Source organism: Chiloscyllium plagiosum, unplaced genomic scaffold (genome assembly GCF_037043375.1).
Source record: "Chiloscyllium plagiosum isolate Xiang-an unplaced genomic scaffold, Cpla_swu_hap1 HiC_scaffold_44, whole genome shotgun sequence".
NCBI lineage: Eukaryota > Metazoa > Chordata > Chondrichthyes > Orectolobiformes > Hemiscylliidae > Chiloscyllium > Chiloscyllium plagiosum.
Genome location: NW_028270182.1, coordinates 20331931 through 20476109, shown reverse-complemented (window position 1 = coordinate 20476109; position 144179 = coordinate 20331931). Strand labels below are relative to the sequence as shown.

Sequence of the window (144179 nt, the reverse complement as noted above, 5' to 3'; positions counted from 1 at the left end):
CCATGGCCCTCCCGCCGCCGGCTGCTGCTGGGGGAGGAACCCGGCTGGATGCTGCTGGGGGGGGGGGGGACCCGGCTGGATGCTGCTGGGGGGGGGGGGGGACCCGGCTGGATGCTGCTGGGGGGGGGGGGGGGGGACCCGGCTGGATGCTGCTGGGGGGGACCCGGCTGGATGCTGCTGGGGGGGGGGGGACCCGGCTGGATGCTGCTGGGGGGGACCCGGCTGGATGCTGCTGGGGGGGGTGGGGGGACCCGGCTGGATGCTGCTGGGGGGGGGGGACCCGGCTGGATGCTGCTGGGGGGGGGGTGGGGGGACCCGGCTGGATGCTGCTGGGGGGGGACCCGGCTGGATGCTGCTGGGGGGGGGGGGACCCGGCTGGATGCTGCTGGGGGGGGTGGGGGGACCCGGCTGGATGCTGCTGGGGGGGGGGACCCGGCTGGATGCTGCTGGGGGGGGGGGGGACCCGGCTGGATGCTGCTGGGGGGGGGGGGGGACCCGGCTGGATGCTGCTGGGGGGGGGGACCCGGCTGGATGCTGCTGGGGGGGGGGGGGGACCCGGCTGGATGCTGCTGGGGGGGGTGGGGGGACCCGGCTGGATGCTGCTGGGGGGGGGGACCCGGCTGGATGCTGCTGGGGGGGGGAATGCGGAGCCCGGGGGCTGGCTGCAGCTCTCCCCCCCACCCACACACTCACAGGGACAGGGGGAGGGGGAGGGCCGGCGGTAGGACCCGGCCGCTGTCACTCAGCCCCGGGCCCGTTGCCATGGAGACCGTGTATCAATGTGTCAGCTGAGCTCCGCTCACTCACTCACTCAGGCTCAGCGCTGCATTGATATAGCCGCCTGCTTCCGGCTCCGCCTCACACCAGCGGCTGGGCTACTCTCAGCAGGCCGTTCTGCCCCTCTTAAAGGCCCCTCAGCCCCTCTACAGGAACAGCAAAGGACCCTCAGCCTCTCTACAGGAACAGCAAAGGACCCTCAGCCCCTCTACAGGAACAGCAAAAGACCCTCAGTCCCTCTACAGGAACAGCAAAAGACCCTCAGTCCCTCTACAGGAACAGCAAAGGCCATTCAGCCTCTCTACAGGAACAGCAAAGGACCCTCAGCCCCTCTACAGGAACAGCAAAGGCCATTCAGCCTCTCTACAGGAACAGCAAAGGACCCTCAGCCCCTCTACAGGAACAGCAAAAGACCCTCAGTCCCTCTACAGGAACAGCAAAGGCCATTCAGCCTCTCTACAGGAACAGCAAAGGACCCTCAGCCCCTCTACAGGAACAGCAAAGGCCATTCAGCCTCTCTACAGGAACAGCAAAGGACCCTCAGCCCCTCTACAGGAACAGCAAAGGCCATTCAGCCTCTCTACAGGAACAGCAAAGGCCATTCAGCCTCTCTACAGGAACAGCAAAAGACCCTCAGCCCCTCTACAGGAACAGCAAAGGCCCCTCAGCCCCTCTACAGGAACAGCAAAGGCCATTCAGCCCCTCTACAGGAACAGCAAAGGCCCCTCAGCCCCTCTACAGGAACAGCAAAGGCCCCTCAGCCCCTCTACAGGAACAGCAAAGGCTACTCAGCCCCTCTTATAAGAACAGCAAAGACCACTCAGCTCCTCTATGTGAACAACAACAGGCCATTCAGTCCCCTTTATTCAGAGCAGCTTGGCCATTTCAAAGTCACATATGGGCCCAGACTGTGTAAGGGCGGCAGATTTACTTCCCTAAAGGTCATGATGGGTTTTGACAACAATTGATGATGGTTGTCATGGTTTCGGTCACTGAAACTGACTTTTATATATCAGCTGCCAATGATGGGATTTGAATCCATGTCCTTAGAACATCACCTTCCAACCCACCAAACCTCTGTTTACATCACATTATCCTCCTCCATTTCCTCCACCTATTTACAGACCCCACCACCAGAGAAATATTTCCCTCTCACCCCTATCTGCATTTCGGAGAGACCATTCCCTCCGTGATTCTCTTGTCAGGTTCACGCCCCCCACTAACCCATCTCCCCTCCCCTCTTGGCACCTTCCCCTGCCACCGCAGGAACTATAAAACCTGCGCCCACACCTCCTCCCTCACCTCTATCCAAGGCCCTAAAGGAGCCTTCCACATCCATCAAAGTTTTGCCTGCACATCCACTAATATCATTTATTGTATCCGTTGCTCCCGATGCGGTCTCCTCTACATTGGGGAGACTGGACGCCTCCTAGCAGAGCGCTTTAGGGAACATCTCCGAGACACCCGCACCAATCAACCACACCGCCCCGTGGCCCAACATTTCAACTCCCCCCTCCCACTCTGCCGAGGATATGGAGGTGCTGGGCCTCCTCCACCGGTGCTCCCTCACCACCAGACGCCTGGAGGAAGAACGCCTCATCTTCCGCCTCGGAACACTTCAACCCCAGGGCATCAATGTGGACTTCAACAGCTTCCTCATTTCCCCTTCCCCCACCTCACCCTAACTCCAACCTTCCAACTTGGCACTGCCCTCATGACCAGTCCTACCTGCCAATCTTCCTTCCCACCTATCCGCTCACCCTCCTCTCTGACCTATCACCTTTCCCCCCACCTCCATCCATCCATTGCACTCTCAGCTGCCTTCTCCCCAGCCCACTCCCCCTCCCATTTATCTCTCCACCCCCTCGGCTCAGAGCCTCATTCCTGATGAAGGGCTCTTGCCTGAAATGTCAACTCTCCTGCTTCTCAGATGCTGCCTGACCTGCTGTGCTTTTCCAGCACCACCCTCTCGACTCCTTAGAACACTAGCCTGGGCCACTGGGTTACTAGTCTGATGCATTCACACAGTGAGTCCCCGGAGCTGCACTATAGGACGGATGTGGAGGTGTCAGAGAGGGCGTTTGCAAAGGTTCAGGAGAACGGCTCCAGGGATAAGGAGTTGCAGTGAGAACGATAGATTGGAGAAGCTATAGCTGTGAGTTTCTTGGAGGTGAGGAGTTCGAGAGGAGACTTGATCGAGGGGTTCAACATCAGGATGGGTCTGGACAGAATAGAGAGGAAGGCACTGCTCCCGTTCTGGGGAGGATCGAAAGTTGTGTGAAACTTGAAAGGGTTCAGAAAAGATTTACAAGGATTTTATGGGCGGCACAGTGGTTAGCACTGCTGCCTCACAGCGCCAGAGACCCGGGTTCAATTCCTGCCTCAGGTGACTGACCGTGTGGAGTTTGCACGTTCTCCCTGTGTCTGTGTGGGTTTCCTCCGGTTTCCTCCCACAGTCCAAAGGTGTGTAGGTCAGGGTGAATTGGCCACGCTAAATTACCCCATAGTGTTATGTGAAGGGGTAAATGTAGGGGAATGGGTCTGGGTGGGTTGTTTTTGGAGGGTCAGTGCGGACTTGTTGGGCCGAAGGGCCTGTTTCCATACTGTAAGTAATCTAATCTAATCATGTTGCCGGGTTTGGAGGGTTTGTTCTACAGGGAGAGGTTGAACAGGCTGGGGCTGTTTTCCCTGGAGTGTCGGAGGCTGAAAGGTGACCTTATAGAGGTTTACAAAATTATGAGGGGCATGGATAGGGTAAATAGACAAAGTCTTTTCCCTGAGGTGGGGAGTCCAGAACTAGAGGGTATGGGTTTAGGGTGAGAGGGGAAAGATATAAAAGAGACCTAAGGGGCAACGTTTTCACGCAGAGGGTGGTACGTGTATGGAATGAGCTGCCAGAGGAAGTGGTGGAGGCTGGTACAATTACAACATTTAAAAGGCATCTGGATGGGTATATGAATAGGAAGGGTTTGGAGGGATATGGGCCGGGTGCTGGCAGGTGGGACTAGATTGGGTTGGGATGTCTGGTCGGCATGGAAGGGTCTGTTTCCGTGCTGTACATCTCTATGACTCTATGTGGAGGGGCCAGTGTTGGACTGGGGTGGACAAAGTTAAAATTCACACAACACCAGGTTATAGTCCAACAGATTTAATTGTACAAGCTTTTGGAGTGCTGCTCCTTTGTCAGGTAACTTGTGGAGCAGAATCATAAGACACATAATTTATAGTAAATCATCATACTGTCATACAACCGATGCGATATATTAAACAAATCTAGATTGCTGTTAAGTCTTTCATCTTTTAGAATGAGTTGCAGGTTTTGATTCATTAACATGTAAATCTCAGAACTTCTTTCAAGTCACAGTCTCAAGGTAACTTAAGGTTTTTTTAAGTGTGCTTGATCTGAATCATAGAATCATGGTTACAGCACAAGGGCAGGCCACTGGAACTATTGCGTCCAGGCTGGCTTAGAGGCCGTCTCTCTCATAGTCTAGAAAATCATTAATCTTTCCATAATGGTCCAATTCTCTTGAGAAGGTCTCGATTGAACCTGCCTCCACCACACTCTCCAGAGCACTCCAGATCCTGAGCACTCGCTGTCTGGAATTATGTCATCGCTGCCTCTCTTACCCAGCCCCTTCAATCTGAGTTCCTCTTGTTATACAGTCATAGAGTTATAGAGATGTACAGCATGGAAACGGACCCTTCGGTCCAACCCGTCCATGCCGATCAGATATCCCAACCCAATCTAGTCCCACCTGCCAGCACCCGGCCCATATCCCTCCAAACCCTTCCTATTCATATACCCGTCCAAATGCCTTTTAAATGTTGTAATTGTACCAGCCTCCACCACATCCTCTGGCAGCTCATTCCATACACGTACCACCCTCTGCGTGAAAAAGTTGCCCCTTAAATCTCTTTTAGGGTGAGCCCCTCTCACCCTAAACCTATGCCATCTAGTTCTGGACTCCCCCACCCCAGGGAAAAGACCCTGCCTGTTTATCCTATCCATGTCCCTCATGATTTTATAAACCTCTGTGAGGTCACCCCTCAGCCTCCGACGCTCCAGGGAAAACAGCCCCAGTCTGTTCAGCCTCTCCCTGTAGCTCAAATCCTCCAACCCTGGCAACATCCTTGTAAATCTTTTCTGAACCCTTTCAAGTTTCACAACATCTTTCCGATAGGAAGGAGACCAGAATTGCACGCAATTTCTCCACATCCGCCAACTTCTGAGGGAGAGAATTCCAAAGTCACACAACCGTCTGAAACAGACCTCCCGGAGTGTTCCTGGAAGTTTCTCCTAGTCTCTGTCCTGAAAGAGTGACCCCTAATTTGAAAACAGTGCCCCCTAGTACTGGATTCTCATACAAGAGGAAACCGTATTCTCATGTCCTCTGTTTGTGTTCAGCATCTTATACACTTCAGTCAAGTCACCTCTCACTCTCCTGAAGCTGAGTAGAAACACGCCCAATCTCATGAAATAGCCAGAAAGATTGTGGGTCAAAAATGTAGGAAAAAGGCACAAAGTCCACAGATCAAAGCTCCGACCAAAAGGGGTAAAAGGAGGGAACCGCTTCCCTGTTCCTCTTAGTTTTTTGGCGCTGGTATCATGCTGTTGTTGATTTACTGAGTCAGTAGCCGGTCAGTTGAACCTCAGTCGTGAAGGAATTACCGGTTATTTGTTTTTTCAAAGTCTTTGAGTATTATTTTATTCATGCAGCAAGAAAGAGGGAGAGAGAGAGAGAGAGAGAAAGCGGCTTTGCTTGCTGGCAGAGCTGGAAGTCGAATGCTCTCTCTCTCTGTTCAATGCTGTGATAAACTGTCACTTATAATCAGTCCAAACTCTCTGGTTGGGCGGTCACTCTTATTTTATAGGACACCTGCATGACTCACAAAATCTACTTCCAGTGAAAGAAACTGCCCAGTTCCATTTTTTCCTTGCGTGGTAAATAAACATATCCAATGATTCAAACTTACATTTTCTGGTTTATACTTCCGAGTAAATTATGTCTAGCATTTACATTTTCTGAAGTAAGGAGACAAATGTTGCTCGCAGTATTCAAAATGCCCTAAGTAACAAAAACATAACATCCTCACCTTTATGTTCAATTCATCTCATAATAAAAAGAAAACATCCCATTTGCCTTCTGAACTGTATGTCCTAAATCCTTCTGCACCCCACAATTGTACAGCTGTTCTTCACTGGGTAATACTCTGTTTTGTTTCACTCTATCTGCCAAAGTGAACAGCCTCGCATTTTCCCACATTATAGTCTGTCTGCCAGATTCTGCTGGCTCAGTCAACCCAATATAAATTTAGATTAAATTCCCTACGGTATGTAGGGACAGGCCCTTCAGCCCAATACCGACCCCCCGAAGAGTAACCCACCCAGACCCATTCCCCTATTCTATATTTATCCCCGACTAATGCATCTAAAACTCTGGGCAATTTAGCGTGGCCAATTCACCCCGACCTGCACATCTTTGGATTGTGGGAGGAAACCGGAGCACCCGGAGGAAACCCACGCAGACAACGTGCAAACTCCACACAGTCAGCTGCTGGGATCGAACCCAGGTTCCTGGCGCTGTGAGGTAGCAGTGCTAACCACTGAGCCAATGTGCCACCCACAGTCTGCACCCTTGTTATGTCATCTTCCCAACATACTTTCCTACCAACCTCTGCGTTACGTTGAAAGGTATATAATTTGTAGATCTTAATTTTTTTAAGGAGCTTTGATTTTATATTTGTGGCATATGGGAATTGGTCTATTTTTGTGAAGTGATTTCAAAACGATCAGTCTTCCTGGAAGCATTACTTTGAAACAGTTTGTGTTGAGGAGCAGGTGAGTGCTGGCCTCTCAGAGTGTGAATGGAAGTTTGTTTGTATTATAGGTGTTTGTGACTGAAGAGAGAAAGTGTTGAAAGACTTGCTTCTGACTTTAGAATAATCAAGGACTGGCTTCGATCATAGATAAAAGAGATTGATCATTCAGGGAAGTTAAGGGAAATAATTTACTCAATAAAAAAGTTTAGTTTGTAAAACTCCCCAGAGTGTTTGATTAGAAACCTACAAAGAGTACATTCCAGCGCAGTACAGGCCCTTCAGCCCTCGATGTTGCATCGACCTGTGGAACACAATCTGAAGCCCATCTAACCTACACTATTGCATTCTCATCCATATGTCTATCCCATGCCCATTTAAATGCCCTTAACGTTGGAGAGTCTACTACTGTTGCAGACAGGGCGTTCCACACCCCTACTACTCTCTGAGTAAAGAACCTACCTCTGACATCTGTCCTATGTCTATCATCCCTCAGTTTAAAGCTATGTCCCCTCGTGCTAACCATCGCCATCTGAGGAAAAAGGCTCTCACTGTCCACGCTCCATGGATTATTCAAAGCTGAGAAAATATAATCTTTCAGTTGTGTGAGAAGTTAAAGAGAAAAGGGCAGCCATGGTGGCTCAGTGGTTAGCACTGCTGCCTCACGGTGCAAGGGACCCCGGTTCGATTCCTGCCTCGAGCGACTGCGTGGAGTTTGCACATTCTCCTCGTGTCTGCGTGGGTTTCCTCCAGCAATCCAAAGATGTGTATGTCAGGTGAATTGCCCATAGCATTTGGTGCATCAGTCAGGGGTAAATATAGGGTAGGGGAATGGGTCTGTGTAGGTCAGCCTTCGGAGGGTCAGTGTGGACTTGTGCCGAAGGGCCTATAGGGAATCTTTTTTAAAAAAAAAAGTATCACGGCTCGGACTGAGAAGAACTGTTCAGTCAATCCTAGAGGTTTGCTGTGAAAGAGAAATCTTTGGAATGTTGAGGAATTATAGAGTGATGATTCTGAGGAGTCGATGGGGTTTTGTATCACCATTTGTTTCAAAATATTTTAAATAGTCTTGCATGTAGATTTTTTTTTGTTTCATCTTTCTTTTGTGTCTTATTGTTAAAGCCAAATTCATAAACTTGCCTGCTTATGTTTCACTGAAAGCAAAACAAAAAAATTCTATCAAATCAGATTTCATTCTGGTACCTGACCTGTCCAGTAATAACATAAGCTGGAACTGTAACAGTATCATCTGCAAATTTAGACACACTGCCTTTTCTCACCTCATTGATGTAAAATTGAGACCTCAACACAGACTTGATGTACAGTCCACCAGTCCCTTAAAGGTAAAAGGATAGAATGGATGAGATGGTTAAGAAGGTAGATGGGATACTTACCTTTATTAGCCAAGGGATAGGGTTTAAGAGCTGGGATGGTATTCTGAATCTGTGCAAGATGTTGGTTTGACCACAGCTAGAGTCTAGTGTGCAGTTCTGGGTTCCACATTATGGAGGGATGTGATAGTGCTGGAGAGGGTGCAAACAAGAATTGCCTGGGTAAAGGGTTTCAGTTCATAGAATCATACTGTAGGGAAGAGGCCCTACACCCCGTACTGCCAAAGTAATACTAAATCTACACCAGTCGCACTTTCCAGCACTTGGCCCCTCCCCTTGAATGATATTTGAAGTGCCCATCCTTTAAAGGTCACCAACGCCCTGTGTAACAGAAACATAACATCCTTTGTGGGTGGCACGGTGGCTCAGTGGTTAGCACCGCTGCCTCACGGTCCCAGGTTCGATTCCAGCCTCGGGCGACTGACTGTGTGGAGTTTGCACATTCTCCCCCGTGTCTGCGTGGGTTTCCTCCCACAGTCCAAAACTTGTGCAGGTCAGGTGGATTGGCCGTGCTAAATTGCCCCATAGTGTTAGGTACGTTAGTCAGAGGGAAATGGGTCTGGGTGGGGTTACTCTTCAGAGGGTCGGTGTGGACTTGTTGGGCCGAAGGGCCTGTTTCCACACTGTAAGTAATCTAATCACCTTTGTGTTCAATTCCTCTCATAATAAAAGTTTGAAAGATTATGAGGTATGAACTAATTTCCAAGGCAGTGCACTCCAGGCACCCCTACCCACCACACTCTGGCTGAAAAAGATTTTCCACAAATCCCCTCTCAACTTTCACTTTATAATTATATCCCCTTGTTCCTGAGCCTTTGACGAAGAGGGGCAGTTGCTTTTTATCCACCCTGTCCATGTCCCTGAAAATGTTGTCACAAAGCTAGTCCCTTTTTTTTCCTGGAAGCTGTACCTTGGCTCAAGGCCTTGATTTTTTTTTTCAGAGGGGCAATAAACCCAGGCCGGGCTCCGATCAGTCTGGTTTGGTACAGAGATGAAAAGGATTTTGAGAGGCCCTTTGTTGATATGTGAACAGATGAGAGTTCAGGCCACAGTGGTCATGTTTTAGAAGTGACCTGTGTAAAGAGAGGGGGAGTGGTCAGCTCTCTCGCTGAGTTTAGATCAGAGTGGTGCTGGAAAAACACAGCAGGTCAGGCAGCATCCGAGGGGCAGGAAAATCGCCTGAGTCTGAATACGGGGCCATCCATCTCAGTCAGGTCGGAATAAATCCTGTCAGGAATTCAGGCGAGACATCTTCACCCAGAGAGCGGGAAGAATGCGGAAAGTCACTCCCACACGGATCGCTCGAGGGGATTGGTCATAAGACTTTGAAGAGAGAACATTTTCTGCAAAAGTGTCAGAAATCTGAAATTAAAGCAGTAAATAATGTAAACATTCCACAGGTCAGGCAGTATCCGGGACAAAAGAAACAGGAAATAACATTTAAGAGCTGTCAATGCAGACATTGAGATAAATGAGAATGGTTTTACATGTGAAGGGAGTGGGGAAGGAAACAAAGACAGTGTTTGTAATAGGGTGGAGGAGAGGAGAGATTAAATGACAGGAGAGTTGGTGGGGCAGAGGGAGCGGCTACATTCTGGGTAATGTAACAGATGTATTACATGGAGGGAGAGTGAATGACAGGTTGATGAAGCAACTCTGCGTCTGACACGTTATTGCTCCTCCATTTTGAGAGATGAACTGAGAAGCTTATCACTCACGGTAGCCAGAGGAATCGACTGAGGCTGACAGTCAGGATAGGCGTCAGAGATCTTGGCTGGGGATTGATACCAGATCATCCCAGATCTTTCTCACGTGGAGTGAGACAGAACAAACAGGAGAATCTGCTCCCACCACCATTCCAACCCCTAAAACCTCTCTGTCTCCTTTCTCTGTCTCTCTCTGTTTCTGTTTCTCTCTCTCTTTCTCACACACCTCTCTCACCCACAGTCATACAGTAGAGAAGAAGCCCTTCTGCTCAGAGTCTACACTCTCACACCTCTTTGTCTGTCTCTCTCTCCCAGTGTCTCTCACAACTCTCTGTCTGTCTGTCTCTCTCTCTCCTAGTGTCTCTCACAACTCTCTATCTGTCTGTCTGTCTCTCTCCCCTTCTCTCACACCTCTCTATCTGTCTGACTCTCTCTCTCCCCCTCCCATGTCTCTCACACCTCTCTGTCTCTCTGTCTGTCTCTCTCCCAGTGTCACTCACACCTCTCTGTCTGTCTCTCTCTCCCCCACTGTCTCCAACAACTCTCTGTCTGTCTCTCTCTCTCCCACTGTCTCTAACAATTCTCTGTCTGTCTGTCTCTCTCTCTCCCACTGTCTCTCTGTCTGTCTGTCTCTCTCCCCCATCTCTCACACCTCTCTGTCTGTCTGTCTCTCTCCCTATGTCTCACACCTCGCTGTCTCTCTGTCCATCTGTCTGTCTATTTGTCTGTCTCTCTTCCAGTGTCTCGCACATCTCTGTCTCTGTCTCTCTCTCACACCTCTCTGTCTGTCTGTCTCTCTCTCCCAGTAACTCTCACACATCTCTGTCTGTCTATCTGTCTCTCTCCCTCCCAGTGTCTCTCACACCTCTCTGTCTGTCTGTCTGTCTGGCCCTCTCCCAGTGTCTCTCACACCTCTCTGTCTGTCTATCTCTCTCTCTCCCAGTGTCTCTCACACCTCTCTCTCTGTCTGTCTCTCTCTCTCCCAGTGTCTCTCACACCTTTCTGTCTGTCTGTCTGTCTCTCTCTCCCCCAGTGTCTCTCACACCTCTCTGTCTGCCTGTCTGTCTCACTCCCAGTGTCTCTCACACCTCTGTCTGTCTGTCTCTCTCTCTCTCTCCCCCCCCCAGTGTCTCTCACACCTCTCTGTCTGCCTGTCTGTCTCTCTCCCAGTGTCTCTCACACCTCTCTGTCTGTCTGTCTGTCTCTCTCTCCCCCAGTGTCTCTCACACCTCTCTGTCTGTCTGTCTGTCTCTCTCCTAGTGTCTCTCACACCTCTCTGTCTGTCTGTCTCTCCCCCAGTGTCTCTCACACCTCTCTGTCTGCCTGTCTGTCTCTTTCCCAGTGTCTCTCACACCTCTGTCTGTCTGTCTGTCTCTCTCTCTCGCCCCCCAGTGTCTCTCACACCTCTCTGTCTGCCTGTCTGTCTCTCTCCCAGTGTCTCACACCTCTCTGTCTGTCTGTCTCTCTCTCTCTCCCAGTGTCTCTCACACCTCTCTGTCTGTCTGTCTGTCTCTCTCCTAGTGTCTCTCACACCTCTCTGTCTGTCTGTCTGTCTCTCCCAGTGTCTCTCACACCTCTCTGTCTGTCTGTCTGTCTCTCTTCCAGTGTCTCTCACACCTCTCTGTCTGTCTGTCTCTCTCTCCCAGTGTCTCTCACACCTCTCTGTCTGTCTGTCTGTCTGTCTGTCTGTCTCTCTCTCCCAGTGTCTCTCTCACACCTCTCTGTCTGTCTGTCTGTCTCTCCCAGTGTCTCTCTCACACCTCTCTGTCTGTCTGACTGTCTCACACCTCTCTGTCTGTCTGTCTCTCTCTCTCCCAGTGTCTCTCACACCTCTCTGTCTGTCTGTCTCCCTCCCTCCAGTGTCTCTCACACCTCTCTGTCTGTCTGTCTGTCTCTCTCTCTCAGTGTCTCTCACACCTCTCTGTCTGTCTGTCTATCTCTCTCTCTCCCAGTGTCTCTCACACCTCTCTGTCTGTCTGTCTCTCTCTCTCCCAGTGTCTCTGACACCTCTCTGTCTGTCTGTCTGTCTCTCTCTCCCAGTGTCTCTCACACCTCTCTGTCTGTCTGTCTGTCTCTCTCTCCCCCAGTGTCTCTCACACCTCTATGTCTGTCTCTCTCTCTCTCTCCCAGTGTCTCTCACACCTCTCTGTCTGTCTGTCTCTCTCTCCCAGTGTCTCTCACACCTCTCTGTCTGTCTGTCTCTCTCTCCCAGTGTCTCTCACACCTCTCTGTCTGTCTGTCTGTCTGTCTGTCTCTCTCTCCAGGTGTCTCTCACACCTCTCTGTCTGTCTGTCTGTCTGTCTCTCTCTCCCAGTGTCTCTCACACCTCTCTGTCTGTCTGTCTCTCTCTCCCAGTGTTTCTCACACCTCTCTGTCTGTCTGTCTGTCTGTCTCTCTCTCCCAGTGTCTCTCACACCTCTCTGTCTGTCTGTCTGTCTGTCTGTCTGTCTCTCTCCCAGTGTCTCACACCTCTCTGTCTGTCTGTTTCTCTCTCCCAGTGTCTCTCACACCTCTCTGTCTGTCTGTCTGTCTGTCTCTCTCTCCCAGTGTCTCTCACACCTCTCTGTCTGTCTGTCTCTCTCTCTCTCCCAGTGTCTCTCACACCTCTCTGTCTGTCTGTCTCTCTCTCCCAGTGTCTCTCACACCTCTCTGTGTCTGTCTGTCTGTCTGTCTCTCTCTCTCTCCCAGTGTCTCTCACACCTCTCTGTCTGTCTGTCTGTCTGTCTGTCTCTCTCTCCCAGTGTCTCTCACACCTCTCTGTCTGTCTGTCTGTCTCTCTTCCAGTGTCTCTCACACCTCTCTGTCTGTCTGTCTCTCTCTCCCTGTGTCTCTCACACCTCTCTGTCTGTCTCTCTGTCTGTCTGTCTCTCTCTCTCCCAGTGTCTCTCTCCTCTGTCTGTCTGTCTGTCTGTCTCTCTCCCCCAGTGTCTCTCGCACCTCTCTGTCTTCCTCCCTATCTCTGCCTCTAACACACACACACATGTCTCTGGGTTCTCTCTCTCGTACTTCTCTTTCTCTCTCTGTCTCTCTGTCGTTTTCTCTCTCCGTCTCTCTCTCTCTCACACACATCTCTCTCTCTCTCACTGGCTTTTTTTTCTCTGTGACTATCTTTCTGTTTCTGTCTTTCTCCTCTCTGTCTGTGGAGGGGAAGTGGCTCTGTTAATTAAGGATTATATGTGCACAGTTCAGAGGGAAACCAGGATATTGAAACAGTCTGGGGAGAGATGAGGAATGATAAAAGTGAGAGGTCACTTGTGAGAACTGTGCATAGCAGTGACACTATGATAGGACAGGATATCGAGAAGAAATAAAGGGGGCTTTTCAAAATGGTACCATGATGAGAATAGGGGATTTTAACTCTGCTTTCTCTCCACAAATGCTACCCAACCTGCTGAGTTTCTGAGCAATTTCTGTTTTTGTACTTGATCAATGAGATAGGATAAATTACTGACCAAGTCAGGAAAGCTACCCCTGGGTAGCAGCAACAACAATCGCTTTACTGGGCTCATGGTAAGATTCTTGGTAGTGTGGATGAGCAGAGAGATCCCGTTGTCCAGGTACATAGATCCCTGAAAGTTGCCCCCCAGGTTGATAGGACTGTTAAAAAGGCATACAGTGTGTTAGCTTTTATTGGGAGAGGGATTGAGTTTCGGAGCCACGAGGTCACGCTGCAACTGTACAAAATTCTGGTGCGGCCGCACTTGGAGTGTTGTGTACAGTTCTGGTCACCGCATTATAGGAAGGATGTGGAAGCTTTGGAAAGGGTTCAGAGGAGATTTACCAGGATGTTACCAGGTATGGAGGGAAGGTATTGTGAGGAAAGACTGAGGGACTTGAGGCTGTTTCTGTTAGAGAGAAGAGGGTTGAGAGGCGACTTAATAGAGACATACAAGATAATCAGAGGGTTAGATAGGGTGGACAGTGAGAGCATTTTTCCTCTGATAGTGATGGCTAGCACGAGGGGACATAGCTTTAAATTGAGGTGTGATAGATATAGGACAGGTGTCAGAGGTAGGTTCTTTACTCAGAGTGTTGTAGGGGCGTGGAGTGCACTGTCTGCAGCAGTAGTCGACTCGCCAATTTTGAGGGCATTTAAATGGTTGTTTGATAAACATATGGATGATAACGGAATAGTGTCGGTTAGATGGGCTTCACAGGTCGGCACAACATCGAGGGCCGAAGGGCCTGTTCTGCGCTGGAATGTTCTGTGTTCTACACACAGTTTTAAAGAAGAGAAATGTGGGTCTAAGACTGCTGTTTTGAATTATAAGGACATGCAAAAAGAACTAGTCAAAGTGGACTGGGAATTTAGGTTCAAGGGTCGGCCAGCGTTTATGTGATTATTCCAGAAAGTCAAAGATAGCATCAAACTGAAAGACAAGTCGTTTAATTGTGGCAGGTCAGAAGAATATTTAAAAAAAGGAAAGAATTACCAAAAGATTCATAAGGAGGTGGACAACGAGAGAGCAAGGGAAAATTAGCCAAAAATGTGAAAATACAAAAACATTCTTCAGATATTTAAAAAGAAAAATAAGTTAACAAAGTAAGTCTTGGTCCTGTAGAAGATAGTTTGGGGAATTAGTAAGGAGAATACCGACGAATTGAAGATATTTGCTGTTGTTCTGCACCAGAGAGGATACCAGTAACATCCCAGAAATTGCTGTGAATTGAAAGGGAGGGAGAAGCTGAAATAATTACAGTTACCAGGCAGGTAAGACAGCGTAAATAGTTGGAATTGCAAGTTATAGAGGCATAGGGTATCACAGCTTGTAAACAGACCCTTCAGTTCAACCAGTCTATCATTGAATCCATACAATGTGGAAACAGGACATTCAGCAGAACAAGTCCACACTGACCCTCTGAAGAGTATCTCACACAGACCCATTCCCCCCAACCTATTACTTTACATTTTCCCTGACTAATGCAGTGAACCGACACATCCCTGAACACTATGGGGTAATTTAGCACGGCCAATCCACCCTAACCCACACATCCCTGAACACTATGGGGCAAGTTAGTATGGCCAATCCACCCTAATCTACACATCGCTGAACACTATGGGGTAATTTAGCATGGCCAATCCACCCTAACCGACACATCCCTGAATACTATGGGGTAATTTAGCATGGCCAATCCACCCTAACCTACACATCCCTGAACACTATGGGGTAATTTAGCATGGCCAATCCACCCTAACCTACACATCCCTGAACACTATGGGGTAATTTAGCATGGCCAATCCACCCTAACCTGCACATCCCTGAACACTATGGGGCAATTTAGCATGGCCAATCCACCCGAATCCACACATCCCTGAAAACTATGGGGTAATTTAGCATGGCCAATACACCCTAACCTACACATCCCTGAACACTATGGGGTAATTTAGCATGGCCAATCCACCCTATCCTGCACATCCCTGAACACTATGGGGTAATTTAGCATGGCCAATCCACCCTAACCTACACATCCCTGAACACTATGGGGTAATTTAGCACGGCCAATCCACCCTAACCCACACATCCCTGAACACTATGGGTAATTTAGCACGGCCAATCCACCCTAATCTGCACATCCCTGAACACTATGGGGTAATTTAGCATGGCCAATCCACCCTAACCTACACATCCCTGAACACTATGGGGTAATTTAGCATCGCCAATGCACCTTAACCTATACATGCCTGGACATTACAGGCAATTTAGCATGGCCAATCCACCTTAACCCACACATACCTGAATTCTATGGGTAATTTAGCACGGCCAATCCACCCTAACCTACACATCCCTGAACACTATGGGGTAATTTAGCATGGCCAATCCACCCTAACCTACACATCCCTGAACACTATGTGGTAATTTAGCTTGGCCAATCCACCCTAACCCGCACATCCGTGAACACTATGGGGTAATTTTGCATGGCCAATCCACCCTAACCTGCACATCCCTGAACACCATGGGGTAATTTAGCAGGGCCAATCCACCCTAACCTACACATCCCTGAATACTATGGGGAAATTTAGCATGGACAATCCACCCTAACCTGCACGTCCCTGAACACTATGGGGTAATTTAGCATGGCCAAACCACCCTAACCTACACATCCATGTACACTAGTGGGTTATTTAGCATGGTCAATCCACCCTAACCTACACATCGCTGAACACTATGGGGTAATTTAGCATGGCCAATCCACCCTAACCGACACATCCCTGAATACTATGGGGACATTTAGCATGGACAATACACCCTAACCTGCACATTCCTGAACACTATGGGGTAATTTAGCATGGCCAATCCACCCTAACCCACACATCCCTGAACACTATGGGTAATTTAGCACGGCCAATCCACCCTAATCTGCACATCCCCTGAACACTATGGGGTAATTTAGCATGGCCAATCCACCCTATCCTGCACATCCCTGAACACTATGGGGTAATTTAGCATGGCCAATCCACCCTAACCTACACATCCCTGAACACTATGGGGTAATTTAGCATGGTCAATCCACCCTAATCTACACATCGCTGAACACTATGGGGTAATTTAGCACGGCCAATCCACCCTAACCTACACATCCCTGAACACTATGGGGTAATTTAGCACGGCCAATCCACCCAAATCTGCACATCCCTGAACACTATGGGGTAATTTAGCATGGCCAATCCACCCTAACCTACACATCCCTGAACACTATGGGGTAATTTAGCATCGCCAATGCACCTTAACCTATACATGCCTGGACATTACAGGCAATTTAGCATGGCCAGTCCACCTTAACCCACACATACCTGAATTCTATGGGTAACTTAGCACGGCCAATCCACCCTAACCTACACATCCCTGAACACTATGGGGTAATTTAGCACAGCCAATCCACCCTAACCTACACATCCCTGAACACTATGTGGTAATTTAGCACGGCCAACCACCCTAACCTGCACATTCCTGAACACTCTGGGGTAATTTAGCATGGCCAATCCACCCTAATCCACACATCCCTGAACACTATGGGGTAATTTAGCATGGACAATCCACCCTAACCCGCACATCCCTGAACACTATGGGGTAATTTTGCGTGGCCAATCCACCCTAACCTGCACATCCCTGAACACTATGGGGTAATTTAGCATGGCCAATCCACCCTAACCTACACATCCCTGAACACTATGTGGTAATTTAGCACGGCCAATCCACCCTAATCTGCACATCCCTGAACACTATGGGGTAATTTAGCATGGCAAATCCACCCTAATCTGCACATCCCTGAACACTATGGGGTAATTTAGCATGGCAAATCCACCCTAATCTGCACATCCCTGAACACTATGGGGTAATTTAGCATGGCCAATCCACCCTAACCCACACATCTTTGGACTGTGGGAGGAATCTGAAGCACCCGGAGGAAACCCACTCAGACCCGGGGAGAAAGTCCAAACTCCTCGCAGACTGAGGCTGGAATTGAACCCAAGTCCGTGGCGCTGTGCGGCAACTATCTAACAATGCCTCTTGCATTGAGTTCAGAGAAGGTTTACTGGACTAATACCAGGCTGGACCTGTCTCCTCTGCAGTTTGGAAGAGTCAGGGGTGAGTTAATTGAAACATAGAAGGTTCTTGACCGGGTGGATGTTGATAGGATGTTTCCTCTTGCGGGAGAATCTAGAACGAGGGTCATAGTTTCAAAATAAGGGAACACCCATTTAAAATGGAGATGAGAAACAGAGGATTGTCACAGAGGCATAGAAATCTACAGCATGGAAACAGGCCCTTCGGCCCAACCTGGCCATGCCGTCCAGTTTTCACAAATAATCTGGTCCTGTTTGCCTGCATTTTGTCCATATCCCTCCATACCCCTCCCATCCACATACCTGTCGAAATGTTTTTTAAATGACAAAATTGTACTCAGCTCCACCACTACACCAGCACTATTCCAGACACTCACCACTCTCTGTGTGTAATTGTACCCGGGCTCTACCACTTTCTCTGACAGCTCATTCCATTCATACATCACCCTCGATGTGAAAAGGTCACTCATCATATACCTTTGGTATCTCTCCCCTCTTACCTTAAACCTATGCCCTCTTGTTTTAGACCCCCCTACCATAGGGAAAGCTGGTGGCTATCTATATTATCTATTGGTATCTATCTTATCTTATCACTCCTCAGTTTCCTGCATTCCAGGGGAAAACGTCCCAACCTATCCAGCCTCTCCTTATAACTCACATCTTCCAGTCTTGGTAGCATTCTAGTAAATCTTTTCTGCACTCTTCCTGGTTTAATTATATCCTGTCTATAGAAGGGGGCACAGGGTACTACAAACGTGGCCTAACCAATGCACAGCTGCAACAAGATGCCCCAACCCCGATACCCAATGCACTAACCGATGAAAGCCAGAATGCCGAAATCCTTCTTCACCGCCCTGTCTCCCTCTGACTCTGCTTTCAAGGAGCTACGAACCCGCATCTCTAGAACTCTTTGTTCTGTAACACTCCCCAGGCATTGTGAACCTTTGGAATTCCCTTCCTCAAAAGGCAGTGGATGCAGAATCCTTTCACTATTTTCAAGGCAGAGGTAGGTAGAGTCTTGTTGACCGAGACAGGGAGGACTAGCCATTTGGATACAGAACTGGCTCAAAGGTGGAAGACAGAGGGTGGTGGTGGAGGGTTGTTTTTCAGACTGGAGACCTGTGACCAGTGGAGTGCCACAAGGATCGGTGCTGGGCCCTCTACTTTTCATCATTTATATAAATGATTTGGATGTGAGCATAAGAGGTACAGTTAGTAAGTTTGCAGATGACACCAAAATTGGAGGTGTAGTGGACAGCGAAGAGGGTTACCTCATATTACAACAGGATCTGGACCAGATGGGCCAATGGGCTGAGAAGTGGCAGATGGAGTTTAACTCAGAGAAATGCTAGGTGCTGCATTTTGGGAAAGCAAATCTTAGCAGGACTTATACACTTAATGGTAAGGATTCTGGATCAGTGGTGCTGGAAGAGCACAGCAGTTCAGGCAGCATCCGAGGAGCTTCGAAATCGACGTTTCGGGCAAAAGCCCTTCAGCAGGAATAAAGGCAGAGAGCCTGAAGCGTGGAGAGATAAGCTAGAGGAGGGTGGGGGTGGGGAGAGAGTAGCATAGAGTACAATAGGTCAGTGGGGGAGGGGATGAAGGTGATAGGTCAGGGAGGAGAGGGTGGAGTGGATAGGTGGAAAAGGAGATAGGCAGGTAAGACAAGTCCGGACATGTCATGGGGACAGTGCTGAGCTGGAAGTTTGGAACTGGGGTGAGGTGGGGGAAGGGGAAATGAGGAAACTGTTGAAGTCCACATTGATGCCCTGGGGTTGAAGTGTTCCGAGGCGGAAGATGAGGCGTTCTTCCTCCAGGCGTCTGGTGGTGAGGGAACGGCGGTGAAGGAGGCCCAGGACCTACATGTCCTCGGCAGAGTGGGAGGGGGAGTTGAAATGTTGGGCCACGGGGCGGTGTGGTTGATGGGTGCGGGTGTCCCGGAGATGTTCCCTAAAGCGCTCTGCTAGGAGGTGCCCAGTCTCCCCAATGTAGAGGAGACCGCATCGGGAGCAACGGATACAATAAATGATATTACTGGATGTGCAGGTAAAACTTTGATGGATGTGGAAGGCTCCTTTAGGGCCTTGGATACAGGTGAGGGAGGAGGTGTGGGTGCAGGTTTTACAGTTCCTGCGGTGGCAGGGGAAAGTGCCAGGATGGGAGGGTGGGTTGTGGGGGGTGTGTGGACCTGACCAGGTAGTCACGGAGGGAACGGTATTTGCGGAAGGCGGAAAGGGGTGGGGAGGGAAATATATCCCTGGTGGTGGGGTCTTTTTGGAGGTGGCGGAAATGTCGGTGGATGATTTGGTTTATGCAGTCCTAGGGAGTGTTGCTGAACAAAGAGACCTTGGAGTGCAGGTTCATAGCTCCTTGAAAGTGGAGTCGCAGGTAGATAGGATAGTGAAGAAGGCGTTTGGTATGCTTTCCTTTATTGGTCAGAGTATTGAGTACAGGAGTTGGGAAGTTAGATCACTGTTGGAATATTGCATGCAATTCTGGTTTCCTTCCTATCGGAAAGATGTTGTGAAACTTGAAAGGGTTCAGAAAAGATTAACAAGGATGTTGCCAGGGTTGGAGGGTTTGAGCTATAGCAAGAGGCTGAACAGGCTGGGGCTGTTTTCCCTGGAGCGTCGGAGGCTGAGGGATGACCTTATACAGGTTTATAAAATCGTGAGGGGTATGGATAAGATAAATAGACAAAGTCTTTTCCCTGGGGTCGGTGAGTCCAGAACTAGAGGGGCATAGGTTTAGGATGAGAGGGGAAAGATATAAAAGAGATCTAAGGGGCAACTTTTTCACACAGAGGGTGTTACATGTATGGGATGAGCTGCCAGAGGATGTGGTGGAGGCTGGTACAATTGCAACATTTAAGAGGCATTTGGATGGGTATAGGAATAGGAAGGGTTTGGAGGGATATGGGCCGGGTGCTGGCAGGTGTGACTAGATTGGGTTGGGATATCTGGTTGGCATGGATGGGTTGGACTGAGGGGTCTGTATCCGTGCTGTACATCTCTATGACTGTCTGTGTGGAGTTTGCATATTCTCCCTGTGTCTGCGTGGGTTTCCTCCGGGTGCTCCAGTTTCCTCCCACAATCCAAAGATGTGCAGGACATTCAAAATTGCCCACAGTGTTAGGTGCATTAGTCAGAGGGAAATGGTTCTGGGTGGGTTACTCTTCAGTGGGTAGGTGTGGACTGTTGGGCCGAAGGGCCTGTTTCCACACTGTAAGGAATCTAATCTACTCTAATATCGCCTTGACACTAGCTTGAGCTCCTGGAGCTGGGGGTCAAAAGCAGAAGAGAAATTCCAGGCCAGTATTTGGAGAACAAGATTCTGTGGAGGTATGCTCCAGGATTGAGGGCATAGGTTTAGGGTGAGAGGGGAAAGATATAAAAGAGACCTAAGGGGCAAAATTCTGTGGAGGTATGCTCCTTTGCCTCTAACCCTGGCGAGGCTCACTATGTCATGAGAGCTTCCAAACTGTCAGGGCCCTTGCCATCTTTCACTGTCACCTTTGGCCACTTCTTGCTCACCAAAGGTTGACGGTAATCTTCATGGTGTTACACAGAGGAACGCTGGGGAAGGCTCGCATTAGTTGGCCTTCTCAGCTGTAATAAACGTACCTGGTGCCTAGGAAACTACTTCAGAGAAATGTTGGTTGCCTTGAATACTGTAAATCGTGAACACTGACGTCTAGACTTCTCTGGGCATCAAAGCTTTCCAATGTCTGATCATTTCACAATGCACTTCTATCTTTCACGCCAAATCCTCTCAGATCGGCCTGGCTTTTATGCTGCTTGCAAAATGCTGTTTGTTGGTGGTCTCAGTGGGCTGTGTCAGACTCAGCGCCCTTATCTTGAAGGGGCTTAGCGCAAACGAGAAGCTAGCTAAGAGAGTTTAAATGTTTCCTGGAAGACACTTTGAGGGAGGATTGAGACAATCCATGCAGGCTGCAGCGTTTAAAGGGCTCTAGCTGTCTCTTGATGAACAACAGGGTGGCAATGCAAGTGTGGAAAGTCCCCGGGTGGTGGGGGGGGGGGGGGGGGGGGGGGGGGGAGGTTGGCTGTCAGGGAAGGAAAAAGAAGGACTGGCATTGATATAGTGCCTCTCCCACAACTCCAGGACATCGCAAAGCCCACCGTAGGCACTGGAACATTTTGCAGCAAGTCATTGCTGTAATATTCCGCAGACAATCTGTGCAGAGGAAGATCCCAGAATCTGCAAGGTGATAATGAATGGGATGTAAAGTTTCCTTTGAGGAATTTGTTTCGGGGTTAGTACTGACTGGGACACCAGTAAGAGCTTTACTGATTTTTTTTTTTAAATGTCCAGAAGTGGTCTTTCCCACAAACACCAAATTTTCACAGGTTTGGCAGGTGCTGTCAGAGAAGCCTCAGTCACTTGTTACAGTCCATGTAGTAAGTGGTGCTGTGATGGTGGTGAAGTGAGTGAATGTCAATAAGGTTCCAATCAAGCAGGCTGCTGTGTCCTGGATGGTGAGGAGCTGCACTCACCCAGGAGAGTGGGGAGTATTCCATCGCACTCCGACTTGCCCCTTGTAGACAGTGGGCAGCTTTGGGGAATCAGCAGATGGGTTCCCCTGTCAAATTATACTAACACCAAGGGCACAAGGAAGATCATAACTTGGTCGCCATGGCCAAGTGGGACCGAAGGGTCTGTTTCCATGACTCTAAAATACCCCCATGCTACATTTTTCAGCTATTAACCACCAGCAGTAAATTAGCGATGTTTTACGGTTGATTAATTTACATGCAAAGCCTGAGCACCACAGACAAACCATGGGAATGTGAGGGTTCTGAGGGAGGATGCTGTTTTCCAATCTGCCGGAACTGCCCCAGAGTACAGCAAATTTTGGAAAATTGGCCCAAGAGAAAATGAGGAGGTATAGCTCATGCAAGGCAGCTGGGAGCAAGGAGAGATATAAAGGGGATACAGGGGTTTACTGGAGAGGGAAGTCAGGAGGGTGAAAATGGGACATTAAATAGCCTTGGTTTAGAAGATTAGGGTAAATTCAAAAAGATTCTTTAAGTATATTAAAGAATATACATTGTGTACAGTTCTGGTCACCTCATTATAAGAAGGATGTGGAAGCTTTGGAAAGGGTTCAGAGGAGATTTACCAGGATGTTGCCTGGTATGGAGGGAATGCCTTTCGAGGAAAGGCTGAGGGCCTTGAGGCTGTTCTCGTTAGAGAGAAGAAGGTTGAGAGGTGACTTAATAGAGACATACCAGATAATCAGAGGGTTAGATAGGGTGGGCAGGGAGAGCCTTTTGCCAAGTATGGGGACGGGCAAACACGAGGGGACACAACTTTAAAGTGAGGGCAGATAAGTATAAGACAGATGTCAGAGGTAGTTTCTTTACTCAGAAAGTAGTAAGGGTATGGAATGCTTTGCCTGCAACGGTAGTAGATTTGCCAAGTTTAAGTGCATTTAAGTCGTCATTGGACAGGCATATGGACGTACATGGAATAGTGTAGGTGGGATGGGCTTCAGATTAGTATGACAGGGCGGCGCAACATCGAGGGCTGAAGGGCCTGTACTGCGCTGTAATGCTCTATGCTCGAAATAACCTGGGGTGGCACGGTGACTCAGTGGTTAGCACTGCTGCCTCTCAGCGCCAGGGACCTGGGTTCGATTCCAGCCTCAGGTGACTGTCTGTGTGGAGTTTGCACATTCTCCCTGTGTCTGCGTGGGTTTCCTCCGGGTGCTCCGGTTTCCTCCCACAATCCAAAGATGTGCAGATTTAGCTAAATTGCCCATAGTGGATGTGTAGGGTCAGGTGTAAATATAGGTGATAGGGGAGGGGAATGGGCCTGGGTGAGTTACTTTTTAGAGGGTCGGTGTGGACTTGTTGGGCCGAAGGGCCTGTTCCCATACTGTGGGGATTCTATGAAAGCCGATAATTCATGCCATCAAAGGTGAAGGATGGGGATTAAGAATGAGGTGGGTTGCTTCAGTACTGGCCACAGGAACCCTCGTGAAAACAATCAAAATTTGAAATTCATTCCCGATAAATGTGAGGGGATGCAGTTGGGAAGACCAAACAAGTTAACGGAATACATGATGAGCAGTAGGACCCTGGGAAGCACCGAGGATTAGAGGAATCTGGGCGCGCATGTCCACCAGTCCCTTATGGTATCACGACAGGTGCATAATGTAGGTTAAGACGGCATTAGCCGTAGAGGTTAAGAGCAGGGAGGTGATGCTGGAACTGTATAAAACGCTGGTTAGGTGGCAGCTAGGTATTGTGCGCAGTTCTGGAATCCAATTATAGGAGAGATTTGAGAGGGTGCAGAGGAGATTTACCAGGACGTTGCCTGGGCTGGAGAGTCTCAGATATGAAGAGACATTCGAAAAACTGGGGTTGTTTTCCCTAGAGCAGAGGGGATTGAGGGTGTTCATCATTGAGATGGAGAAAACTATGAGGGGCACAGACAGGAAGAAATTCTCCCCTCGATGTAGCAGATTAAGGCAAGGTGATAGAGGTTTAGAGATGTGAGGAAAGGCTTTTCTCACCCAGAGGCTGGTGGGTATCTGGAATTCGCTGCCTGCAAAGGTTGGTAGAGACAGAAACCCTCATTACATGGAAGAACTAGTTAGATGTACATCTGTGCTTCAGAGGCAAACATAAACATAAGTAAACAATTAAAGATTAGATTCCCTACAGTGTGGAAACAGGCCCTTCGGCCCAACCAGTCCACACCAACCCACCGCAGAGTAGCCCACCTAGACCCATTTCCCTCTGACTAATGCACCTAACACTACGGGCAATTTAGCACGGCCAATCCACGCCTGCACATCTTTGGACTGTGGGAGGAAACTGGAGCAAACCCACGCAGACACGGGGAGAATGTGCAAGCTCCACACAGACAGTCACCCGAGGCTGGGATCGAACCTGGGACCTTGGTGCTCTGAGGTAGCAGTGCTAACCACTGAGCCACCGTGCCGCCCTAGTTATCCCATTTGGTTCACCCCTGTCCTTTAGGGAAGGAAATGTGCCATCCTCACCTGGTCTGAACCTACACGTGACTCCAGATCCACAACGATATGATTGTCAGCTGAAGCCTGGATACTGTCCAGGTCTTGCTCCATTTGAACATGGACTGCTTTGGTATCTGCGGGGTGGCGAATGGTGCTGAACATTGTGCAATCTCAGCAAACATCCCCACTTTTGACTTTATGATGGAGGCAAAGTCGTTGATGAAGTGGCTGAAAATGTTTGAGCCTAGGGACTGACCCTGAGGAACTCCTGCAGAGATATTCTGCAGCTGAGATGACTGACCTCCGACAACCACAGCCAATGTACTAGATATGACTCCAACCAGTGGAAGAGATTGCCATCTGCTACCCATTGATTGCAGTTTTGCTAGGGTTCCTTGATGCCACACTTGGCCACACGTCAAAGGCTGTCCCTCTCCCCGTCCCTCTGGAGTTCAGCTCTTTAGTCCATATTCGACCCAAGGCTGTAATGAGGTCAGGAGCTGAGTGGCCCTGGCAGAGCCCAGACTGGGCGTCACTGAGCAGGTTGTTGCTGAGTCGGGGCTGTTTGATAGTGCTGTTGATGACACCTCAGCCTGTACCTCCCAGCTGGCGGGAAGATTTGCAGACACCTTTAATCTCTCCTTAACACAATGAGAGGTTCCCACCTGCATCACGAAGACCACTATCATCCCAACACCAAAATAAAATCAGGCAGCGTGCCTTAATGACTACCGCATGGTGGCTCTGACATCCATCATTATAAAGTGCCTGGAGAGGTTAGTAATGGCACACACCAACTCCAGCCTTCCAGACTGCTTTGAGCCACTGTAATACGCCCACTGTCACAACAGATACACATCTCCCTGGCCCGACAGAACATCCTTGGAGCATCAGGACAGCAAGGACACCTACATTAGACTACTATTTATTGACTTTACCTCCACCTTCAACATCGTAATTCCAACAAAACCCAACTCCAAACTCAGAGACTTCGGACTTTTGCTCCCCGCTCTGCAACTGGATCCTCGACTTCCTGATCCATAAACCGCACTCAGTGAGACTAGGCAACAACACCTCCTCCACATTAATCCTCAACACTGTGTACCCAGCACCTTACACACTCACCACTGTGTGGCCAAATTCAGCTCTAACTCCATTTACAAACCTGCTCACTACCCCACATAGTGGGTCAGATCTCAAACAACGAGACAGAAATAGACAACTTAAGATTAGATTCCCTACAGCGTGGAAACAGACCCTTTGGCCCAACCAGTCCACACCGACCCTTCGAACAGTAACCCACCCAGTTTCCCTCTGACTAATACACCTAACACTATGGGTAATTTAACATGGCCAATTCACCTAACCTGCACATTTTTGGATTATGGGAGGAAACCGGAGCACCCGGAGGAAACCCACGCAGACACGGGGAGAATGTGCCAATTCCACACAGACAGCCGCCCGAGGTTGGAATCGAACCCGGGACCCTGATGCTGTGAGGCAGCAGTGCTAACCACTGAGCCACCGTGCCGCCCCCTGGTGGAAAGAAAGCTCTCCCTCGATGTCAGCAAAATGAAAAGCTGATCATTAACTTCAAGAAGTGGAGAGGAGGGGATGCCTTAGTCTGTATCAAAGGGGCTGAGGTGGAGGTGGTCAAGAGCTTCATGTTGTTAGGAGTAAACATCACCAACAATCTCTCCTGGTCCATCCACGTCGATGCCACGGTCAAGAAAGCACACCAATACCTCTACTTCCTCAGAAGGGTAAGGAAATTCAGCACGTCCTCAATGATTCTTACCAGTTTTTATCGATGCACCATAGAAAGCATCCTATCCAGATGCATCACAGCTTGGTATGGCAACTGCTCTGCTCAAGTCGGTGAGAAATTACAGAGACAGAAGTTGCTTGAAAAGCCCAGCAGGTCGGAAATGAGGAAGGGTCATCGGACCTGAAACATTAGCTCTGGTGTCTCTTCGCAGATACTGCCAGCCCTGCTGAACTTGCCCAGCAATTTCTGTTTTTGTTTCTGATTTACAGCATCCGCAGTTCTTTCAGTTTTTATTTAGAGATTACAGAGAGTTGTGTACACAGTCCAGACCACCCTAAAAACCAAGGCTTCCTTCCAATGACTCCATCTATACTTCCCCGCTGTCTTGGGAAAGCAATCAAAGACCCCTCCCGCCCTGGTTATACTCTCTTCCACCAGGAGAAAGTGAGGTCTGCAGATGCTGGAGATCAGAGATGGAAATGTGTTGCTGGAAAAGCGCAGCAGGTCAGGCAGCATCTAGGGAACAGGAGAATCGACGTTTCGGGCATTAGCCCTTCTTCAGGAATGAGGAAAGTTTGTCCAGCAGGCTAAGATAAAAGATAGGGAGGAGGGACTTGGGGGAGGGGCGTCGGAAATGTGATAGGTGGAAAGAGGTCAAGGTGAGGGTGATAGGTCAGACTGGGGTGGGGGCGGAGAGGTCGGGAAGAAGATTGCAGGTTAGGAAGGCGGTGCTGAATTTGATGGATTTGACTGAGACAGGCTGGGGGGAGGGGAAATGAGGAAACTGGTGAAATCCGAGTTCATCCCTTGTGGTTGGAGGGTTCCTAGCCGGAAGATGAGGCGTTCTTCCTCCAACCGTCGTTTCGCTGTGGTCTGACGATGGAGGAGCCTACTTGCGGAGCGTTTCAGGGAACACCTCTGGGACACCCGGACCAACCAACCCAACCACCCTGTAGCTCAACATTTCAATTCCCCCTCCCACTCCACCAAGGATATGCGGGTCTTTGGACTCCTCCATCGTCAGACCACAGCGAAACGACGGTTGGAGGAAGAACGCCTCATCTTCCGGCTCGGAACCCTCCAACCACAAGGGATGAACTCGGATTTCACCAGTTTCCTCATTTCCCCTCCCCCCAGCCTGTCTCAGTCAAATCCATCAAATTCAGCACCGCCTTCCTAACCTGCAATCTTCTTCCCGACCTCTCCGCCCCCACCCCAGTCTGACCTATCACCCTCACCTTGACCTCTTTCCACCTATCACATTTCCGACGCCCCTCCCCCAAGTCCCTCCTCCCTATCTTTTATCTTAGCCTGCTGGACCAACTTTCCTCATTCCTGAAGAAGGGCTAATGCCCGAAACGTCGATTCTCCTGTTCCCTGGATGCTGCCTGACCTGCTGCGCTTTTCCAGCAACACATTTCCATCTCTTCCACCAGGCAAAAGATACAAAAATTTGAAAACACGTACCCACAGATTTGAGAACAGCCTCTTCCCCGCTATTATCAGACTTATGAATGGATCTCTCATTTATGAGAGTTGATCTTTCTCTGCACCCTCTCTGCAGCTGTAACACTATATTCTGCGTTCTGTTCTATTACCCTGATATACCGATGTCGGGTATGATTTGTCTGGTACATGCAAAACAATACTTTTCACTGTATCTCAGTACATGTGACAATAAGAAATCAAATCGAATCGTCTTCCACCATTTTACAGATGATCGAGAGTTCCTGATGGAGCGTACTTTGCAGTTTGGAATTGTTTTGTTTTTTATGTACAGGACATACCTGGACAATGTTCCACATTGTCGGGTAGATGCCAGTGTTGTAACTGTACTGGGACAGCTTGGCTCGGGGAGCACCAAGTTCTGGAGCACAGGTCTTCAGTACTATTGCCAGAAGGTTGTCAGGGCCCATAGTTTTTGCAATATCCAGTACCGCCAACCATTTCTTGATATCACATGGAGTGGATCGAATATGGCTGGAGACTGGTATCTGTGGTGCTGGGGACCACTGGAGGAGGCCGAGATGGATCATCCACTGAAGATTGTTGCGAGAGCTTCATCCTTATCTTTTGCACTGACATGTTGGGCTCTAGCAGCCTTGAAGGTGGGGATATTTGTGGAGCTTTCTCCTCCAGTGAGTTGTTTAATCGTCCACCACCATTCACAGCTGGGGGTGGCAGGACTGAAGAGTTCGGATCTGATCCGTTGAAGTGAAAAGGCAAGAACCCGGAAAAAGGAATACAATGTTTAGAAAGCAGAACATTTCTGACATGGCGAGGGATTGGGAAGTCTTGATGTCCACAGGTATTAAAAAGACCAATATTCAGATATCGAAATTGGCAGCAAGGTTTTGAGATTCTGTTGTAAATGTATGGTTTACACAAGCATTTTCTTGTGTCCTGAAGGCAGTCTCCACTGGGGAAGACCCCAGCTCTTGAACACAACGATCAATGACTATCACCAATTCTCAAACAAATGTTCTGGGTTACCCTGGAAGGGGATGTGTCCTTCAAAGGCAGAGAACATGAACTTTGTTTTTAGATTTGATTCCCTCGTGTAGGAACAGGCCATTTGGTCAATAAGTCTACACTGACCCTCCGAAGAGTAACCAACCCAGACCCCTACATTTACCCTTGACTAATGAATCTAACACTATGGGGCAATTTAGCGTGGCCAATTCACCCTGATCTGCACATCTTTGGATTCTGGGAGGAAACCGGAGCATTTGGAGGAAACCCACGCAGACACGGGGAGAACGTGCAAACTCCACACAGATAGTCACCCGCGGTTGGGATCAAACCCAGGTCCCCAGAGCTGTGAGGCAGCGGTGCTAACCACTGTGTTACAGAAGTCACAGAAAGCTAGCAGGAAGGTGCAACAAAAAATTTGGAAGGCGCAAGGTACGTTAGCCATTAATGCATGAGGATCTGTATACAAGTGTAATGATGTCTTGATGCGATTCTAAAAAAGTAGAGTGAGGCTGCAGCTGGAGTACTGTGCTACCTGAGGTGAGATATATTGAAAGTTCACCATATTGATTCCAGGTACGGTGGGATTGTCCTATGCAGAAAGCTTTGAGATTACTGAGTCTCCTCAGTTCTGAAGAATGAGAGATAATCTTTTGGATGCTTTCTGCGCATACAGTCTCGGAATAAAGAAGTTCCAGTTTGAACTGAGCTGAGGAAGAGTTTCTTCACTCGCAGGGAGGGTGAATCTTTGAAATCAGGGGGTTGTGGCAGTTCAGTCATTGAGCATGTACAAGACACAGATACATTTCCAGACAGTAATTTGTCTAATCCTTTCATCTTTAACTCATCAGGACAGATGCTCAAGAATACCAAATCAAAGGGAAGCAGACTTTTAAGGTAGATACGTCCCCAGGGCTTGATGATATCTATCCCAGTATGCTGAGGGAGACAAAGGAGGAAATTGCTGGGACAAACAGCCAGGTTTCTGGCACTGAGACTGGCTCCAACGTAACAAGGGATACATTAGGTCTCCCTCCTATTGGAAGGATGTTGTGAAACTTGAAATGGCTCAGAAAAGATTTAAAAGACTGTTACCAGGGTTGGAGAATTTGAGCTATAGGGAGAGGCTGAATAGATGGGGGCTGTTTTCCCTGGAATATCAGAGGCTGATGGGTGACCTTATAGAGGTTTATAAAATCTTGAGGGGCATGAATAAAGCAGAGAAGGTCTTTTCCCTGGGTTGGGGGGGATACAGATGTGGAAGGCATAGGTTTAGGGTGAGAGGAGAAAGATATAAAAGAGACCTAAGAGGCAACTTTTTTACTCAGAGGGTGGTGTGTGTATGGAATGAGCTGCCCGAGGAAGTGGTGGAAGCTGGTACAATTACAGTTAAAAAGCACCTGGATGGGTATATGAATAGGAAGGGTTCGGAGGGATATGGGCCAAGTGCTGGCAAATGGGACTAGATTAGGTTGGGATATCTGCTTGGCATGGACGGGTTGGATCGAAGGGCCTGTTTCTGTGCTGTACATCTCTATGACCCTCAATGCTGCTTTGAAAACATGATTTGGAGATGCTGGTGTTGGACTGGGGTGTACAAAGTTCAAAATCACCCAACACCAGGTTATAGTCCGACAGGTTTAATTGGAAGCGTCGCTCCGAAAGCTAGTGCTTCCAATTAAACCTGTTGGACTATAACCTGGTGTTGTGTGATTTTTAGCTTTGAAAACTTTCAAGTTTTATATATTGATACTTTCAAGCACAATAAATTTCAACATGTTTAACATTTTGAAATTCAGTAAAGAAACTTAAAAAAAACGTGTATTTGTGAGTTTAAAATGTAGTGAAAATTAATATGTTTTAATTAGCACTTTGGCAATATGTGCGATGAAAATTTTTAAATAGATTGAGGATTTTAAAATTTTGCAAATGCAATTCATATCCTTTTAATAATCAGGTTAATTGTCTTAATTGCGCTATGGATGCGTTAGCCCAGATTCCTGACATTTCAACCCTGCAGCTCCACCCTGTGGTCCTCCAACCCCGCCCCTAATCCTCCAACCCCGCCCCTAACCCTCCAGCCCCGCCCCATAATTAAACAGACCCGCCCCATAATTAAACAGACCCGCCTCCAGCCCCGCAATTAAACAGACCCGCCCCTAGCCCCGCCCCATAATTAAACAGACCCGCCCCTAGCCCCGCCCCCCAAATTAAACAGCCCCGCCCCATAATTAAACAGACCCGCCTCCAGCCCCGCCCCATAATTAAACAGACTCGCCCCATAATTAAACAGACCCGCCCCTAGCCCCGCCCCATAATTAAACAGACCCGCCCCTAGTCCTCCAGCCCCGCCCCCAAATTAAACAGACTCGCCCCTAGCCCCGCCCATAATTAAACAGACCCGCCCCTAGCCCCGCCCCATAATTAAACAGACCCGCCCCAGCCCCGCCCTATTAATCAACCACCCCGCCCCCTAACACCAACCCCGCCACTAACCCTCGAAGCCCCGCCTCCTAACGGTCGAACCCTGCCCCTGACCTTCCCGCGCTGTCCCCAGTTCACCTGCCCCTCCCGCCCCACCCCCTGAGCCTTCGATGCCCAGCCCCGCCCTCTTGCGTCCATCTCCTCAACCAGCGGCCCACGGGTCCTCCAGCCCCGCCCCCTGCCCTCCAGTCCTATCCCATGCTCCTCCAGTTCTGAGTCGTCATATCCCCCGCCGCCGACGTCGATAATCAAAGGCTGTCCGGAGATCCTCCTCCAAGCCCGCCCCGAGGTATCCCGCCCTGCACCTCCAGGCTTCCCATTGGTCCTCCAAACCCCGCCCCCCACCCTCTCCTGTTCTTGCAGTCCTCTCGCCGACCCCTATTCCTCCTCCCAGTGACCCACCCAGCTCCCCTGCTCCCCGCCAATCCTTGCCTTGCCCGTGCACCCACATGACCTCCAGCCCCGCCCCTGCGCCACCACCGCCCGTTCTGGTCCCCTGGTCCTCTACTCCCTTAACCCATCCTCTTCCCCCTCATCCTCAAGTCCCTCTCCGCGGCACCCCGACCTCGCGCCTGCTCTTCCTTCCCCCGTTCCTGCCCATCCACCCCCACTCCCACCCCCACCCCTGATCCATCAGCTCCGCCCCATCGACCACAAGCCCAGGCGCTGGTCCGTCCCTCCTCCTTCTCCCCCTCCCGCCATGACCTTCGCTCTCCAGCACCTCTCCTGATCCACTAGTCCCGCCCCTAGTCTTCCAGTGGTGCCTCTGGTGATCGAGAGCCACGCACTTGTCCTCCAGCCCCGCCCCTAGTCCTCCAGCCCCGCCCCTAGTCCTCCAGTCCCGCCCCTTGTCCTCTGGCCCCGCCCCTAGTCCTCCGGCCTCTCCCCCGGTCCTCCAGCACCGCCCCCAGACCTCCTGCACCGCCCCTAGTCGCCTAGCCCCGCCCCCGGTATTCTCCCCCCCACCCCGCACGCCGCGCTCGAGCATTGCCCGTGGCCCTCCAGGCCCGCCCCCGGTCGTACAGCCCCGCCCCCGGTCCTCCGGTCCCCCGCCCCCGGTCCTCCGGTCCCCCGCCCCCTGGTCCTCCGGCCCCGCCCCCCGGTCCGGCCCCGCCCCCCCGGTCCTCCGGCCCCGCCCCCCGGTCCTCCGGCCCCCGCCCGCAGTCCTCCGGCCCCGCCCCCCGGTCCTCCGGCCCCCCGCCCCCCGGTGCTCCGGCCCCCCGCCCCTCCGGCCCCCCGGTCCTCCGGCCCCGCCCCCCGGTCCTCCGGCCCCGCCCCCGGTCCTCCGGCCCCGCCCCCCGGTCCTCCGGCCCGGTCCTCCGGCCCCCGCCCCCCGGTCCTCCGGCCCCCGCCCCGCTGTCCTCCGGCTCCGGCCCCGCCCCCGGTCCTCCGCCCCGCCCCCGGTCCTCCGGCCCCGCCCCCCGGTTGATTGACGCGGTAATGGCGGCGCGGCGGTGCTTGTGAGAAGCGGGAGAGACTGGGAGATCCGAGCCGCCGCCGACGCCCGCCCAGCCCCAGCCCCAGCCCCAGGATGTCGGCCACGGCCCGCCGCAAGCAGGAGGAGAAGCACTTGAAGCTGGTGCGGGAGTTGGGATCGCGGCCCCACAACCGGCAGTGCTTCGAGTGTGAGCAGCGGGGTCCGACCTACATCGACATCACGGTGGGCAGCTTCGTGTGTACGTCCTGCTCAGGCATCCTGTGAGTACCGGGGCAGGGGGGAGGGGGCCTGGGGCCTGGGGCCTGGGGGGAGGGGGCCCGGGGCCTGGGGGAGGGGGCCCGGGGCCCGGGGCCTGCGGGGAGGGGGCCCGGGGCCGGGGGGAGGGGGCCCGGGGCCGGGGGGAGGGGGCCTGGGGCCTGGGGCCTGGGGGGGGAGCTCGGGGCCTGGGGGAGGGGGCCCGGGGCCGGGGGGGGGGGAGCTCGGGGCCTGGGGGAGGGGGCCCGGGGCCGTGGGGGGGGAGCTTGGGGGCCTGGGGGAGGGGGCCCGGGGCCGTGGGGGGGGAGCTTGGGGGGGGAGCTCGGGGCCTGGGGGAGGGGGCCGGGGGGAGGGGGCCCGGGGCCGGGGGCCTGGGGGGGGAGCTCGGGGCCGGGGGCCCGGGGGAGGGGGCTCGGGGCCGGGGGGAGGGGGCCCGGGGCCTGGGGGAGGGGGCTCGGGGCCTGGAGCTCGGGGCCGGGGGGAGGGGGCCCGGGGCCTGGGGGAGGGGGCCCGGGGCCTGGGGGAGAGGGCTCGGGGCCTGGGAATACCTGAGATCGGGGCCTGGGCCCTGGACTGTGCTTGAGATCTGCTGGCTGAGGCCGAGGGTAATACCTGAGGCGGGAGACTGCGGCCTACAGAGCCCTTGGGGCCTGGAGAGTACATGAGGCCCCAGCCTGGTGCTGGGGTGAGGGAGAGTGTGTGAGGATTGAGGGCCTGGAGTGGGCTAGACAGGGAAGACAGGCTGCTGTGGGGCCCTGACAGCTCTGTGGTCCCTTGGCCTCAGGATGTACATTATAAGCTAATGTGCTGAGAGACAGCAGGGCAGTAAAACCTGGGAAGGCCTCATACTGTGCGCACCTAGTACGTGACTTCCTACAGAATGCACCGCCTGGACTGTATGGCTACAGCACTCTGTTCTGTACTGATCCTGTTCATTATACACTCATGATATCTGCACGGCAATAATCTGCTCCGTTTGGGTTCCGCCAGGACCACTCGGCTCAGGATGTCATTACAGCCTTGGTTCAAACGTGGACAAAAGAGCTGAATGCTCGAGGTGAGATGAGATTGACAGCCAGGAGTCCAGGACTGGAAGGCACGGGTTTAAGGTGGGAGAGGAAAGATTTTGAGGGGCAACCTTTTCACGCAGAAGGTGGTATGTGAATAGCTGTCAGAGGAAGAGGTGGAGGCTGGTACAACTATGACATTTAAAAGGCATCTGGATGGGTGTATGAATAGGAAGGGTTTAGAGGGATATGGGCCAAGTGCTGGCAAATGGGACTAGATTAATTTATGCTATTTGGTTGGCATGGACAAGTTGGACCGAAAGTTCTGTTTCAGTGTTGTTTGTCTTTGTGACTCTGTGGCCAAGTGTGGCATCAAGGGGCCCGTAGCAAAACTGGAATAATTGAGTATCAGGGGGCAAATTTAACAGTGGTTAGAGTCATTACTGACACGTAGGAAGATGGTCATCCAAAGTTTGTGAGAAGATTTGTAGCTCGGGTGCTCGTTGCTGTGGTTCTGTTCGCTTGGGAGCCTCCTGTGAAGTGCTTCTGTGGTGTTTCCTCTGGCATTTATAGTGGCCTGTCCCTGCCGCTTCTTGTTGTCACTGAGGATGTCACCTAGACAGGGGACGAAACATTTGCAACAAAAACTTCCAGCTCGGCGAACAGAACCACAGCGATGGTCATCGTTGTTGGAGGTCAGTCATCTTAGCTCCAGGGCATCTCTGTAGGAGTTCCTCAAGGTAGTGCCCATGGTGTAACCATCTTCAGCTGCTTCATCAGCGACCTTCCTTCCATCATAGAGTCAGTTGTAGGGATATTTGCTGATGATTGCACAATGTTCAGCATCATTCGTGATGACTCAGGTGCTGAAGTAGTCCATATTCAAACGCAACAAGATCTGGACAACACCCAGGCTTGGGCTGAGAAGTGGCAAGTAACATTTATGCCACACAAATGCCAGGCTATGGCCATCACTAAAAGACATTCTGCATTCAGACATTTGGCACACAGTGGCGTTACCATCTCTGAATTTTCCACTATCAACATCCTGGGAGTTATCATTGATCAGGAACTCAACTGAACTCATCACATCACATAAACCCAGTGGCTACAAGAGTAGGTCAGCAGCTAGGAACACAGCAGCAAGTAACTCTTGATATCCCAAAATGTGCCCACCATTAGGGCGGCATGGTGTCTCGGTGGTTAGCACTGCAGCCTCACAGAGCCAGGGACCCAGATTCGATTCCAGCCTCGGCCAACTGTCTGTGTGGAGTTTGCACGGTCACTCCGTGTCTGTGTGGGTTTCTGTCGGGTGCTCCGGTTTCCTCCCACGATGCAAAGATGTGCAGGTTGGGTGGATTGGTCATGGGGGGTGGCACAGTGGCTCAGTGGTTAGCACTGCTGCCTCACAGCGCCAGGGACCCAGGTTCGATTCCAGCCTTGGGCGACTGTCTGTGTCGTGTTTGCACATTCTCCCAGTGTCTGTGTGGGTTTCCTCCCACAGTCCAAAAAAAATGTGCAGGTTAGGGTGAGTTGGCCATGCTAAACTGCCCATAGTGTTAGGTGCATTAGTCAGAGGGGAAATGGGTCTGGGTGGGTTACTCTTCGGAGGGTCGGTGTGGACTTATTGGGCCGAAGGGCCTGCTTCCACACTGTAGGAAATCTAATCTAATCTGCAAGGCACAAGTTAGGAATGTGAAGTAATACTCCCTACTTGTCTGAATAAATGCAGCCCCAACAACACTCGAGGAGGTTGACCCTATCCAGGACAAAGCAGCCAGTTTGATTGGCACTGCATCCACAAGCGTCCACCCCATCTGCCACTAATTCGCTCTTCTATTACTGTCACTGGGGCTAATCCTGGAATTCCCTCCCTAATAGCATTATGGGTCAACATAGAGCAGGTGGACTGCAGCAGCTCACTACCACCATCGCAAGGGCAACTAGGAATGGGTAATAAATGCTGGCCAGCCAGCAATGCCCACATCCCACAAAAATGAATAAATAAATAAAAACAGCCCGCTTGAACCGCTTGACATGTACTCTGGTTCTACTCTGCAGGGTGTGTATGCAGTGTGGAATGTGTACAAGGCCAAGTCCAGTCAATTGGGAATAAAACACTACTTGTTTAGAATTCCTACAGTGTGGAAGCAGACCATTTAGCCCATCAAGTCCGCACTGACCCTCTGGTGGACATCCCACCCAGACCCATTCCTATAACCCTGCATTTCCTATGGCTAATCCACTCAGCCTGCACTTCCCTGGACACAATGGATTATTTAGCATGGCCAATTCACATAGCCTTTGGACTGTGGGAGGAAATCATCGGGAGGATGCTGACGCAGACACGTGGCGAATATGCAAACTCCACGCAGACAGTCATCCAAGGGTGGAATCGAACCTGGGGCCCTGGCGCCGTGAGGCAGCAGTGCTAACCACTGAGCCACCGTGCTGCCCTTTTTCTGGAGCAAATAGTGTGTTTTCTGTGACTGACTCATCAAAATAAATGTAACATACTTTTGAGGCATCTTATTCTTGTGTTCATCTCATAGTACATATGGCACAAATATAGAGATCATAAGTAGTTTACTGAGTCATTAGATACTGCATGAGATATTCTGACTATACCACATGCTGTGATTATAGTGCATTTATAGATATAAAATACTATATTGAGGTTGTGTTCTGTCTATCCACGATACTGAATGATACTAAGTACCGTAGTAAGTATTGGACATGTACAACTATCCTTTGTATTGTCCCTATAATACTCTCAATTGTAATCAGAAACACTTGAAGCTAAGTCATATTTGGCAATATTAGGACAGGTGCCTAAAAACCTGGTCACTGAGGAGGGTTTTAACTCTGAGAGAAAAAGATGGTCTGTAAGGCTGGAGAAAGCTACAGTGTTAGGAAAAGGACGATGCCTTAATATTTAGGAACACAACAGGCAGTTGAATTTCCTTGGCATCATCTGCCAAATCCACTACCTCTACCATCTAGAAGGGCATGGGCAACCGATACATGGGAACTGTACCTCCTGCAAGTTCCCTCCAAACCACACACCATTCTGACTTAGGAATATATCACTGTTCCTTCAGTGTCGGTCAATCAAAATGCTAGACTTCCTCCCCACGTACATTGTGAGCCTACCACAGCAATGGGTTATGGTGTTTGGAGAAGGAAGCTCAAACCTGAGGTGGGAATCAAATGCTAACCCAGCCATTGACACCCATATCTGTTGAATGAAATTTTAAAAAGACTTGAGCAGTGGGTGATTGGTATGGGTATCAAGAAAAGCAGTACTCTTGGGCAAGAGGTATTCTAAACCCTGAAACCACTGTAGATACGATGCTGCCCTTTTTTTGGTTGGGGAAATTGAGTACAGGAGTCAGGATATTGTGTTGCAGCTTTATAATAGTTTGGTTATGCCCCACTTAGAGGACTGCATTCAATTCTGGTTGCCACATTACCAGAAGGATGTGGAGGCTTTGGAGAGGGTGCAGAAGAGGTTTACCAGGGTGCGGCCTGGATTAGAGGGTATGAGCTCTAAGGAGAGGCTGGACAAACTAGGGTTGTTTTCTCTGGAGTGGCAGAGACTGAGGGGAGACTTAATAGTCCATAAACTTATGAGCTGCATAGACAGGGTTGTCAGTCGCAATCTTTTTCCCAGAGTTGAAATGTCTAAAACTACACGGCATGCATTTAAGGTGAGAGGGGGCAAGTTCAAATGAGACGTGAGGGGCACTTTTTTTTTATATACACAGTGGAAGGAGTCTGCTTTGGTGGTGGTCGAGGCAGATATGATAGGGGTGTTTAAGAGACTTTTAGTTAAGCACATGAATATGCCAGGAATGGAGGGATATAGAACAAGCAGAGGCAGAAGGAAATAGTTTAATTTGGCATCATGTTTGGCACAGCATCGTGGGCCGAAGGGCCTTTTGCTGTGCTGTGCAGGTCTACGTTCGATGACTGAGGTTTCACTCGAATTCGAGTCAGGTTGAAATTCAGTGCAAAAAATAAACAGTTGTAGAAATCTGAAAGAAAAGCAGAAATTGGTAGAGAAACTCAACAGGCCTGGCAGGATGTGTGGGGTGAAAGCAAGAGTTAATGTTTCTGATCCAGTGACCTCCCTTCAGAACTGATGATCAGAGAGTGATGATTATGCAGGTTTTCACTGAACCACAAAATATATTAGCGCAGGTGACCTTCGGTTTAGACATTAGGTGTAGATTTGGAGGAACTTCGAGGGATGAAGGAGAGGTACACAGACAATAGACAATAGGTGCAGGAATAGGCCATTCAGCTCTTCGAGCCTGCACCGCCATTCAATATGATCATGGCTGATCATTCCTAATCAGTATCCTCTTCCTGCCTTATCTCCATAACCCTTGATTCCACTATCCTTGAGAGCTCTATCCAACTCTTTCTTAAATGAATCCAGAGACTGGGCCTCCACTGCCCTCTGGGGCAGAGCATCCCACATAGCCACCACTCTCTGGGTGAAGAAGTTTCTCCTGAGCTCTGTCCTAAATGGTCTACCCCGTATTTTTAAGCTGTGTCCTCTGGTTCGGCACTCACCCATCAGCGGAAACATGTTTCCTGCTGCCAGAGTGTCCAATCCTTTCATAATCTTATCTGTCTCAATCAGATCCCCTCTCAGTCTTCTTAACTCAAGGGTATACAAGCCCAGTCGCTTCAGTCTTTCAGTGTAAGGTAATCCCGCCATTCCAGGAATTGACCTCGTGAACCTACGCTGCACTCCCTCAATAGCCAGAATGTCTTTCCTCAAATCTGGAGACCAGAACTGCACGCAATACTCCAGGTGTGGTCTCACCAGGGTCCTGTACAGCTGCAGAAGCACCTCTTTGTTTCTATACTCAATCCCTCTTGTTATGAAGGCCAGCATGCTATTAGCCTTCTTCACTACCTGCTGTACCTGCATGCTTGCCTTCATTGACTGGTGTACAAGAACACCCAGATCTCTCTGTACTGCCCCTTTACCTAAGTTGATTCCATTGAGGTAGTAATCTGCCTTCCTGTTCTTGCCACCAAAGTGGATAACCATACATTTATCCACATTAAACTGCATCTGCCATGCATCTGCCCACTCACCTAACTTGTCCAGGTCACCCTGTAATCTCCTAACATCCTCATCACATTTCACCCTGCCACACAGCTTTGTTTCATCAGCAAATTTGCTAATGTTATTGCTGATACCATCTTCTATATCATTAACATATATTGTAAAAAGCTGCGGTCCCAGCACGGATCCCTGCGGTACCCCACTGGTCACTGCCTGCCATTCCGAAATGGAGCCGTTTATCACTACCCTTTGTTTCCTATCAGCCAACCAATTTTTAATCCAATCTAGTACTTTGCCCCCAATACCATGCGCCCTAATTTTACTCACTAACCTCCTGTGTGGGACTTTATCAAAAGCTTTCTGAAAGTCCAGGTACACTACATCTACTGGATCTCCCTCGTCCATCTTCAGTTACATCCTCAAAAAATTCAAGAAGATTAGTCAAGCATGATTTCCACTTCATAAATCCATGCTGACTCTGTCCTATCCTGTTACTACTATCCAGATGTGCCGTAATTTCATCCTTTATAATAGACTCCAGCATCTTTCCCACCACTTAGGTCAGACTAACTGGTCTATAATTTCCTGCTTTCTCTCGCCCACCTTTCTTAAAAAGTGGTATAACATTAGCCACCCTCCAATCCTCAGGAACCGACCCCGAATCTATCGAACTCTGGAAAATAATCACCGACGCATCCACGATTTCCCGAGCCACCTCCTTCAGTACCCTGGGATGCAGACCATCAGGCCCCGGAGACTTATCAACCTTCAGACCTAACAGTCTCTCCAACACCAAATCCTGGCAAATATAAATTCCCTTAAGTTCAGGTCCTTCAGCCACTGTTACCTCAGGGAGATTGCTTGTGTCTTCCCCAGTGAACACAGATCTGAAGTACCCATTTAATTCCTCTGCCATTTCTTTGTTCCCAGTAATATATTCCCCTGTTTCTGTCTTCAAGGGCCCAATTTTAGTCCTAACCATTTTTTTGCCTTGCACATACCTAAAAAAGCTTTTACTATCCTCCTTTATATTATTGGCCAGTTTACCTTCGTACCTCATTTTTCCTCTGCTTATTTCCTTCTTAGTAATCCTCTGTTGCTCTTTAAAGCTTCCCAGTCCTCAGTTTTCCTACTTATCTTTGCTATGTTATACTTTTTCTCTTTTAACTTTATATGTTTCTTAACTTCCCTCGTCAGCCACGGCCGCCCATGCCTCCTCCTGGGATCTTTCTTCCTTTTAGGAATGAACTGGTCCTGCAACTTCTGCATTATACACAGAAATATTGCCATTGTTCCTCCACGGTCATCCCTGCTAAGGTATTGCACCATTGAACTTTGGCCAGCTCCTCCCTCATAGCTCCATAGTTCCCTTTATTCAACAGAAGTACTGTCACTTCCGATTGTACCCTCTCCCTCTCGAATTGCAGATTGAAGCTTAATGTATTATGGTCACTACTTCCCAATGGCTCCTTCACTTCGAGGTCTCTGACTAATTCTGGTTCGTTACACAATACCAGATCCAGAATTGCCTTCTCCCTGGTCGGCTCCAGCACCAGCTGCTCTAAGAATCCATCTCTGAGGCACTCCACAAAGTCTCTTTCTTGAGGTCCAATACCATCCTGATTCTCCCAGTCTACCTGCATGTTAAAATCCCCCATAACAACTGTAGTAACATCTTTGTGACAGGCCAATTTCAGCTCCTGATTCAACTTACATCCGACATCCAGACTACTGTTTGGGGGCCTGTAGATGACTCCAAGAGGGTCTTTTTACCCTTAGTATTTCGCAGCTGACTCTACATCCCCTGACTCAAGGTCCCCCCGCGCAAGGGACTGAATATCCTCCCTTACCAACAAGGCCACTCCACCCCCTCTGCCCGTCAGTCTGTCCTTACGATAACACGTGTATCCTTGAATATTCATTTCCCAGGCCCTGTCCACTTGAAGCCACGTCTCAGTTATCCCCACAATATCGTATCTGCCAATTTCCAAAAGAGCCTCAAGCTCATCCATCTTATGTCTAATGCTTCATGCATTCATGTATAGTATTTTTAATTTGTTACTGCTCTCACCCTTCCCATCAACCCCTAGTTCACTCAACCTTACAGCATGATCCCTTTCCGAGTTTTCTGCCTCATTGATACAGTTGTCTTTCTTGACTTCTCTTGTTCTAACTTTCCCTTCAATTTCCTTTTTAAACATCCAGTTTGTCCCCTCCTCCCCGCTACTTAGTTTAAATGTAGCGGTGTTGCAGTAGAAAACCTGTCTGCCAGAATGCTGGTCCCTAACCTATTAAGGTGCAAACCGTCTCTCTTGTAGAATTTATGCTTACCACAAAATATACCCCAGTGATCCAAGAACTTAAATCCTCGCTTCCTGCACCAGTTCCCCAACCACACGTTCAAGTCCATTATCTCCCTGTTTCTGGCCACACTAGCCCGAGGAACTGGAAGCAAACCGGAGATAACCACCCTGGACGTCCTGCTTTTCAGCCTTCTTCCTAGTTCTCCGAAGTCCCACTGTAGTATGTTCCTCCTCTTCTTCCCGACATCATTTGTGCCGATATGTACCACCACCTCTGGCTCTTCACCCTCGTCCTTGAGGATTTCCTGCACTCTGTCCGCGATGTCTTTCAGCCTGGCACCAGGAAGGCAACACACCATCCTTAAGTCTCACCTGCTGCCACAAAAACCCCGGTCAGTTCCTCTCACGATGGAGTCCCCTATTACCATGGCTATGTGCGATGTCCGACTCTTCCGCTCTGCCTCTGCGCCAACTTTTGATTGACAGACCTGGCTGCCTTGCGAACTGGCAGTGTCATCAGTCTCTACTGTTTCCAAAAGCTTCAACTTGTTCCTGACAGGTACTTCCCCCGGGGTCTCTTGCACCTGTCTCCTCTCTGCCTTCCTCATCGTCTGCTCTCTTCTGGCATGATTGGTGAAATAACCTCGCTGAAGGTCTTGTCCAGAAAGATCTCGTTCTCTCTACAGGTTGAGGGTGGGAATCTCGTATCTAAATGCTGAGGATACCAATTCTGGACTCCTGAGCAACCCCAGCTTTAGGCTGATGCATAGAAGGAGGGCAGGTGGATGAGAAGTAGTGTCAGGAAATGGGAAGGATAAGAATACAAATAAGATTTTTGAAAAATATTTTCCAGCCAGGCATAGCTGGGCAAGATGATGGAGGTGAAAGGAGTCAGGCTCGCCGATGTTGAGAATGCAGGGACATGAGCTCAGTTCAGGATCAAATGGTAATACACTGGTTCAGTGGAGAGAGAGAGAGAGAGAGAGAGATGTGAAATTGGTTGTAAAACTATTTTACTGGTAAGGAATGCTTTTAAAGTGGCCTGTTTTTAAAGTCTCAAGGGTCTGGCTACTGAGGCTGTTAAGTGAAGGATTTTGGGATTGCAGATTTCATGAGGCCTACACGAGGGTTGATCAGATCTGCAGGAAACATCTATCTTCAGAGAACAGACCAATGTGCCTGGCCTCCCACATGGAATAATTGTCTGGCTTTTGTGTTCTCCATATAATCTACCCTAGCCCTGCATTCCCCATGGCTAACCTACCTAACCTACGCATCCCTGAACACTATGGGCAATTTAACATGGCCAGTCCACCCTAACCTACACATCCCTGAACACTATGGGCAATTTAACATGGCCAGTCCACCCTAATATATACATCCCTGAACACTATGGGCAATTTAACACGGCCAGTCCACCCTAATATACACATCCCTGAACACTATGGGCAATTTAACATGGCCAGTCCACCCTAATATATACATCCCTGAACACTATGGGCAATTTAACACGGCCAGTCCACCCTAATATACACATCCCTGAACACTATGGGCAATTTAACATGGCCAGTCCACCCTAATATACACATCCCTGAACACTATGGGCAATTTAAAATGGCCAATCCACCCTAACCTACACATCCCTGAACACTATGGGGCAATTTAGCATGGCCAATCCACCCTAACCTACACATCCCTGAACACTATGGGGTAATTTAGCATGGCCAGCCCACCCTAACCTGCACATCCCTGAACACTATGGGGTAATTTAGCATGGCCAGCCCACCCAACCTGCACGTTTGGACTGTTGGAGGAAACTGGAGCTCCTGGTGACGCAGGCTGAATATGCAAGCACCACACAGACAGTTTCCAGAGGCTGCAATTGAACGTGGGTCCCTAGAGCTGTGAGGCAGCAGTGCTAACCACTGAACGACAGTGTCGCCCTTGGAAAAACATTTCTAACATTTTAAATGAAGTGTGATACAGTTTTGATCCTGATCGAAGATGGAGTTGATCTGAGGTTGTGAAATCTTAGAACAGTGAAGGGTACGCAATGGCTTTGTGCTAATACCATTATGCTAGCAATCTAGAACCCTAGGCCAGTGATCTGGAATCATGGGTTTGAATCCCGCAATTGGTAGGTAGTGAAACCTGAATTCATTAAAATCTGGAAATCATGTGACTGTTATCATTGTCAAAAGTAGTATAAACCCACCTGGTTCACTGATGCCCTTTCGGGAAGGATTTCTGCCATCCTAATTTGGTCTGGGCCTACATGAGGCTCCAGACCCACTTGACAATTTGGGATGGGCGATAATTGCTGGCCTAGCCAGCTCCATCCACTCGCTATGAATTAATTTCTACAGTGTGCAATGGAGAAGACCATTCAGCCCATCAGGTCTGAGCCAGCTCCTTCCTAGTAATCCCTCTCCTGTATTTATTCTAATGCCCCTTTTACATGCTCACTGAATCTGTGTCCACCAGCTGACCTGGCTGCATCTTCCAAACATTCACCACTGGCTCATGCCCACTTTGTAAATCATCTTGAACTTGTCCCATCTGGGGGTTGTCAGGTCTTTTGCCACTGGGCATTTTCCTAATTAACTCTTCATTTATTTTCAAATGCCACAAGACCTTCAGTTTGCCCGCGTGTGTGCTGCACCATGAAAGATCGGAACGCTACACAAGTGCCAGCCGTGAACGCTATTTGAATTTCTCCTTCTCGTTGAAGGAGCAGATGTATGATTGCCGAATGTACCCATGCCCTGAAGCTCTTTGCAGCCAGTGCAGTTAATTTGAAAGCTGAGGTGTTTTTATTTTGAGGCAGAGGGGTGTGAAGGCCAGTGTGTGCAATTACATCTGAATGCTGCCACAGTCGCACTGGCTGGCATCACAGGTGGAGGGCTGAATGGTCTCCTCCAGTTCAGGAGTATTAAGGTCTTTGAAGCAAAGCTGCTGGTGTCATGTGGAGCAACATGCAGTCCATATACATGCAGCCAGCTCCCGCAAATAGAGATTAGGAGATTTGTTTTAAAGTTGTGCAGCAGTTTGTCTGGAATTGTGATCTCTGGAGGTCAGGAGCAAGCAGCAAAATGGTTGAGGCAGCAGTCAGTCGTTTCTTGATTGACAAGGAGCGAAAGGTTAGGCGAAAGTGAGGACTGCAGATGCTGGAGATCAGAGTCAAGATTAGAATGGTGCTGGAAAAGCACAGCAGGTCAAGCAGCATCCGAAGAGCAGGAAAATGAAAGGTTATCTGGGGCTGGGCAGAAAGTGGCTGGCAGCTTCAAACGGATCAACCGTAAGCCAATGTCCACACCGGCCCGAGGGGCTGCTCTTCCTCCTAACCTGTAAACTGGCCCCCGGGTGTTTGATGCTGACCAGGGCGTGCTTTGCCTCCAATATTGTTGAGGGATCTTTAACATCGGTAAGTTGGGGTTTGCACCGCTGTGGTTCTCTGCCTCACCAAATGGATAACATTTCCAACAAAGTGACACTAGTTCCTGGCGTGGACTTTATACAGACCTCGGGTTTGAAACAGAGTTGGGAGTTGCACCTTCCTGACTCAAGCTGTGACCCGGTTGAGGCAGGACAGGAATACCATGCGTGATGCAGCTGAGTCTATAAACTGCTTCCTGTGATAGCTTGCGATGCCCTGAGTGCGAGTTTAATCATCTACATTATGACTCAGAAGACATTCTTTTTCTTTAGTTGCATGACTTTCAGAGGCTGCTAATGATCGTAGATGTGATGATCTCAGCCCCTTTCTGGTGAGGTGAGGAGACTGTCTGGCAGGTTTCTTGTCTGATTTGGATAGATTGCTGTGGTTAAAAACTGTAACCCACCTTGGTATCTGCGTTACTGACCTGCTGCGGCTTGTCACTTCATGCTGTTAACAGCACCATGTGAACTTTCTAATCGGTTAGAGGCATTGCTCATTGGCCAGGGAGCAGTTCAGGATGAACTTATTGTTGTGGGTCTCGTCACATGTTGACAGATTTCATCATCTAAAGCATGTTAGTAAACCAAATAAATTTTCAAAATTGTAAAACATTCATCATTGCATACCATTCGGCCAACGGTATAATTGAATTGAATCTCATTGTCTGCTATAATGGGACTTGGACCTAGTCCCCAGGAGTTCTGTGTTGCTGGTCATTGACATTATCAGCACACCACCTCTCCTATTCTTGGAAGCATGCAAAATATTACTTTACATGGCCAAACACTCTGTTTTTCTCTCTCTCTGTCTGTGATATTATCTTCTGAATACGCTATTTGCAGCCTGGGATACACTTCTAAAGGTATCGGCTCCTTCCTGTACCTGAATCCTCACTCAAACAACTCTGTGCACTCTCTGTGCTCCTCCAGTTCTCAGTTTCCAACATTGTTGGCCATGCCTTCAGCTTCCTGGGATTTTAGCTCCCTTATTCCTTCCTTAAACCTTTCAATTTTTTTCCATTTAAGATGCTCCATAAAACCTACCTGTTCGGCTTAACTCTTGGTCACCTCAGGGAGTCCAGCGTGGATTCCGACCCTTTAGTCCAACTCATTAGTCCCATTTGCCAGCACTTGGCCCATATCCCTTTAAACCTTTCCTATTTAGACACAATCCAGATGCCTTTTGAATGTTGCAATTGTACCAGCCTCCACCACTTCCTCTGGCAGCTCATTCCATACACGTACCACCCTCTGTGTGAAAAAGTTGCCCCTTAGGTCCCTTTTATATCTCTCCCCTATCACCTTAAACCTATGCCCTCTAGTTTTTAACTCCCCTACCCTGGGGAAAAGACCTTGGCTATTACCCTATCCCTGCCTCTCATGATTTTATATCTCTCTCTCTCTCTCTCTAAGGTCACCCCTTCAGCCTCTGGTGCTCCAGGGAAAACAGCCCCAGCCTATTCAACCTCTCCATATAAACTCAAACCCTGGCAGCATCCTTGTAAACCTTTTCTGAGCCCTTTCATGTTTCACAACGTTCTTCCTACAGCAGGGAGACCAGAATTGAACGCAGTGTTCTAAAAGTGGCCTCAATGATGTCCTGTACTGAAGCAACATGACCTCCCAATTCCAATATTGAATGCAGTGACCAATAAAGACAAACATACCAAACAAAGCCTTCACTACCCAGTCTACCTGCGACTCCAGTTTCAAGGAGCTATGAACCTGTACCCCCAGGTTTCTTTGTTAGACAATGCTCCCCAGAACTTTTACTATTAAGTCCTGCCATAATTTGCCTCACCAAAATGCAGCACCTCACCTCTATCTCGATTAAACACCATCTGATCAAGGTCCCATTGTACTCTGAGGTAACCTCCTTCACTGTCCACACACCAGCAATCTTGGTGTCATCTGTAAACTCTGTATACATCCCTCCTATATTCACATCCAAACTTTTTATCTAACCGACAAAAGTGGTGGATCCAGCATAAATCTTTGTGGTACACTGCTGGTCTCAGGTCTCCCTCCTCCACCACCGCCACCCTCTGGCTCCTGCCTTTGGGCCAACTTTGTATCCAAATGGCTACGATTTCCTTTGCACAAAGCCAATATTGACTATCCCTAATCAGTCCTTGCCTTTCCAAGTACATGTAAATGCCGTCCCTCAGAATCCCTCCAGTAACGTACCCACCACTGACATCAGGCTTACCGGTTCTCTGGCTTTTCCATATCACCTTTGTTAAATAATGGCACCACGTTAGCCAACCTCCAGTCTTCCGGCACCTCACCCATGGCTATCGATGATACAAATATCTCAGCAAGGGGCCCAGCAATCACTTCCCTAGCTTCCTGCAGAGTTCTAGGGTACACTTGATCAGGTCTCGGGCCTTCATCCACCTTTATACATTTTAAGGTGTCCAGCACCACCACTTCTGTAATATATGGGCACTTTTCAAGATATCACCCTTTATTTCCCCAAATTCTCCAGCTTCCATATCCTTCTCCACAGTAAACACTGATGCAAAATATTCATTTAGTATCACCCCCGTCTCCTGTGGTTCCACACGCAGTTAGCCTTGTTGATTTTTAAGAGGTCCTATTTTCTCCCTAGTTACTCTTTACTCATTAAGGTATTTGTGGAATCTGTTTGCATTCTCCTTAACCCTGTTTGCCAAAGCTGTCTCATGGTCCCATTTTGCCCTCCTGATTTCCCTCTTGAATATCCTCCTACTGCATGGAAACAGATCCTACAGTCCAGCCGGTGTCCATACTGACCATAATCCCAAACTAAACTAGTCCCTCCTGCCTGTGCATTGGCCCCTATCCCTCCAAACCTTTCCTATTCATGAACTTAGCCAAATGTCTGTTAAACATTGTAACTGTACCTGCATCCACCGCTTCCTCTGGAAGTTCATTCCACACATGAACCACTCTGTGTAAAAAAAAAAAAGTTGCCCCTTATGTCTTTTTAAAATTTTTCTCTTCTCGCCTTAGAAATATGACCTGTAGTCTTGATACTCTTCGAGGGATTCACACGATCCCAGCTGTCTATACCTGACACCTGCTGTCTCCTTTTACTTGAGCAGAGCCTGAATTTCTCCAATCGTTGAGCATTCCCCCCACCTACCGGCCTTGCCCTTCACAGTCACAGAAACGTACTGCCACTGGACTCTTGTCTCATTTTCGAAGGCCTCCCACTTACCAACTGTCCTTTACCACTGGGCGGCACGGTGGTTAGCAGTGGTTGCACTGCTGCCTCACAGCACCAGAGACCCGGGTTCAATTCCCGCCTCAGGCGACTGTGTGGAGTTTGCACGTTCTCCCTGTGTCTGCGTGGGTTTCCTCCGGGTGCTCCGGTTTCCTCCCACAGTCCAAAGATGTGCAGGTCAGGTGAATTGGCCATGCTAAATTGCCCATAGTGTCAGGTAAGGGGTAAATGTAGGGGTATGGGTGGGTTGTGCTTCGGTGGGTCGGTGTGGACTTGTTGGGCCGAAGGGCCTGTTTCCACACTGTAAGTAATCTAAAAAAAAATCTAATCGCCCCCAGGTAACTTTTGGAAGTTGTTGCCTACGACCATCTAACTTGGCTTTCCTTCAATATTGAGCTATAACTTTTAGATCAGGTCTATCCTTTCCCATAACTATTTAAAACTACAGGAATTATGATCATTGGCCTGACTGTACTCTCCCACTGACAGCTCAGTTACTTGTCCTGCTTTATCTCTTCTGAAATCTCGCTGTGACTTGGTGTCAAAGTTATCATTGAATTATTGTTAAAGGCAGGGGTGTAGTGGTTGAGCCCATGCCTTTCACATGTATATTTTTAAAAAGCCTTCTTGGGATGTTTAAGTCCATCCTTAATTGCTGAGCGGATAGTTAACAGGCAGCCACATTGCTGGGGTCTGGAGTCACCTAGGGGAATGCAGATTTCCTTTCCGAAAGGCTATTAGTGAACTGGATGGGTTTTCCTAACAACTGGCCATTGTCATCATTAGACTCTTATTTCCAGTTTAATTTTTAAACTGAACTCCAATTCGACCATCTGCCACTTGAACCCAGGTTCCTGTATACTTGGGTCTCTGGATTAATAGTATAGTGATAATACCACAAGGTCATCACCTTGATGTTTGTGTGAGAGGCTACACGTGGTTATATCTCTGACAGAGCCGCACAGCTTGCCTATTCACCAGATGAATAATAGCCACAAGTCGGGGTGAGGAGCGCTGGGCTCTTTGCTGTTCCCTCCTTCCTAAACCTCAGACACCAAGCTAGCGCTGTACGAGCAAGGTTGGCTGACCGTGCAGTGTGGCCTACGTGACTCAGTCACTCCCACCCTTCAGCTGTCAAGTCTGCCATAGGTTTCCAGCACTGTGTTGATGAACCTGAAGTGGACGAAAGTGGAAACTTGAAGTGTACAATGCCATGTGGGAGGCACTTAGTTTTTAATGTCAAGATTAGAGTGGTGCTTGAAAAGCACAGCAGGTCAGGCAGCATCCGAGGAGCAGGGAAATTGATGTTTCAGGCAAGAGCCCTTCATCAGGAACCCTAACTCCTGATGAAGGGTTTTTGCCCGAAACGTTGATTTTCCTGCTCCTCAGATGCTGCCTGACCTGTTGTGCTTTTCCAGCACCACTCTAATCTCTAGCATCTGCAGTCCTCGCTTATGCCTACTTGGTTTTTAATGTTTGAGCAATAGCATTGCTGCAAGCACTTAACACATTGTACTGCAGGACGTTCAACTGTGTCAGGCAATTGAGTTAGTTTGTCATCTGTTGTTGCCTTGGAAAAGACTGACAGTGGTTGTCCTTGAATTTAGCTTCCCTTCCTTGGGGGTGTTTTCTGGATGGCTCATTATATTTGCTTTTGCTTTCGGATAGATTGGGGAAAGCAGCTGGTGGTTTTACCCGTGAGCGCTACCTCTCCTCCAGGCTCAGAATTCTCTCTCATTGTGGTCTCCCTTCCCGAAGGGATCTGACACAGTTAAATTGCCAGTTGTCTGTTTCTCACTGTACAGTTTCCAGGCCAGGAAGGCTCTCCTCCAGTTAGTTGCTAAATATTTATCCTGAAAACAATTCTGTGTACACTATAACAATTCCTCCTCTACGGCATTGTTACTGATTTGATTTGATTTGTCTGATCTGTGTGCGTATAGTTGCATGTGCACATTGTGGGCATATTGTTGCCCATAAATTACAGCTTTACTTTTATTACTTGCACCTGTACTTGTTTAATGCCTTTCCACTCCACTTTGGTGGGGGTGGGGGTCTGTGTCCAACAGCCACATTTGCTTGCTGTCACTTGGTGTTTCTACATTCTACCCATACAAGACCCCACTTTCCTGGGGCTAATATCTTTCCAATTGCGTTAATATTTCTCTTTCGCCAACAATGGTAGCCATCTCCTTTTCCTTTTCGCCACCCCTGGTCACCTTGCAGCCACGTCTCCATTATTCCAAGTAACTCGTGCATTTTGTTTTTTTACCCGGCTGGTTAATCCACGTTCTTTCACAATGTTCCGCCCTAGGATCAGGCCAGACCTTGTTTCATTGTGGCAAGCTGCTGCTCTCCAACTTAAGCTTCCACTTAAACTTGGAGGTTCAGAGTGAAGGAAAATGTGCATTTACTCTGCCTCGTCCTGCTGGCAGCATTCCTGTCCCAAGTTTATATCGATGTAGAGCCAAATCCCACTCCACGTAGCACAGGCCAAAGCTTCTGTGCAGTGCTGAGGGAGAGCCACGTCATCTGAGATCCTCCTCTCCAGTTATGAGGTATTAAATTCAGCAACTCCTGCTCTGACCCAGCTCGAGTAGACATTTAACGTTCCACAATCTGAATAAAAAAAACAGCAAAAGTTCTCCTGGTGTTTGAATGAAGGTGAAAACTTGGCACTTCAGTCTCATACCAGCGTGCATCCCAAAAGCAGCAGCAGCAGCCAGACCGATATTTCATTCCTCTGCTTTATTGTGAGAGTTTAATTTCTGCAAATTAGTTGCGCTTCATTTGCCTACCATTTGTTTGCACTTTAAAGCACCACGGGGAAGCATTTTGCAGTGCTTGAGAAATAGGAGGGGGCCACATATAGTCCAGCTCTGGTTTGTGGCCAATCCCCTTGCTATCATCCTGGTAAAGGACTTGTCAGACTTTTGATTAAGTTGCCATGTTTAACCCTTCCTTTGTCCTTCAGACTTGCATTTTTGTAGCACCATTTGCAACTTTGGTTGTCTCAAATTTTTCCACAGCAATTGATGCTGCCCAAAGAACAGAGAAAATTACAGCACAGGAACAGGCCCTTCAGCCCTCCAAGCCTGCGTCGATCTAGATGCTCTATCTAAATCTGTCGCTTATTTTCTCAGGATCTGTATCCCTCTGCTCTCTGCCCATTCATGTATCTGTCTGGATACATCTTAAAGGACGCAATCGCGCCCGCCTCTACCACCTCTGCTGGCAACGTGTTCCAGGGACCCACCTCCCTCCCCGTGAAGAACTTCACACGCATATCTCCCCTAAACCTTTCCCCTCTTAGCTTGAACTCGTGACCCTTCTCTGGGAAAATGTTTCTTGCTATCCACCTGTCTATACCTGTCATTATTTGTACACCTCAATCAGGTTCCCCCCTCAACCTCCGTCTTTCTAATGAAAATAATCCTAATCTACTCAACCTCTCCTCATAGCTAACACCCTCCTTAGCAGGCAGCCTCCTGGTGAACCCTCCTCTGCACCGTCTCCAAAGCATCCACATCCTTTTGGTAATAGTCATAGAGATATACAGCATGGAAACAGACCTTTCGGTCCAATGTGGCGACCAGAACTGTACACAGTATTCCAGATGTAAAGTTTTATACAACTGTAACATAGCCTGCCAACTCTTGTACTCAATGCCCCTCCCTAAGAAGAAAAGCATGCCGTATGCCGCCTTGACCACTCTACAGACCTGCACTGCCACCTTTAGGGTACAATGGACCTGAACGCCCAGATCTTTTATTCATATATAAGAAGCAAGAGGGTAACTAGAGAAAGGGTTGGTCCACTGAAGGATAAGGAAGGGATATTGCCTGTCAAACCTGAGAAAATGGGTGAGATTCTTAATGGTGACTTTGCATCAGTGTTCACTGAGGAGCAGGACATGATGAATGTTGAGATTAGAGATAGAAGTTTGTTTACTCTGGATCACGTTGACATAAGGGGGAGAAGGTGTATTGGGTAGGCTAAAGGATATTAAGGTGGACAAATCCCCAGGACCGGATGGGATCTATCCCAGGTTGCTGAGGGAGGCGAGAGAGGAAATAGCTGGGGCCCTGACAGATATCTTTGTAGCATCCTTAAATACAGGTGAGGTGCCGGAGGACTGGAGAGTTACTAATGTTGTCCCCCTGTATAAGGGAGGTAGGGGTGTTCCAAGTAACCGACATAAGTGGTGGAAAAGTTGCTGGAGAAGGTACTGAGGGATAAAATCTATTTATATTTGGAAAAGTATGGGCTTATCAATGATAGGCAAATGGTTTTGTGCGGGGGAGATCCTGCCTTACCAACTTAATGGCGTTATTTGAGGAAGGGACTACGTTGATAGATGAAGGAAAGGCTGTAGATGTCATATACATGGACTTTAATAAGCCGTTTGATAAGGTTCCCCATGGTAAACTAATAGAGAAAGTGAAGTCACATGGTGTGCAGGGTGTTCTAGCTCGGTGGATAAAGAACTGGTTGAGCAACAGAAGACAGGGAGTAGTAGTTGAAGGGAGTGTCTCGAAATGGAGAAAGGTGACCAGTGGTGTTCCACAGGGGTCAGTGTTGGGGCCACTGTTGTTTGTGATATACATCAATGATCTGGCAGAGGGCATTGTTGGTCTGATCAAGTTTACAGAAGACTATGAAGATTGGTGGCAGAAAGTGTAGGGGACTGTCAGAGAATACAGGAGAATATAGATAGGCTGGAGAGTTGGGCAGAGAAGTGGCAGATGGAGTTCAATCCTGACAAATGTGAGGTGATGCATTTTGGGAAGTCTAATTCTAGAGCGAACGATACTGTAAACGGAAGAGCCTTGGGAAAAGTTGATGAGAAGAGAGATCTGGGAGTTCACGTCCATTGTACCCTGAAGGTTACTGCACAGGTGGATAGAGTGGTCAAGAAGGCGTATGATATGCTTGCCTTCATCGGACGGGGTGTTGAGTATAAGAGCTGGCAGGTCATGTTAAAATTGTACACGACATTGGTTCGGCCCCATTTAGAATGCTGTGGGATTTAGTTCTGGTCACCACATTACCAAAAGGATGTGGATGCTTTGGAGAATGTGCACAGAAGGTTTACGAGGATGTTGCCTGGTATGGAAGGTGCTAGCTATGAAGTGAGGTTGAGAAGGTTAGGATTGTTTTCATTTGAAGAAAGGAAATTGAGGGGGGGACCTGATTGAGGTCGCTCTTGAATTGGGTCTTCCAAAATGCATCACCTTGCATTTTCCTGGATTGAACTCCATCTGCCATTTCTCGGCCCAACTCTCCAATCTATCTATATTCTGCTGTATTCTCTGACAGTCCCCTTCACTATCTGCTACTCCACCAACCTTAGTGTCATCTGCAAACTTCCTAATCAGACCGCCTATACCTTCCTTCAGATCATTTATGAACATCATAAAGAGCAGTGGTTAGATTCCCTACAGTATGGAAACAGGCCATTAGGCCCAAGAAGTCCACTCTGACCCATTTCCTTACATTTACCCCTGTCTAATGCACCTAATGCTATGGGCAGCTTAGCATGGCCAATTCGCTGACCTGCCCATCTTTGGACTGTAGGAGGAAACTGGAGCATCTGGAGGAAACCCACGCAAACATGGAGAGAATGTGCAAACTCTACACAGATAGTTGCCTGAGGCTGAAATCAAACCTGGGTCCCTGGCGCTGTGAGGTAGCAGTGTTAACCACTGAGCCACCATGTCGATCCCTGGGGAACACCACTGGTCACAGGTCTCCATTTTGAGAAACTCCCTTCCAGTACTACTCTGTCTCCTGTTGCCTAGCCAGTTCTCTATCCATTTAGCTGGTACACCCTGGACCCCATGCGACTTCACTTTCTCCATCAGCCTACCATGGGGAACCTTATCAAACGCCTTACCGAATTCCATGTATGTGACATCTACAGCCCTTCCCTCGTCAATCAACTTTGTCACTTCCTCAAAGAATTCTGTTAAGTTGGGAAGACATGACCAACTTTTTGAACTGCAAGTTGTAACACAGGAAATGCAGATTTAATGATCTGGATGGCCTCTTGTGCTTAATGTTTCTGTGGTTATAAATGCGGCAGCTAATTTGTGTACAGCAAGCATCAGTATAATAATCTGGGGTGTTTATATCCAGCTGGCAGGGTGTTCGCGGTCCTTGGTTTAATACCTGAGCTGAAGGATCCCATCATTTAAGTTTCTGTGTGCGTTGGGCCAAAACCCCACAGCCGTCTGACTCAGGTGAAAGTCCACTGCGCACTGAGACCTAAGCATCTTTTGTAACATCTGCTGTTTGTTTTGTAAAGTCCAGTTTTAGAAGCTGAAATGTAACATTATTTGGGGGGAAAAAAATGTAAAAGTCTGGAAGGCAGCTGGGGATGGGCCAGCTCTTTGTCAGGACCAGCACTGGGGCATGTGGGCATGGGGTTAGGTGCAAAGATAAGCCATTTGGCCACTTGAGACAGCTCTGCCATTCAGGAAGCAGTGTTTCATACTCCCGTTCCCATCTACTCCCCACTTAATGGGCAGCACGGTGGCTCACTGAAAACCTGATGTGGAAAAGCAAACCGGTAGAAATCTGAAATAATGGTGGAAAAGCTGAGCACCTGGAGAGTACACGCCTCAAACCCGATATGGCTTTTCTCCAGGACGCATTTGAATTTGTAGAAAGCCCGTGCCTTTTCTTTTCCCCCGGTGAACAGAGAGCTGTAATTCCACTCATACAGACTTCACCTGATCGGCTGCACACACATGCGTGAGGGAGGACTTGAAATATGACAACTAATAATGGGTGGGTCAGTGGTTAGCTCTGCTACCTCAGTGGTTCGATTGTAGTCTCTGGTTACTCTGTGTGGAGTTTGTAGATTCTCACCTCTACATAAGTCTCTGCGGGGTGCTCCAGTTTTCTCCCATATTCCAAACGTGCAGGTTAGATGGATTAGTTGCTGGGTTATAGAGATATCATGGGGGAATTGTGGTTCTGGGTGTAATGCTATTCAGAGGGTCGGTGCAGACTCAATGGGGCAAATGTCCTGATCCCGTATGAATGCTGTGATTCTGATACTTGAGTCTCTTGTCTACCAAGTGTCTTTCCACTTCTACCTTTAAAATTATTCAATTAATCCACATCCGCCAGCTTTTGAGGCAATGTGTTCAAGAGTTGCACAGCCCTCAATTTTTTTTCTGTCCGAAAAAGATGACCTTTAATTTTAAAACAGTGCGGTGACAAGAGGGAGACCTCCTTCCCATGTCCACCTAGTCAAGATCATTCAGGGTCTTATACATTTCAATTAAAAGCCCTTCATTCCTGATGAAGGGCTTTTGCCTGAAACGTCGATTTTCCTGCTCCTCGGATGCTGCCTGACCTGCTGTGCTTTTCCAGCACCACTCTGATCTAAACTCTGGTTTCCAGCATCTACAGTCCTCACATTTGCCTAGTACATTTCAATTAAGTCAGCTCTCACTCTCTCAACTCCAGTGGAAACAAACCCGGTCTGTCCAACCTTTCCTCAGAAGACAGCTCGCTCATTTCAGGTGTCAATTGAAGAAACCTCCACTGAACTGCCCCCAACATGCTTACATCCTCCAAGTAAAGGGACCAAAGCTGCACATGGTATTTGAGATGTGGTCTCACCAATTCCCTGTGCATCTGAAGCAGGACATCCCTTTGTAATAAATGGTGGTATTCTATTAGCCGCCTTAATCATGATATCTGCATACTAACGTTTTTGTAACTTGCGCGCTAGAACGCCCAAGTCCCTGGACTTTGGAATTCTGCAATCAATGCAGTGGGCTGAGTGGCCTTCCTTGGTGCTGCAAAAGTTGCTGATACGTCAACCCGAGCAATAAACTCCAGTGTCTGATAAATAGTTTGCAAATATTCTAAGAAATTGCAGGGATTATAAAATGTAGTCTGAGATTTTCTGAACTCTGTTGGAAACAGATTTTTATGACCTTGTCTTTTATGAGCTGCTTATGTAACGCATTCCTCAAATGGCATTTCTTTTCTCTTCTCTCCCCACCACCCTCTACCCTGGTGTTTGCAGGAGAGGCCTCAATCCACCTCACCGAGTGAAGTCCATCTCCATGACAACCTTCACTGAACAGGAAATTGAATTCCTTCAGTCGCATGGCAATGAGGTGAGTTCAGAGCTTGCCGGGGGGGGGGGGAGGAGGAGGGGGGAGAGCACGCTGTGTATTGCATGGATGGATGGGATAGGAAGGGGGGCTGGAGACCTGGGGCTCTTTCAAAATGCGAAATGCTGAAGGGTCCATCCAGCAGCTTATTTGATGCTCCTCAGCCTGTAGAATCGGGAGTGATCAGCCTACCCTGCTTACAGAAGGAATGACGCAGTCACTGCTCTGACTCAGAGTCATAGAGATGTACAGCATAGAAACAGACTCTTTTGGTCCAGCTTGTCCATGCCGACCAGATATCCTAAATCATTCCATTCCCATTTGACCCATATCCCTCCAAACACCCCTCATTGAAATACTCATCCAGATACCTTTTAAATGTTGTAATTGTACCAGCCTTTACCACTTCCCGTGGCAGCTCATTGCATACATGCACCACCCTCTGTGTGAAAAGGTTACCCATTAGATCGTTTTCCCCTCTCACCTTAAACCCTCTAGTTTTGGAATTCCCTACTCTGGGGAAAAGACTATGACTGTTTACCCTCTGCATCTCCTTCATGATTTTATAAACCTCTCTAAGGTCCCCCTTCTGCCTCTGATATTCCAGAGAAAACAGCCCCAGCCTATTCAGCAACTCAACCCTGGCAACATCTTTATACATCTTTTCTGAACCCTTCAAGTTTCACAGCTTCGTCCCAAGAGCAGGGAGACCAGAATTGCACTCAATATTCCAAAAAGTGGCCAAACTAATGTCCTGCTCAGCTGCAACATGACCTCCCAACTCCTATACTCCAATGAAGGCAAGTGTACCAAATACGCTCTTCACCATTCTCTCTACCTGTGACTCCACTTTCAAGGAACTATGAACTTGTACTCCAAGGTTTCTTTGTTCGGCAACACTCCCCAGATCTTGCCATTAAGTGTATAGGTTCTGCTCTGATTTTGCCCACCAAAATGTAGCGCCTCACATCTATCCAGAATAAACTCCATCTGACGCTGCTTGGCTCATTTGCCCTCCTAACATATGGGGAGGTGATGGTTTAGTGGTATTATCATCAGTCTTTGAATTCAGAGACCCAGGTAGTGTTCTGTGGACCCCTGTTCAGATGCTGCCATGACAGAAGGTCGAATTTCAATGCGGTGAAATCGCAAATTGAGTTTAATCGTGATGTATAGCTGCTTGTTGGGAAAACTGCTTCACTAATATGCTTTAGGGACTGGACTCTCAGCATTGTGATTGACTGTTAGCTGCTGTGTGGACAATTATGGCTGTCTCCCTGACTGCCTGGCCAGTGATGCGCTCATCCTGTGACTGAATGGAAAAAAAAGTATGTTAGCTGCTTATCTGCTAACTACCTCAGGCATACAGAGTATGGCTACATTGTGGCTGAGGCAGCGTTGAAGTGCCCCTCTTCCCCATTCGTGGGGTCCAGGTCCATACACGTTGACACCCTCTGACACTTTGTCCAAGATGAGAGTGCAGGCACGAGCAGTGGGAATGGACTGTTCAATTGCTCTAGCTAGCCCTGCCAGTGATTCTCAGCCGTTTAATGGCCACGAGATTTGGTCCTGTATTTTAGTCACCCCTCAACCCTCCCCGCCTCACTCACCACTGAGAAGACAGTTTCTTTCTCTCCACCCAAACATTTCCTTCAAAATCTGTTAAAGATCTCAATGAGATTGCTCCTTGATCTTCCATCCTGGGGGAATACAAGCCTCATTCAAGTGGCCTGGGCTCGAAATTTAAGGCACCCTCGGATCATTTTGTTGAATCTGAATCTGTGCTATATTTATAGCTCTGCCTGAAGGAGTGGGACCAGTTAATTCCAGATGGGGACTAACTAAAGAGTTACAGAACTGTAACCATGATCGATGAGAGAATTTGACAGTGAATCTGATCAGCTGTTATTCTTTGTGATGCGTTTTGACTTTTCGTTTTCTGTTGTTTTACGCCCCTGTTCTGCCAGGCACTTCTCCAGCTTTCCAGGGTAGAGGAAGGATTACGAGCACAAACCATGCAACCAGTCTTCACAATGTAATTTTTTTTAGCTCCAGCGTCTTTCTGGTGAAGGAGTGTTGCTCCCCGTGTAAGATGAGCATATCCGTCTTGAGGTGTGGAAGGCCAGACCTGAATGGGCAGACTTTACAGCCCTCTATAATCTTTCCCACATTAGAACACTTAACCTCCAAGGGCTCTTGCAGTGCACTGTACTTTGATATTTAGCATCACCCGCAATTCTTTTTTGATGCAATTCTGCAGGTGACACTGCATATTCAAAGTATCTGTAGCCTGTGTCCAGATAAGCATTTCCTAGAGAGAGAGAGAGAGAGAGAGAGAGAGACAGAGTCCATGAGTAGGTAAAATTGGGTTGGCTGTAATGAAAGCAACCCATGTCATGACAAAAGCTGCAGTGTCGAGGTGGGTAAAGGATATGGAAGAAGGTATTCAGTCTCTACAGTTCTGAAGGCTGCAGGGTTCCCAAGCAGAAAATATTCATTTAGCCTCGTTGGAGTTCTGAAGCAGGCCTGAGACAGAAATGTTGGTCAGGGGACATGGAATTGCAGGCTGGAAGCTCAGCGTCGTTTGTGCAGGTACAATGTAGGTGTTCCACAAGTCTGTGTTTTGTCTCCTCAGTGTAGAGGAGACCACATCTTGAGCAGCGAGTATAGTAGACTAGATAATTTGCTGCTTCAACTGGAAGGTATGTCCAGAACCTTGGATATACAGAATCATAGAATTGTCAGAATGCTGAAATAGGCTATTCAGCCCTTTGTACCTGCACTGGTTCTATCACTGAGTGCCGATCTCTTGTCTTTTCCCGCATTCCCTGCATACTATTTCGATCCAAATAATCCTCTAATGTCCTCTTGAGTGCCTGAATTGAAATTGCATCCACTACATTTCCAGACTGTGTATTCCCGAACAACGTGATGGGTGAGAAAGGGTTTCCTCACATCACTCTTTGTTTACACGTTACTTTGAAGCAGTGAAGACTGAGGAGGTAACCAGGCAAGTATTTAAAAAAATATAACTATGCAAGAAGCAAATGGGGACCCTTGTGAGACAGTGGTTGTGTTCCTAGCTCTGAATGTGGAGGTCTGGGTTCAGGCCCTTCCTGCTCCAAACATGTGTAATAACATTTATAATATATATCTATATGGAGCAGCTGTTATGCTGGCTGTGAAACGAGAGTGGCAAAACTGAGGAAGTCAATAAGATCTATGCAGAAAAGAAAATGTGTAAATTTGTCATGATTTCAGTCTCTTCGAATCTACCAATATTTATGAGGGTGGTGGAATAATTTTGAAAAGAAATTGAATAGACACTTGAAGGAAGCATACTTGCAGGATTTTGGGGCGAGAGGGGTGGGGACTGGGACTGCCTGATGAGCTTAATGGTCTTCCTCTACTGTTATGATTCTAAATAGTTTGAACAGCTACCTGACACAGATCATCTTGACCTATCCTACTTTACCAGAGTGTTCCCTCATGTCAGTGCCAACCAATTCTGTGGCCATGTGTTTGTGGGTCTGTCTTGCCCACAGTGATAGGATTAACCTGACCTGAAGTAACTGGTGCAACTCTGGGTGATTACAACCCATGTCCCCCACCTTGCCTGCTTGAGGATGAATAACTATTCCAGTCTCATCTTAGAAATAATTCTCCTGGTGTTTCCCTGAGGCAGACATGCTCCACCTTGAGACTGACTTATTTTTCTCTTGATCAGCTGTGAGTTGGAGAGCAGCCCAGTGTTTGCTCAGTTAGTTTTATTTGGCTGGGCCGCTGGATGTAGTGAAGCCAGCTTGGCTGAAACACATACACTGGAAGCATTGAATAGTACAGCACAGCAGGAAGCCGTTCTGCCTATTGACACTTTCCGAAGAATAACCCGCTTCCTCCACCCGTCTCCCATATCTCTAAACGTTTCTCCTTCGAGTTTCTCCTTTGACCCTTGTGATCCCTGCCTGCCTGTTTCCTAATCCTGGCTGTCATCCTCCCTGTCATCGTGTGCCTGTGAATAAACGTGCCTTTAGCTCCAAATAAAATGCTGCAGTCACCTCTGTACAGATCAATGTTTTAACCTCCTGCACAGAGAGTGCCTCACTCCACAAACACAGCTTGCACTGTTTAATATTTCACATTGCCAAACCTGTCTTGCAGAATTCCATTTGATATTGCCACATGCTCTGCTGCTGAAATACTTGAGTTTCTGGATTAGAGTTTGAAGTAAGGATCAACTCGCAAAGGGAAGCTCTTTTTGGGAAAAAAAAAGGAAGACCCACTGCTAAAATATGCCTTTTATAGACCTGTTTTGGTGTAAAGAATTTAGAGGTTGCATACTTGCTGGGTGGGTCAGGTGGAACTTGGTATGAAGTCAGAGTCCATGGCAGCACCAACAAGAAGTTGCCTTTGTATAGCACCGTGAGCCTCAGTAAAAAAAAAAAAATCCCATTCTACTTTCAGGACTGTAATAAGACCAAATAGAACCAGAGGACATAAAAGTGATTAACAAATCAGAAAATCCCTACAGTGCAGATAGAAGCCTTTTAGCCCATAGATTCTGCACCGACTTTCCAACAGGCATTCCACTCAGACCCACCCTATTCCTGTAACCCTGCAATTACCATGGCTAATCCACCTAGCTTACATATCCTTGGACTCTATGGGGGCAATTTAGAATGGCCAATCCTGGTAACCTGCACATCTTTGGACTGTGAGAGGAAACCCACGCAGACGAGGGGAGAATGTGCAAACTCCACACAGACAGGTGCTTGAATCTGGAATCGAACCTGGGTTCCCAGCACTGAGAGGTAGCTGTGCTAACCACGGAGCGAGATAGGATTTGGAATATATTGCTAGGGTGTGTGGTGAGGTAACTTCAGTTGTGATCTATCGAAGTGGAATTGAATCGTTTTCTGAGTAGGAAAGGTTGCAGGGTTATGGTGAAAAATAGGTGAGGGGACTGTTTAAGTTGCTTTCAGAGAGAACCGTCTTGGGCATGGTGGGGCAGAGTGTTGAGAGGCTGGAGGAGGGTTTCAGAGATGAGGCGCGTAGAGGCTGAAACAGGTAACAGAGATAGGGAAGGGGTGTAGGCCCTGGAGGGGTTTGCAGAGATTATGGAGGGGTCTTAGGTCTGGAGGAGGTTGCAGAGACCGGGAAGGGTTGTGGGCCTGGAGGAGGTTACAGTGGTGATAGATTGGTAGTGCAAGATTTTGTATGTGGAAAAGGGGGATGAGAATTTTAAAATCAATGCAGTTGCTTGACCAGTGTTGGTCAGTCAGTCAGTCAGGCAGAGACATTAGTGGGCTGTAATCCAATGAGCATTGGGAGCGCAGCTTTGGATGCATGTTGCCATTTTCTGACTGAATAAAACCTCCGAATTGCAGCCTTCGGTGCTTTCCAATGCTCTCACCGGTGGCCAGTTTGGCTACCTGTCAGGAGCAGTCTTTGTATTTTCCTCCTCCCTTTTACCACCTGACTGCTTGCCTCAGTTTGAGGGTGGTAACCGGCTTCCAGTTTTGCCTTGGACAAAAGATACTTTCAAGCTGTCTGAAATCATCATGGGATCTGGGCAGAGTTGTTAGGGAGCAACTTCCCATTTGTGAGAGGCTCAAGAACGAGAGGGCACAGACCGAAATAATTAGCAAAAAGGAAAAGCAACAAACTATGCAAGAAGCAAATCTTTCTCATGCAGGAAGTGGTTAGGCTTTTGCAATGTGTCACTTAAGAGTGTGATGGTGGCAGGTTCAATCAAAGTTCTGAAAAGGGAATTCAGCTCTTCCCAGAGAGAATGTGCAGGGGGAAAGCAAGAGAGTATCTCTAGGTGAATTGTTGGTTCTGAGATCTGGCTCTGACATGATCGGTTGAATGGCCTCCTATGATTCAGGACTGTCTCCTGGCTATTTGACTGGGTTTAGAGTCGTGTCCGAACTTGAACATCTCCGGCAATCGGCCTTTGTCGCACGGGACAGAATACGGAGCTGATTTTTGTCATTTCTTCCCCTTGTGTTAAGACGAGCCGCATGCAAGAAGGCGGTGTAGTTAATAATGAAGTTTAGGTTTGTACCCCAGCCTTTCCTTTGTCCAACTTGAAGACCGTAAAAGCACAATACTGTGGATGCTGAAATTCTGAAACACATTGCTGGAAAAATTCAGCCCATCTGGAAACATCGGTGGAGAGAGGAGCATAGTTTTGAATCCCGTACCACTCTTCAGAACTGTTCTGATGAAGAGTCAGATCTGATTCGGAATTTTGCCACAAGCTGCATTTGTGTAGCAACCTGATAAAGACATCTTTTGAGCAAACGAAAAAAAAATGCCAAAGAACTCTGGGTACTGGAAATCGGAAGCAAAAACAGAAATTGCCGGCAAATCTCAGCAGTTTGCTGTAATCAGTCCTGAAGAAGGGTGACTGAAGCTGAAGGGTTTTCTCCACATCTCCTGCCACACCTGAGTTTTTCCAGCAATTTTGTTTAAGACCTTTTGACTGCCTGACTTTTGTAACTCACGTTGTGAGCACCTGATTTGCCGACAGCAACTGAATTTTAATCTATTCCACCCCCCCCCGCCACAAGTCAACATCCTGTAACAATATACGCTGTCTTCCACTGCATTATTCACCACTTTGCGACAGAGTGTTGATGTTCAACATTTCAGCTGGGCACAAAGCAGCCATGTCAGCAACTCCTTTTATTCTCCATCATCCTCGTGTACAGCAGTGACTGCCCTTCAGAATCCTGCAGTGGGTTTGGGTTTGTGATTTATAGATGCATCACTCCCTCCCCTCATTATGTTTAAAAAAAAAGGTTTATTAAAGTCAAGTGTCAAAACCAGAGGTTGAATTAAGGGAAGATTTTCTGTTAGTCTTAAGTAAAATGCATGCCTGGGTACAGATAGTAAAATAAAGTTCAGGCTAAAAATCCCTGGCAGCATTCTGGTCAACAGCGCCAGTATTAATTTACCAGCCAGAGATGGGTTGTCTGTTGCTTATGTTTGATGCCAAATGCTTTCCAAACACTGTACTCCTGCTATGCTGGCGATATAAATTAATAGTCCCCTTGAGAGCGTTTTGGCACGTGAAGGTGTCAGCATCTCTAAAGAATTTGAGAGCCAGGTAGTTCGAGTAGGTTCCGCCTTGATCTGTGCCTGTTGTTGCTCTGCCTAATGGCCCCGTTCTGTAGAACGCGCAGGGACTAGAGGTTCAGGTTTATCCACCTTTCAAGTTGGGGGACATCTGGAAAGCGCAATTAAGAAAGCAGTTGGGGCTTTGGAAATAAGAGGCTTTGAGTTAAAACAAAAAAAACTGAGTCATGTGGAGCCTTTATATAAAACTCCAACTGAGCCACAACAAGAGCACCCTGCTCACTTCTGCTCGCCAGACTTTCAGCAGGGATGCGAGCGTCAAAGAGAGGGGTGGAGAACATTTCCCCACATAGTTCCAGGGGTGAGGGCATTTTAGCATTGATGTTGGGCTAGTTCCCCTTGGAGCAAAGGAGATTGAGGGGCGATTTCATCAAGGTATATGAGTTGGTGGTAGGTTTGGGTTAAACAGACCCCTTCTCCATGTTCTGAAGTGTCACTGGACGCTAATTCTGCTTTCTCCCCATAGATGCTGCCCGACCTGCTGAGTTGCTCCAGTAGTGTGTATATTTTTCTTTAGAACTCCAGCATCTGCGTTTTTTTTTGTTTTATCCAAGAGAAGCTACACCCATTCACTGCAAGCACAAAGGGAAATGGATTTAATGGGGAAAGAGATGCTGAGGGAGGAATGCTTTTCTATAGCGAGTGGAAATAACCTGGAACATGCTGGAAGTTGAAATGATGAGCAGTTTCAAAAGGAAATTGGACAGACCGTTGGCAGCAGGTAACCTACATGAGCTGGGGAGAGAGGGCGGAGATGAATGGGACTGACTGGGTTGCCCTACAGAGAGCTGGCTCCCTGCCTGCACCTGAATGATTGTGACTTGAGTTGCTGGTAATTTTCGAATGGTATTTGAATGGGTTGATGAGCTTCATGGCTAAGGATGAGTTGTCCTATTTGAAACATTCGCAGCCTTCTGAAGCCACCACCTCCGCCACTGTCCTGGGGAATGAATAGAAGCACAGTCAAAAAACACAGAAATAGACCCTTCGGTCCAACTCTTTCCACCTTATCCATGCCCCTCATGATTTTATAAACCTCCGGTGCTCCAGGGTAAACAGCCCCAGCCTATTCAGCCTCTCCCTATAGCTTGTTTGATTCATTTTATGATTTTTGGTTCTAGGTTCTCCATTTCCTAGAGGTGGAGTTCTCATTGATGTCAGTACTTTTTCCAATAAGCTCATGTTGGTCTAGAGAGTGTTTGCTGGCATAGAACTTGCCTGCTCTTGCTCAGATTAGTACCATAGAGATCTTATAATACCAGACCAGAGGACAGATGGGACTTTGATCTCCTCTGAATGCCAGCACCTCAGACTGGAACGTCACATGGTTTTATGTGCAGCTGTCTGTCACGGGTCTTTAACTCATTACCTGCTGACTTGAAGGGAATGGCCTGAGTCATGGTTGACATGCAGCAATTAGACAGTGGCAAAGAGCTGAGATTAGCTGACTCATCACAGACAGGGGTCTTGTGGGTGGTGACTTTAACACTTGATGGGGATACCAAATCGATGTCATCACATTGTGAAGTCTGGCCTGTACAAAGAGGAAGTTTGTGACGAAAACTTAGGAGGAAATCCTGGCCACAGCTGGAGTGCACAATAGCACTTTACTTTTTCTCACTTGCTTCAGCCACACCCCACCACTCTTTCTTTTCCTTCCTCTCTTTCACTGACATCTTCTTTTTCTTTGTGTTTTTTGTTACCAACCCCCATCAGTCCTTGTCCTCTCTTTCTGTGCCCTGTTTTTCTGTTCTGCTTCTCTCTTGCTCTCTCCCTGTCCCTCAGTCTTATCCTGTGTCCCCCTCTCTCTCCCTTTGTGCCCCCATGCCTCATGTTCACTTTGGCACTTTGTCCTGCCCTCCATTTCTGTTTTCCTCCTCTCTTTTTCCCTTTCCCTTTATCTTTTTCTCTCCTTATCCCTTTCTTCCTCCCTCCCCTTCTCTCCACTTTCACTAGCTACACCCCTCTCCTTGTTCCCCTCTTTTCTCTTTAGTAACCTTGGCACCGTCCCTTTCTCTTCTCCCTTTCCCACCTCCTCAAGTCCTGGCACTCCAACTCTTCCTCTCACTTCCTTTTCTCCCACTTACCCCTTCCTTCCCCACCTTTTTCCTTGTGCTTTTCACCCTACTCCACTAACCCTTCTTCCCACTTCCCCTATAACTGCCAGTACCTGTTTTCCCTGGAGCATCGGAGGCTGAGGGGTGACCTTGTAGAGGTTTATAAAATGATGAGGGGCATGGATAGGATAAATAGACAAGGTCTTTTCCCTGGGTGCGGGAGTCCAGAACTAGAGGGCATAGGTTTAGGGTGAGAGGGGAGAATTCTAAAAGGGACCTCAGGGGCAACTTTTTCACACAGAGGGTGGTATGTGTATGGAATGAGCTGTCAGAGGAAGTGGTGGAGGCTGGTACAATTACAACATTTAAAAGGCATTTGGATGGGTATATGAAAAGGAAGGGTTTGGAGGGATATGGGCCGGGTGCTGGCAGGTGGGACTAGATTGGGTTGGGATATCTGGTCGGCATGGACGGGTTGGACCGAAGGGTCTGTTTCCATGCTGTACATCTCTATGACTCTATCCCCTCCCTCTGCCCATCACCCCTCAGCATGTCCATCTAGATTGTTTGCTCAAGTTGAAGTTTCCTTATTCCTCCATGGAGCGTGGGCCAGCATTTATTGCCCATTCCTAATTACCTGTTGAGAAGGTGATGTGCGCTACCACCTTGAACTGCTGCAATCCATGTACTTGAGGCAGAACCACAGTGACATGAGGGAGAGTGTTCCAGAACTTTGACCCTGTGATTCTGAAGGAACAGTATTGTATCTCCAAGTCAGGATGGTGTGTGTCTTTGAAAGGGGAGCTTGCAGGAGGCGGTGTTCCCATTGTATCTGCTGGCGTTGTCCCTCTCGGGTGGTAAAGGCTCTGGGTTTGGAGAAGGCGGTCACAGATGTCTTGGTGAGTTGCTTATTGTAGATGGTACCTACTTGCTGCTGCTGAGAGTCTGTGATGTGGGAGTATTTGGTGAAGGTATTGGTTGAGTTGCCAATCAAGCAGACTGCTTTGTACTGAATGATGGCTTCTTGAATATTGTTGGCACTGCAGCCATCCAGGCAAGATGGAAATATTCCATTACACTTCTGACTTGTGCCTTGTAGATGGGAGACAGATTTTGGGGAGTGAGGAGGTAAGTTACTTGCTGCAGGATTCTTAACTTCTGCCTGGCTCTTGTAGCCACAGTCTTTCCAGTGGGAACTGAGTGACATGTAACAAGGACCCCCCAGCCCCTCAATCCCAACATGACCAGTCACAGGGTCTCAACTGCATCTGGAAGTCAACAGTGAGGTTTGTGCTGTCCTCAGAGATATGACGACAACATCACCGCCTTCCTGACCTGCAGTCTTCTTCTTGACCTCTCCGCCTCCATCCTACTCCGACCTATCACCCTCACCTTGACCTCTTTCCACCTATCACATTTCCAACGCCCCTCCTCCAAGTCCCTCCTCCCTACCTTTTATCTTCTCCTGCTGAACACTCTCTGCTCATTCCTGAAGAAGGGCCTGTGCCCGAAACGTCGAATCTCCTGTTCCCTGGATGCTGCCTGACCTGCTGTGCTGTTCCAGCAATAAAGTTTCAACTTTGATCTCCAGCATCTGCAGACCTCACTTTCTCCTCGACGACAACATCAAGACAACCTGAGACCCTGATCCCATCTGCAAACATTTGGGAACTTCCAAATGACCTGTACAGTTCTGTCAGATAAACATCCACTATGGTGTCTATCATGCCACTTGCTTGTACTATAAACATGGATTTTGCACTTCAAATCCCAGTAGACAACCATCTCAGTGGGTTGAATGATTGATGAACCCTGCTTTTCAAAGTGAGGGGTTCACTGACTCTCAGAATGCCCTGGATAAAATGATTTATTGTGTCTAATTTGAGAAGTTCTGCCACACTTCAGGCATTATGACCTTAGTGTTTATGAGTGATAAAGCGAAGTCCATTCCTTCATGTCAGCCTCTTCTGACCTTGAGAAAAGCAGCAAGTTTTACCAGCAATCTACAGAACTGAAATGGTCTTTGAGGGAACAGGCCTGACTGCACACTTTCAAGTTCAATCAGTGTGATTACTTCTAACACCTCCAGATTTGGTCTTCATAAAGTCGTGTGTTTTCTGACTTTGGTGGATCCTGGACAAGGGTTGGTGCTGGCGTAGGAGACTCTACCATGGCACCCACATGCAACATGATCCGCTGTTTCGGCTAAGTGAAGTTGGAGGGGGCAGGGAGATTCAGGGAATTAGTAAAAGGAAAATTTATGTGCAGTTAAGAATAAAGGCTGTAATCATTTCTAACAGAAGCATTTTCAAATCTCATGTGGCCTCTCACTCCCCATCTTTGCAACAATCTCCACCCCCTTCACTCCTCTTTAAATTCTTCCAGCCCCACTACAAATCTTGCATAGTTGTTTCTGACCCACCCATTTCTCTCCCTCCAACTGAATGCTAAATTCGACCATATTATGGTCACTGTTTCTCAGGGGATCTTTAACTCCAACATTGTTTGTTGCACCTCACCAGATCACCAAAGCAACCTTTGGATCCACAATTAGAACATAGAACAATACAGGGCAGGAATGGACCTTTTAGCCCACGATGTTGTGCTGAACATGACTGTGAAATGGTTGAAACTTTATTGCTGGAACAGCACAGCAGGTCAGGCAGCATCCAGGGAACAGGAGATTCGACGTTTCGGGCACAGGCCCTTCTTCAGGAATGAGCAGAGAGTGTTCAGCAGGAGAAGATAAAAGGTAGGGAGGAGGGACTTGGAGGAGGGACTGTGAAATGCCCTATTGTATCGGCCTCCACCACTCCTGGTAGTGCATTCCAGTTTCCTACCAGTCTTTGTGTTAAAAAGAAATTGCCCGTCACATCTCAGTGTTGCCCCTCTCACCTTAAGTGCATACTCTAGTTTTAGACATTTCAACTGAGAAAAGGATTCTGACTGTCAACCCTATCTATACATTTCATAATTTTCTAGATTTCTATCGTCTCTCCCCTCAGCCTCTGCTGCTGAAAAGAAAATCAACGTGAGCTTCTAGCCTGTCCTTACAGCTCTCACCCTCAAATTCAGGCCGCACTCTCTCCAAAGCCTCCACATCCTTCCTGTAATGTGGTGACCAGAACTGAACACAATACTCTTAAGTGTGGCCTAACCAAAGTCTTATAAAGCTGCAACATGACATCTTGACTCTTGTACTCAATTCCCCGTACACCTCCTTTACCACCTAACTACTTGTGTGGCCACTTTCAAGGAGCTATGGACTTGAACCCCAAGATGCCTCTGTACATCAGTGCTGTTTAGGGGCCTGCCATTAACTTTTCTTGACATTTGATTTTCTTTGATATTTGATCTCCCAAAGTATAGCACCTCAAGGTTAAACTCTGTCTGCCATTTCTCTGCTCATATTTGCAACTGATCTATGTCCTGCTGTATCCTTTGACAACCTTCTGCACTAAACACAACTCCACTGAAACAGCAGATCCCTGTGGAACACCACTGGTCACTGACTTTCAGTCAAAAAAAAACACCCTTCCACCTCTACCTTCAGCCTTTCGTGTTTTCGTAAACTGTCCTGAATAGGCTTCATCAAATCTTCCTCGGAACCACATCTGGCTATCCCAGTTTATATGTAGGTCAGAGTCACCCATGATTAATGTGTTGCCTTTTTTTCATGCCCTCATTATCACCTAATTTATCCATGCAGCTATTGAAAGGGAGGACATGTATACTAATTCTACTGATCTCGTAATCTTTGTGTTTCTTAGTTTCATCCATTTGGGTTCTGCATCTTCTGATCCAAGATCATTTCTTGTTATCATACCTATTTCTTCATACACGGACAAAGATGCCCCACCGCCCTTTCCATCCTGCCTGTCTTTTGGAAAAGCCGCATACCCCTGAATATTTAATTTGAGCTTTGATTCCCCGTAACCATGTCTCTACAATTCCTATTCAGTATCTGTTCATTTATTTTGTCACAAATATCTCGTTCAAGTAAAGAGCAATTCATTTTACCTTTTTACTAATTTTCTCCCTTGACCCAATCTATTGCTGATTTTCTGCGTTTGTGCGCTGTGTGCTTTCCTGTCTGCCCCACTATGGTTGTCATTATTCAAAGAGCCACCTTGAAATGCTGCCATATCCCCTTGCTTTGTGAGTTTACGTTTTCCCCTCTCCGAAACCCTCCCCTCAGTGATTAGTTTAAAGCCCACTCTGTGCGGAAGCAGCTCCTTTTGTTACTACAGAGGCTACATTTCAAAAAGCACTTTGTTAGCTGTCAAGGACTTTGGGGCATCTGGTGGTGTTGAAACATTCTCTGTAAATGCGTGCCTGTCTTTGGTTGCTTCTTTCCTCATAGTTTGCAGGGTTTTTATTTGGTCAGCTTTCAAAGAGCAGGATGAGATTGTGGAATCTGATTCACTGTGCAAAGCCTCCCGTACTCCTGCCAATGCTGAATGCACAGGACTGTGGCAAGAACCTTTGGACAGCAAGGATAATATCGCAAGAGTCATTTTATTCCTACACTCTGATTATCATCACTGGGAGCTTTTGTACTGGATTAGATACAATCTCTAACACAGCCACTTGGTCTGTCTATTCCGTTCTGCCATGCACACGCTCCTCCCATCCACCTCATTCTCCATCCCCTATTAGTGTATCCTCCTGTTCCTCCCTCCATCATGTGTTTTACCAGCTCTCCCCTTTGAGTGTATTTGTTGTCCCATATCTCGCGCCCCCCCCCCCCCCAGTTGAAGCAAATCTAAGAGATACAGTATAGTTTTACCACCTCCATCTTTATTCTGAGCCCTGGAGGGAGAGACCAAGATCGCCCATGTGCACAGAGACATGCGCGCTCAGTCTTCTCTGGAACAGCAGCTTCTCAATGAGCTATATAGTCAGCTTACAGGGAGGAGTATCCAGATAAGGCAACATTCATATTAATTGGGTGACTGTTACAATAGCAGAGACCAAGCCCTTTACTATTATACAATGAATGTCCTTAACCTTGTAAACCAGCTTCACATAATGAATACCTTTCGTCTTGTTAGCTGACCTTGCATACTGAATGCTTCCAATATTGTTAAATGACTCTACACAATGACTGCATTTCCACCTTGTTAACCCATTACCCTTGCCTCCAGCTCCCCATTGTTAACTGAGTTCTCATCTGATCCAAGTCCTGCTCAGCTGAACCTCTTATTTCCCAAAACTCAGAACTTAACTCTTTCCCTGCCTGCTCATACCCTGTAAGCATTCTCATTCACTCCTTTTATCATTTCACGATAACCACCGAGATGGCACTAAACCACTTTCATCAGATCTGACAGCCAGCATTTAACCAAGTTATTGACACACCGCATACAATGTTTAGAACCAAAAATTACTAGTCCATTACAGTAATTAGAGTTTGAAGAATCCTCCCATGTGGAAAAAAATTCACCAGTAAAGTTCTTAAATCCACAGTCCTTAAGTGAGCACTCCATCCCCTCCAAGTTGAGTGGAAATGAGCCAGTTCTCCAAAATCTTCTTCAGTAAAGTCCAACCTGAAAACAAAATTCAGTCTGTTCTTGTATCACTCCTGAGAGAAGTTTGATTTCTTGGATAAGGGCAGTTAAATACTTAAAGCTGAAGAGACTGCCATCCTTGCGGAGAAGCTTCAGATGGAGGATACCAGCACACCTAAGTGTTGTAGTGCAGCAGCTGCAGCAGCAGGCTAGGGGAATGCAGCATCCTTTGCTGTGTCTGCTCCCATTCTGCAGTCAAATGTAACAAAGCCACTGGCTGTTGTGTTGATGTTAACTTGATCAGTGAACCTTCATATCCCTTAAGTGACCAAAAGACAAGGTAAAGCTCACGTGGTTTAATGTCTGTAGGAAGACCACTGACAAAGCGTACTGACCTCCTCATCATTACTATTCTTCACATTTTGTGTTCGTGACTTGGGAGCTGTTGGAATCCGTTGGATCAGGCTGTGGAGGGGTGGGTGGTGGTCCGAAGATGTGCTTTACCTGTGAATGGAGACGATGTTAGCTCCTGGAAGTATCTTTGCATTTCGTGTCTCATTTAGATCTGAGTCATGCTCAGCTGAACCTCTTGTTTTACAAAACTCAGAACTGAACTCTTTTCCTGCCAGCTTATACCCTATACACATTCTCATATTGATACCATTCTCCTTACCCACTCTCTGTAGGGGCAAGCCCCACATTTCCCCCTCCCCCCCAGCTTTCTGGATGAAGGCCTAAGTCCTGAATTCCTGAAGGGATTTATGCCGTGCTGTCTGAGAATGATGAGCCTGAGTTCTGGTCAACCCCACAAGTGAAACCATATTTCTCTGTGTGCACCGTTTTGATTCTTCTCCACTATGTAAAGACTGTGATCAGGTCTAACCAACATTCCCATCCTAATGGTCCCATACCACCTCTATGGACGGGAAAGGGCACCAGCCTCTTCAGTCTTTCCTGATAATGTTTGACTTTTGTGATCTTTTTCAAAATAACAACAGTTTAAGTTATGAAAGAGGGGCCGTTTATATCATGATTTTAGATATTGAGACCCCCTGACCGGCCAAGCAAATGTTTTTATGCGTTCACACAAAGTAGGGGAGTGAAGGTTTGTGTGTCTGCTGGCTAGGCTGGTATTTATTGACATCCAGTTGAGAGTCAACAGCATTGCTGTCTGGAGTCACATGTGGGTAGGACCAGTTAAGGACAGATTTCCTTCTCCAGAGGGCATTAGTGAACCTTTTGGGGTTTTCACAGTAATGAGCTGTGCTTATTTGGTTGCCAGTAAGAATGGCGTTTTGCTGAATTCCTGGCATGGTGGGATTCAAACCCATGTCCCCAGTACGTCAGCCTGAGTCTCTGGCTTACTAATCCAGTGACATTACCACTACACCCCCTACATTGCTCTGGATGTGCATGGGAAAGGGTGGGTGTTGTGGACAAGACTGATGACCAGTGTTGTGGAATGAAGGAATAAAGCATTTCTGGGCTGGTGCAGAGGGTTGAGATGGTCTGCATCAAACCCTTCCTGCACTGGTTCTCCACGAGGACTTTTATCCACAGTGGTGAATAGAATAGGAGGTTACTTATAAGAGCAGGGTTAACAAAGCATTTGTGTGAGATGCTGAATGTAAGGGATTCAATAGGGTTAATATTGACTGTGTTTTGACAAGGCAGAAAGAGTGCAGAGGTCAGAACCTTAAACCATGATCTCAGCTGTACAGTACTGATGTCAGGAAGCACATCAATGAAGATTTGGAACACTTCCGCCCCCCCCCCCAAAAAAAAAGCTGGGATTCAGTATCTATGGGAGTTTTAAAATACAGTGACCTAAATCATTGACGAGTTGCTTAAACGAAGGATTTAGCACAGTGGCTAAATTTGCACTTGCCCACAGATAGGTAAGTATATTATGCAGAGGACCTAAGGGTTCAGGTGGATACAGATAAGTTGAGTGAATGGGCAAAATACGGCAGATGAGTGTAATGTGGGAAGAAGTGAAAATATTCGCATTGATCGGAAGAATGGGAAAGCGCAGAGTATTATTTGAATGGAGACCAACTGCAGAACTTGGACATGCAAAGGGATTCAACCGTTTGAGTCCCAAAAGGAGAGTGTACAGGTTACAGCAGGTGATTAAGGTGAGAGAATCTTTTACTACAAGAGGAGTGCAACATCAAAGTGACGACGTTGTGCTTCAGCTATACACATTATTAGTGACACTCCGTATTGAATACTGTGTACAGTTTTGGTCTTTTTATTAAGGAAGAATGTAGATACCTATGATGTTATTCAGGAGGTTCACTAAATCGATGCCTGGAGTGGGTTGTCTTATGAGGAAAGATTGGACAGACTGGGCTGCTTTCCACTGGAGTTTAGAAGAGTGAAGAATTAATTGATTGGAGGGTATCAGATCCAGAATGTTCTTATACTCTTATGACCGGGGTGGCACGGTGACCCGATGGTTAGCACTGCTGCCGCACAGCGCCAGGGACCCGGGTTTGATTCCAGCCTCAGGTGACTGACTGACTGTGTGGAGTTTGCACATTCTCCCCGTGTCTGCGTGGGTTTCCTCTGGATGCTCCGGTTTCCACCCACAGTCCAAAGATGTGCTGGTTAGGGTGGATTGGCCACGCTAAATTGCCCATTGTGTTAGGTACATTAGTCAGAGGGAAATGGGTCTGGGTGGGTTACTCTTTGGAGGGTTGGTGTGGACTTGTTGGGCTGAAGGGCCTGTTTCCACACTGTAGGGAATCTAAAAATCTAAAAAAAATCTTGACAAAGTGGATGTGGGAAAGACGTTTCCTCTTGTGTGAGAATCCAGAATTGAGGGGCATGGTTTAAAGTTCAGGGGTCACCCTTTCCCGAACCCTATCGCAGGATAGTGATGCGAATTATTCCTCCTGGCAGGTTGTGCAACTTGGGAACTGTAACTCAGGAGGTGGTGAAGGTGGGCCATTGAATATTTTAAAGTCAGAGATAAATGGATTCATGTTGTCGGGGGAGTTGAGGGCAGTGCGGAATGTGGAATTTGAAGCACAAACAGATTAGCAATGATCTAATTGAATGGAGAAGCAGGCTCGAAGGGCTGAATGGTCTGCTTCTGCTATCTCGTTGGTTCTTTGAGCAGAATTTTATTCCGTCCACAGAGCGAACTCGGCCTTGTTCTCATTCAATGACAGAATGAACTGAATGGCCTCTTCCAGTTCCAGTTGGGTTTGAGGGTCTGAGAGGCCCACTGGCTTTTCCATGGTCACATTCTCTCCTCTGGCTGGCTGTGTGCTGCTCTGATCCTCATCCCGCAAAGCCCCTACTCTCTTTTAAACTGCGCAGAGTATAATATGTTTCTCACACGAGGGCCTGAGAACTCACTGCTCGACTGTGCGGTGAAAGGTGAAAGGGAACAGTGCAGGCCACCAGTGTGAGATCAAAGAGAGTGCGAGACCGATAACTGTCTGCACAGTAGCTCACTCTGTAAGCGGCAGTGATTGAGGAGTTCCTGGGCTGTGAACTTCTCCAATATTTAACTATGCAGCTCCCTTTGGTGCATCTTGTGCCTCTGAGTAGCAGAATGTCTGGGCTTTCACCACCAATGCTTGGCTGCGTGGGAAGACTTGAGACCCACATAAGCTGCTAGTGAGGAGTTAATTATCAAACATCCTCAAACATATGATCTGACTAAACCACAATAAAACTCAGCCCAGCAGCACTGATTCATGTTAAAGCTCACCTTTATTGCTGCAGAGTATAACTGTCCATTAACCATTTACTCCTGAGGGTGTAATGAATGCTGCACAGTGCATACTTGTTGCTCGATGAAAGGTCTGAGTGTTTACCTGACTGGCTCCCTTCAATGTTGACTAGTCACACTGGAGCACGCTCTCTACTTCACTACCTGCTTCAACTGTTTCATCTCAGGAAGCTGAAATATTCCCTCATTCCCAAATTCAATAGTAATTAAAGGCAATGATTGGCACCAGTTGAAAGCACTTTGATTTCCTGAACCATCTTTCTATAACCTCCATTCTCACTGGTGGCCTGCACTGTTCCCTTTCACCTTTCACCTTGATTTCACCGCACAGTCGAGCAGTGAGTTCTCAGGCCCTCGTGTGAGAAACCTCACTGTTGGGCCTTCGGAGAGAAACTGCATTCAAAATCTTTTTTTTTTCCAAAAGCAACCACAGTTTGTTCAGAAATCTTTTCAGACAGTGTCTGCTTTGAAGGCTCTTGAGTTAACTTCTGATGGGCTGTATTAATCTCTGTAGTCAATCACTTGCGTTTATGTAGTCCCCTTAGCAAGATCCCCTCAGAGCTGCGCATCAACCTGAAATATATCACAGTTCCTTTGGTGGTGTTAAGTCAAAATCCTTCCCTAATAGCACTGTGGGTGTCTTTGCCCTCCAAGGATTATAGCAGTTCCAGCACACAGCTCCCCCCACCACTACCTTCACAGGGTGAATAGGGATGGGTAATAAACACTGGCTCAGCCTGCAGCACCCACATCCGTGAATGATTAAATAAAAATGAACAAAGTCAGTCCTCCCAAAGTACTTCAAAGTATTGAGGAAAACCTGACACTGAACCACAAGAGATATTAGGGGCTGATAAGATTAGTCAAAGTGGTAGTTTTTAAGAAGCTTGAAAGAGGGGAGACAGGTGTTTAGGAAGGCAGTTCAAGAGCTTAGAGTGCAGAAGCTGAAGGCTTAGTGGTTGAATGAACAAACATCAATGTTGATGTGGACAACATTTGAGGAGCATGGAGCCCTTGGAAAGTTGTAGATGAGAGGCTTATACTCCTGAAGAATCTGACTTGAATGTCGCCTCTTTCTATTTGATAATAGTTAAAAATCTCACAACACCAGATCATAGTCCAACAGGTTTATTTGGTAGTACAAGCTTTTAGAGCGCTGCTCCTTCATCAGGGGGTAGGATCATAGGACGCAGAATTTGTAGCAAACGATCATAGTGTGATGCAACTGATGCAATATATTGAACAAACCATGATTGCTGTTAAGTCTCTCATCTTTTAGAATTTGTAAATCACAGAACTTCCTTCAAGTCACAGTCTCAATGTAACTTAAAGTTTTATTAAAATAAAGTGACCTATCAGCTGAGACAATGCATTAAAGGTGTGAGGTTAGAGTCTGCCTGTATTCCAATCTTGAGTCAGACTGGTTCTGTTTCCAAAGTAGGAATTTATAAAATGTCACATGGATTATAAAAAATATTGACTGCCTGCAGATTGTGTGCTCTTTGAACAAAATAGAATGTATCTGCCCATACAATTGTGCAAATGCAAGTTCACCCCAGAGACTCGTGTGTGTGTGTGTGTGTGTGTGTGTGTGTGCGCGCGCGCACATGTGAGGGCGGGAGTGTGCGCGTGTGTGTGCGCGCACGCGGACACGCACACTCGTGAGGGAAGGAGAGACTGGGTGTGTGTGTGTGTGAGAGAGAGGAGGGGGGGGGGTGCCTAGGCAATAGTATTGTCTGTGCCCTGGCTGCTACATTGGTACAGTTTATCCTGCCCTTTGTGATGTGTTGCAGACATGAGGTGAGTGCTGCTTGCTGTCTGTACACTGCTACCATAGTATATGCTCATATTCTGGTTCAGCAGTCTTCATTGAAGCAGTCTCACCTGACCAGCATCATCTCTGGAGTTATTTACTCATTTCTATTGCCCCTCTTCCTCCAAGTCCAGTTTGTGATGTGACTGCTTCTGAAAAACTCTCCCGCAAAATAATATCATCTTCCTTCTAGAATCCTGTCGATCCATTACCTCCACAGCACTGTAGGCTTTCTCCTGGTGGGCTGGAGCTAGTGTTTATCCCTCAACGACTACCAGGTCTCAGAGTATTGAGTACAGGAGTTGGGAGGTCATGTTGCGGACGTACTGGACATTGGTTAGGCCATTTTCGGAATATTGCATGTAATTCTGGTCTCCCTCCAATTGGAAGGATGTTGTGAAACATGGAAGGGTTCAGAAAAGATTTACAAGGATGTTGCCAGGGTTGGAGGATCTGAGCTATAGGGAGAGGCTGAACAGGCTGGGGCTGTTTTCCCTGGAGCGTCGGAGGCTGAGGGGTGACCTTATAGAGGTTTACAAAATCATGAGGGGCGTGGATAGGATAAAAAGACAGTCTTTTCCCTGGGGTCGGGGAATCCAGAACTAGAGGGCATAGGTTTAGGGTGAGAGGGGAAAGATATAAAAGAGACCTATGGGGCAACTTTTTCACACAGAGGGTGGTGCGTGTGTGGAATGAGCTGCCAGAGGATGTGGTGGAGGCTGGTACAATTGCAACATTTAAAAGGCATTTGGATGGGTATATGAATAGGAAGGGTTTGGAGGGATATGGGCCGGGTGCTGGCAGGTGGGACTAGATTGGGTTGGGATATCTGGTCGGCATGGACAGGTTGGACCGAAGGGTCTGTTTCTGTGCTGTACATCTCTGTGACTCTAGGTCATTAGTGTATTGTTATTCATTGTATCTTGCTGTGGACAAATTGCGCACTAAAGTTTCTACTTTACAACGGTAGCTGCACTTTGAAAGTGCAGTCGGTTTTCCTGTAATGTGTTCCCTGAACGCAAATTGGCTTTAACGCGATTGAAGAATTTAAACCGTTACTTGTAGAACGCAAACTTATCTTACCCATATTGGCTGTAACACAATTCCAGCCCCATTAGTTTAAATGGCACAGCTATTGCGCGATTTTCTTATAACACGAGAGCGGAACTATCGAGTTACGTCAGAACCGACTGTGTTTAGTTGGTTGTGAAGGATGTTGAAATCTCCTGAGGTGGTTTAACAATGTCCTTTTGTCCCCCCCGGTGTTGTAATCTAAGGGCACCACACTGGCTTGCTTTCTTTCAGTTTTCCTGAAGAGACCACTCTTTCCACTTGAGTGCTGACAAATCATTTGACTTTGGGAGCATCGCAGTGGAACTGAAATCACTTTTCACCTTGAATCACTCGATAGCGATGAGGAGCTACAACCCCAGATATGTGTGTCAGTGTCTGTAACTTTCTATTTTTTTTTTCTCCTTTTATTCCTATGCAGGTGTGTCGGCAGATTTGGCTAGGCCTGTTTGATTCCCGATCATCAGTTATACCAGATTACAGGGATCCGCAAAAAATCAAGGAGTTCCTACAGGATAAATACGAGAAAAAGAAGTGGTGAGTAATCATGTGTCATATTGCTTCTGCAGTGGATCGAGGGTCGAGGTTTATGAGGGAAAGGCAGGAAGCTTATCAGTGATGATCTCATTTAATGGCAGAGTAAACGTGATGGGCTGAATGGCCGCCTCCTGCTCCTCGGTTTTCTGGGGTCTTTTGATCTGCTGAGGACCATTTGGATAACTCCAGTTCCTAATGCCCTTAGCCAATCCTCTTGCTGCTGTGTGATTTCGTAGCAGGTTGTATAAGGTGTGGTTGTGAAGTAGCACCAGGAAACGCAACTCAAGCATATACCCACACCCCCATCCCCACTAATTTCTATCACCGTGGTCATGTAACTAATTAATCATCTGGAGATTTGTGCTAATGTTCTGAGTTCATGGGTTTGAATCCTACTGTGGCAGATAGTGAAATTTGAATTCATTACAATGCTGGAATAAAAAGCTAGTCTAATGATAACGTAACCACTATCAGTTGTTATAAAAATCCGTCTGAGTCATTCTGGGAAGGAAATGACTTATGTTTACCTGATCTGGGCCTACCTGTGACTCCAGACCCACAGCAATGTGGTTGACTTGTAATTGCCACCTGGGCAATTAGGAATGAGCAGTAAGTGCTGATTTAGCCATTCACATCCATGAACGAATTTTTAAAAAAAATTCCCACAGAGTGTATTTTACACCGAAATATGGAGTCCTGTGAGGTCTCTAGTACTCTGACCAACTTTGGGCAAGTTCAGATTGCTATTTGACAACAGTGATTATTACAAGCAAGTCAGATTCCATGCTCTTCCGTTTGGACTAGTCATGTGCCGACTTGCCAGTGACAGTCAAATGTAAAGACTGGGAATTAGAAACAGAAACTGGCATTGATTCCTCCCCACATGGGAAGGCTTGGCTGCAAGGCTGGCAAATTTAATACTTGATTACCTGCAGTGTAGTGAAGTCAAGGGCATAGTGTGATCCAGCATTATATTGATGGGGATTGCAGGGTCTGCTTATGAAAGTCCTGTTGTCTTATCAATTTTGTAATTACTTTTTTAAAAAAAAAAGAAGTGATGTGACAAATTTGGAATTGCTGACTGAATGGCCAGTGGAACACGTGAAATGGACTGTAACATGGTAAGGTTAGTATGTTTTAGCTTCAAGGGCAGACTATGTGTGCTGTTCTTGTTGAACTTACTGTGGTCTTTACTTGCAGGTATGTTCCTCCAGACCGGGTAAAAGTATCTGCTGCCACGTCAGCTACGACGTCCCTTAGCAGCAGGAGTAGCACACCTGACGTCAAACCGCTGAAGACCCTCATGGGAGATTCAACTCCAGCCCTGAGCGTCACCAAAAGTGCTGCGCAGGTAACAAGGCAGTGGGAGCGCTGCATGTTTCCTAATTCGGGAGTAACAACAGACACCTGCATTTATAAAGAGCCTCGAGTGAACTAAGGCACTCCATTTTTAATCAAATTTGGCCCCAAGCCACTGAGAAAGGTATTAGGGACAAGTGACAGAAGGCTTGGTCGGAGAGTCGTGTTAGAGTTGGAGAGCGAGTTGAAGCAGTTTAGGGAGAGAATTCCAGAGCTCCGGCCCAGGCAGCTGCAAATGATGGAGTGATGGGAATCAGAGGATGCTCAAGGGGCTGGAATTGGGGACAGCGAAGAGATCTCGGAGGTGTTTCAAGCCTGGGGGATGGGGGGAATATGTTGCTGAAGGATGGCACAGAGATGGGGAGGGGTGTTGGGTCTGAAGGAGGGAGAGTGGTGACGAATGTGAGCACAGAAGCATTTGCAAACAATGATGAGAATTTTAAGAGCTTTCCCGTTCTCCTGAAATGCGGTCACCTTGCTGGAAAAACATTTCTTGTGCTCTGGCAAACCTCCAGCTCCTTGATGTATGGCTGTTCTGGATAAGTAAACATAATGTCAGCTGGCTGTTTGACTATAAAGGCTACAACAGCTCCTCTCAATCCCATCCTTACTGGTGTAGCAGCGTCCATTCTCGTAACTGTACGAGATGCCCTGGGACGGTGAGGATGGCCAGTACTATAGATTGTATGTGGTATGTCCTGCTTTGTATGAAGCACCACTGCAGTTTTGTTCTTCTTCATTCCTCTCACCGTCCTTCAGGAATTGAGAAAATATGGACAGGTTTAATATACACAAGCATGTGCTCATTCAGTAACTCTCGGTTTGGAGTCAGAAGGTGGTAGATGCAAGCCCAACCCAGAGTTGTCAGATCGATAAGTGGCGCTGACTCTCCAGTACAGTTGGAGGGCTACCCTGCTGAAAGTGCTGTCATTCGGATGAAACATTTGGATAAAGGCCCTCTTGGCAGGCTGCCTTAGATCCCAGGGCCATCACTGGGAGAAAAGCACAAGTTTTCATTTCGGTACTCTGGACCAGTATTCAACCCTCAAACAGCTCTGGTCATTATTTTATTTTGTGGGATCTTCCTGTGTGCAGATTTGCAGCTGGGAATGCTGCTATTGGCTGTGAACTGCTTCCAGGCATCCTGAGGTGCTGAAAGTTGCTCTAGAAATGCAAGTTTATTTTAGATACCTTCCCAATTCCCATTGCAGGACCGGATATCGTAGCAAGCTGAGCACAAGTTCACCTTGGCTATAGGTCACCACAGTGTCACTGGAAGGTTTAACTGTAGTTCGCTGCTTGTTCCTTGAAAGGGAGTTAAATTATGCTTTCCAGTAGCTTGTTTAAAACATTAACAAACCTTTTCTCTACAGCTGCCAATGGCTCCACCGTGTAGTTCCAGCACTATTTGCAGAAATGAGGGCTGTTTTTTGGAAGCTTGGAGCACAGATACTGTGGAGAATACGTGGCCTTGAGCTGTAGCTGTTTAACATTGTTTGGCAGTACCTGGGCAGAGAAGAAATGAAGATGTCATTAATCATTGCACTATCTTACAAAGCAGCTTTAAATTCTTTTTCAGATTTTTAAAGGTGAAATAATTTAATGAAACAGTGCAGAGAGCATTCCATTGAAACTGACCAGTGTTGGTGTCAACCAGCACAAGGCCACGTATTCTCATTGTTCCTTTTTCTGCTGTGCCTCAGCTCCCATCTTCTTCGTCTCTAGTTTACAAGGGCCAATACCTGACTTCCATCATCAGATGGCCTATTTGTTTATCGTTCTGTTTGGGGATCTTGCTGTGCATCAATTAACCTTGCATTTCCTCTGTTGCATCAGTAACCACACTTAGAAAAGCCCTTCATCGGCTGTGAATGGGATGTCCTGGGGATAACGAAAGGTTCTGTATAAGTACATAAGTCCATTTCTGATATCTTTCAGCAAGATTGTTGCTCATACCTTGTGAGCGCGCGTGTGTATTCTGAGTACCAGTTTGTCCCTCATTTTACCAAGGCCTGTTACAGTTATTACGCTGGTTTGAACCAAGGCTTTAGTGTGTCAATATTTCAAATTTTTAAAGGTTCTTTCATGGGATGTGAGAACCAGAGACTGGGCCAGTATTTACTACCCACTCCCAGAAGGTGATGGTGAGCTGCCTTATGAACTGCTATAATCTGTGTGGTGTTAACACCACAATGCTGTCAGGAAGGGAGATTCAGGATTTTGACCCAGTGACACTTCAGGAAACGTTTCCAAGTCACATGGTGGGTGGCTCAGAGGGGAGCTTCCAAGGGCTGGTGTTCCCATGTATCTGCTGCTCTTGTCCTTCTCGGTGGTAGTGGTCATGGGTTCAGAATGTGCTTTCATTTCAGTAGTGCATCTTGTTGGTTGCGCACGCTGCTGCTGCTGCTGAGCATTGGTGATGAAGGATATGGATGTTTGATGTGGTGTTAAATCAAACAGGCTGCTTTGACCTCAATGATGTCAAGCTGCTTGAATGCTGTTGGAGCTGCACCCACCCAGCCAAGTGTGGAGTATTCTGTCACATGCCTAACTTGTGCTTTGTAGATTGGGGCAGGCTTTGGGCGATACAAATGGGATGCCTAACTCTTTCCAACCCCAATGCCTTTGACCTGTTCCTTATGTCAAAGGCACTATGTAAATGCAAAATGTTGTTCCCTTAGCAAGGAAGACCTTTCTCTTAATGTCTTTCAGACCCTCAAAACTCACGAGAGCACTTTAATAATAATGGAACACGTTTAAAGTGGTGTCGCTATGCTACCGCAGGTAATGCTGCAGTCAGGTTATGCACAGTGTGAGGCCACAAAACACAACATGATAATGACCAGATCCATCAATTTTAAGATCGTGTTTGAGGCGTAAACATTGGCCCCAGTGCTGGGGATAGCATTCCCATTGATAAAGAACAGAGCCTTTGGATTTCTTCACTGTTCCTGGAGACAACCCAGAGAAGGATCAGTATCTTGATCGTAGAGCTCCGACAGTGTGGAAGCAGACCATTTGGCCCAACAGGTCCACATCAACCCTCTGAAGAGAAACACACCCAGACTCATTCCTGTAATACTCCACTTTCCCCTGACTATTGCACCTAACCTACGCATCCCTGAGCCATATGGGCAATTTGTCACGGCCAATCCACTTCACCTGCAAACCTTTGGACTGAGAGAGGAAACCGGAGCACCACAAGGAAACCCACTCAGTCGCCCGAGCCTGGAATCGAACCTGGGTCCCTGGCGCTGAGAGGCAGCAGTGCTGATCTCTGAGCCATCGTGCCGCCCTGATCTCCGGTATACAGGGATTGTGCTGTGAGGAGAGTTTGACTGGGTTTGATCTGTACCCTGTGGAGTTTGGAAGAAGGAATTGAAGCCTTGTGAAACCTAGAAGATTCTTCACGGGATTTTTAGAATACCATGTTGGTGGGTGGCACGGTGGCACAGTGGTTAGCACTGCTGCCTCACAGCGCCAGAGACCCGGGTTCAATTCCCGCCTCAGGCGACTGACTGTGTGGAGTTTGCACGTTCTCCCCGTGTCTGCGTGGGTTTCCTCCGGGTGCTCCGGTTTCCTCCCACAGTCCAAAGATGTGCAGGTCAGGTGAATTGGCCATGCTAAATTGCCTGTAGTGTTAGGTTAGGGGTATGGGTGGGTTGCGCTTCGGCGGGGCGGTGTGGACTTGTTGGGCCAAAGGGCCTGTTTCCACACTGTAAGGAATCTAATCTAATCTAATGTTTCCTCTTGTGGGAGATTCTAGGAACAGGGGACATAATCTGACTGAGGGGTCACCAGTTTAAGACTACAGCAAGGGATTTCCTGTCTCAGGGCAGTGAATTTGTCGAATTCTTTATTGCAGAGTGCTGTCGAAGCTGTGTCGTTGGTATATTCGTGGCTGAGAGTTTTTTTTTTAATTAACCCGTAAGGGAATCCAGGATTATGGGAGAAAGGCAGGAAAGTTGAAGTTGAGGCTGATCAAAGCCGACCTGAAAGGCGTACAGTCTTGTGGTTCTCTTTCCTCCCTTAGACTCATTCAATCTCACTCTCTCCTCTCCTCCCCCACCTTAGGCTGCCAACCAGGCATCGGTGCAGCACCAGAACCAGCAGCCAGTGAAGAAATCGCAGCTGGACCTTTTGGCAGACATTGGAGGTGATCCTTTTGCTTCCCCGGCACCCCAGCACACTGCTGCACAGGCCTTTGGGGCCTTCCCTGCCTTTGGAGGTAAGTATACCAAACCGAAACCACAGGAGAACTGTTGGTTCTTCCACTGCATGTCTCACCTCTGATCACCAGCCCAACACCTTGCATGAGGTGCTGCTGGTTTATAGCTACAGGCCTGTACCCACCAGCTGAGTGTCTAGGCCTGAACAGTCTGACTCTGATCTATCCTGACACCGTGATTACAGCTGAACCTGCTTCCTATACAAACATATGCACCAGGAACAGAAGTAGGCCATTCTGCCCATCAAACCTGCTCCACCATTTGAAGAGGTCATACCTGATTTGTTTGCATTCTGAGTTGCACGTTCCCACCTATTCCCAATTAGCTTTAACTCCCTTGGCCTGGCAACAATTGTCCATCACTCTCATGCAAGAGCGTGGCCCTCAAATGTAGGCTGACTCGTGACCCTTCTGCTCCTCAGCCTCACCCTCACCCACAAGTGTGTTTGGCACACTTGCCATCATTGGTCAGAGTATTGTGTATAAGAGTTAGGACATCGTGTTATGGCTATAGACAAAAGGCAGCTTTAGCAACTCTGCTATGGGAGGGATGTTGTTAAACTTGAAAGGATACAGAAAAAATTCACAAGGATTTTGCTGGAATTGGAGTGTTTGAGTTAATGGGTGAGGCTAGTTGGGCTTGGGCCTTTCTTCTTGAAGTGTCAGAGACTGAGAGGTGACATTATATTGGTTTATAACATGATGAGGGGCATAGATATGGTCTTTTTCCCAGGGTACGGGAATCCAAAAGTAAAGGGCATAGGTTTAAGGTGAGAGGGGAAAGATTTAAAAGGGTCCTGAGGGGCAGCTTTATCTCACAGATGGATTGAGCTACCAGAGAAGGTAGCAGAGGCCCAAAAGAGTTGCAGCATTTGAAAGACATTTGGACAGGTCCATGAATAGGAAGGGTTGAGAGAGATATGGGCCAAATACAGGCAATTGGTTCTAGTTCAGTTTGGGAAGCCTGGTTGGTATGTACAGAAGAGTCTGCCTCTATGCTGTATAACTGTATAGGTCTGTTAATGAATAGCTTGCCACCACTCACCACGTTCCACAGTTGGGATTTTGTGATGCTGGTGTGGGTGGGTGGATTTATTTCTGGGCTTTGCACCTCATGGGGGAATATGTGGGCCTTGGGATTGATGTAGTCCAAATTTGCCTATTTGGCAAAGGTGCCATGGGTTGTTATCCAGACACGTTGAGTAAGGTCCTATTCTCTTGAGTTTAGATGGTCAAGGGGCAATCTAATAGAGTTAAACACTCCTTAAAATGCTTTTGCCTTGGACGGTGGGATTGCTATCGAAAAACTATTTTCCTTGTGAGGTGTGATTTTCAATGGGGAGTTTAAACTGACCAACCATGTAGTATACATATATTTAGATTACTTACTTACAGTGTGGAAACAGGCCCTTCGGCCCAACAAGTCCACTCCGACCCGTCGAAGCGCACCCACTCAGACCCATTCCCCTGCATTTACCCCTTAACCTAACACTACGGACAATTTAGCATGGCCAATTCACCTAACCACGTTTTTGTTTTGGACTGTGGGAGGAAATCCACGCAGACACGGGGAGAATGTGCAAACTCCACACAGTCAGTCGCCTGAGGCGGGAATTGAAGCCGGGTCTCTGGCACGCTGTGAGGCAGCAGTGCTAACCACTGTGCCGCCCACGGGGTATTTGTGGAAATCTTTTCCATTCATGCATGGAATGTGGATGTTACTGGCTGGGCCATCATTTATTGCCCATCTTTAATTACCAAAGGGCAGTTGAGAGTCAGTGTTGCTTTCGAGGGGAAGCTAGGGAATTACAGACCAGTTAGCCTAACAGAAATTGTTCCAAAATCAAGGATTGGGTACTGGTCACCTCAGGTTTCAGGGCGAGTCAGCATGGTAGTCAAAGGTGACAAAGATGGTGGACAGAGGTAAGTTGACGGATGTTGTTTACAGTGACTTCCAGAAGGTTTTTGATAAAGTCCCATGCAACAGACTGTTGGCTAAGCTGGAAGGCCATGGAACTGGGGGCAAATTACTAACCAATAAGACATGGTTTCCTGTCAAAGCTGGACTAATGGGCAAGTACTCGAGTTGGCAGGGATCTGTGTTGGGGCCTGAATTATTCACAAGAACTTGCACAATGGCATAAAAAGTCAACCCAAAAGTGGGCAGTGTTGTCGAGCATGTTGACAACAGCATGAGTGTACAACAGGATGCTTACAGGTGAATGAGCAAAGCTGTGGCAGATGGATTTTAATTTAAGCAAGTGGGAGGTGCTCTATTTCAGACTGAGAAAGGATAGATAGGGCTTTTTTTTAAAGAATACACAGTGTCCAATGAGATTTGAGGGTTCTGGTGCTTTGCTCTTTAAAGTGCCATGAGCAGGTTCAGAAATAGTGAAGGTGGTGAGTGGACTGCTGGCCTTCGTATGCAGGTGTTATGCTGCAGTCACACTAAACCCTACTTAGACCCCACTTATAGTGCTGAGAGCAAATCTGGATGGATATTTTGCCTTGGACAGAATTCAGTGCAGGTTTGCAAGGACTTTGGGGTTAAGTTGACTTAACCTGGACTTCAGGGGTTAAGTTATGAGGAGAAATTAGGCTTGAATTTGTAAGCTTAAGGAGTGATCTGATTAAAGTCTTTCGGATATTAACAGGGGCAGACAGGGTAGGTGGACTCCTTGCACTGGTTGAAGATTCCAGAATCATAGTCTAAGAATTAAGGATGGACCATTCAGAAGAGATGTTAGAAAGCACTTGGACACGCATAGAGTAGTGGAAATTTGGAAATTTCTTCCTAAAACAACAGTTTACAATAATTTACTTTTAGATTAGATTCCCAACAGTGTGGAAACAGGCCCTTCGGCCCACGCTGACCTTCCGAAGTGTAACCCACTCAGACCCATTTCCCCGCTAATGCACCTAACGTTACAGGCAATTTAGCATGGCCAATTTACCAAACCTGCACATCATTGGACTGTGGGAGGAAACCAGAGCACCCGGAGGAAACCCACGCAGACACGGGGAGAATGTGCAAACTCCACACAGACAGTCAGTCGCCCGAGGCTGGAATCGAACCTGGGCCCCTGGTGCTGTGAGGCAGCAGTGCTAACCACTGAGCCACCGTGCTTATTAAATGTAAATCTGAGAATTTTTTTATTAAACAAAGCAGGCATATGGAGTTAGGCCACAGATTAACTTTGATCTTATTGAATGACAGAGCAGGCTGGAGTGGCTGAATGGCTTACTCCTGTTCTTGCTTTCCTACATTGCTGTGACGTGTGTCTGGAATCATCAGCAGGCGGTAGAGTAGTAGAGAGTATTTCCTTCCTTAAAGGATGTCACCGAACCCGAATGAGTTTTTACAGCAATCGACATCAGACTGAATTTTTTATTCCATGCTTTTATTGAACTCAGACCTCACCATCTGCCATCAAACCCATTTCCCCAGAACGTTAGCCTAGGGTTTTGGATGACGAGTCAAATGACTGTAAACAGTACACTGCCACTTCTCCTCCATTATAATGATGTGATTTCACCCTCTATTACTGAACTAAACACGGGTTCAAAGTTAGCTTACATCGAGAAATGATACCAACCAGTCCTGTGTGACGATGCCCTGTAGGCACAGCAGTAAACAGTTTGGTTTCTCTTCCAGCTCAGCAGACCGCACATCCGGGTTTCCCAGGCTTCAGTCCGTTTAGCAGCGGAGGCTCAGCTAATGTTGGAAATTTCCCACCGGCCCACCAAGCCCCTTTCCAGGTCCAGTCCGCAACCTCAGGTATGGCACCTTACTCAGCTCCCAGTATATCGAAATCTTTGAAAGTGATCGAGGGATAGGCGTTGTGAAGGTGCACCAGCTTTTATAGGAGGCCAGAACTCTGGGCCGTTGGTATGAGATAGTCCTGTCAGAAATTCGGAAGCAGTTCCTTCACCCAGAGACGGGGGAATTTAGAACTTGCTGTCACAGGGAGTGATTGAGGTGAATAGTATTGATAACACTGGATGTGGAAAAACAAGGGAGAAAGGAATGGAAATATTTCCTGAAATGAATATAAAAGGGGCAACGTTTTCACGCAGAGGGTGGTGTGCGTATGGAATGAGCTGCCAGAGGAAGTGGTGGAGGCTGGTACAATTGCAACATTTAAAAGGCATCTGGATGGGTATGTGAATAGGAAGGGTTTGTAGGGATATGTGCAGGGTGCTGGCAGGTGGGACGAGATTGGGTTGGGATATCTGGTTGGCATGGATGGGTTGGACCGAAGGGTCTGTTTCTGTGCTGTACATCTCTCTGACTCTATGAATAGTATGTGGAGAGGTATTTCATGTGAAGCAATGAGCAGATGAGCCAAATGGTCTTTTCCAATGTGCTACACATCATATTTAGTCTGTGTCTCTCTCCCTGCCCGCCCCTCTTTCCCTGCCCGCCCCTCTCTCCCTGCCTCTCTATCATTAGTTCCTAATCCCACCCCCTTCCCCAATGTGGGGAGAAAATCAGATACCGAACAATATCAGGCATTTGTGACTGGTGAATAAAAATGTATTTGAAGAGGTCAGTTTTAAGAGTATCTGAAAATAGGAGAGTGAGAGAGACGGAGTGGCTTTGGAATGGATTTCCAGAGCTGCTGAAGGTATGACTGTTAGTGCTACCATGCGAATTGGGGTGGGAGGGAATATTAGAAATGTGTGGACACTTAATAGAAAGATCATCTCGGGATCAGGAATAACACTGAGGTCACTAACCCTTCAGCCTTGGATACTTGCCAGGGAGAAAAGTGTGGTCGGTGACTAAGGAACTGAGTTTGTTACAGGGACCAAAGGGTCACTCTTCCCAGTCTTTAGCTGAAGGAAGTTAGCACTCAACTAAGTCTGGATGTCAGAGAGCCATTCAGTCAGTTTAAATATGGAGGAAGGGTCAAGAGCCGGTCAAGGACAGCATTGGGAAGTTGTGCATGGAGTCCAAAGAGATAGGAGAGGCACTAAATGAATATTTTTCGTCAGTGTTCTCACAGGAAAAAGACCTTGCTGTCAAGGAGAATACTGAGATACAGGCTATTATACTAGATGGGACTAAAGATTCATAAGGAGGGGGTGTTGGCAATTCTGGAAAGTGTGAAAATAGGTAAGTCCCCTGGGCCGGGTGGGATTTATCCTAGGATTCTTTGGGAAGCTAGGGAGATTGCCGAACTTTTTGCTTTGATCTTTGTCGTCATTGTCTACAGGAATAGTGCCGGAAGACTGGAGGATAGCAACTGTTGTCCCCTTGAGAAAGAAGGGGAGTAGAGATAACCCTGGTAATTATAGACCAGTGAGCCCTCCTTTGGTTGTGTGTAAAGTGTTGGAAAGGGTTATCAGAGATAGAATTTATAATCATCCAGAAAGGAATAATTTGGTTAGGGATAGTCAACATGGTTTTGTGAAGGTCGTGCTTCACAAACCTTTTTGAGTTCTCTTGAGAAGGTGACCAAACAGGTGGACGAGGGGACAGTGGTTGATGTGGTGTATATGGATTTCAGTAAGGCATTGGATAAGGTTCCCCACGGTAGGCTATTGCACAAAATATGGAGGCATGGGATTGAGGGTGATTTAGTGGTTTGGATCAGAAATTGGCTAGCTGAAAGAAGACAGAGGGTGGTGGTTGATGGGAAATGTTCATCCTGGAGTTCAGTTACTAGTGGTGGACTGCAAGGATCTGTTTTGGGGTCACTGCTGTTTGTCATTTTTATAAATGACTTGATGAGGACGTAGAAGGATGGGTTGCCACCCAGAATGATAGGGTTGTTAAGAAGGCGTACAATGTGTTAGCTTTTGTTGGGTTGAGTTTCGGAGCCATGCAAACATGCTGCAACTATACAAAACTCTAGTGTGGCCGCACTTGGAGAATTGCGCACAATTCTGGTCGCCGCATGATAGGAAGGACGTGGAAGCTATGGAAAGGGAGCAGAGGAGATTTACCAGGATGTCGCCTGGTTCGGAGGGAAGGTCTATGAAGAAAGGCTGAGGGACTTGAGGCTGTTTCCGTTAGAGAGAAGAAAGATAAGAGGTGACTTACTAGAGGCATACAAGATGATCAGAGGGTTAGATAGGGTGGACAGTGAGAGCCTTTTTCCTCGGATGGTCATGGCTTGCATGAGGGGGCTTAGCTTTAAACTGAGGGGTGATAGATAATGGACAGATGGGTTCTCTCCTGTTCCCTGGATGCTGCCTGACCTGCTGTGCTGTTCCAGCAATAAAGTTTCAACTTTGATCTCCAGCATCTGCAGACCTCACTTTCTCCTCAGTAAAGATCACGCCTCAGATGAAGAGGCAGCGCCTCAAAAGCTAGTGCTTCCAAATAAACCTGTCGGATTATAACCTGGTATTGCACGATTGTTAACTTTGTCCATGCCAGTCCAACACCGGCTCCTCCAAATCATTACTCAGCGTCGTAAAGGCGTGAAATGCCCTGCCTGCAACAGTAGTAGACTCGCCAACTTTAAGGGCATTTAAATGGTCATTGGATAAATATGTGGATGATAATAGAATAGTGTAGGTTGGATGGGCTTCAGATTGGTTCACAGTACGGCACAACATCGAGGGCCGAAGGGTCTGTACCACACTTGAATGTTCAATGTTCCAATAGATCTGTTTATTGGCAGAGTACTTGATGGGAACTGATATCAGATGTTGTTGCGAGAATGATGGGATGCAGTGTCATATAACTGCGCATTCTTACAGAAATGCACACATTCCTTCATGCACTCAATCACTCGCATGAACATCCACGTACACAATATCAGATACACATATAGATGCTACAGAGGCTATCAGCCTGTTTAGTAATTTGGTATTTGGATGTTGGTGATGCTGGCTAGGCCAGCAGTTGTTGCTCTGGGGAAGGTATTAGTGAGTTAGCTTTTTGAATTCCAGTAGTCCTCAGAATGAAGGTGTACACTCAATGCTGTTGAAGAGAGTTCCAGGGTTTTGACCCAATGTCACTGAAGGCACAGGATGGTGAGTTCCTTGGAAGGGAGCTTTCAGATGGTGATGTTTCCCTGCCCTTGTTCATAATTAAAAATCACCCAACACCAGGTTATAGTCCGACAGGTTTAATTGGAAGCGCTAGCTTTCGGAGCGACGCTCCTTCATCAGATGGTTGTGGCCATCACCACCTGATCGAACAGCGGTGCTCCGAAAGCTAGCGCTTCCAATTAAACCTGTCGGACTATAACCTGGTGTTGTGTGATTTTGAACTTTGTACACCCCAGTCCCAACACCGGCATCTCCAAATCTTGTTCATGAATGGTAGAGATCTCTGGTTCAGAAAGTGCTGTCTGAGGAGCCTTGGTGAGTTGTTGGTGTGCACCTTATAGTTGGCACAGACATTGCTGCTCCTGAGCATTAGTGGTGGAGGTACTGAATATTGACGGTAGTGGTTAATGTACTGATCAAGGAGTTTGTCCTGGATGGAATCAAACTTCTTGAGTTGTTGAAGCTGCGTTCTTCCAAGCAACTGGGGACAATTCTGTCGCAGTCCTGACCTGTGCTTTCCAGACAGTGGACAGACTTTAGTTGACGTTTGGCAGAACAGCTCATTTTAATCTTATCTTTCCTGTAGTGGATACAAGTGAGCAGCTTGTTCAGCTGTTTCAGAGGGCAGTTCAGTGTCCACCAAATTATTATTGGTCTGAAGTCATGTAAATCATACTGGCTAAAGAGCAGATTTCCTTCTCTGAGGGACATGAGTGGTGAATGTTACACCGAACGTGAGACGTTGAGCCATCTGGCCTGGATTGAATTTGTCTGATGGTGCTGAGTACTGAGACTACTCACTTTGAGGTGTGTAGCCAGAGCTTCTCCAAGTACGTTGTTCTAACTGCCGTTGCTAATTCTTGCAAACTGTAGTTGAGCAGTCCTCCTGAGAACAGTTCCTTGCTCTCAATATTGTTGTGGCCTAAACAAACTGCCCTGATCCCGACTGTAGTGGTAGGAAAATGGAATAATCGTTTTTCAATCAGCTTGTTTCCTTCCCTGAAGGTGATGACCCATGCCGACTCAAGCAGCCACCATTTTGTTTGCCAGGGTGACCTTTTGACCTCAGAGGCCATGACCGTGCTGTAGCAATTGCATTGTCTGTGTGGTGCACTCGCTGCAGACGAAACGTACAGGATCCTGAGGGGTCTTGACAGGATGGATGCGGAGAGAGTGAATCTTGAACTAGGGCATCACTATTTATAAACAATGGTCGCCCAATTGAGGTTGAGATGAGGTGTTTTCTCTCTGAGGGGTGAGTGTCTTTGGAAATATCTTGTTGAAAGGGCGTGGAAGCAGAGCCTTTGAATATTTTTTAAGGCAAGAGTGGATAGATTCTTGTTAAGCAAGGAGGGTGAAAGGTTATTAGGACTAGTCGAGCATGTAGAGTGAAGGTGACAATCAGACCAGCCATGTTTGTCTGATCGCAAACAGGAGCACTGGCTGAATTATTTTGTGCTCCAGTAATACCAAAGCTGAGTGTATACAGCACCAGTGAGGTTGAGATTGGGAGCGGAATTGGGGGTGTGGTGGAGAGACAAGGTTGGAGGTTCAGCCTGGTGGCTTCTGCTCTGAATAGCTCCAAATAGCCCCCACTGACGGAGTTTGATTGGCTTGGTGTGCTGTTCGAGTCGGGATGCCTTAGCATCCTTTAAAATTAAGACAAGTTCACGAGCACGGATATGATGTAACTGTTTCCGCTTGTTTTGAAGTGAGCAGTATGGTTAGAAGAGATTTTAAAAATTTGTTCACGATGTGGGCATATCTGATTGGCAACAGACACTGGCTCATCGCAAATGTCCTCATGAACTGAGTGACTTCTCAGAATCGTTCTGTGGGTCACTCGATCCAAAATATTAACACTCTCCACAGAAGCTGCCAGACTTGCTGATCTTGTCCAGCAATTTCTGTTTTTGTCCCTGATTGTGTGCACGCCTGGGTGTTAGTGTGTGGGAGAGTGCAGTGTGTCTAGCTAAGCACATCTGTGTGAGTGAGTTACTCGCGCCCTTTTTGCCGTTTGGATTTGTTTGTATTTGCTGGTCTTGTGGCAGGTACTTGCACTGGCAGATTGAACCTGAGCTCAGGTTTGGCAGCGATCCCATCGGTTCAGTACAGTAATTCAACATAGCCGCTTTGGGTGCCTTGAAGGGTTGTAAAGTGAGCACACTGGTTCTCTGCCTGAATGGTCTGATTTTCAGTGGAATATCATAGACTTGGCGACCGTATCACAGTCGGCGGGAATTGAAGAGGGAGGGTATAGAGCCAAGGGCACCAGATGCCTTAACTGTGACAGAATTAACAAAATACACATTCCCCCACCAGCTTAACTTTGATTCTACCACTATATCAAACCCCATATAAATTTTGGACCTGGAGACTTGCAAGGTTGTGTGTGACTCCATGACATGCATTGTATTTAGTTCGAGTCAATTTTATTTTCTCGTTCTGTTTTCATTTTCGTTTAGTTTCTTTTCCCCTCCCATTCCTTTTTGTTTTCTTCATTTGCAACAGGTGGTTCGAGCAGCGCTAACTTTGCAAACTTTGATACCTTCCCAAAATCTTCCAGCACTAGTTTCGGATCCTTCACTAGCTCTCAGGCCACATCCGTACCGGCAAGTTCGACGGCCACTGCCTCCGGTAAACAGGCTGCCTCGCAAGCCGACAAATACGCAGCGCTCGCGGACTTAGAAAGCATCTTTAATGCCCCTAAGTCCTCTGCAGGTAAGCGACAGTCAAATGGCATTAGAGTATTGGAAGTGGGGGGTGGTGCTATTGGGGGGGAGGGCTTGACAACAGTTCCAGACAGACAAGTGAGGAGGATGTGCAGGTCCAAATATCCTTTAGTCCCATCTCAGCTCAACTCTGAGCAAGCTGGCTGCAAGCCGATCAGTGCTACTATCCTTACATTGTATTGGGATAGGTAGAGGGAGATTGTTCAGGGTTTACACTGGTATCAAACAAATACTTGGACTAAGATGAAACATAAGAACTTGGAGCAGGAGTAGTCAATTCTGCAACTTGAGCCTGCTCCGTCATGTAGTAAGATCGTGACTTGGGCCTCAACTCCACCTTCCTGCCTGCTCTCCACAACCAGTTACTTGTTAAAAACTTGTCTATCTCTTCTGAAAATTTATGCCCCTTGCACCTTGAGGTAGGGAATTCCGCAGGTTTCAAGACTCTTTGAGAGAAGTAATTCCACCTTATCTCTGTTTGGAAACTGCCACCCCATAGCCTAAAACTCTGACCTTTCATTCTAGACTACCCACAAGGCGAAGCATCACTTTGTCCATCCCCCTTTAATATCTTGTATACTTCAGTTAGATTTCCTTTCATTCTTCCCTCATGCTCAGTCTCCTCACAAGACAAGCCTTTCATCTCTGGAATCAGTCTGAACTGCTTTCAATGCAACTACATGCATCCTCAAGTAAGGGGACCAAGACTATAGACAGTACTCCAGGTACCTTCAACAGGAGCTGGACCTAAGGGGTGGGAAGGGGTCACAGGAGTTTCTCAGTCCACTGAGAAGGACTCTCAATTAAGATTGTCATCCCTAACCAGAGTTTGTTATGTCAATCCATCACTCAGATACAATGCTCTTGTTTATTTATTGAGTGAGGGAAATCAATGATATTGATTAGATTCCCCACAGTATGGAAACAGGCCAACAAGTCCACACTAACCCTCCGAAGAGTAACCCACCCAGACCTAGTCCCCTACCCTACATTTGCCCCTCACTAATGCACCTAACACTATGGGCAATTTAGCAATTCACCCTAACGTGCACATCTTTAGACTGTGGGAGGAAACCGGAGCACCCGGAGGAAACCCACACAGACACGGGGAGAATGTGCAAACTCCACACAGTCACCCATGGTGGGAATCGAACCCGGGTTCCTGGCGCTGTGAGGCAGCAGTGTGAACCGCTGGGCCACACTGGTCAGTCCGATTGAGTTGTCATCCCTCTTGAGTTTAACTTTCATTAAAGAAATTGTGGGCTGCATCACTACTGAAACTTGAATGGCATTTCTAACCCTCAGGTTTATAAAAGGAAGAGCAAAATAATACTGCTGCTGGAAATCTGAATTAAAAGCAAAAAAAAAAATTCTAGGTTTCTCAACAGGCCTTGACAGTGAACAGAGAACTGCAAATACAGGCAGGGAAATTATTTAGGAGAAAGTGAGGACTGCAGATGCTGGGGATCAGAGCTGAAAGTGTGTTGCTGGAAAAGCGCAGCAGGTCAGGCAGCATCCAAGGCTCATGCCCGAAACATCGATTCTCCTGCTCCTTGGATGCTGCCTGACCTGCTGCGCTTTTGCAGGGAAATTATTTACTACTTTTTTGGGAGAGCACATCTCACCATTCTGTCCACGGAGTCTTCTGTCTCAATGCCCAGTCATCAATTTGTTTCTCATTGAGTTCAGCATGTAAGCTTTATCAGCATCTGAGTTTTGACTCTGTCCTGTCTCTCCCCCCCCCCCCTCCCCGAGGCATTTCACTCCTTGCTGTGTTACAGATAATTACACTCTCCAGAAGGTTAGCTTCCTTCCAACTGTTCGCATCTGCTTTTTGCCAATTGTTCCTCTCTCACACCTATCAATTCTCTATCTTCTTTCCTCTCCCTCCTTTTCTCCTTATCGTTCCTTGCTAGTCTGTCTTTTGTTTTCCCCACCTGTGGGACAGTGGTACAACTAGCTGGGCCAACGCTTGGTGCCATCCCTAATTGCCTTGGCGAAGGTGGTGGAGAGCTGCCGCCTTGAACCCCTGCAGTCCATGTGTCGTAGGTCGCTCCATGATGCTATCAGGGAGGGAATTCCAGGATTTTGACTCAGTGACACTGAAGGAACAGCAAAGTATTCCCAAATCAGGATGGTGAGCGGCTTGGAGGGGAACCCGACAATGGTGATGTATCCATGTTTCTGCCCTCCTTGTCCATCGAGGTGATCATGATCACAAGTTTGGAAGAGCTGGATCATCCATTCGACACTTGTGGATAAAGATAGTTCTGAATGCTTCAACCTTCTCTTTTGTGCAGATGAAGTGAGCTCCTCATCATTGAGGATGGGACTCTTTGTGGAGTCTTTTCCAGTGAATTGTTTAATTGTCCACCATCATTCACAATTGGATGTTGAAGGACTGCAGAGCTTCGGTCTGATCTACTGTTTTGGGGATCGCTTAGCTGTATCACTTGCTGTTTGGCACGCCAGTAGTCCTGTTTTGTAGCTTTGCCTAGTTGACACTTATACCTCGCAGTGCGCCCAGCATGATATCATGCACTCCTTGTTGAGCCAGGGTTGATCCCTTGGCTTGAGTGGGGGATATGCCAGGCCATGAGGTTGCAGATTGTGCTGGAGTACAATTCTGCTGCTGCTGCTGACCTACCATATCTCACGGATTCCCAATCATGAGTTCCTCGATCTATCCGAAATCTGTCTCTCATTTTAGCCCATTGGAACAGTCTCTTCACATCTTGCGACAAGAAATGTCAAATAGAGAAACTGGAGATAGAGGGACAGTTGAACGAGCAGCCCTACTGAAAGAATGTGACAAGGAACAGCTCTATTCCCAACTGATCCACTGTGTGCAAACATAAGTCAACCCCATAGCCTCTAAATGCCCCATTCGCATTTTACCTGCCTCAATAGGTGAATTGAGAAGTGGGGTCATTCCAGCCAAGGGCAGATCCCCGACCTTTCTGAGAGTCTCCCATTTTCAAAATGCAAGGAGCATTCTGATTGGGGGGAAGAGTATACAAGATAGTTTCCTTTTGTCTTCCTGGTGTCTGATTTAAAGGTAGCAGAGTCCATTCCTGAAGGATCCTCCACCCAGAAGCAGGCATATGCTTTTTTTAAAATGATTTGTGGGATGTGGGCATCGCTGGCTGGCTAGCATTTATTGCCCATCCCTAGTTGCGCTTGAGAAGCTGGTAGTGAGCTTCCTCCTTGGAACTGCTGCAGTCTGTCTGCTGGGGGTTGACCCACAATGCCCTTAGGGAGGGCATTGCAGGACTTTGTCCCAGCAGCAGTGAATGAATGACAATATATTTCCAAGTTAGACGGTGAGTGGCTTGGAGGCCAACTTGAAGGTGCTGAAATTCCCATGTATCTGCTGCCCTCTTCCTTCTACATGGAAATGGTTGTGGGTTTGGAAGGTGCTCTGAATTTCTGCAGCACATCATGTAGGTAGTGCACATTGCAGTTACTGAGCACTGGTGGTGGAAGGTGTGGATGCCTGTGGATGTTGTACCAATCAACCAGGTGGTTTCTTTCTGGATGGGCTCAAGGTTCTTGAGTGTTGTCTAGATGGCTGCAGCTCCAACAAGTGGGGAGTGTTCCATCATACTCCTGACATGGAGTCTTGCCCAGGCTTTGGGTAGTCAGGAAGTGAGTCACTCGCCTCTGACCCGATCTTGTAGCCACTGTGTTTATGTGACCGTTTCGCGTCAGTGGTAAACCTCCAGAAGGTTTATATTGTGGAATTTATTGATGGTAACACCGTTGAATGTTAAGTGGCTGTGATTATTTTGTCTCTTGTTGGTGATGGTCATAGCCTGACATTTGTGTGGCATGAACGTTCGCTGACGTGATCGCAGCTCTTCCGCTAGCACCAGTGAAATTTCTCTGTTGCTGTGGCTAATGATCCTGTGCCTGGATCTATCACAGCCCGCGAGTTCTGTCCTTAGACACAGTGATGATGTGCTGTCAGAGATTGTGGGTGCCTTTTGGTTGAGCATCAGGTACAGGATTGCTTTCTGTATGAAGATGTAGATAGGTATTGTACCTTTTAAGAGAGCTGAAGGACTTGGCAAGCACACAGAGTACTGGAGAGTTTACAATGTAACATTTGGTCCAGCAACTAGCAGTACCCGGGTTGCTATAAGACAAAAACAAATTCAAAATCCGATTAAGTTATGCCCCAAGATCCTAAACTCCAATCAAGTTTGAATTTGGTATTGTGACAACATTAAAACCAATGAAACAATCCGATGCTTCGGGGTATAAAACAGAAAACAAATTGAACAGTTGGAGGAGAACTATCTGCAGAATAACTCCCTTCAAGGTACCTTTATCTATCGATGACCCATGAAGCAGAAACCCTAAGAAGTAGTAAGGAAGACAGAAGAAGATACGAAGAGAAGAATCAACAGTTGGCTGATTTAGGAAGTTGAATTATTTGGTAAATCTTAATCAGGGGTTTTATCGGACTAGTATTATAGAAGGGCAAGTAAAAGATTGGTTAGAGAAAGGAGTTGTAAATAGTTTTTAGTTAATTGTCTAAGATTTGTAAAAAGAAATGTTAATTTTTACTTTAAGTAGTGACCTTTGGGATAGTTCTTGGTGTCTCGAATGTTCAGATTACCGCACGGGGTAAATCTTTTCTATGTTGCTGGTTTAAATTAGAAGGGGTGGGGGGGGGGGGGGGGGGGGGAATTTATCTCATGTTGTAACATTCCTCTGGGTTTCCAATCACATCCCCAAAGCTGTGGAAGCCAGTTGTTGACTTTCAGCTGCTGCTGCTTTGGGATTCACACAGGACGACACCAGATTCTCTGTTTGGCTCTGTCTCTCTCAGCCTGTAATCCTTGCCTCCGGTTAGATTCTCACCTCATTGCGTTGTCCATCCTGGTTTTTGTTCAGCCTTTGACTCTGCAGTTGGTGGAGCTCAGTTCCTGAATTCCTTATCTCAAGCTGCAGGGCAACTCGACTGTGGCACTTGGCCTGTTAAATTGAAAATGTAGAGCTCTTAAACGATACGTGGTAGCTATTTGCGAACCTGTCGGTTGTGAGCTCTGCTTTTCCTGCGGGAAGCGCAGTTGAATGAACTGCCTGAGCATCAAAGGATGCGATTCTGAAGGGAGAATGTAGGAAGTTAGGCAGGAATTTAAAAAGGAGGTCTTCGAGTTAGTGATATGTGGATTACTCCTGGTGCCACAAGCCGGTGAGAGTAGGATTAGGAGGATAGAGCAGATGACATGGGTTTGCACTTTTTTGGATCCCTTGCCAGATCCGCACCACCCCCCACCACCACTTAGCCCACTCCTGGCACCTTACCCTGCCACCGCAGGAAGTGCAAAACCTGTGCCCACACCTCCCCCCTCACCTCTATCCAAGGCCCTAAAGGAGCTTTCCACATCCGACAGAAATTTTCAAGGACGTCATCGCATGTATCTGTTGCACCCGGTGTGGTCGGGAAGACCGGGCGCAACTTGTGGAACATCTCCGGGCCACTCGCACCAACCAACCCCACCGCCCTGTGGTTGAACACTTCAACTCCCCCTCTCACCCCACCGAGGACATGCAGGTCCAGGGCTGCCTCCATTGCCAAATCCTTGCCAACTGCCGCCTGCAGGAAGAGTGCCTCATCTTCCGCCTTGGAACCACACAGGATCAATATGGATTTCACCAGTTTGCTCTGTTCTCCTTTCCCCCACATTATCCCAGTCCCAAACCTCCAACTCGGCACTGCTCTCTTGACCTGTCCATCGTCTTTCCCATCTATCCGCTCCAACCTCCTCTCCGACCTATCACCTTCTCCTCCACCTTCATCTGCCTATTGCATTCCCAGCTACCTTCCTCCCAGCCTCATTTTCCCTCTCATCTCTCAACCCTCCCCGATGGCCCACAAGCCTCATTCCTGGTGAAGGGCTTATGTCTGAAATGTCGATTCTCCTGCTCCTCGGATGCTGCCTGCCCTGTTGTGCGTTTGCAGCGCCACACTCTTCACTCTTGCACTTCTGGATTGCTGGAGTCTCTTCTGGGGTAGAAGTGACATGTATAAGAAGGTTGGATTGCATCTGAATTGGAAGGGGACTAATATACTGGCAGGGATATTTGCTAGAGCTGCTCGGGAGGATTTAAACTAGTAAGGTGGGTGAAGTGGGACCCAGGGAGGCACTGAGGAAAGAGCTCAGTCTGAGACTGGTACCGTTGGGAAAAGGAGCAAGTCAAAGAGTTAAGAACAAAGCAGAGAATGAGGTAGGACTGATCAATTAAACTGCATTTATTTCAATGCAAGAGGCTTAACAGGGAAGGCAGATGAGCTCAGGGCATGGTTAGGAAAATGGGACTGGGATATCATGGCAATTAGAGACATAGCTCCGGGATGGACAGGACGGGCAGCCTAATGTTCCAGAATACAACTGCTACAGGAAGGATAGGATCATCCTAAGGAAAAAGAAGTGTGCTACGGGGAGGATGAGGCATCCGTGGCTGACTGGGGAAGCCAGAGAGTCATTGAGATGTACAGCAGGGAAACAGACCCTTCGGTCCAACCCGTCCATGCCGACCAGATATCCCAACCCAATCTCGTCCCACCTGCCAGCACCCGGCCCATATCCCTCCAAACCCTTCCTATTCATATACCCATCCAAATGCCTCTTAAATGTTGTAATTGTACCAGCCTCCACCACATCCTCTGGCAGCTCATTCCACATGCGTAGAGTAGTAAAGAACAGTGGGAAGCCAGAGGATTAGGAAGCTGAGAGGGCAACAAAACAAAATAAGGAAGGTAGAAGATTAAATATGTGGGTAAGCTAGCTAGTAATATAAAGGAAGACTGTAAGAGTTTCTTTAGATATATAAAGGGTAAAAGAGAGGCAGAGGTGGGCATTGAGCTGCTAGGAAGTGATGCTGGAGAGATAGTAGTGGGGAACAAAGAAATGGCTAAGGAACTGGCTAAGGGGCAGCACGGTGGCTCAGTGGTTAGCACTGCTGCCTCACAGCACCAGGGACCGAGGTTCAATTCCAGCCTCAGGTGACTGTCTGTGTGGAGTTTGCACATTCTCCCCGTGTCTGTGTGGGTTTCCTCCGGGTGCTCCGGTTTCCACCCACAGTCCAAAACGAAGATGTGCAGATTAGGGTGAATTGGCCATGCTAAATTGTCCATAGTGTTAGGTTCATTAGTCAGAGGGAAATGGGTCTGGGTGGGTTACTCTTCGGAGGGTCGGTGTGCACTTGTTGGGCCGAAGGGCCTGTTTCCACACTGTAGGGAATCTAATCTAATAAAAAAAAACTGAATAATTACTTTGTATCAGTCTTCATAGTGGAAGACACGAGTAATTTCCCAAAAATTCGTGAGAGATAGGGCAGAGGTGAGGATGGTGGCCAGCACCACGGAGAAGGTGCTAGAAAAACTGAATGGCCTAAAGGTGGATAAATCACTTGGACCAGATGGACTACACCCCAGAGTGCTAAGGGTGATGGCTAAAGGGATAGTAGAGATGTTAGTGGTAATCGTTCAGGAATCACGAGAGACAGGGAGAGTCCCAGAGGACTGGAAAATGGCTGATGTAACACCCCTGTTTAAAAAGGGAGTAAGGCAGAAGATGGAAAATTACACACCACATAGTCTAACCTCGGTTGTTAGGTCCTGGAATCCATCGTGAAAGATCAGATTTCTGAATGCTTGGAAGTGTATGGTAAAATAGGGCAGAGTTAGCATGGTTTCATCAAGGGGAGGTCATGCCTGACAAATCTGCTAGAATTCTTTGAGGAAGTAATGAGCAGGTTAGACAAAAGAGAACCAATGGATGTTATCTACCTCGACTTCAAGACCTTTGACAAGGTGCTGCACAGGAGGCTGCTGAGTACAATAAGGGCCCATGGTGTAGAGGCAAGGTGCTAGCATGGATAGAAGCTTGGCTGTCTGGCAGAGAGTGGGAATAGAAAGGTTCTTCACGGGATGACAGCCGGTCTTCTGCAAGGCTCACGACTTTCCACTTCATATGTTAACAATCTAGAGGAAGGAACTGAGGGCATTCTGGCTCGGTTGGCAGACGATACAAAGATAGGTCGAGGGATAGGTAGCATTGGGGAGGCTGCAGAAGGATTTGGACTGGTGAGGAGAGTGGGCAAAGGAGTGGCAGATGGGAAAGTGTGAGGTCATGCACTTTGGTCAGGAGAATAATGGCATAGACTGTTTTTGAAATGGGGAGAAAATTCAGAAGTATTAAATGTTAAGTGACTTGGGAGTTCTCGTCTAGCTTCTCTCAAGGTAGACTTGCAGATTGAGTCAGTAGTTACAAACGCAAATGCAATGATGGCATTTATTTCAAGAGGACTTGAATGTAGAAGCAGGGATGTACTTCTGAGGCTCAAGGCTCTGGTCAGAGCAGATTTGGAGTATTGTGCACAGTTATGGGCCCCATATCTCGAAGGATGTACTGTCTTATGGTCCTATGGTAGAAAGGGGTGGCAAGTGAGGAGCGTTTTTACATTACGGCTGTACTTGGGGAGGATTTTCCTGGGAATACGTCCTGGGAAAGTATTTGGGTGGAACTAAGAAATAAGAAAGGGATGATCACCTTATTGGGATTGTATTATAGACCCCTAACAGTCAGAGGGAAATTGAGAAACAAATTTGTAAGCCGATTTCATTTATCTGTAAGAATAATAGTGCGGTCATGGTAAGGGATTTTAACTTTCCAAACATAGACTGGGACTGCCACAGTGTTAAGGGTTTAGATGGAGAGGAATTTAAGTGTGTACCAAATTTTCTGATACAGTGTGTGGATGTACCTAATGGAAAAGTTGCAAAACATGACCTAAGTTTGGGGAAAAAAGGCATGGCAAGTGACTGAGGTGTCAGTGGGAGAGCACTTTGGGGCCAGCAGCCATAATTTATTAGTTTTAAGATAGTGATGGAAAAGGACCGACTGGATCTAAAAGTTGGAGTCCTAAGTGGGAGGATGACCAATATTTGACAGTATTAAGCAAGAATTTTCAAAAGTTGTTTGGGGGCGGATATTCGCAGGTAAAGGGAAGACTGGAAATGGGAAGCCTTCAGCAATGAGATAATGAGAGTCCAGCGACAATATGTTCCTGTTAGGGTGAAAGGTAAGGCTGGTAGATGTAGGGAATGCTGGATGATGAGAGAAATTGAGGGTTTGGTTAAGAAAGAGAAGAAAGCATATGTTAGGTATAGACAACCGAGTTCATGTGATTCCTTCAGAGTATAAAGGCAGTAGGAGTATAGTCAAGAAGGAAATTGGTAAGGAGAGAATAGGGCCCCTCAAAAATCAGCAAGGCAGCCTATGTGTGGAACCGCAGGAGATGGGGGAGATACTAAATGAATGTTTACTGTGGAGAAAGACATGGAAGATACAGAATGTGGGAAAATAGATTGTGATGTCTAGAAAAATGTCCATATGGTGGTGGGTGTCTTAAAACACATACAAGTGGACAAGTCCCCAGGACCTGATCAGGTGTACCCGAGAACTCTGTGGGAAGCTAGGGAGGTGATTGCTGGGCCTCTTGCTGAGATATTTGTATCATCGATAGTCACAGGTGAGGTGCCGGAAGACTGGAGGTTGGCAAATGTGATGCCACTGTTTAAGAAGGGCGGTAAAGACAAGCCAGGGAACTATAGACCGGTGAACCTGACATCGGTGGTGGGCAGGTTGTTGGAGGGAATGCTGAGGGACAAGATTTGCATGTATTTGGAAAGGCATGTATTAGGGGTAGTCAATATGGCTATGTGTGTGGGAAATCATGTCCCATTAACTTGATTGTGTTTTTGAAGAAGTAACAAAGAGGATTGAGGGCAGAGCGGTAGATTTGATCTATATGGACCTCAGTAAGGCGTTTGACAAGGTTCCTCCTGGTTAGTAAGGTTAGATCTCATGGAACACAGGGAGAACTAGCCATTTGGATACAGAACTGGTTTGAAAGTAGAAGACAGAGGGTGGTGGTGGAGGGTTGTTTTTCAGACTGGAGGCTTGTGACCAGTGGAGTGCCACAAGGATCGGTGCTGGGTCCACTACTTTTCGTCATTTACATAACTTATTTGGATTTGAATGTAGGAGGTATTGTTAGTAAGTTTGCAAATGATGACAAAATTGGAGGTGCAGTGGACAGCGAGGAAGGCTACCTTGAAGTTCGATGGTATCTTGATCAGATGGGCCAATGGGCCGAGAAGTGGCAGATGGAGTTTAATTCAGATAAATGTGAGGTGCTGCATTTTGGGAAAGGCAAATCTTAGCAGGACGTATACACTTAATGGTAAGGTCCTAGGGAGTGTTGCTGAACAAAGAGACCTTGGAGTGTAGGTTCATAGCTCCTTGAAAGTGGAGTCGCAGGTAGATAGGATAATGAAGAAGGCGTTTGGTATGCTTTCCTTTATTTGTCAGAGCATTGAGTGCAGGAGTTGGGACGTCATGTTGCGGCTGTACAGGGCATTGGTTAGGCCACTGTTGGAATATTGTGTGCAATTCTGGTCTCCCTGTTGTAGGAAGGATGTTTTGAAACTTGAAAGGGTTCAGAAACGATTTACAAGGATGTTGCCAGGGTTGGAGGATTTGAGCTATAGGGAGAGGCCGAACAGGCTGGGGCTGTTTTCCCTGGAGCGTCGGAGGCTGAGGGGTGACCTTATAGAGGTTTACAAAATTATGAGGGACATGGATAAAATAAAAGAGACAAAGTATTTTCCCTGGGGTGAGGGAGTCCAGTGCTCAAGGCCAGAGGTTTAGGGTGAGAGGGGAAAGATATAAGAGAGACGTAAGGGGCAACCTTTTCACGCAGAGGGTGGTACGTGTATGGAATGAGCTGCCAGAGGAAGTGGTGGAGGCTGGTACAATTACAGCATTTAAAAGGCATCTGGAGGGGTATATGAATAGGAAAGGCTTAGAGGGATTTGGGCCGGGTGCTGGCAAATTGGGCTAGATTAATTTAGGATATCTCATTGGCGTGGATGAGTTGGACCGAAGGGTCTGTTTCTGTGCTGTACATTTCTAAGTGCTGACCCTGGAGTCCCTCTGGTGATACAGCAGTCTCCTGTGATAGGTTGAGAGAGCTTTTGAGAAAACTCTGATGGGGTGACACAACCTGGAACCTGACATCTGAACTACCTCGTCTCCTGCATGCTTGCGTCTGTTTTAATAGAATATCCACTGGGCGGCACGGTAGCTCAGTGGTTAGCACTGCTGCCTCACAGCCGGGGACCTGGGTTCGATTCCAGCCTCGGGCGACTGTCTGTGTGGAGTTTGCACGTTCTCCCCATGTCTGCGTGGGTTTCCTCCGGGTGCTCCAGTTTCCTCCCACAGTCCAAAGATGTGCAGGTCAGGGTGAATTGGCCATACTAAATTGCCCGTAGTGTTCAGAGATGTGTCGGTTAGATGAATTAGTCAGGGGAAATGTAGATATGGGCCAGGGTGGATTACACTTTGGAGGGTCGGTGTGGTCTTGTTGGGCCAAAGAGCCTGTTTCCACACTGTAGGGATTCTAATTATAGTTCTACAAGTAAAATCCACTTATTGATACTGAGCCAGACAGATACAGAAATTTTAGGCTTAATTTCATGTGAAACACTTGCTCGGATGTTTTGTGACTGAGGGAGATTCCTGTCTCTGTTGATGAAACTTTACCTTGTATCCAACCCCGTGCTGTACCTGTCCTGGGAGTGTTTGATGGAGAATGTAGAGAGAACTTTGTTTATTTTCATTTTAAAAGAGTAGAGGGAGCTTTACTCTGTTTCTCACCATGTGCTGTCGCTGTCCTGGGAGTAGTGATGGGGATAGTGTCAAGGGAGTTTTACTTTCTAATAATTGTCTGTGTGTTTTTAAAAAAAAAATTGACCCTCATTTTTCCTTTCACCTTAAAAATATGCCCTGTAATCTTGAAGGCCCCCACCCGAGGGGAAAAAAACACCTTATCTGTACCCCTCATGGTTTTAGAAACGTCTAAAAGGTCACATCTCAACCTCCTATGCTCCAGTGAAAACAGTCCAGGCCCCTCCAACCTGTCCTTTTAATTCGAACCCTCCTTCAGGACGTCATCGAATCCGGATATAGTTACAATGTTTGAAAGACATTTAGATAAGTACATGAATAAGAAATATTTGGGGGTGGGATGACTCCATGATTCTATGATTTGATCAGAAGAGACATGACATCTGATTATGCTCCAGCAGGTTTGTATGAAATCATAAGCTTTTGGAGCGCTGCTCCTTCGTCAGGAGGAAGCTTGTGATTTCACATAAACCTGGTGTTGTGTGACTTTTGTCCACCTCAGTCCAACACAGACACCTCAACGCCATGGTCCAAGTGCACGAAGGTGGGACTAGTATAGTTTGGGATTATGGTCAGCATTGGTAGGTTGGACCGAAGGATCTGCTTCCGTGCTGTATGAGCCTCTGACTTTGTTAACTTCCATCTTTTACAGTAGTAGAGAGATCTTTATGCTATGTACATAACCCCACGCAGTACTGCGTCTGTCCTGGGAATGTCCTCATGTTAACATTGGATGTCTTTCCTTCCAGCCATTAGTGAACAAATGATAATATGTTTAGATTGGCGTGTCTGTAAACTGGTACATTGCAAGCATTGACCCGTTTGGTCAGTCGTGAGATGATTTAGTCCTAACAGGTTCTGAAATCGCTGAAAAGACGAGTTGCCAGCATTACTGAAATATGATGCTGCCTTGCTGGACTGTTTGGACACAGTGCATGCAATAAATCATTGTTAGGCAAGGGTGTGAGTGGTGCTTGATCTGGGTGTGAAATTGACTGAAAGGAAACAGGCTCGAGTTGCTTGCCGTGCTAACTCGCATCGCCTGTTCAATCTGAACGACTGGCTCTGTTGTTTGTAGGCAATGATTGGACACGAGTGTTTTCATGTTTTCTGTGTTTGGAAGCACGTCCCTTTGTCAGTATCGTTCGTTGTAGTTTCCTCTTGGTGTTCTGGGAGCTTCTCTGTTGTGTCCATCTCAGTACCTTTATATTGTCTTTCACCATCATGCTCACTTTGAACGTAATTGAGTTCTGCTAGCCCTACCTGTGGTTTTGAATGAGACCGTTAGTTCCACTTCGTTACTCTTTGCACCTCATTTCTGTGGTCCAGTTTTCACTGGCAGGCACACAGGGTTTTAAGTAGCCCTAAGACTGACTTGAGTAATAATCGCAGTGTCAACTCAATGTGGCGTCTAGCAAAATCCAGGGGAGGTGATCGCTGTGTGGTATAACCGCTGGACTGTTAATCCAGAAACGCAGATAATGTTCTGGGGGACCTGGATTCGAATCACAGGTGGTGAAAATTGAGTTCAATAAATATCTGGAATTTCAAATCTAATGATGCCCATAAATCCACTGCTGATTGTTGAGGTAAAAAGCCATCTGTTTTTCACTAATGTTTATTAGGGAAGGAAACTGCCATCCTTATCTGGTCTGGCCTACATGTGGGTCCAAACCTACAGCCATGTGGTTGGTTTTTAACTGCCCTCTGGGCAATGAGTGCTGAGTAGCCAACGATGCCCTCATCCTGTGAATGAATAAAGGGAAAAAAAAACACTTAGCATGGATCCACTGCATCCTAATCTTTTGGATGGGCCTACCATGAGGAACCTTGTCAAAAGCCTCACTAAAGTCCACGTAGACAGCATGCACTGCTCTACCCTCATCGATCACCTTCATCACCTCCTTGAAGAACTCAATCAAATTAGTAAGACATGACCTGCCCCACACAAAGCTATGCTGACTCTCTCATTCAGCCACACTTTTGCAAATGTATGTGAATCATATGTCTAACAATTCTCTCCAGTAGCTTCTCAACAACAGACATGAGACTCACCAGTGTGTAGTTTCCTGGGAGGCCAATTTTGGATCCAGTTTGCTAACTTGCCTCGGATCGCAAGGATATCTTGTCCTGTGAATGAACCAAAAAAAAAACTTCTATCTCCTGTGGCTATTCCCCTGCAGAACAGACATATTTGGATACTGTTGAGGGGAATGGCAGCATGGTTGGTTCTGCTGCAGACAGAGGGAGAAAAAGGCATAGAAATGCTATATTTATTGGGGATTCTATCATTAGGGGAATGGATGAGCGTTTCTGTGGCTACAAACGAGAGTCCAGGATGGTATATTACCTCTGGTGCTCTGATCCTCAGATGTCTCAGAGACATTGTAGAGAGAGAGGGTGAACAGCCAGTGGTCATGGTACTAATGACATAGGTTTAAAAAAAAAAAGATGAGGTCCTAAAAGCAGGAATATGAACTGGGAAGGAAGTTGAAATGTAGGACCTCAAAGATAGTAATCCTGAGATAACTATCAGTGTCACAAGCTAGTCAGAATAGAAACAGCAGTGTATGTAGGATGAGTACGTGGCTGAAAATGTGTGGGGGGGATGAGGGTTTCTGATTTGGGGAGCATTGGGATCAGTACTGGGGGAGGTTGGACCTGCGGATCACACCTGGGCAGGACCAGGACTGATGTCCTTTGGATGTACTTGATGGAATGGTTGGGAAAGGTTTAAACTTGTGTGGCATGGGATTGGAACCGGAGGAGTAAGGCAGTAGGTACAGAAATTGAGGGAGAGGTAGAAACCAAGACAAGCATGAAAAAGGACAGGAACAGGCTGCTGAAAAGAGCAGGGGAGGTGTTTCAGTGTGAAAAGAATCCGAGGCAAGGTAGATGAATGTAGAGGAGAAAGTGAGTAGTGCAGATGCTGGAGATCAGAGCTTAAAAATGTGTTGCTGGAAAAGCGCAGCAGGTCAGGCAGCATCAGAGGAACAGGAGAATCGACGTTTCGGGCATAAGCCCTTCTTCAGGAAGGGAGTAAAAAAGGCCAATGCCATGCTTGCCTTCATTGGAAGGGGCATTGAGTAGAAGGAGAGGCAAGTTATGCTGCAGATTTACAGAGGTTTAGTTAGGCCACACTTGGAATATTGCGTACAGTTCTGGTCACCACACTACCGGAGGGATGTGGATGCTTTGGAGAGGGTGCAGAAAGGATTTACCGGGATGTTGCCTGGTATGGGGGATTTTAGCGATGAAGGAAGGTTGGATAGACTGGGGGAAGGGTCACCGGACCCAAAACGTTAACTGATTTCTCTTCACAGATGCTGCCAGACCTGATGAGCTTTCCCGGCAATGTCTGTTTTTGTTTGCATAAACTGGGTTTGTTTTCACTGGATTGCAGGAAATTGTGGGGTGACCTGATATAAGTCTATAAGACAGTGAATAGCGTGGGGAGAGTGGAAAGTATGAGGCTTTTTCCCAGGGTGGAGGGGTCAATTCCTCGGGGGGGGGGGGGGGGGGGTTAAATTTAAAAGTGAGCCTGGAATGCGCTGCCGGGTGTTTATAAGCAAACACAACAACCGCATTCGATAAACACCTGGACAATTACATGGATAGGAAGGGAATAGAGGGATATGGATCCTTCAAGTGAAGACAGTTTTTGTCTGGAAACTTGTCAGCAAAGGCTTGGAGGGCCAAATGGCCTGTACCTGTGCTGTGTTGTTCTTTGTATCAGTCTTTATTGCCTGGTGCTCCAGTAAAACCATGAAAGCTGTGGGAGTGACGGGGGCGGGGGGTGGTCATGCTCCCATGTATCTGCTGCCTCCCTCTAGGTGGTGACGGTCATGGGTTTGGAAGGTGCTGTCTCAGGATCTGTGGTGAATTTCTGCGGTGCACCTTGCAGATGGGACACACTGCTTGTAGTGAATGGTGGATGCAGTGGGTATTTGTGGACCTGGTAACAATCGAGCAGGCTAAATGGGTAGTGTTGTTAGAACTGCACTTATCCAGGCAAGTGGGGAGTATTCCATCACACTCTGCCTTGCACCTTGTCGATGGTGAACAGCAGTGTCTCAGTGGTTAGCACTTCTGCCTCACAGCACCAGGGACCTGGGTTTGATTCCTGCCTCTGGCGACTGTCTGTGTGGAGTCTGCATATTCTCCCTGTGTCTGTGTAGATTTCCTCCGGCTGCTCCGGTTTCCTACCACAGTCCAAAGATGTGCAGATTAAGGAGGATTGGCCATGCTAAATTACCCCATAGTGTTCAGGGATGTGTAGGTTAGGGTGGATTGGCCATGCTAAATTACTCCATAGTGTTCAGGGATGTGTGGGTTAGGGTGGATTGGCCATGCTAAATTGCCCCATAGTGTTCAGGGATGTGTTGGTTAGGGTGGATTGGCCGTGCTAAATTACCCCATAGTGTTCAGGGATGTGTTGGTTAGGGTTGATTGGCCATGCTAAATTGTCCCATAGTGTTCAGGGATGTGTGGGTTAGGGTGGATTGGCCATGCTAAATTACCCCATAGTGTTCAGTGTAGGTTAGGGTGGATTGGCCATGCTAAATTGCCCCATAGTGTTCAGTGTAGGTTAGGTGCATTAATCAGGGCAAATATGAACTAATAGGGTAAGGGATCTGTGGACTTGTTGGGCCAAATGGTCAGTTTCCACACTGTAGGGATTCTGTGAATCATTCAGGTGTTATTTGCCGTAGCATTCCTCGCCTCTTACCTTGTCTTGCAGCCACTATATTTATATGGTGAGCCCAGTTGATTTTAAGGTTGATGGTAATCCCCAGGATTTGAGGGATCCAATGATGATAACAACACTGAATGTCAAAGGGCGGTGGTTAGATTTGTGTCTTATTGATGATGTTCACATCCTGGCATTGGTGTGGCGTGGATGTTACTTGCCTCATGTCACCTGAAGCCTGGGTATTGTCCAGATCTTGTTGCATTTGAACTTGGACTACTTTAGTCTCTGAGGTGTCTCGAATGGGGCTGAACAGTGTGCCATCATTGGCGAATTCCCTCTGTAACGGCATTGCAGGTCTCCCATTCAACAGCAGTTCAAGAAAGCAGCTTGCTGTCACCTTCTCAAAGGTGATGGGCAATAAATGCTTGCCAGCCAGTGATGCCCATGTCTTACAAATAAAGAAAACTTGGTGCAGTTACCAAAGCTGCAGACCCATGCCACTAAGTAACGCCGAAATGACAGGGCCAGCCTTGTCAGATTACACCTTTCTAGTTGCTGATGTGGCTTGGGACCCGAAATGTGGCTTCTTAGACAGTATTTGCCATCTTCTCAACTTCTGCTGCTCTCTGATGGGACCATATGACTCAGGAGCAGAAATAAGGCCATTCATCCCATCGAGCCTGCTCTGCCATTCAGCCCATCGAGTCTGCTCCGCCATTCAATCATGGCTGATGATTTTCTCAACCCCATTCTCCCGCTTACTTCCCATAACCCTTGATCCGCCAGCCCCACAACGTTTGGGTAACTGGTCATTCCTTACTACCACTGTGATCCCACAGACAACATTCAAATTTGTACCCTCCTGTTGTACACAATCCCAATGGATCCAAACCCCTTCCAATTTACTTCCATTATGTGGCGTCCTGAAATGGCCCAGGAGAAAATTGTTTTAAAGAAATAATTATTTTTGTTTGGAATGTTAAAACGTTTTTAAAAAAAAACTATTGAAATCAAATATCTGTTGTCTTTCCTGATTTTTAAAAATTTTCTTAAATATGCATGGAAAGTTTTGAACCACACCTCCTCCACTCCCCAAAGGGTGGCGTTGCGTTTCAGAAGTTTGGTTGTAATTGTGCAAATTCTGGTTTCACTTCATTCCTGCAGCTTTTTTTCTAAGTTTGGAAATGTGCGTCACAGACTCACCAAGTTTTCTAGTGGAAATGCTGAGTCATTCTGTTATTTTTATCAGCCTTGCCTTCGGTCAACTTTTCTAGGCCCCGCTCTGAGGTTTGTAAAGTGTGGAGTTATACCATTCATAACTCCTTCGGTGCCTCAAATTAGCTGCCAAAATCCTTATCTCTCCCCTGAGAATTGTAGGGTCCCTACAGTGTGGATTCTGGCCATTCGGTCCATTGCGTCCACTCTGACCCTACAAAGAGCATCCCACCCAGACCCACCTCCCTAACCTATCCTGGTAACTCTGCATGGGTTCCCATGGATAGTCCACCTAGCCTGCACATCCCTGCACACTATGGGGCAATTTAGCACAGCCAATCCACCCTAATCACATCTTTTGGAGTGTTGTGGGGGGGGAACGAGAGCACCCGGAGGAAACCCACACACACGGGGAATGTGCAAACTCCACACAGTCACCCGAGGGTGGAATCAAACCCAGGTTTCTGGTGCTGTGAGACAGCAGTGCTAACCACTGAGCCACCATGCTACCACGTCTGGATTTGAATATTCCAAAGCTCATCTGCTCACCCCACTCCCCAAATTGTAAATGTCTGCCCACCTGAAACTCTGATGCCTGTTTACACACCAACACCAAGACCCCTTCATCTTTCCTTCTGTGCCTTCAGTATCCTCCATTCACTCTCCTGGTCCAGCATTGCATGGATTTTAAAAATTCTTGTTCACATCCCTGCCCTGTCTGCTTCTTCCCTCCCTCATCCATCTGTTGCAGCCTTGCCACCTTCCAGTTGTAGCCTTGCCACCTTCGAGTTGCAGCCTTTTTGTCAGTCCCGAACTCTCTCACTCTGGCACTGGTTACCTATGTCAAGCTTTGGAGATCCCTTTTAAGATCTGCTTTCAACTCCACGTTGGTGGTCTCCAGTCTTAACATCTCTCGCACATTGCCCTACTCTTCAATACTCCTCAAAGCTACCCGAGGCCACTTTACTATGTGAAAGACGTTATGTCAATACACACAATGTCCCAGGCTCGTCGTTCAGCAGCAGAGCCATGGCTCCTCCGCACCAAGGGTGAGGGAAAGTGGACAAAGCTGGCCTGATCCCATTTGTAGCTCCGGCAGCCCTCCCAAGGGTTGTCTGGGCCTAGACCTGGCCTGTAGGGTATTCCCACTGCGGGTGATCACTTTGGCGCATGAGGCACTATCTACCCTCCCCCAAAGCGTGTAACATTAACAGAACAATGCAGTGACTTTGTTCCCTTGTTCACTGATGTTTCTAAGCAGCAGGTGGTCAGATGTCCGGTTTCAGCTTCACATCAGCAACGAGCAGCCAACCCACGGTCTCTTCGAGCCATTATACAGGATCCGAATACAGCAGCGTCTTCAATATGGGAGTGCCTTCAAATAATGCCAGTGCTGGCACTAGCAGGTATTGTGGTGGCCTTTCCTCTTCCTTCACTGCCTCCCCTTTCCTCTTCGATCCTTCCTCGCGTAATGTATTCTGTTGGGCAGGGGGAATGATGTCAGTTAAGCATTGGGCAATTTCATTGAATCCCGACAGTGTGTGGAAACAGGCCCTTCAGCCCACATTGACCCTCCAAAGACTATCCCATTCTCCATTACTCCACGTTTACTCTCAACCAGTGCACCTAACCTTACATATCCCTGAACACCATGGACAATTTAGCATGGCCAATTCACCCTGACCTGCACACCTTTGGATTGTGGGAGGAAACCGGAGCACCCAGAGGAAACCCACGCAGACACTGGGAGAATGTGCCAACTCCACACGGACAGTCGCCCGAGGCTGGAATCGAATCCAGGTCCTTGGCGCTGTGAGGCAGCAGTGCTAACGGCTGAGCCACCGTGTCGTTCTGGGGTTTAGCAACTTGTACAATCTAACAGAACAGTTGAGAGCAAGTTGACACCCTGTTTAAGAACAGCTGCTTTTTAAAAATTTAATCACAGGTTGTGGGTGTCACTGGTCAGGTCACTGTCCTTGTCCCTTGAGAAGTTGGTGGTCAGGTGCTATCTTGTCCCTTGAGAAGTTGGTGGTCAGGCACCATCTTTCCCTTGAGAAGTTTTTTTTTTAGATTAGATTACATTAGATTACATTACAGTGTGGAAACAGGCCCTTCGGCCCAACAAGTCCACACCAACCCACCGAAGCGCAACCCACCCTTACCCCTACATTTACCCCTTTAACCTAACACTACGGGCAATTTAGCATGGCCAATTCACCTTACCTGCACATCTTTGGACATTGGGAGGAAACCGGAGCACCCGGAGGAAACCCACGCAGACACGGGGAGAACGTGCAAACTCCACACAGTCAGTCGCCTGAGGTGGGAATTGAACCCGGGTCTCTGGCGCTGTGGTCAGGTGCTATCTTGTCCCTTGAGAAGTTGGTGGTCAGGTGCCATCTTGTCCCTTGAGAAGTTGGTGGTCAGGTGCCATCTTGTCCCTTGAGAAGTTGGTGGTCAGGTGCCATCTTGAACCACCACAGTCCTTCGCATGCAAGGGTCCCACAGTTCTGCTGGGGATCGAGTTCTAGGATTTTGACCCAGGGAATGTTGATTATAGTTCAAGTCAAGGTGGTGTGAAACTTGCAAGTGGGCGGTATTTCCATGCGTCTGCTGTCCTTGTCAGCCTTTGTGATTGAGGTTTTTGAAGGTATGAAAGATGTTGAAAAGGAGTCTCGGTGAGCTATTGCAGGGCATCGTCTAGGTGGTGTACAGTGCTGCAACTGTGCATCGCTGATGAAGGGAGTGAATATTGACTCTGGTGAACAGAGCATTAACCAAGTTGGCTGCTTTACCCTGGACAGTACCAATGGTCCAATACTGCTTGAGTATTGGAGCTACACTCGTCCAGCAAGTGGGGAGTACTCACTGCACTCCTGACTTGTGTCTTGTGGACAAGCTTGGCGATGAGTTACTAGTCACAGAATTCTCAACTTTGACCTGCTCCTGAATTCTCATATTTGGCCAGTAGAATAGACTCCTTACATGGAATCCCTCCTGTCTGGAAACAGGCTCTTCATCCCACACCGACCCTCCGAAGAGTAACCCACCCAGACCTATTCCCCCTACCCTCTTACTCCACATTTTCCCTGACAAATGCACCTAACCCACACATCCCTGAACACTACGGGCAATTTAGCACGGCCAATCCACCCTAACCTACACATCCCTGAACACTATGGGGTAATTTAGCATGGCCAATCCACCCTAACCTCCACATCCCTGAACACTATGGGGTAATTTAGCATGGCCAATCCACCCTAACCTACACATCCCTGAACACTGTGGGGTAATTTAGCATGGCCAATCCATCCTAACCTACACATCCCTGAACACTGTGGGGTAATTTAGCATGGCCAATCCATCCTAACCTACACATCCCTGAACACTACGGGCAATTTAGCACGGCCAATCCACCCTAACCTACACATCCCTGAACACTATGGGGTAATTTAGCATGGCCAGTCCACCCTAACCTACACATCCCTGAACACTATGGGGTAATTTAGCATGGCCAGTCCACCCTAACCTACACATCCCTGAACACTATGGGGTAATTTAGCATGGCCAATCCACCCTAACCTACACATCCCTGAACACTATGGGGTAATTTAGCACGGCCAGTCCACCCTAACCTACACATCCCTGAACACTATGGGGCAATTTAGCACGGCCAGTCCACCCTAACCTACACATCTTTGGACTGTGGGAGGAAATGGGAGCCCGGAGGAAACCCACACAGGCACGCAGAGAATGTGCAAACTCCATACAGACTTGCATGGTCTCATTCTTTTTCCGGTTAGTAGTAAACCCCACAATGTTGATAGTGGGGGGCTTCAGTGATGGGCATGCTGTTGAGTGTCTGCCCCGAGGGCCTCTGGAAAATGTCCTGGAACTGAGATAACAGACCTCGAATAATCGCAGCCATCTTCCTTTGTGTCAGAATTAACTCCAAGCAGGAGAGAGTTTGCGCCCGATTCCCACTGACTCCTGTTTTTCTCGGGTTTCTTGATGCCATGCATGGTCAGAGATGGCCTTGATGTCACGGGCAGTCACTTGATCTTCTCACCCCCTGGAATTTCAGCTCTTTTGTCTCATGTTTGGGCCAAGGCTGTAACGAGATTAAATATGCAATGGCCTTGGCAAAACACAAGCCAAGTGTCCATGAGCAGGTTATTGATGAGCAGTGCCAATTGACAGCACTATCAGTGGCCCCTTCCACCACTTTACTGCTGATTGAAAGTGGACTCTTTAGGAAATTAATGACCAGGTTGAATGTTTCCTGCTGTTTATACCTGGGCATCGTGATAGATGCCAGTGTTCTCCACATTGTGATAGATGCCAGTGGTGTGCTTGTCCTGGCGCACACGTCTTCAGTATAATAGGCAGATTGTTGTCAGGGCCGATAGCCTTTGCAGTATCCAGTGCCTCCAACCATTTCTTAGGAACACAAGTAGGCCATTTCACTCCTCGGGCTGCTCTGTTGTTCAATATGATCTGCTTGATCTGTCTCCATATCAATTCATAAACTTAATAAAAATTTGTCATCTCAGACTTAAATTTAACTTAGCATTAGCATTCTGGATTAGTGGTGCTGGGAGAGCACAGCAGTTCAGGCAGCATCCAAGGAGCTTCGAAATTGGATGTTGCCTGAACTGCTGTGCTCTTCCAGCACCACTGATCCAGAATCTGGTTTCCAGCATCTGCAGTCATTGTTTTTACCTTAGCATTAGCATTGGCAGCCATTTGAGGAATTGAATTCCAAACTCCCCCTTCTCTTTGCGTATAGAATTGCTTTCTAACATCTCTTCTGAATGGGCCTAATCCATTTATTATGCCCCTAGTTCTAGAATCGTCACCCGTGGAAATAATTTATCATTATTGATCCTGTCTTTCCCTGATAACGTCCTGAGGACCACCATTGGATCGCCCCATAACCTTCTAAATTCAAGAGAATGAAGACTTAATTTGTCTAATCTCTTTTCATAACCTAACCCCTGAAGTCCAAGAGTTTCATTCTTGGAAACCGGTTTTGAACTCCCTCCAAGGTCAAAACATACATTCTAAGATGTGGTACCCAGGTCTGCACACAGTACACATTCCTGATGAAGGGCTTTTGCCCGAAACATCGACTCTCCTGCACCTCAGATGCTGCCTGACCTGTTCTTTTCCAGCACCTCACTCTCGACATTAATCTCCAGCATCTGCAGGCCTCACTTTCACACAGTACTCCAAGTGGGGTGTAATTAGAGTTTTGTATTACTGCAGCATAATATTTGCATCCCTGTACTACAACCCTTTAAATATGAAAGACAGTATTCCATTGGCTGCCTTGACTCTTTTCTGCAACTGTTCAAGCATTTTGAAGAGCTGTACACCTGATCCCCTGTATGTTTTGGATATCCATTGGATTTAACATTGAGCCTTCTAAAATTAAACCCTGATCTCTCCTTTTCGGTCTGTCCTTCATCTTTTTATTATTTCTCTTTTCTGGCTTACTGAGTAAATGTTTTTATTAGTCCTGCTTTGTTCATTAAACTGACCCTGCTTGTTCACCCTATGAATTTTCTAACAACTTGACTGGTTCCCACCTCCCTGCCATACTCGTTTCAACCCTCCCAAGTGGTACGAGCAAAATTCCCCACAAGGATCTTGGTGCCCCTCCAGTTTGTCCCTTTTTGTGCAGGTCCTACCTGTCCCTGGAAGAGATTCCAACGATCCAGATATCTGAGTCCCTCCCTCCTACACCAGACATGTATTCACCTGTACTGTCTTCCTATTTCTGGCCTCACTAGCTTGTGGCACGGCTAATATTTTTGAGATTATAACCCAAGAGGTCCTGCATTTCAACATAGCTGAAATTCCTTTTGCAGGACCTTATCCCCCTCCCTATCTATTTCCAGTATAGACCGTGACCTCTGGTTGATCACTCTCCCCTTTCTCCAGAGGTCCCCAGCATCACAGACACTTGTCTTCAGCCAAATTGATTCATTCCACACGACACCAGTTTGAACATCCCTGACAACTACCTCTGCAGCAAGTATGCTCCCCCCCGCAGGGATTGGTTGGAGCGGCTGTCGGACACACCTATCAGCATGCAGGAGTGTGGAAAGGGTCATAGGAGTTTCAGGGACATGGACACCCCCTGACAACTACCTCAGCAGCAAGTGTGCCCCCTACAGCTTCTCATCAACTGCACCGATTGGTTGGAGTAGCAGTTGAACACACCTATCGGCATGCTGGAGGTGGAAGGGGTCATAGATAGGAGTTTCAGGGACATGGCCACACCCAAGGTTGGGGATATTGGATAAATGGCTGCCAGGCAGTCAGTACAGCAATCTCCTGTGGCTATGCTCTCTCAACTGTTTTGAATGCTGTTGGGGATGATTTGCCTATCAGGGTTTGGTGATAGCAGCAACCAGAGGAGTGGCACCACAGCTGGCTCTGTAATACAGCAGGAAGGGTCAAAGTAGAGGTATGACTACGCCTCTGTGGTCGGGGCACAGGCAGGTGCCTCTGAGGCTGCAAGCAAGACTCCAGCATGGTGTGTGGCCTTCCTGGTGCCAGGGTCGAGGATGTCTCTGAGCGGGCACACACACCACCCCCAACAGAATCCAAAACACTATACCTGTTTGAGAGAGCGTAGCCACAGGAGATTGCTGTACTGACTGCCTGCCCTGCCAGGCAGCCATTTATCCAATAACCCCAACCTTGGGGGTGACCATGTCCCTGAAACTCCTATCTATGACCCCTTCCACCTCCTGCATGCTGATAGGTGTGTTCAACTATCATTCCAACCAATCGGTGCAGTCGATGAGAAGCTGTAGGGGGCACACTTGCTGCTGAGGTAGTTGTCAGGGGGTGTTCAACCTGATGTATCACTCGGAAAGAATCGCTTTGGCTGAAGCCTGGTGTCTGTGATGCTGGGGATCCCTGGAGCTTGTCTTCAGGGTGGCCCGGTGGCACAGTGGTTAGCACTGCTGCCTCACAGCGCCAGAGACCCGGGTTCAATTCCCACCTCAGGCGACTCTCTGTGTGGAGTTTGCACATTCTCATCGGCTGCAGGGATTGGTTGGAGCGGCAGTCGGACATGTCGCATGTCTGCGTGGGTTTCCTCCGGGTGCTCCGGTTTCCTCCCACAGTCCAAAAATGTGCAGCTTAGGTGAAATGGCTATACTAAATTGCCCGGAGTGTTAGGTGAAGGCGTAAATGTAGGGGAATGGGTCTGGGTGGGTTGCGCTTCGGAGGGTCGGTGTGGACTTGTTGGGCCGAAGGGCCTGTTTCCACACTAAGTAATCTAATTATCAGGTAGTTAAAGGATTTATTTGCCGTTTCCCAATTTTACCTGCCTTGTTTTTCTTCTATTTGTTGTAAACACTGTCATTATAAGTTTCTTTAACAAACTATTGACAATCCAAGCTCATGTCCAGGGTAAAATAATTTTTGAAAACTACCATTTTAGGCAAATAAACCTCATCCTTTTCCATATTAAAACCTCTAGCGCAGTAGTAAAAATACAACTGACAATCGCCCGTAAAGCCAAAGTGAATCCTAGAATTCCCACAGTGTGGAAGCAGGCCATTTGGCCCCTCGAGTCCACACTGACCCTCTGAAGAGCATCGTGCCAAACCCATGCTCCGACCCTGTCGCTGTAACCCCATGGCTAATCCGCCTAACCTACACATCTTTGGACTGAGGGAGGACACCTAAGCAGACGGGGAGAATAAGCAAGCTCCATGCCTGTGGGTGAAATGGAACCTGGCGCCCGGAGCACTTGTAGTGCTGCCCTGAAAGCTGCAGCATAGATTTTAAATCATTGTTTGCGCAGAGGTTACTGTATGCTTGCTGATGTTAAAACTTGCTCTGCAACCTTGCTGCACGACATGCGAATATTTTGCAGCTTCACTAGATTTTTAGGTATGCCTGGTGCGGCTTCTGGCACTCCCCGCACTCTCCTTTGAACCACACTTGATCCCCTTACTTGATGGTAATGGTTGAGTAGGGGATATGATGGGCTTTGAGATTGCATATTGTGGCTGAACATACTTCTGCTATTGATGGCCCATGTGTGCCTGGTCTTAATTTGCTAGATCTGTTCCTATTCTGTCCCATTTGACATTGTGATAACGCCACACAACCCGTTGGAAGGTGTCCTCTGTGAAGGCTGCACAAGGGGCTGTGCAGTGGTCACTCTTAACTGATACTGTCATAGACCGATGCGTGTCTGGCAGGCAGATTGGCGAGGAAAAATATATACTTTTCTCCCTCTTGTTTCCATCACTACATGCTGCAGACCCAGTCTAATAGCAAAGCTCTTTAGTACAATCAACTCCATCAGCAGTGCTGCTCCGAGTCACTTGTGGTAATGAACTTTGAAATTCCCCAACCGGAACATCCTTTGTTCCCTTGTCACCTTCAAAATTCCTCCAAGTGACACTCAACACGGAGGAAAGGGATAGGTGTAATGGTGCAAGGTTTTCTTCTTCATGTTGGACCTGATGCCATAAGATTTCATGTGGTCCAGAGTCAATGTTGAGGATTCTCAGTGTTGAGCAACTCGCTCCTGACTGTGCACCAATGTTCTTCTCCCTGTGTTGGGTCCTCTCTGTCTTTGTGACAGGGCAGATACAGCCCAGGGTTAGATACAGAGGAAAGCTCTCTACACCGTCTCCATCCCATGGCACATGGAGCATAAGATTAAGTAGAGAGTAAAGTTGCCTCTATATTTATAGAATAGAATTTATAGATTCCCTCCAGTGTGGAAACAGGTCCTTCGGCCCAACATGTCCACACAGACCCTCCAAAGACTAACCCACCCAGACTAATTTCCATATCCTATATTTACCCCTGACTTATGCACCTAACCTACACACCCCTGAACACTTTGGGGTAATTTAGCATGGCCAATCCACCCTAACCCACACATCCCTAACACCACGGGGTAGTTTAGCATGGCCAATCCACCCTAACCTACACACCCCTGAACACCACGGGGTAGTTTAGCATGGCCAATCCACCCTAACCCACACATCCCTAACACCACGGGGTAGTTTAGCACGGCCAATCCACCCTAACCTGCAGATCTTTTGACTGTGGGAGGAAACCCACGCAGACACAGGTAGAATGCGCAAACTCCACAGACGGTCGCCCGAGCTGGAATTGAACCCAGGTCCCTGGCGCTGAGAGGCAGCTGTGCTAACCACTGAGCCACCGTGCTGCCCCTAGTGGATGAAATTACTAATTGCTCACAGTTTCTCTCATTCTTCCTCTGGTTTCAGTATTTCTGGGACGATGAGTGGGAGCCAAGTGCCTACGCAGCAAGCTGGCACCACGAATGCTTCGAGCTTTGGAGGTATTGATAAACTGTTCAATTTTTACTGTTTAGTCTTCTTGCTCTTCACATGTTAACCCTGCCTAGTGTATATTGCCTCTTCTACCCCTGTCCCCACCCCTCTCCTCCTCTATCCCCTTGAAAGGCCGACCTGCTTTCTTTGCATGCTGAGGTCGGGGATATTCCTTTAAGAAACCACTGCACCTCTGAGGGACTGAGCTTCATGTATGTGGGGGTTGTGTCAACACTTTGTGCTTGGTTGCTGTCCCTAGTGAAATGTATTGTTCGCTGTACATCACTAACCACTCTCCTCCAATTTTTTTTCCCTCTCTTCCTCCTTCTCTCTCTTTTTTTCTCTCTCTCTCTCTCTCTCTCTCTCTCTCTCTCTCTCTCTCTCTCTCTCCTGCGTTTTAGCTTTCAGTAATCCGTTTGCTGCTCCTACTGCCACAGCACAAGCTGCTTCTACCAACCCCTTCCAGACCAACGGAATGGCACCAGGTGAGTCTTTGGAGCCTCTCTGTATCGCTTTCTCTCTTGTTGGTGGAAAGTAGTGCTAACCTTCGGTTTTCTCATCTTCTCTGACAGTTCCCTACCTCCTGAGCTCATTGACCATTCCCGGGTCACCTTTTCCTTGGCTCCCTGCCAACTCTTTGCAGAAATGTCCGTCTTTTCCTGAGCCGGCTCAGCCCCTTTCCAGTGTGCACTTGAACCAAAGCGGTGTACTGGGCATCAGCCAGGGAGATACTCCCGGCTTCCCAAAGCCATCATGCCCCCTCGATTCCAGGGAGGTTACGCCTGCAGTCTGGGAGATGATAAAGTGGTCAGATTTCTAGTCGAGCATTTTAAAGTAATCTTGTCCATCTGAAGCATCAGTGAATGCCGCACACTCTGCATACTGCCTGGTGTTTCTGTGTTTCGCTGTGTGAAGAGGTTGTTCAGCAATATCGTCAGAATAACCACTGCATTAATATAGCACCTTCAGTGTAGCCAAGTATGGTAAAGTGGGCCACAGCAACAGTCTGAAATGAAATGCGATTTGGACAGGTGGCCAAAGCTTGCCCAGTGCAGTCAGATTTATAGTGGGAAATGTTGAGAGGAGTTGGAGTTCAGGGCCATGACGGATTGAATATTGACTCACAGAAAATATTGGTGGATGTTGTACCCATGCTGCAGTATGTACAGTCATAATTTTGTTCTGTGTGGATTTTCTGGTAAATTCTCCACATTACCTGCTTGCTTTTTCTGCACGTAGATCATCTCAGAATACGTTCTTTTTAACTCTTTTGTGTACTTGGTGTGTCAATGTTGTTGCTAGCGTTTATTACCCATCCCTAGTTGCCCTGGAGAAAGTGTTAGGGTTCAAAGTCTTGAACAGCTGAAATACGTGGGATGAGGTTCTATCCCACAATGCTTTTAGGGAAGGGTTTTGACCAGCGATACATTTTCAAGTTGGGATGGGGAAGTGACTTGGAGGTGTGGTGATGTTTCCGTGTGTCTGCTGCCCTTGTCCTTTTACAAGGAAGTGGTCGTGGGTTTGGAAGGTGCTGTTGAACGAGCCTTGGTGAGCTTCTGCAGTGCGACTTGTCGATAGCATACGCTGCTGCTACTGAGTGACGCCGGTGGAGAGGGTGGATGCTTGTGAGCATGGTGCCAGTCAGCTGCTTTGCCTGGGATGGTGTCAAGCTTCTAGAGTGGTGTTGGAGCTATGTCCAAGCAGACAGTATTCCGTCACGCTCCTGACTTGTAGACGGTGGGCAAGCTACGAGCATGATGGATAACTTCCCACTTGCAGCTCCAGTAACACTCGAGGTTGACACCTGGCCAGAGCCTGTGCCTGCGTCATGACAGGCACTCATTTCGATTCAGTTCGCGGAGTGCCATCAGAAGGCAGCTGCTGACTCGGGTTACCTTTTGACCGTATTGAACCCCCACGGGTTCGTACGAGAGTGTGGCTTTCTCTGTTGCACTCGAGAACTTATACACGTAATGGTAAGGTCCTAGGGAGTGTTGCTGAACAAAGAGACCTTGGAGTGCAGGTTCATAGCTCCTTGAAAGTGGAGTCGCAGGTAGATAGGATAGTGAAGAAGGCGTTTGGTATGCTTTCCTTTATTGGTCAGAGTATTGAGTACAGGAGTTGGGAGGTCATGTTGTGGCTGTACAGGACATTGGTTAGGCCACTGTTGGAATATTGCATGTAATTCTGGTCTCCTTCCTATTGGAAAGATGTTGTAAAATTTGAAAGGGTTCAGAAAAAATTTACAAGGATGTTGCTAGGATTGGAGGATCTGAGCTACAGGGAGAGGCTGAACAGGCTGGGGCTGTTTTCCCTGGAGCGTCGAAGGCTGAGGGGTGACCTTATAGAGGTTTACAAAATTATGAGGGACATGGATAGGGTAAATAGACAAAGTCTTTTCCCTGGGGTGGGGGAGTCCAGAACTAGAGGGCATAGGTTTAGGGTGAGAGGGGAAAGATATAAAAGAGACCTAAGGGGCAACTTTTTCATGCAGAGGGTGGTACGTGTATGGAATGAGCTGCCAGAGGATGTGGTGGAGGCTGGTACAATTACAACATTTAAAAGGCATCTGGATGGGTATATGAATAGAAAGGGTTTGGAGGGATATGGGCCGGGTGCTGGCAGGTGGGACTAGATTGGGTTGGGATATCTGGTCGGCATGGATGGGTTGGACCGAAGGGTCTGTTTCCGTGCTGTACATCTCTATGACTCTTGAGTGTTTGAGGAAGCTGGAGGACTGAATGCCGATCCAGGAGGACTGTGAAGCCGACAGGCTGACCTGCTACCTTTGGCTGCAGAATGGCTGGGTTACTGCACTCTCCTTGTGCGTTGAGAGTCATGGAGCTTGGATGCTCAGCACATGGTGCACAGCACCATCAGTGGGTCTCGTGTGGCTGACTGTTGGAGGACATTCACAACATTCTCCCGTGATAAGATTTCTTCAAAAATGCTTGCCTCAGGACCTTCTGTGTGTTACAATACTGGTTGGGGAAGGTAGTGGAGAGCAGGAGTCTCTGCAGTAATGCACATTTTGTTTTCGTTCAGCTCCAATGTACAGTGGAGTACCACCAGGGTACGGACCTACCTCAGTCGCAGGGGGGTTCGCAGGATTCCCGCAGCATCCCTTCTCGCAGCAGCAGCCGCAGCAGCAACAGCAACATGTGTTCGCTCAGCCGCAGGCCTTTCCACAGCAGCAAGGCTACAGCCAACAGCAGCAACAGGCTTTTGCCCAGCAGCAGTCATTCCTGCAGCAGCAAGGCTTTGCTCAGCAACAAAATGGTAATGTCTGTCACGATAGAAAAGCCAAGCTGGCACATTGTCCATGACGGAGAGGGTATGCTGGGGTTGGAGCGCTGAATGGGTCTCCAAGGGTTAAATGACAGCGGGGAGGTGACGATGGGGGTGTTTTGGGGGTTGGGGGTATGTGTAACTAACTCGCAACCTTCACTTGATGCTCTACCCTAGCTGCATTGAATAGTTGATTGTGGAGATTAAGGGGCGACCCGACAGAGGGAAACTGTTTTCCCTGATGGGCAGCTAGGAGGGAAAGTCAGTGGAGGGGGGGGACCTCCACAACAAGAGGGCAGTGCCTTAAAATGTAAGCCAGACTGGGGGGCCATGTGGGGAACAATATTTGAAAGGGGATCGAAATCTCACCCCGCTCCATTCTTTTTTAATAACGACCTGGGAGCTAAGGGTGTTTGTGTGCTGTCTCCACGTCAGTGTCTCAACCACAAAGTCATCTCACCAAGCGATCACCCCCCGTTCCTACCATGTGATAAATAGCTGTGACCGTTTGAAACGTGGTACTCCTGTCCAGATGAGAGAGAGAGAGGGGAAAAGCTTCCAATATATACTTTTCTTTTCAGTGCAGTGATATGTATTATTCCGTGTTCTGCCTGTTTCTGGTGTGTGTAGGTGCTGGGTTCGGTGCCTTTGGGCAATCGAAAGGAATGCCACAAATGATGGGTCCATTGATACAAGGAGGTGGAGTGCCCAGCAACCCATTTATGGTATGTGCCACACTGACTGCTTTCAACGGGAGCGAAGATGAGCTGTAATGTGTAAAGCTGGGTAAAGTGAATGGGACTGGATTAAGTAACCGCGTGCTGGCAAGCTCGGAGTCCCAATCTGCGGAGCCACGAGGTCTGATTTTGGGGCTCAGAGCAGCATGAAACTGGAACCAGAGGTTATGTGCAAAAAAATAAGGTCAGTGTCAGGATTCACTCAATGTCCCTGCCTCACCTACTCAGACTGACTCGTGTGTCAGACTGATTTGTCTCACAGAACGGTACAGCACTGTACAGGCCCTTCGGCCCTCGATGTTGTACTGGCCTTTTATCCTACTCTAAGATCAAACTAACCTACGCACCCTTTATTTTACTATCATCCATGTGCCTATCTAAGAGTCTCTTAAATGTCCCTCATGTCTCTGACTCTACTCCCACCGCTGGCAGTGCATTCCACGCACCCACCACTCTCCGTGTAAAGAACCACCCTCTGACAACTCCCCAAAACCTTCCTCCAAGCACCTTAAAATTATAACCCCTCGTTTCCGCCCTGGGAAAATGTCTCTGGATGCCCACTCTATCTATGCCTCTCATCATCTTGTACGCCTCTATCAAGTCACCTCTCATCTTCCTTCGCTCCAATGAGAAAAGCCCTAACTCCCTCAACCGTTCAACATAGGATCTGCCTTCTCGTCCAGGCAGCATTCTGGCAAATTTCCTCTCTAAAGCTTCCACATCCTTCCTATAATGAGGCGACCAGAACTGAACAATAGTATTTCATAGTTGTCTGTCCAGGGTTCGATAGAGCTGTAGCATAACCTCACGGCTCTGAATTGTCTTGAACCTGTTGTGAATTGCTTGGTTGTTACGCTGTTGCAAGGAGGTGAGGTACCTCTTCTCTAGCCCCTTATAGGGCTAGACAAAGATGCATCTACGTCCAAACTCGAGCCGCGTGTCCAGTTCTGGTCCCCACGCTATGCGAAGGATGTGAGACGTCCCCAGTTGGTTCCAGGGAAAGAGAGGTTCTAGTGACATGGTTGGGTCGGAGAAGTTGGGCTTGTTCTGCCTAGAGAGAAAGCCATTGAGGGGAGATTTGATCGAGATGTATGAGATCACGAGAGGTTTGGAAGAAGGCAGACGAAAGAGAGCTTCCGTCAGCTGGCACAAGGATGAAGGGGACACAGGCTCATGGTTTTGGGCAGCTGATGTGGCAGTGTGTCAAAGGTCAAAGTTTTTCCGCAGTAAATGAGAATGGCCTGGAAGCCACTGCCTGTGCTGGGGGTGGGGAGGGAACAATTGCTGTAACTCAGAGAGACACAGCACCATTGCTGTCACGAGATTTTGGGAAGCCCTGATCTATAAGGGGGGGTGGGGGGTAAGTCGTCGATAGACATGGAATAGCTGGGCTGATCTGGCCATAGCAACAGTCCATAGGCAATTAGAGCATTGGAAAGATGAACTGCAGTAGTCCTTCAGCCTCTTAATCCTCCAACACTAGTCAGTACAGTCAATTTAGATTTTGTGCTTCTGCGCTACTTTCCCGCTTGAAAATTGAAATTTTGGATGTAGGTTTGCTCGCTGAGCTGGAATGTTCATTTCCAGACGTTTCGTTAACCTATTAGGTAACATTTTCAGTGGGCCTCAGGTGAAGCACTGCTGAAAATTCCTGCTTTCTATTTATATGTTTGGGTTTCTTTGGCTTGATGCCATTTCCTATGGTGATGGTATTTCCTGTGGTGATGTCATTACCCTATTCCTTTTCTCTTTTGATATCAACAAACACATTGAGTTCGACCCCATCTATCACCCCCTGAGAAAAAGAACGGGAAGTGACTTCACCAACCCAAAGAAACCCAAACATATAAATAGAAAGCAGGAATTTTCAGCAGTGCTTCGCCTGAGGCCCACTGAAGATGTTACCTAGTACGGTGACGAAACGTCTGGAAATGAACCTTCCAGCTCAGCGAGCAAACCTACATCCAGAACCTCAACCTGAGCTACAAATCTTCTCAAAACTCGCTGAAAATTGAAATGTTGATTGATCTCAGTCTTTACCGTAATCAGCAACTGAGCATCCGCAGCACACTGAGGTTCCAAAGATCACAATCCCATTAAGTGCACAACTCGGTCCAAAATGACCAAAACCTTATCTTGAGTGCGTGTTCCTGTGTGCCAGGTTTTCCAGCCTGGGATTGGGGGGGGGGGGGGGTGCGGGGGAATGTAGCCTGTCAGCATTGATTCTGTTTAAATCCTAGCGGGGCCTTTATACTTTAGTTGGAATGATATTTTAATGAGTTTTGTTACCTAAGTGTGGGATCTTTCCCCACAGTACCAGGCCCTTTGGCCTTTCTGCTCCAAGCTGTTTTCCACCCCATCTTCATCTTATCCAATCGGTATACCTTTCTGTTCCCTCCTTCCTCATAAGTTTATCCAGCATTTGTCTTAAACTGAAAGAGCGTTGGAATTTGGAGAAACAGGTGACCCATTCTAAGGTGAAATGCAGCCAGAGGTGTGGTAAATAAATGTCCTTTAAAAGGAAACCTGACCAGGGGTATAATGAAGTTTTGTGAGTGTGGTGCTGGAAGAGCATCCCTCCCCATAAGCTTGATAAGTAAACAGTCGTGATGTTGAGAGCAAGTTCAGCTACGTTACCTCTGTGGTCAAATAGGCACTAGTCAAGACTGACCATTTGGGCATGAGGTCATGGTGAGCTATTAATGGATGCTGAACCCCCACTCTGGCAAGAATGAGAAAAAGACAGGCAGTGGGTCACTGAATATAGAACTGTTACTGATAATCCAGAGGTTAATCATATGTTTTTCCTCCCTTTTTCTCTCTCTCTCTTTCTCTCTCTCTCCCTCCCCTCTCTTCCTCTTTCTTTCTCTCTCTGTCTCCCCCCTCTCTCTCCCCCCCTTCCCCCCCCCTCTCATTCTCTCTCTCTCCCCCTCCCCCTCTCTTTCTTTCTCTCCCTCTCTTTTTCTCTTTCCCTCTCTTTCTCTCCCTCTTTTTTTCTTTCTCTCTCTTTCTCCCTCAATTTTACTTGCATTCATTTTCTGTCTGTCACTGTGTGTGTGTATATACTTTCACTCTATATCCATCGCTTTTTATATCTGTCACTATATCTCTATCACTCTTCATATCTGTCTGTTGCTCCCTGTCATGCCTGCTGCCTCGCCCTCTGTTGCCCGCTGTCTCTTCCTCTCTTCTGCCATCTCTTCCATGCTCTCGTTCCCGTTCCTGCTCTTGCACCCCCTCATTCTCGCTCCCATCTGACTTCCTGTCTTGTGTTTGCTCTCACTGGGTTTTGACCTTGATCCCTCATTCTGCTGTATCTTGTTCACTCACTATCTTGCTTTCACGTTCTTGAGCACTCACTCTCACCTTTTCTCTTGCTTTTGCGATCTCCCTCCCTCCCTTTCTCTCTCTCTCTCTGTCTCTCCCTCCCTCCCTCCCTCCCTCCCTCCCTCCCTCCCTCTCTCCCTCTCTCCCTTTCTCTCTCTCTCCCCCTCTCTCTTCTCGCTGTGAAGACTGGAGCCCCGCCTGGACAGTTTGCAGCAGGAAGCACATCTACCAACCCCTTCTTATAGTGACCTGCAATACTTCCAGCATGTGGCTCTTCCAAAAACAAAAAATCGCCTTAAACCACAGGAGTCGACCAACAGCTGTAACATACTTAATGCCAGTACACACATTTCTATACTTCAGGGGAGGGTGGGAGTTGGGTGGGGCTGTTGAGGCACTGCAATATTCCTTGTGCGTATTAGCAACCAAATACCAATGCAGGCTATATTGTGGAGAGGATGGGTGGGGTCTCTGGGGGTAGACAGGAACGGGGAGAGCATGGAGGCAACTTGGCATTCACAGACGCTTCAGCCTCATTCACACGGTGTTGGTGTTTGGGGCCGGGATTTCGGGAGGGGTGGGTGGGGAGGAGACAGCAGAGGGTAAAGGTAGCTCTTGAGATGTGGGAACCCTTCGGTTCAGCTGAAAGCTGTGTGGTCTAAACAAAGCAGTACTTTTCGGGTAAGTAGGTGGGGGAGGCCGGGGGGGGGGGAAAGGCGAGACTTTACGCTGATGGGGTTTGGACTGGGGGAGGCTTGAGGTCTATAATCCTCCTAATTTGCAAATAACTCAGTATATTGCTGTCAGAGGGGTTTTGGGAAGTGAGGGGGTGGACGAAAGTGGATAGTCACTGGAGTGCAGTTTCACACAGCATCAGGGGCACAGGCCGGCTTGTGGGGCAAGTGGGTGACACAGCTGGGTTGGGCAGCAGTGAAGTGGGCGGGTGCCCCCTCCTAGTGTTGACTCCTGGAGTGGGTTTCAGGTGCGTGTGTTGTCACAGGGGCTGGCGGAGAGTGGTGTGGGTGCTCTCGGCGTTTGTAGAACCTTCCGACACGGACCTTAAACGTCCGGCAGCTGTCCGAGCCCAGTCGGGTGAGGGTGAGAAGGGGAGCCTGTGAGCAGCACAGAGCCGCGGGGAGAGGCGTTGTCTACGCGTTGTCAGAGACTGTCGCTGCTGCAAACACCCCGCCATCTGCGGCGACCGTTGTTCAATGAGGGAACGGATTACTGGACTCCTTGTTTTAAAATTTGAAGCGTCCCGTTCGGAATCGTAAGCAAACTCTGCTCAGTTTGCCCTTCCCAGCTTGCCCCCTCTTCCTCCTCCTCCTCCTCCTCCTCAGCCCCATTTTGCAGTGCTTTATCAGGTCCACTTGCATTCCTCCCACTTCCTTGTGACGGACCGTCTCCTCCACCCGATCGATTGTTGTTTTTTTCCTGTCTCGGAAGATGCCTTTCCATTCCAAAGACTGCTGCAAAGTGAAAACCGACCTGGTGATGATCGGGTCCGGAATTGGCCCGTCTCCCCCTTGTTACTGTTTGGCGAGCTGCTCTGTTGGTATCTCGGGCTTGTTTCTGTGTCTTTTAATTTTTTTAAAACTGTTACACCAATTCTGCTGCGTTCTACCGTTCATTCAAAATATATATTTTGTTCATCTATCAATGCATGATGCAATGATCCTCTTGATTTGGGTTTGACAACTTGCGTGCACACCACCGTGAGAAGATGTGATAACAAAATAGAATGTTGGATAATCGAGGTTCCTTGTATACCATCATCTCCCCCACCCCTCAAAAGAATCAATATTGCAGAGTAATCACCAATTGTTTAACCTCAGCTGAATGGTTATTCTTTTTGTATTGTGCCATTGTTCCATCTATTTAGCAGTTTGTCTTGACATCTTGTCTTGATGATGTATTGAGATCGCAGTGATTATGGCACAAAGAGGGAGGGCTTTCAGGCTTTCAATAATTCATTCAGTAGACCATTTGTACAATATTTAGGCGCCCAAGTGGACAAATGAATAGTACTGGTCCATCCCTGATCTATGATTGGCTGGTTAACAGTGATGTGGATACGAAGGGCGAGAAGAGAAATGCAGACACGGTCAGTCTCCTGACTGTAAAAGCCCACCCCCACTGCACTTCTTCAGCTGGTAATAGCCCATTGGCCAGTAGACAAGGAAAATGTTACAAGTGACCTGAGAAACGGAAGATGACCATAAGATGTCAGAGCAGAAATGCACCATTATCCTAGTTGATTCTGCTGTACCTTTTGATGAGTTATTGGCTGATTTGACTCCGCTGGCTTGCCTTCCACCCTCCCCACCCCACTCCCCCATAACCTTTGAGTTCCCTACTGATTAAAGATCTGTATATTTCAGCCTTGAATAGGTTTAACAATGCAGTCTTGTCAGATTTCTGTAAAAATTCACTGCCTTCATAAGAAATTCCTCACCTGTTTTAAATGGGAGACCCCTTCTTTGTGAGATAGTGTCCTCTGGTCCATGGGGAAAGTAATCCACATCTGGACTGTCAAGTCTCCTATGGATCTTGCATGTTTCTCAACCTCCCTTCCTAAGAGAGGTCCTCCATATCTGGTATCAACCTAGAGACCCTTCTCTGGACTGTCTCCAATGCCAGGACATCTTTCCTTACTTAGATAAAGGCTCCAGAACTTTCCACAGTATTTCAGCTGTGCTCTGACAAGTGCCTTTAATAGTTTCAGGAAGAGTTTGCTATTTTTATACTCCGTTTCCTCTAAAGGTAAAGGAAATCTGTTTGCCTTCCCTATTGCTCACTTAAATGGGATGCTAGCTTTTTGTGATTTTGGCACAAGAGACTCTTTAAGTCCCTCTGTTACTGCAGTCTTTCTCACTTTAAATAATATTCAGCTCCTCTATTCTCCAAGTGCATAAGTGCGCATTTCCCCACATTACATTCCTTCTGCCAAATGTTCGCTCACTTGCTTATTAACCTGTCTGGATCCCTCTGCAGACTGAGTCATCATCACTTACCTTCCCACTATTTTTGTGTTATCTGCAAGCAAGGCTATAGTGAGTTCACTTTCTGTGTCCACAAGTCATTAACGTATATTCTAAATAACTGCACTAAACCCTCTGGTACACCACTAGTTACAGGTTGCCATTCTGAAGATGAACCCTTATCCTAACTGTTAGTTAGCCAATCCTCTATTTATGCTAATGTACCATCTCCAACACCATAGACTCTTAAGTAGCGTATGGTATACATTACCTGTGAAAATCCAAATATTTTACTTCCCTCCATTACTTCCCTTTTATCTATCCTATGTTTCGCCTCAAAGAATTCCAGTAAAGCTGTTGGGTGTGATATGCTACTCTGTTTGATTATATTGTTTTGTAATGATCTGCTGTTGCATCCTTTATAATAGACGCATAGCATTTCCCCAGTAATAGACATTAGGATTACTTGCCTATCGTTTCCCTTTTCCCAAAGGCCTTATTGTTGGCACTGTTCCAATCATCTGTGACTTTCCCAGAATCTAAGGATTCTTGCAAAATTACGAGCACTCCATCCACTATGTCTACGGTGATTTTAAAAAAAAACAATCCGAGGTGGTATCCCATCAGGCCCAGGGTCTTGTAGGTATTTAGTTCCATTAGTTTCCCCAGCATGCCTCCTCTTGTGATAGTTATTGTATTTATTTCCTCATGTTTTGCCCTTGATTATTAATGTCTTAATGGTGGAGACTGATGGAACTTCTCTGCCATTTCCTGTTTTCCCCATTATTATTTTGTTTTTTTTCTAAGAGGCCTGTGTTCACCTTGACTTTCCTCTTCCATTTTATACATTTCGAGAAGCTTTTACTGTCCATTTTGGTATTGGTTATCCTCAAAGTTTATCTTCTCTGACTTTATTGGATTTTTAGACATTTTACTATCAACCTTTTATCTAGGCCCGTCACAGATGTCTCCAACACTGGAACCGGTGAGTCACTTGATGTAATAGGGAACCTTCCTCGGCCTGGTCAATTGACAATAGTGTGTGGGGTCGAACAGGCAATCTCCTCTCGCGTGACCCCTCCACCCACCCCTGATCTGGACTTCCAGGAAACCAGAGCATTTCCCCCATCCCATTGCTTGAAACAGACACGTTAGAATGACCAGTTGAAAGGTTGATGGTCGAGGGGGAAATAACATCTCCAAGACGGTTCACCTCCCTGTGAGGAGAATATTAGCAAACCACAAGCTGCCTGCATCATGGAAGAAGCCGACATTACCCTTTCCTTATGAGCAGCCTGACCCCAGTGACATGGAAGACGTAAGTCTGAATTGGATGGTGGATCTTTCTATACCGTGTGGAAGACATTAAATTGTATTAAACGTTGCACATCAAACAGATAAGGTTAGTTTTTTTTAGATTAGATTACATTACATTACATTACAGTGTGGAAACAGGCCCTTCGGCCAAACAAGTCCACACCGACCCGCCGAAGCGCAACCCACCCATACCCCTACATTTACCCCTTACCTAACACTACGGGCAATTTAGCATGGCCAATTCACCTGACCACATCTTTGGATTGTGGGAGGAAACCGGAGCACCCGGAGGAAACCCACGCAGACACGGGGAGAACGTGCAAACTCCACACAGTCAGTCGCCTGAGGCTCAAAGGTAGTACAGGATAGTGGTGAGGCCTTGTCTAGAATACTGTGTCGCCCAGTTATTGGAAGGTTATTATTAAGCTGGAGAGGGTTCAGAAGAGGTTTACCAGGATGTTGCCAGGTATGGAAGGTTTGAGTTCATAAAATCCCTGCAGTGTGGCAGCAGGCAGATTGTCCCATTGAATCCTCCCTGACCCCTCGGAAGAGCATCCCACCCAGACCCATTCCATCTCTGTAACCTTGCATTTCCCATTGTTAACCCACCTAGCCTGCAAATTTCTGGACACTACGGACAATTTAGCAAGTCCAATCCAGCTAACCTACACCTATTTGGATGATGGGAGGGAACTGGAGCACCCAGAGGAAACCCACGCAGACACGTGGAGAATGTGTAAACTCTGCCTCAGGGTGGAATCGAACCCAACTCCCTGGTCCTATGAGCCAGCAGTGCTAACCCCTGAGCTTCCATGCCACCCGTAAAGAGTTATAAAGAAAGGTTAGATAGGTTGAGACTTTTTCACTGGAGCGTAGGACGTTGGGAGGTGACAGTATCGAACTTTATAAAATAATGAGGGATATAGATAAGGTTAATGGTAGTTGTTTCCCGAGGATGAGAAATTTCGAGACTGGGGGCACATTTTTAAGGTGACTTAGGTTTAAAAGAGATGTTTTTTTAACACGGTTCATGTTTGGAATGAACTTCCTGAGGAGAAGTGATGGGTGTGGGCACAATTACAATACTTAAAAGACATTTGGATAAGTACATGAATAGGAAAGGTGTAACTAGTTTAGTTTGGGGTTATGTTTGGCAAGGACTAGTTGGACCAAAGGGTCTGTTTCTGTGCTGTGTGACTCTTTAAAACTAGCCTGATAATTTACATAAATCTTTCACTTCCAAAGTGGAAAATCTCAACACCAGGTTGTAATCCAATAGGTTTATTGGGAAGCACTAGATTCCAAGTAAACCTATTGGATTATAACTTGTAGTGTGTGATTTTTGACTTTCTCCATCCCAGTCCAACACCAGCTCCTCCACCTCATGGCTCCTCCTTCGCAGTCAGCTGTGGCTTTATTTCACCTGTTGTGCCTCATATTGTGAATTGCAGCGAAAGAGGAGCAACATCTCATCAAACTTGGCAGTTTACAACCTACTGGGCTCAGTATTGGTTCAACACCTCCAAATTGAGAACATAGAACATAGAAAAATACAGCGCAGTACAGGCCCTTTGGCCCTCGATGTTGCGCCGATCCAAGCCCACCTAACCTACACTAGCCCACGATCCTCCATATGCCTATCCAATGCCTGTTTAAATGCCCATAAAGAGGGAGAGTCCACCACTGCTACTGGCAGGGCATTCCATGAACTCATGACTCGCTGAGTAAAGAATCTACCCCTAACATCTGTCCTATACCTACCACCCCTTAATTTAAAGCTATGCCCCCTCGTAATAGCTGACTCCATTCCTTCTCTTTCTTTTAGCCTTGCTAGTTACTCAACCTCTTGCCCCTTCCAGTGGCACTGTCCGTTCCTCCCAGTCTGGCAGTTAGACACCCCATAATTCAGCCATTCTCCATTTCCATCACTTAATCTGAACTATCAACATCCTTTCTTCCCCTGCACCCCAACCCACCCCCCCCCCCCCCCACCCCCACCATTGCAGTAATGCCACTTCCATTCAGCCCCGAGTTATCCAGACTCAGTGTTAGCTTGCCCTCTCTCCCTGAACGCTGCCTAACCTGCTGTGATCTCCAGTACGTTTTGTTTTCAGTTTTAAATTCCAGCATTTGAGTAATTTACTCTTACAATGCCCAATGCTGCCTTGACCATGTCAGCTGTGTTGCCATTTTCAGGGACTTGTGGACCTGCATGCTTCCGTATCTTGATGCTACTAAGGGCTCTGCCATTTAAGTATACTCTCTTCCTGCATTAGACCTCCCAAAATGCATCACCTTGCATTTGTCAGATTAAACTCCACCTGCCATCTTCTTTGCCAGGGTCTGCAGCCTGTCTATATCCTGTTGTATCCTCTGGTAATCCTCCCTCACTATCCATAGCTTCCCCAATCTTTGTGTCACCCACAAACATGCTAATCAGATCACCTGTATTCTCCAAATCCTTTATATTTGTAATAATTACAAATCAGAGCAGTACTAGCACTGATCCCTGTGGAATATCATTGGTCACAGGGCTCCAATCTGAATGACATCCATTGTTACTCTGTCTTCTACGAACAGGGGAGCTCTTACCAGCTCACTGTGGATTCCCACGAAACTTCACTTCTTGTGTCAGCTTGCAATGAGAGACCTTGTCAAAGGCACTGCTCAAGTCCATGTAGACAACATCTACCATCCTCCCCTCATCGGTTATCTTTGTCATTTATAGAACATTCCAGTGCACTACAGGCCCTTCGGCCCTTGATGTGCCAACCTGTGGAACCAATCTGAAGCTGATCTAACCTACACTATTCCATTCTAGTCCTATGACCATTTAAATGCCCTTAAATTTGGCAAGTCTATTTCTGTTGCAGGCAAAGCCCACAACCCTACTACTCTGAGTAAAGCAACTACCTCTGACATCTGTCCTATATCTATCACCCTGCAATTTAAAGCTATGTCCCCTTGTGTTAGCCATCACCAACCAGGGAAAAAGGCTCTCACTGTCCACCCTATCTAACCCTCTGATTATCTGTCTCAATTAAATCACCTCTCAACCTTCTTCTCTCTCACAAAAACAGCCTCAAGTACCTCAGCCTTTCCTTGTAAAACCTTCCCTCCATATATGACAACATCCTAATAAATGACCTCTGAACCCTTTCCAAAGCTTCCACATCCTTCCTATAATGTGATGACCAGAACTGTACACAATACTCGAGGTGCGGCCGCACCAGAGTTTTGTACAGCTGCAGCATGACCTTGTGGTTCCGAAACACAAAAACCCTCTGCCAATAAAAGCTAACACACCGTATGCCGCCTTAACAACTCAACCTGGGTGGCAACTTTCAGGGATCTATGTACCTGGACACCAAGATCTCTCTGCTCATCTGCACTATCAAGAATCTTACCATTAGTCCAGGACTCTGCATTTCTGTTACTCCTTCCAAAGTGAATAACCTCTGTTTTCTGCATTAAATTGCATTTGCCACCTCTCAGCCCAGCTCTGCAGCTTATCTATGGCCCTCTGTAACCTACAATGTTCCTCAAAAAGCACAATGACGTTTGTGAGACACAACCTTCCCCCACACAAAGCCATGCTGCTTATCACTAATGCTTCCATATCTTTCCACATGTGACTAAATCCTATCCCCGAGAATCTTCTCCATTTAATATCCCTACCAATGATGGAAAGCTCACTGGCTTGTCATTTGCCAGATTGCACTTAAACAAAGGAACATCCGAGACAATGTTGGCTCATCTCCAGTCCACTAGATTACACCTGTATCTGAAGAGGGTATAAAGATTTCCTACAAGGTCCCGGCAATATCCTCACCTGCCTCCCTCAGCGTTCTGGGATGGTTTAGATCAAATCCTTGGATATCTTAATATTTTTCAAACAACTTGAACCTCTTTTTTTTCATTTTGACATTCCCCAGAATATCGGAATTAGAATTAGAATAGCCTTTATTGTCACACATACTTAATGAGTGTAGTGAAAAGTATATGAAACCAATTACAGCAGCCTGTACCCAGGCACAGCTTCTTATAGGCAATAGCGAAATGTCCAGCTTCACAGAAGTAAAAGTTCTGGCACCTAGCTTCCTGTCCACACTGGGCCCTGGCTTTAGGTGACACCCACGCTGGGAGACCACTCTGGGAGGTCACCATGCCATGCAATGCCAGGAGGCTACTGTGGGAAGCTACCATGCCGGGAGACTGCTGTGGTAGGTCACCATGCCAGGAGACTGCTGCGCCAGAGGTCAAGTCTGGGACTTGCTCGCTGGAAACTGGGAGTTATCAGGCATCATGAGAGAACAAGGAAAAAAAGCACTGAGAGGAAGGTAAAGAACAAACACAGCCCTCACCATCGACACATCCATCTCCTTTGCAAATTCCATTCGTTAAGAACCTCCTCCACTTTCTCTGACTCCGAGCGTGGTTCCTTGTGCTGCCGTAGCTACTGTCTTGCTTCTTACATAAGTCTCCATGGGATTTTCCTTAATCCTGTTTGCCAAGGACTTTTTAAAGCTTCTAATTCTTTGTTTGAGTTATTTCCTGCTACCTTTGTGTTCTTTGAGGGTTCTGGCTGTTTTCAGTTTCCTGCATCTATGCCTTCTTTCTCTTTTTGACTAGCTCTCAATTTCTCTTGGTATCTAAGGCTATCCGTATCCTTCATTTTCACAGAAACATGCTGGTTCTGAACTCCAATCAACTGCCATTTTTAAAAAAACTCCCACTTAAAGGATTACCCTCATACAGCTATGTTCCCCAGATCCTGCCTAATATTGTGGTAGTTAACCTTCCCCTAATTTCATATTTTCACCTGAGGAGTATGTTTATTTTTATCCGTAAGTAACTTAAAGCCTAAAGAACTATGCTCACTGTTCTGAAAATGACTCCCACTGAAACTTGATCACCTGACTAGGCTTATTCCCCAGTACCAGGTAGACTATGGCCCCAGCCCTAGTTGGACTATTTGCATATTGTTTTACAAAATGGTCCTGGACATATCTAACGGCTTCCGCCCCCAAACCCTCCCTCCCTCCAAACCTCTGTAACGAAGTGAGTTCCAGTTAATATGAGGGAAATTAAAATCACCCACCACAATAACCCTCAGTTTATATTTTTCCATACTCTGTTCCTCTAACCAGCAGCCTGTTGAGAGACTTCTGGTACCATCCCTGCCAAAGTGATTACTATTCCTGAGCTGTGTATAAATGGCCAGGTGCCATTTTAAATGTTGTAATTGTACCAGCCTCCACCACATCCTCTGGCAGCTCATTCCATACACTTACCACCCTCTGAGTGAAAACGTTGCCCCTAAGGTCCCTTTTATATCTTTCCCCTCTCACCCTAAATCTTTGCCTTCTAGTTTAGGAATCCCCCACCCCAGGGAAAAGACTTTGTCTATTTATCCTATCCATGCCCCTCATGATTTTATAAACCTCTGTAAGGTCACCCCTCAGCCTCCAACACTCCAGGGAAAATAGCCCCAGCCTATTCAGCCTCCTCTTGTAGCTCAAACCCTCCAACCTTGTCAAACATCCTTGTGAATATTTTCTGAACCTTTTCAAGTTTTACAACATCCTTCTAATAAGAGGGAGACCAGAATTGCACGCAATATTCCAAATGTGGCCTAACCAATGTCCTGTGCAGCCGCAGAATGACCTCCCAACTCCTGTACTCATGTTCTGACCAATAAAGGAAAGCGTACCAAACGCCGCCTTCACGATCCCATCTATGTATTAGTCCAAATTCGAAGTTTATCTCTCTTAACTTCATACTGCTACACCTCAGACCACCAGTCCTGCAGTTTTTAGTGACTCTCCTTGGTTACTCTTCCTCTTGGTCTGACTGGGCTAAGTCTCTGACCACTGTTCTGGCACCCCCCCACCCCCAGTGGCAGTACCAAACCTCCCTGCCAGGATATTGATCCCCATCCCCTCTCTATTGAGGTCCCACCCTTATCTCAGAGGCATTCCATGGTCCACATACCAGAAGCCCTCCTACCTACGCCAGCTCTTTAGCCACATATTTAACTGTATTATCTTCCTGTTCCTACCGTCACTGGCACATGGCACAGGAAGTATTCTCACGATTATAACTTTAAGCGATCAGCTTTACTACTTCCTACCAAGCTCCCTCAACTTTCTTTGCAGGACCTCATCTCTCTGCTTTAATACCAACATGAACCACAGCCACTGGCTGCTCACTCTCCCTTCAGAATATCCCGTGCCCACTCAGAGACATCCTTCCCCCCAGCACCAGGGAGGTATCACCCTATCCTGGAGTCTCTCTCATGGTCACAGAAACACCCATCTGTGCCCCTAACTGTCCACAATCACTAGTGCTCGCCTACACTTCAACACTTTTTCCTGTACGATAGTGACTTCTGTGGTGCCATTGATCTGGCTTTTAGAACATGGAATTGTACAGGCCCTTCGGCCCTCAATGTTGTGCTGACCTTTTATCCTCGTCTAAGATCAAACTAACCTACATACCCTTCATTTTACTATCATCCACATGCCTATCCAAAAGTCGTTTAAATATCCTTTTTGCTGCTGCTTTCACCAGCGAGGCCACCCCTGGCAGCAACATCCAAAGCGGTTTACCCTGTTTGGCACAGCCGACTCCTACAGTGCCTGCCTATGCTTACTCCTCCCCTTCCTGGTGGTCACCCAAGTCTTCTCTGTGTAGCGCTTACTGTTGGTGTGACCAGCTCATGAAAGATGCTACCCATATCATTCGCAGCCTCGCAGGAGCTCCGTAGTGAGTTTGGCCGGAGCTCTGGGCGCTCCGTGATGCAAATCAGAAGCTGCAGCTGAATCCATTTCTTGCGTACGTGTTAGAAGTATCTCTGGTTTCCCACGTAATGCGTGAGTTGCAGGGCGGCCAAGTTCTCCTGCCATTTTGAACTTTATCAGCCTACAGACAATAATCCAGGAACCGATTATACCACCCAACGCACTCGTCATCTCATCTCATCTCCCTCACTCCTGCTCTCTATACCTAACAGGCCACAATTACCGTGAGGAAGTGTTTCTGTTGCAAAACTATACTTTATTCACAATAAGATCTTGCATTTGCACTGACTGGTGCTAAAGCAGTTCTGTACAGTCTTTATACACCAAATAAAGCAAATAATAGAAATTTGACATTCCCTGCAGCTGCATAAACCAAAGGCACTTCTTATGCAGGCAGAGAGAGGGTCTGACCCTTGTAATACTTTGGAAAGACTGTAGTTTTTCCCCCCACTGCAAATCCAAGCTTTATTGCATCCCTCAGCATGAAGTCCTGGACCTTGGAATGTGCCAGTCTATAACACTCATAGAATCCCTACAATGGAAGAAGGCCATTTGGCCCCTTGCCTGTACTGCCCCTCCAAAGAGCATCATACCCATCCCATCCTGAATTTCCCATGTCGAACCTACCTAGCCTGGAGAACTATGGGGCAATTTGGTATGGCCAATCTTTGGACTGTTAGAGGAAACTGGAGCATGGAGACACAGGGAGAATGTGCAAACTCAACGTAGACAGTCGCCTGAGAGTGGAATCGAACCTGGATCCATAGCGCTGAGAGTCAGCAGTGCTAACCGCTGTGCAGCAATACTCGGTTTATCTCCACGTTTTCGAAAGAGTTTTTGTAAGATCACATAACCTCTTTGACCGAGTCCAGATGCAGTCGACGTTGATCTCTGTTCACGTCCCAGGGAGCAGACTGTAGGGTACAGAGTACTGCAACACGGAGCTGCTTTTGCGATGCATCAACAAAACCACCGCATCTCTCTCGCTTTACAAAGGCACACATTCTTGCAAGGAGATGTGTGACAGTCTCTACTTCACCCCCACGGCCTCTTTGAGGGCAGCATGTGGTGGCACAGCAAGTCCAGACATACGTGAGGAACCTAACTGGCAGTGCCCTTCTCACCAGCAGCCAAGCGATGTCGTGGTGTTTGCGGGAAAGCTACGGTGATGACAATCTACTCAGGGTACCATGTGACAGGGTCCACCTTTCCTGTTTCTGGAAGGGCTACATGCTGACCACTTCCTGATGGACTTGTGGTCAAAGGTGTCTTCTTTCACAAATCTTTCCACAAGGGACAGGTGATACGGAATGGCCAACTACTTGGGAGTATTGCGTGGCAATGAGACCAGTCCCATCCTTCGTAACAATGGAGATCATTAGAACCTCAGTACGTAGTGATATTTGGTGTTTGTGTACTGAGGGTCTACGCACAACTCAATGCAGTCGTGCACAAAGGATAATCGCCCCTTTCAGGCTAGCAACCTTTCTGATGGACTCGGGTGAAAGATTCCACTCAACACACAAACAAGGCTGACTTCAGATCTGCTGGTACCCCACTACTATTCTCCGGCGACATTTTCCACTGGCCCAATGTCCACTTTTGCCCCTTATATATCTAAAGAAACTCTTAGTGTCTTCTTTTATATTACTGGCTAGCTTACCCTCAATTTTCATCTTCTCCCTCCTTATATCTTGTTTTGTTGGTCTTAGAACATTCTAGCACAGTAAAGGACATTCGACCCTCAATGTTACACCACCCTCTGAAACCAATCTTAAGCCCATCTAACCTACACTATTCCATTCTTGTCCATATGCCAATCCAAAGTCCATTTAAATGCCCTTAAAGTTGGTGAATCTACTACTGTTGCAGGCAGTGTTTTCCACAACCCTGCTACTCTCTGAGTAAAGAAACTACCTCTGACATCTGTCCTATATCTATCACCCCTCAATTTAAAGCTATGTCCCCTCGTGCTAGTCATCACCATCCAAGGAAAAAGGCTCTCACTGTCCACTGAATGAACGTTTTTTCCTAGCCATATTGAACATCAAAGACAAGGCTCTCACTGTCCACCCTATCTAACCCTCTGATTATCTTATATGTCTCAATTAAGTCACCTCTCAACCTTCTCTCTAACGGAAACAGCCTCAAGTCCCTCGACCTTTCCTCAGAAGACCTTCCCTCCATACCAGGCAACATCCTGGTAAATCTCCTCTGAACCCTTTCCAAAGCTTCCACATTCTTTCTATAAAGCGGTGACCAGAACTGTACACAACACTCCAAGTGCGGCTGCACCAGAGTTTTGTACAGCTGCAGCATAACCTCATGGTTGTCGGCTGCAAAGGGACTTAGATATGATGCAGAGCTGGGCTGAGGAGTGGCAGATGGAGTTCAACCCTGTCAAGTCTGAGGTTGTCCATTTTGGAAGGACAAATAAGAATGCGGAATACAGAGTTAACGGTAGTGTTTATAGTAAGGTGGAGGAGCAGAGGGATCTTGGGGTCTATGTTCATAGATCATTGAAAGTTGCCACTCAGGTGGATAGAGCTTGTAAGAAGGCCTATGGTGTATTAGCGTTCATTAGCAGAGGGATTGAATTCAAGAGTCGTGAAGTGATGTTGCAGCTGTACAGGACCTTGGTAAGGCCACATTTGGAGTACTGTGTGCAGTTCTGGTCGCCTCACTTTAGGAAAGATGTGGAAGCTTTGGAGAGGGTGCAGAGGAGATTTACCAGGATGTTGCCTGGAATGGAGAATAGGTTGTACGAGGATAGGTTGAGAGTGCTAGGCCTTTTCTCATTGGAACGGCGAAGGATGAGGGGTGACTTGATAGAGGTTTATAAGATGATCAGAGGAATAGATGGAGTAGACAGTCAGAGACTTTTTCCCTGGGTACAACAGAGTGTTACAAGGGGACATAAATTTAAGGTGAAGGGTGGAAGGTATAGGGGAGATGTCAGGGCTAGGTTCTTTACCCAGAGAGTGGTGGGGGCATGGAATGCGCTGCCTGTGGGAGTGGCAGAGTCGGAATCATTGGTGACCTTTAAGTGGCAATTGGATAGGTACATGGATGGACATGTAGGACAAATGTTCGGCACAACATCGTGGGCCGAAGGGCCTGTTCTGTGCTGTATTGTTCTATGTTCTAACTCAATCCCTCTACCAGCGAATATACCGTATGCCTTCTTAACAATCCTATCCACCTGGGTGGCAACTTTCAGGCATCTATGTACACGGACACCGAGATCGCTCTGCTTATCTACACCACCAAGAATCTTACCATTTGCCCAGTACTCTGCATTCCTGTTGCTCCTTCCAAAGTGAATCACCTCACACTTTTCTACATTAAACTCCATTTGCCACCTCTCAGCCCAGCTCTGCAGCTTATCTATGTTTCTCTGTAACCTACAATTTGTGGGCGGCACGGTGGCACAGTGGTTAGCACTGCTGCCTCGCAGCGCCAGAGACCCGGGTTCAATTCCCGCCTCAGGCGACTGACTGTGTGGAGTTTGCACGTTCTCCCTGTGTCTGCGTGGGTTTCCTCCGGGGGCTCCGGTTTCCTCCCACAGTCCAAAGATGTGCAAGTCAGGTGAATTGGCCATGCTAAATTGCCCGTAGTGTTAGGTAAGGGGTAAATGTAGGGGTATGGGTGGGTTACGCTTCGGCGGGTCGGTGTGGACTTGTTGGGCCGAAGGGCCTGTTTCCACACTGTAAGTAATCTAATCTAATCTAATCTAATCTACAACATCCTTCAGCACTACCCACAACTCCACCGACCTTAGTGTCGTCCGCAAATTTACTAACCCATCCTTCTACGTCCTCGTCAGGTCATTTTTACAAATGACAAACAGCAGTGGCCCCAAAACAGATCCTTGCAGTGCACCACTAGTAACTGAACTCCAGGATGAACATTTCCCATCAACCACCACCCTCTGTCTTCTTTCAGCTAGCCAATTTCTGATCTAAACCGCTAAATCACCCTCAATCCCACATCTCCGTATTTTGTGCTATAGCCTACCATGAGGAACTTTATCAAACGCCTCACTGAAGTCCATATACACCACATCAACCACTTTACCTTCCGCCTGTTTGGCCACCTTCTCACAGAACTCAATAAGATTTGTGAGGCACAGCCTACCCTTCACAAAACCGTGTTGACTATTCCTAATTAACTTATTCCTCTCCAGATGATTATAAATCCTATCTCTTATAACCCTTTCCAACATGTTACCCACAACTGAAGTAAGGCTGACTGGTCTGTAATTTCCAGGGTTGTCTCTACTCCCCTTCTTGAACAAGGGGACATTTGCTATCCTCCAGTCTTCTGGCACTATTCCTGTAGACAATGATGGCATAAAGATCAAAGCCAAAGGCTCTGCAATCACCTCCCTAGCTTCCCAGAGAATCCTCAGAAATATGCCATCCTGCCCAGGGGAGTTATCTATTTTTACTCTTTCCAGAATTTCTACCACCTCATCCTTGTGAACCTCAACCCTTTCTAGACCAGTAGCCTGGTTCTCACTATTCTCCTCAACAACATTGTCTTTTTCCAGTGGCAATACTGACAAAAGATATTCATTTAGCGCTTCCCCCATCTCCTCTGTCTCCTTGCACAACTTCCCACTACTGTCCTTGATTGGCCCTAATCTTACTCTGGTCATTCTTTTATCCCTTATATACCTTTGAAAAGCTTTAGGGTTTTCCTTGATCCTATCCGCCAACAACTTTTCATGTCCCCTCCTTTCTTGTCTTAGCTCTCTCTTTAGGTCTTTCCGAGCTAACGTGTAAATCTCAAGCTCCCTAACTGAGCCTTCACATCTCATCCTAACATCAGCCTCCTTCTTCCTCTTGACAAGACATTCAACTTCTTTAGTGAACCACGGCTCCCTCACTCGACCACTTCCTCCCTGCCTGACAGGTACATACTTATCCAGGACAGGCAGTAGCTGTTCCTTGAATAAGCTCCACATTTCAATTGTGCCAATCCCCTGCAGTTTCCTTCCCCATCCTGTGCATCCTAAATTTTGCCTAATTGCAGCAGAATTACCTTTCCCCCAGCAATAACTCTTGCCCGGCAGTATATACTTATCCCTTTCCATCGCTAAAGTAAACATAACTGAATTGTGGTCACTATTGCCAAAGTGCTCACCTACCTCCAAATCTAACACCTGGCTGGGCTTATTCCCCAGTGCCAAATCCAATATGGCATCACCCCTTGTTGCCCTGTCTACATACTGTGTCAGAAAACCCTCCTGCCTGCAATGGACAAATACTGACCCATCTAAATTACTTGAACTATAGTATTCCCAGTCAATATTTGGAAAGTTAAAACCCTCATAACAACTATCCTGTTACTCTCGCTCCTATCCAGAATTATCTTTGCTATCCTTTCCTCTATATCTCTGGAACTGTTCGGAGGCCTATAGAAAACTCCCAACAGGGTAACCTCTCCTTTCCTGTTTCTAACCTCAGCCCATACTACCTCAGTAGAGAAGTCCTCAAATGTCTTTTCTGTCACCGTAATATTGCCCTTGACTAATAATGCCACACCTCCCCCTCTTTTACCACCTTCCCTGTTCTTACTGAAACATCTAAATCCTGGAACCTGTAACAACCATTCCTGCCCCTGCTCTACCCACG

General features: G+C 47.5%; 2 protein-coding genes across 8 annotated transcripts in view; one reads left to right on the top strand and one right to left on the bottom strand.

Annotated features, from left to right (window-relative positions):
• Nucleotides 1–67, bottom strand: part of slc25a35 (solute carrier family 25 member 35) — a 56124-nt gene extending 56057 nt beyond the window's left edge. The window contains exon 1 of one of the 2 annotated variants that reach the window (XM_087983058.1): nt 1–67. This exon is cut by the window's left edge and continues 371 nt beyond it. In XM_087983058.1, coding sequence (XP_087839184.1) covers nt 1–4 — 4 coding nt within the window. In that variant the 5' untranslated portion in view covers nt 5–67. The other variant, XM_087983057.1, reaches the window with a different exon arrangement.
• A 32346-nt stretch (nt 68–32413) lies between these two features.
• On the top strand, nt 32414–129099 carry LOC122548360 (arf-GAP domain and FG repeat-containing protein 1-like). 6 transcript variants are annotated; one of them, XM_087982913.1, is made up of 13 exons: nt 32415–32686; nt 55771–55864; nt 77625–77740; nt 78941–79091; nt 83174–83327; nt 86983–87105; nt 92847–93056; nt 112002–112149; nt 120022–120095; nt 120489–120572; nt 123133–123366; nt 124006–124100; nt 127625–129099. In XM_087982913.1, the coding sequence occupies exons 1-13, from the start codon at nt 32520–32522 to the stop codon at nt 127682–127684; spliced, it is 1710 nt and encodes a 569-aa protein (XP_087839039.1). In that variant the 5' UTR covers nt 32415–32519; the 3' UTR covers nt 127685–129099. The 6 variants fall into 6 exon arrangements, with proteins under 6 accessions (XP_087839045.1, XP_087839039.1, XP_087839041.1 ...); XM_087982914.1 differs by having other exon boundaries at nt 32418–32686; nt 112005–112149; XM_087982915.1 differs by lacking the exon at nt 120489–120572.
• The last annotated feature ends 15080 nt before the right edge of the window (nt 129100–144179 follow it).

Excerpts from the sequence above, each read along its gene's own strand:
- LOC122548360 (XM_087982913.1), top strand. The coding sequence starts at position 32,520 with ATGTCGGCCACGGCCCGCCGCAAGCAGGAGGAGAAGCACTTGAAGCTG. Across the intron at positions 77,741-78,940 it reads AAATACGAGAAAAAGAAGTG|GTATGTTCCTCCAGACCGGG; the intron begins GTGAGTAATCAT and ends CTTTACTTGCAG. Across the intron at positions 93,057-112,001 it reads TGCCCCTAAGTCCTCTGCAG|CAGCAGGTGGTCAGATGTCC; the intron begins GTAAGCGACAGT and ends GATGTTTCTAAG.